The sequence below is a fragment of the Pimephales promelas genome, chromosome 17, assembly GCF_988280905.1.
Source record: "Pimephales promelas chromosome 17, fPimPro1.hap1.1, whole genome shotgun sequence".
NCBI lineage: Eukaryota > Metazoa > Chordata > Actinopteri > Cypriniformes > Leuciscidae > Pimephales > Pimephales promelas.
In genome coordinates this window covers 25,887,968-26,009,863 of record NC_142785.1, presented here as the reverse complement: position 1 = coordinate 26,009,863, position 121,896 = coordinate 25,887,968, and the positions used below count along the sequence as shown (strand labels likewise).

General features: G+C 38.6%; 4 protein-coding genes across 9 annotated transcripts; all 4 read left to right on the top strand.

Moving 5' to 3' along the window:
- The first annotated feature begins 360 nt into the window (after window positions 1–360).
- Window positions 361–29,916, top strand: myo15b (myosin XVB). Its single transcript, XM_089122290.1, is given in 65 exon segments — window positions 361–2,773; window positions 2,985–3,049; window positions 3,195–3,258; window positions 3,342–3,451; window positions 3,598–3,672; window positions 3,776–3,869; window positions 3,951–4,054; window positions 4,139–4,202; window positions 4,278–4,391; window positions 4,478–4,639; window positions 4,735–4,848; window positions 5,281–5,339; window positions 5,432–5,555; window positions 5,758–5,853; window positions 6,390–6,521; window positions 6,773–6,919; window positions 6,922–6,963; window positions 6,966–7,079; window positions 7,343–7,488; window positions 7,678–7,723; window positions 7,822–7,946; window positions 9,107–9,221; window positions 9,320–9,495; window positions 9,590–9,680; window positions 12,156–12,218; window positions 12,304–12,361; window positions 12,979–13,103; window positions 13,251–13,346; window positions 13,507–13,742; window positions 14,597–14,766; window positions 14,920–14,992; window positions 15,351–15,524; window positions 15,623–15,741; window positions 15,949–16,019; window positions 16,510–16,588; window positions 17,047–17,136; window positions 17,226–17,353; window positions 17,467–17,715; window positions 17,819–17,897; window positions 17,985–18,092; window positions 19,286–19,442; window positions 19,749–19,839; window positions 19,960–20,161; window positions 21,025–21,140; window positions 21,245–21,304; window positions 21,407–21,482; window positions 21,594–21,712; window positions 21,805–21,920; window positions 22,431–22,572; window positions 22,866–22,977; window positions 23,909–24,260; window positions 24,363–24,411; window positions 24,505–24,577; window positions 25,054–25,130; window positions 25,220–25,296; window positions 26,050–26,180; window positions 26,367–26,461; window positions 26,547–26,624; window positions 26,708–26,804; window positions 26,883–27,031; window positions 28,391–28,515; window positions 28,657–28,790; window positions 29,203–29,336; window positions 29,435–29,572; window positions 29,672–29,916. Coding segments are annotated over 65 exon segments (9,669 nt in total). The 5' UTR covers window positions 361–397; the 3' UTR covers window positions 29,768–29,916.
- Window positions 29,917–32,029: 2,113 nt separating this feature from the next.
- On the top strand, window positions 32,030–59,316 carry tmem94 (transmembrane protein 94). Of its 3 annotated transcripts, XM_039665133.2 has the most exons (32): window positions 32,030–32,167; window positions 33,450–33,687; window positions 37,906–38,028; window positions 38,117–38,244; window positions 38,363–38,499; window positions 38,979–39,187; window positions 40,066–40,217; window positions 40,340–40,442; window positions 40,786–40,872; window positions 42,588–42,704; window positions 43,054–43,110; window positions 45,127–45,231; window positions 46,039–46,212; window positions 46,336–46,548; window positions 46,631–46,943; window positions 47,362–47,535; window positions 47,622–47,724; window positions 47,817–48,025; window positions 48,783–48,964; window positions 49,062–49,197; window positions 49,298–49,407; window positions 49,683–49,782; window positions 50,796–50,904; window positions 51,079–51,268; window positions 52,562–52,639; window positions 52,730–52,815; window positions 52,942–53,023; window positions 54,757–54,920; window positions 55,012–55,103; window positions 55,234–55,327; window positions 55,419–55,589; window positions 56,334–59,316. In XM_039665133.2, exons 2-32 carry the CDS (start codon window positions 33,664–33,666, stop codon window positions 56,404–56,406), a joined length of 4,095 nt encoding a protein of 1,364 aa, XP_039521067.2. In that variant the 5' UTR covers window positions 32,030–32,167; window positions 33,450–33,663; the 3' UTR covers window positions 56,407–59,316. The 3 variants fall into 3 exon arrangements, with proteins under 3 accessions (XP_039521067.2, XP_039521068.2, XP_088978415.1); XM_039665134.2 differs by lacking the exon at window positions 43,054–43,110; XM_089122289.1 differs by lacking the exons at window positions 54,757–54,920; window positions 55,012–55,103; window positions 55,234–55,327; window positions 55,419–55,589; window positions 56,334–59,316 and adding an exon at window positions 53,775–53,836.
- Window positions 59,317–60,628: 1,312 nt separating this feature from the next.
- On the top strand, window positions 60,629–71,202 carry tdrkh (tudor and KH domain containing). Of its 3 annotated transcripts, none has more exons than XM_039665131.2 (15): window positions 60,629–60,772; window positions 62,920–63,077; window positions 63,233–63,324; window positions 64,109–64,301; window positions 64,417–64,556; window positions 64,670–64,967; window positions 65,475–65,641; window positions 65,748–65,923; window positions 66,068–66,132; window positions 66,217–66,368; window positions 67,501–67,614; window positions 67,694–67,748; window positions 68,360–69,328; window positions 70,479–70,568; window positions 70,673–71,202. In XM_039665131.2, the coding sequence occupies exons 2-14, from the start codon at window positions 62,951–62,953 to the stop codon at window positions 70,532–70,534; spliced, it is 2,604 nt and encodes an 867-aa protein (XP_039521065.2). In that variant the 5' UTR covers window positions 60,629–60,772; window positions 62,920–62,950; the 3' UTR covers window positions 70,535–70,568; window positions 70,673–71,202. The 3 variants fall into 3 exon arrangements, with proteins under 3 accessions (XP_039521065.2, XP_088978414.1, XP_039521066.2); XM_089122288.1 differs by lacking the exon at window positions 60,629–60,772 and adding an exon at window positions 62,017–62,274; XM_039665132.2 differs by lacking the exons at window positions 60,629–60,772; window positions 68,360–69,328 and adding an exon at window positions 62,199–62,274.
- Window positions 71,203–72,163: 961 nt separating this feature from the next.
- On the top strand, window positions 72,164–80,163 carry mbtd1 (mbt domain containing 1). Of its 2 annotated transcripts, XM_039665128.2 has the most exons (17): window positions 72,164–72,313; window positions 73,297–73,498; window positions 73,728–73,861; window positions 73,987–74,101; window positions 74,223–74,305; window positions 74,410–74,527; window positions 74,619–74,753; window positions 74,875–74,963; window positions 75,799–76,033; window positions 76,152–76,207; window positions 76,284–76,388; window positions 76,603–76,750; window positions 76,826–76,908; window positions 77,035–77,269; window positions 77,977–78,048; window positions 78,523–78,690; window positions 79,897–80,163. In XM_039665128.2, exons 1-17 carry the CDS (start codon window positions 72,293–72,295, stop codon window positions 80,013–80,015), a joined length of 2,118 nt encoding a protein of 705 aa, XP_039521062.2. In that variant the 5' UTR covers window positions 72,164–72,292; the 3' UTR covers window positions 80,016–80,163. The 2 variants fall into 2 exon arrangements, with proteins under 2 accessions (XP_039521062.2, XP_039521063.1); XM_039665129.2 differs by lacking the exon at window positions 78,523–78,690.
- The last annotated feature ends 41,733 nt before the right edge of the window (window positions 80,164–121,896 follow it).

Below are 121,896 nucleotides of genomic sequence, written 5' to 3'. Positions count from 1 at the left end.
AATTGAGTACTTGGAAGTACCTGTTATACTGTCTGTATCAGTCTTTTTTTAATCCAATTGATATTATTGAGAGTGAAGAGCTAAATGCCTGAAACCCAGTCCTAATGGTGACCATTAGGTACACCTTGCACTTTAGTTGAAAGACATGACACATGATCTCCACCCATGGTGGTTGCTGATATGCATGAGTTTCACTAGACCTGCACAAAAGTAAAAAATAAATAAAATAAAATTAGTAATTAGCATAATGATATAACACTTTTATATTGTATATTCCTGACACAGATCTTTTAATCTTTGAAAATATTTTAGTATTCTTAGGTCATTGAAGAAATGTCTTGACATTGAGGGGGAAAGTCAGAAAGAGGACCAGTGAGTTTTCTTTGACCGAGGAATCATGCCTCCAGCCAAATCCCCTACAAGGGCTAGAGGAGGGAAGCAAAAAGCAGTGGCAGGAAAGACAGGCAAAAAAGAACCAATTCCCCTCAAAAAAGGAGGAAAGACTGGATCTCAAATTCTCTTAAATAATAATGAAATTGGGATAGGAAAAGGTGATAAATCTGTAAAGAAGGAAGAGATAGCTGGGAAAGGGAAGAACAAAAAAGATACGGAGAAGAAAACTGGAAAGAGTAACCAAACCGAAGAACCACCAGAGGAAGCGATAGAGACCTCTAGGCAAATAGCCAAAGCGAAAAAGCAAAATGGCAAAATCTTACCTGCTAAGGTTACTAATGGCAATACCGCAAGAGGGAGAGCTGGGAAAGGTGTCAGATCAAAACCTGACCAGAAAAAAAATCTAGCCAAAACTCCTGCAAAAGGTGCAAGTAGAGGTGCTAAAGTAGTAGATACCGAAGAGGATGTATCGGAGAGCGAGAAAGCAGAGAGCTCAGAGCAAGAGAGTGATGAAGGTGAGGATGACAAGAAGGAGGGATCAGATTGCATCAAGGAGACTGATGAGACAGACGCAAGTGTATTAAGTGGTGAAGAAGAGCTGTCAGATGTAGACAACAAAACAGAAAAGGAAGAAGAAGAAGAGGGGAAGAAAAATGTAAGCGAAGAAGACTCTGATGTGCCTACTGAAAGTAAAATCATAGAACCCGAGAACGAACAAGAAGAAATAGACTCTGAGGAGGTACAGAGTGATACAGGGCAAGAGAGCACACAGAGAGAAACGGCACGTTCATCAACAAAACCAGGACCACTAAACCTGACGGTCCACCTCCAGGGGCAGAAAAAGATGTTAAAATCCAAGATACTACAAAAAAAGGGGTCTTCAAAAGGAGAGGACCCTAAAGAAGCTTCTGTGTCTTCAGAAGGAGTAAAAATTAAAGGAATGGCTCTCTCCAAAGTTGGCACCTCTAAAGGTAAGTCTCAAATTCTACAGTTGGCAAGTAAAACAAAGGCAAATGCCAAGACAGAGGAAGCAGATCAACACGAAGAAAACCCAACAAAAGGCCCAAAAGGATTGTTGAACAAACAATCTCGTGGGCTATTTTCAATGAAAGGCAAAGGGAAAGATGATAAAAGCAAGAGGAAACTTCAAAAAGACACTGTAGATGCTGTTGAAGAACCAAAACAAGATGCATGTGAGAAAATAGTGCCAGATGCAGCTGAGCCTGAAGAAGAGATGTCCTCAAATTCAACAGAGCGTTTATTGGCCCGGAAAAGAGGCATGACGACATTGCGGCGTGTCTCAGGATGGATTCAAAAGAAGATGCCAAAGAGCATTCATGTTCGAAGAAAAATATCGGCAGTCACCCAAGCGATTGGGGTCTCAAAATGGATCTCTGCTTTGGCGTTAAAAAAGAGGAGGAGTAGTACCAAGTCAAAGAGGAGTCTTATCCGACACAAGATGGTTATGAAAATGGCAGGTGGTGGAAAATCAAAGAATGAAGTATCATCCTCAAAGGATTCCAAGACAGATGTCACCCAGGGTGATTCTCTTGATGAGCCTTGTTCGTCTCCACAAGATGTAGAGGAAAAGGCCAACTCAGGAGATGCCAAATATGCAATTGTGTTCCCAAGGATGAACAAAATTGACAAGGCAAAGGAAGCCACCAGTCCATCAACTAGCACCAGCACAGGCGATGGAGGCAGCACAGAGCGTAAACCACCAAAGCCTGGTGCTCGACTGGTTCTTCCAGTCAAGCCAGACCTTAGCCTACTAAGATCCATCAAGAAAAACACTCAGGGGAGTGAAAGTGATAAGAACAGCAGTCCAAACTCTCGAGGGACTGAGGAACAGCCAGAGGTCAAAGCGGACAACAAAGAGCCAACATTAGGGATCAACGGTGGGACAAGTATATTACAAGCCGCCAAGGGAAAACTTGGGGTATCGCAAGTAAACATCACCAAGTTGTCTATGACAAAACCTTTGATTAATGGTGTAAGTGCGGGACAGAGCAAAGAAGTGGAGAGGAATATAAGGAAGGCAGATGTATCGGCAGAATCCGAGACAAGGAGGAATGGAGTGACGCAACCTTCTTATGAGGAAGATGCAGACCGAGAGGTGGCGGAGCTGATGGGTGAGGGTCTTTTGCCCTCCGCTATGGAGCTACACTGGGCTCAGACTCAACAGATGTGTGATGATCCTCAAGACTGGCTGCGTTCAGAAAACCTCCTGCCCCATCAAACGGTGGAGAAGCTCACTAAATGGACGGTGTATCAAGATGATGAACATGCTCACATCATTCCAGTCCATAATGGCAAAGGCCCATGGGAATCCGAAGATCCGACCCAAAAAATGCTAGAGGAGAGACTCAACAGCACACAGGTACGATATTTGCAAAATAATTCTAAAAACTCTTTTGTAATTTGCAAACAACCTCGGTGGATAATTGGGATGTTTTAAGGGAGGCAGTGATATCTAAAAGTTTATAGTTTGAATCAGAGAAGGATGTCATAGTGTGGGTGTTATCCACGTGTCCGCCCACTGGGGGCACTCAGTGACAGATCTGCTCTGCTTCCTTTGCTTTGTGCCTCAGGTAATGATGCCAGGAAGCAGCCAAGCTGTGGAGGTGGATGAGGTGGAAGATTTGGCACAGCTGGAGTGAGTCAATCCTCTGATGCACATTTCCTCATGTAAACTATCTAGGAAACAAAAGGCACAGCAGTAAAGAGTGAATATGAACAAAACGTTAATTTGCATATCAAATGACATGTTGAGTTTTTAAAACATCACAACTTTTTTCCAGAGAGGTGTGTGAGAGTTCTGTTCTGCTGAATCTGAAGAAGCGATTTCATCGGGATTCCATTTATGTATGCATTACCTTTTCTATACGGCTGAATATGTTCTTCTTTCTCAAATTCAACTTTATTAAAACATTTAATGAAACCAACAGACGTATATTGGCAATATGCTTCTGTCCATCAACCCCTTCAAGCTTCTCAGCATCTACACTGAGGATCTGAGACAGCAGTACCAGGGTAAAGAGAAGCACAATAATGCTCCGTGAGTGCTTTCACTACGAGGACAAGAATTGCTCGGCTATAGATATCTTTATTTGCCATATGAGCAGTAGGCAAATTATGTTTTCCTTTTTCTTTTATAAGAGATTAGCAATGAAGTTGAAAGATTGATTTTCACTGTCCCTACAGTCATATATATGCCATAGCAGATGCTGCCTTTTGCCAATCTCAGAATTCCACCCAGGAGCACTGCATCATCATAAGGTGAGGAGGATAATGGGTATGATTCATATGCATATACACTTATATTTTAACATGGATATTATATGTATATTATACATTTAAATGAATCTGAATGTCTCAACAGTGGGCAAAGTGGATCAGGCAAGACAGAGGCTGCCAAGCTCATTGTCCACTACCTGAGTTCCATGTATCAAGGCAGAAACGATAAATTACGCCAGGTAAAGCAATTTGTTATTCCATATGAGTAAGTTTAGCAAAAATAAGATAGAAAACTCAAAGAAATATCTCCCTCTCATCAGCCAATGGATGTTTTGCCCATTCTTGAGAGCTTTGGTAATGCCAAAACTATACTGAACAACAACTCTAGCCGATTTGGAAAGTACCTACACATCCACATACTCCAGTAAGTGTACTGCCCGTTGTTGGCCTGATTTAGGTGACAGTGAGCATTAAATGAGCACGATGTGATCTTCATTTCTTTTTTCAGTGGTGTTGTTGTTGGGACATCTTTGTCAAAATATCTCCTTGAAAAATCACGAATTGTCTTCCAGGTTAGATGTTTATTCATTAGCTTGCACTTTAGGACATCTGAAATAATTGAATTGACTGGAACTGTGTTCTTTTAGGCTAAGGAGGAGAGAAACTACCATGTGTTTTATGAGCTGTTGGCTGGGATGAATGAGTGGGACAAGCAGGATATTTACCTGCAAGGAGCTGAAACGTATTTCTACCTCAACCAGGTAAAAGAAAAGCCCACGAATAGCCTCTTTGTAATTTTTCCCCCCCTAATATTTCTAAATAGTCCTGTTTTTAATGCTTTTTCAAGGGCAGGGCTTGTGAGATACAAGGGAAGCATGACAAGCAAGACTTCCTGCTCTTGGTCCACTGCTTGGAGACAATTGGTTTACATGCAGATCAACTAGCAACCATTTGGGCCATTCTGTCATCAATCCTGCAGCTGGGCAACATTTGCTTTAGCTCCTATGAGGTGTGGTTGCCCTTTCATGGACAATTTTAGGATGTTAGACCCTTTAAAATATGTATACGACGTGTGTCTGTGTGTTTGTCTTTTCACAAAATTAGAGTGAATCGTTTGAGGTTGCCCGTATTTTTAGTGAAGCTGAGGCTCGGAGAGTGGGAAACCTCTTGCAGGTGTCCGCAGAGGCCTTACAGACAGTCATCACACACCGGGTGACTGTAAGCAACTCACACACACTCTTATCCAAATTTGTTTCTTCTCCTGCCCTCAGACTTAAAGGAATATTTTGGGTTTTGGACAAGTTAAACTCAGTTGACAGCTTTCGTGACATAATGTATAATACCACAACAATTAATTTCCACTCAATGATCAAATTATTAAGTCATTAAGCCTCCGTCACATCATATTTTGGTAACGCTTCCTTTTACAGTACAGTACTTACAGTGTACTTACCTAGAAAGTACTGGCTAATATAAGGTAAGTACATGGAACAGGGGTAGGTTTAGGGGTAGGTTCAGGGTTAGTACTAGTTATTACCCAGTAATTGTAGTTACTAAAATAAGTACATTGTTTTTACATGGGTAACTGGACTGTAAAAGGAAGCTTTACCCATATTTTCACAAGGAATATGTTCTAATTTATTTCTGCAGGAAACAACTTATGATAGGATCTACTGCCCTCTATCTGTGGAAAGTGCCATTGAATCCAGGTTAGATGATTAGCTAAATGTTATTGAACTTATTAAATTACATCAGACACGTGATTTAGTCGAGGAATATTTACAGATTGCTATTTATTCAGAGATGCCATTGCCAAGACGCTGTATTCTGTGCTGTTTGATTGGATTCTTGAACGCATCAATGACTGGTTAATCCCCACAGAGATGGACAGCACCGTCGGCATTGTGGATATATACGGCTTTGAGGTATCTTGTCCCTCGTTATGACCTGGCTCAATGTGACGATTTTACTGTTAAATTTATTTATTTATTTTGTGTGTGTGTGTTTAACATTTATAGCTGAAGCATTTGTGCATAGTGGCACTGAATTCCCACCTGTTAAGCCTTTTAAATAAATATAGTAGCTTATGAAGTCTGTGGGAAAGCACTGAACAAACGTGTATTACAGGACTTGAGTGTGAACAGTTTTGAGCAGCTGTGCATTAACTTTGCCAACGAGCAGCTGCAACAGTTTGTGAACAAAGCCCTTGTGGCCCAAGAGCAGGTCAGTTTGTCCTCATCAATCATATTGACATTTTTTTTTCTCCAACTTTAGAGACCAAGTATGAAAATATTAGTACGGAGATTCTGAACCTATTGTTCTTGAAGGGAACACGTTTTAAAGGGATAGTTCACCCAAAAGAGAAAATTCTATCATCATTAACTCACCCTCAAGTTGTTCCAAACCTGTAGTTTCTGTTGAACACCAAGAAGACATTTTAAAGTATGTTAGTAACTAGAGAGTTAGACACTCACTGACTTCCATGTTATTTTTTTCTTCTATGGAAGTCAATGGCTACCGCCAACTGTTTGATTACAACATTCTTTAAAATATTTTATTTTGTGTGCATCAGAAGAAAGAAACTTATACAGGTTTGGAACAACTTGAGGGTGAGTAAATTATTTTTGGGCTCAACTATCCCTTTAGTATGTATGGTAATTTAAATATACCCAAAATATGGCTTGCAGAATGGAAATCATGAATACTTGAGGGGACTGAACAAAATAAAACAAAAGGTTTGCTTGTTGTGTTTGTGTTAGGAGGAATACAGTGCAGAACAGATCCAGTGGTATCCAATAGTTCTGGAAGACTCTAATGGCTGTTTGGATCTGATCTCAGCACGGCCGTACGGTATTCTTCGCATCCTGGATGACCAGACTTGCCTTCCTCAAGTAACTTCACATTTCAGCTTCAAGCCAGAGATATTCAGTCAATATCTGTCGAACTCTTATACTACAGCTTAGTGACGGATTTAGAATTTTTGTGTCTAATGTGATGTTAAATATCAAACTTGAATTGTCACCAAAAAGACCTATTATTGATTCAAATGCAAATTGATTTTACACTAAAATTGATTTATGGGCCATCTTTGTCCACTGTTCTCTTTTCTTTGGCTCTCTCTCCCTCTTTTTTTTTGTTACAGGCCACAGACCACACATTCTTACAAAAATGTCACTATCACCATGGCAACAGTCCTTACTACACCAAGCCCAAAATTCCTCTGCCAGTGTTCACAATATATCACTATGCCGGAGCTGTCACGTACCAGGCAAGCCTGATCTGAGCATTCACAATTGTTTTTATTAATGCCATGTGATTGTCCTGATAATTCCAAGACAGTAAGAATCGCTCATTTTGTTTTTCCTCACCAGGTGCACAACTTTCTAAATAAAAATCATGACCAGTTTCGGCCTGAAGTATTAGAGCTTTTTGCCCGCAGTCGTTTACAGGTAAATTCATCTCATTTGTGTTCATGGAAGCTCACTTCAAACCACCCTCAGTGTTTTGTGACGTGTCAAGATTGCAAGAAACATAGTAATGTGTCCACTATTATATATTCATGAGACTGTCAACATATCCAGACAAAACAAAAGAGTTAGCAACAACTGATATCATTTATGCAAACTTTAGGTCTCATTAAGTTTTAAAGGATCAATGTTTGGTAACAAAGACCTGTAACAGGTAATAGGAGTGTGTTTTCTTGTCTGTGTAGATGGTGTCAGGTCTCTTCCGGAAGGTTCAGGAGCGTCACATCCAACAGAAAGAGCTAGGAAGAGCAAGAGGTTACAGGAGCCAGATGACAACGGTAGCTGCTCACTTCCAGCAGTCACTTCTAGAGCTCACCACTCGATTGGAGAGGTCGGCAATTGTCACAATTATGTATTTTGCATTATTTTCTATGAATGGGCTGCTGTATTTGTTGTACACAGGACATTTGGTATTGTCATTATTGTCATTCAGTTATGTAGTGGTCCATTGTGAGAATATGTACAGTACAGATGATTTGAGTCTGTCTATTTCTTCTTTCTGTTTTTTTTTTTTTTTAAGATGTAAAACTACATTCATACGATGTTTTAAGCCCAACTACGTTAAGGTAATTTAAGTTGACAAAATGGATATCATTCTGTGTATGAGATTCTCAAGCACAGCAGTATTGGTGGACCTCGGTTTGTTGTTTTTGTGTTGTTCCAGCTTCCAGGAATATTTGATGTAGACTACATGGCCACACAGCTGAGGCATGGAGGGATACTGGAGACCATTCACATACGAAAAGAGGGATTTCCGATTCGCATCCCCTTTGCTCTGTTCATGGAGAGGTAGCACACTATGATAGAATCTATCACATTAAAATACATTATTAGTGGCTTTATTATTATGAGACATAATAATAACTTGTATTGTGTAGGTTATTGAGTAGAAGACTGTTATTACTTTAATAAATGATTCAACTAGGTATCCAAAACAGCCTAGTGATCATCTAGCACCCACACAGCAACATTATAAAAACCAGAACACCTTAGCAACAGCATATCAATGTTAGCAATCGCCCAGAACACCCATGCAGTGAGTATTAATATATATATATATATATATATATATATATATATATATACATACATATATATTAGGCCTGTCAAATGATTAATCGCATCCAAAAATAAAAGTTTGTGTTTACATAATATATGTGGGTGCACTGTGTATAATTATTTTGTGTATATATATATAAATACACACACATGCTTGTATATATTTAAGAAATATTTTCATGTATATACTGTATATATAAATATTTTATATATAAATAGTATTTTTTTTCTTAAATATACATGCATGTGTGTGTATTTATATATATATACAAAATATACTGTACACAGTGCACCCACATATAGTATGTAAACACAAACTTTTATTTTGGATGCGATTAATCGTTTGACAGCCCTAATATACTGTATATAAATATATATATATATAAATATATATGTGCTTATTCTGTGAATTACAAGATTTTAGCAGTCATTAAAAACCTGTAAATATTTTTTAAGTTTTTATGTTTTTTTTTTAATGCATGTGTGTAAAAAAAACTGTTCCTATTGAAATATTTTGTAATATGTAATTTATTTCTGTGATTCTTAGCTGCTATATATATTTTTAAGTAATTGGAATTTATAAAATATTAAAGATCAAGGAAAATTGCTATAGTGAAAATATATAATTTTTTGAATATATTATACTGTATAATGTAATTATTTTTAAGTAGTTATGATCTGCTTTATAATATTATGCACTATCATATAAAGATACAGTTAAAAAAATCATAGAAACATCATAGAATTTCATATTTTATTAATCAAAACAAAAATGGGAACCCCGAGTGTAGATACATTAGAAAATAGGCAAAACTATACCTTCTCTTCCTCATAATTTCCTTCATTTTTTTGGCTCTATTTTCTAGCACTGTCTCTTTGTCTAATTTCAGGTATGGTGTGTTATTAGCCCAGAGATCAGAAACCCAGTCTTGTGAAGAGCAAGTGGTCACTTTACTGGAGACTGTAGGAGCAGAGGAAGGCCAGTACCAGCTTGGACTCACTAAGGTACAGTAATTTAACTCTTTCTCCCAGCCTGGGTTATTCTGACTCTAACTATCATTAAACTAAAGATCTCAACCTCAAATTAATGTGAACACACACAGGTGTTTATGAAGGAGATTCTGTTCCAGCGGGTGGAGGAAAAATGGAGTAGCACCCAAACATGGGCAGCAGTCACCATCCAGAGAAACATTCGTGGCTTCATCTGCCGAAGAAACTTCCGTTTCTTTAAACAAAAGGCTATCGTCCTCCAATCCCATATCAGGGGCCACCAAGCCCGGTATGTGCAGAGATTTCATATTTGATCAACAAATAAAATAATAATAATAAAATAGAAGTTAAAGTGAAACAATGGCACCCTCTTTCTGTTACAGAAAGTACTACAAGAAACTGAAACAGTCCTTCACTCAGTTCTGGGCAGCTATAATGATCACCCGAGACACCATTAAGAGACGTCATTGGAGAGTGAGAGCTTTTATCTTTCCCTCTATCTATCTGTAGTCTTTCTATTCTTCGACCTGTATGTATTGGAGTCTTCTTTACTTAATGTGCACATATACACATACACACGCTTCACTATTTCAGCTGTTTAGCTATGTGACCATTGCAAGGCAACCAAAACCACTTTATTAAAGTATGACAGCTAATGCGATACGGTAAATATCAGCCTCACTGTCCCATTCAAAAAAGAATGAATAGTTATATCAATCACAGAACTAATTAATGTTTTATATTTTGTTATCTACAGTTAGCCACAAGTGTCTCATTGATTACTGCTGGGCTTCCATTACATGTGAGATCAGAGTGTGCTCATGGGTACTCATGAGTAATAATTGAGTATTATATATTTTACTCTTTGGAAGGACTTTGAACCCATTTGTATGCTGAGTGAATTTATGAGATTGTGAAATTAAATGTATTACTGTTGAAATGGCACACATAGTTTTCTATTGCACAATTTCTATTGCACAGTCTCTATAGGAAAATAATTCAAATTTCATTTAAAGTTGAATATAAAAAAGTATGGTCCAAAGTTTTTTTTTCTTCGACAACAAAAAAAAAAAAAAAAGAATGCTTTTTTATCTCTAATTCATGTTGCATGTTTAGTCTCTCTAGTGCATCATGGGACATTTAAGAGTGTTTACAATTGTAACAAATGTCATGGTTAGGTGAGGTGAGCTCCACCCGCCTATTTGCCCTTTTATCTTTGATCCCAGATTGTCTCTCTACTTTTCCCTTACTTCTTTCTTTTTCTCATTTCTGCCAAGACCCACCTACGCGCCACTTCTTTTCTGTTCGGATTTCAAACAATTTCACAATTGAAAGAGCACTTTACATGGGGACTGCTACGTTTGTTTTAATATCACCCTAGGTAGGTAGTGGTTTAATATTTTAGATAGGTTTAATATTTATCCTATTACACATGCTAATAGCAAACAGAAAGATTAATGATACAGAGAGAATTCAGGGTGGTAAATAAGCATGTGATTTAAAATGTACTTTAAAATCTTTTAAATGTATGTCTGAAAGTTTCAGGTTGTTTTTTTTTTTTTTTTTGCTTTACTTCAAAAATTGTATTTACCTTTTTATTATTTTTATTTATTAGATTTACCTATGTTTGTTATTACGCTTCAAATTATTATTCTCCTAAGCATTTTTGTTTTGTTTTCAAGTACAAATATCTAAACATTCTTAAATCACGATCCATTTACTTGAGAAGCAAAATGATATAAGATATTAAGTCTCGTTTTCTGAAAAAATCAAGTTTATTTTATTTTTTTAAATAAGAAAAAATGTCTGCCAGTCGGGTCTTAATTCAAAGGGAAAACAAGGTTATTTTTCTGACCCCATTGGCAGATATTTTTTGTAGTTTTAAACATAAACTCAATTATTTTATAATTCATTCTCAATCATTCTTGTTAATTTGCTTCTCAAGTACAATGTTAATGTATCTTGACTAAAATTGTTTACATATTTGTGCTGGGAAACGAGACAAAAATCCTGTGGATGCCGTCTACTATTTTCAATATTGTAGAATAATAGTAAAGTTATTAAAACTATTAAACAACACAAATGGAAGCAATGTCAAAATATTTTGAGCTTTCTCAAATTCTATGATAGTTCTCAACACTATTTCAGTCTTCGTCAAGGACATCATGGGTACAAAACTCATAAATTATTTAATTAAAATAGTTACACATGCAGTCCGAAACTTTGATGGATTTTGTTATATTTATGATCCACTAAGTTATGTAACCTGCTACTTTCAGTTCTGTTTCCTTGTTACCCACCATTGTTTTATACAGTTTGGACTATGTCCTTCTGAGCTGTCATATACTCTGCTGTCAAATCACATTGTAGTAATTGTTATTTGGTGAATGGTGACTGGTTGACAAGTGATCCTCATTCAGTGGGTAAAGCAGCATTGTGTGGTTATATTTTTGCATATCCAATAGAAGCTTATTTAAGATAAAAAGGTAACTGGAAAAAGTAAAGAATATCTTGTGTCACACCACAGCATTCCCAGATTTATTCCTACAATATGTGCAAATCAGGCCTTCTTAAATGTGTTTGTTTTCTGCACTAATGGCAACAATGAACACAAAACAGAAAGGCCAATCAAACATAATGATAAAACTAAATGATAAGATAAAAAATGGGTTTGATGACTCGCATTTCATGTAATTCTTTTGTTTGGGGAGGAGCGTGTAAAGGGACGGTCTTCCTGGGGTATAAAAGGTGCCCAGCTGCTAAGAATAGTTCTGTTTACCTTTTAATACGATGCCGTGGACAGGTAACAGTATCAATGAGTGGAAAAGCTTTACAAAATTAATGTCTCATTTTTCAGTCAAGATGGAATGAAACACTACATGGTGAATGAACAGAGAGTAACTTAATGTTAAGTCTTTAAAAAAACTTTTTGTGTTTTGAATTTATTAGGAACATAGTGATAGACCCAGAGTGAAGGAAGCAGCAAAATCTACATATACTTCTTCAGAGATGGTGAGACTCTTTTCACTTTTGTTTTCTTTCGACTTCTGTGCTAAAGATCTCAGTTATAGAATAAAATACTATAATTTTCCTAAAGGATGTGGGAATATTGGAGATCCCGGCAGAACTGTCGGCCAGATTACGCAGTGCAGCAGGTGAGGTCCTTCTACTTAATAACCAATTAAAAAAAAAAGTATTGATTCAATTAAAGTATAGGTAATGTTAGTCAAAAAATTCTTTAACTCTCTAAAAAGGTTTCCATATTTATTTGTGTAAATGTGGCTAAAATTGATTGATGAAAAGCAACCTGTTCCATGTACCATGTAAAACTCAGTATGTTAAATTTGAACGGTGTTTAATGATTAAATTAATCAGCATCTTATGCATACCAAAGCTGGATTTATTTGAGCAAAATGCTTTAAATACGGCAATATTATGAAAATATTATTGCATTTTAAAATAACTCATGATTCTTTGATAAATAGGAAGTAATTATTTGTAACATTATAAATGTCTTAACTGTCATTTGGTCAATTTAATGCATCCTTGCTAAATAAAAGCATTCAGTTTTTTAAAAGAAATCTTACTGATCCACAACGGTTGAACTGGTGCCTATTTTAGACTAATCATTGACCATGTTCATATAAAGGTACTGAATGTAATTTAACTTCATTGCTTTTTGAAAAACAAAAGTGTTTTAGTGACTGATGATCAACATAAGTAAAACCAAAATGACATATTCGTATTCACATTTTACAATAATGCCTTTTAGGGCGTCCTCAAGGATCAGGGGTGACTGAAGTAGCTCTACCAAAGGTCAAAGCAGAACACAACCTCTCATTGCCTCAAGACATTGACAGACACCCTTTCTCCCAATATGCCAACACAGTCCTGAAGGTAAGCTGTTAATGTGAAGTTTAACCTGTTTAGAACTTGCAAAGTTCCTTTTTAGTTTTATAGTCTTCCACTTCATATACAATTGTCATATATGTGAATCTGTTTAATTAATTTGTTACATCAATTATCTGTTTTTCACTCCATTAGGACGGATGGTGCCAACAGCAGGGTTACCCACTTCAGAAGTCTTTGACATCTCTGGACCCTGATGATACCCGTACAGCTCTAGAAATCTATAAACTGGTCAGAACAATGTCTAAACACATCTTGACACATAAAGCAATGTGTTTTGCATCAGTATTTTAAATGGATCTTTTACCACAGAAGTTTAAACATAAACCTTTAACCGGGTATGAAATGTTTGAATTTAAATGAATCGTTCCTAATCTATGCTCTTCCTTAGATCCTGCGTTTCACAGGCGACTCAGATCTGATTGGCTGGCAAGAGCAGATGTTGGGGAACTACATTGTGGAGAAGAGCCAAATTCGGCCAAGCATAAGAGATGAGATTCTATCCCAACTGGTCTACCTCACTTGGGACGGGGATAAGGAGCAGAGTGTCCTGCGGGGCTGGTTGCTCCTGGCCTGCTGTCTGAGTGCCTTCACACCATCTCCTGCCCTGGAGAAACCCTTGCTCAAGTATGTCTTCAGTCATAGTGTCACAAACCCAAAATAGTGGTCTTTAGAATAGGACGATTTTTCTATTTCTATTGCTTGAAAAAAAAGAAAAAACTCACTTCAGGGATTGGTTCGCATTTATCATAATTTAACAGAAATTATATTAACACTTTTAGCCTGTATTAAAGCTACACTGTGTAACTCTTTTAGTTTATTCTTAGCTAAAAACACTTAGTTCTTTCAAAAATATTTGTGCTCATTAATGTATATTTACTTCGTTCAAGTAATAAAGTATTCTCGTGAGTGTATAATATGCCATTGAAAATACATACGGGTAAAGGGGTTCTAATGTCGGTCACCATGTTGCCCCTCCATCTTGAAAGTTCATTAGCCAAAGAGGGACAAACCCGTTAATTCAAGCTTCACCTTTCACGTTTACATTTGAGTTAACACTCATGGGCTAGGTCGAACTGGAAACCATGTTAATCTTGGACTACATTGGCCACCGTAGGAGTTAAAACGAAATCGGAATTGAGAGGAACAGAAACTAACATTGTCTGGATGGTGATATACCTTTTCACTGCTAGATGGGGGAAAAAATCACACAGTGTAGCTTTAAACTGAAATTTGCATGCATTTACAACTACATGTCTTCTAAAGTAGAAGGTTATTGACTTAAATCACTGCAGACTGATACAACGTTGCCATTGATTTATTATTCAAATGAACATTTCCGAAATAAACTGGATGGATTGTCCCATTGAAATATGATGGACTAAGAAAGTTAAATTCCATATTGATCAATACTATAATAAATAGTTGCAGAAAGAAGTAATTTGTTCATAATAAAAATATTGTGTTTTAATGATTGTCAGGTATGTGTCTGACCGGGGTCCAGGGGAGTACCGCTCCCTGTGCCAGCACAAGCTCCTCACATCCCTCCAGCTCCCCTCTCCTGCCTGCAGGCAGCACCCTCCGAGTCAACTTGAGTGGACAGCCAATCAGAGAAAGGGAAAGATGGTGGTGGAGGTCAACACTTTCATTGGTGAGGATTACAGTTTTTTTTGTTGTACTTATAACTGAAATAACTACCCAGTTGCACTGCTCATTCCAAGAGAGTAACTGATTCGAAATATGTTGTTTAACGTGTTGTGAAAGTATGGAGTTTATTTGATTTTAAATGTTTTTTGTTTTTTAGAGGAAAAGTTAACTGTGGAGGTGGAGTCTTGGACCACTGGGGAACAACTGGCTTCTTGGCTTCTTAGCAACAGGTAGATAAATGCCTTTTTTTTTGTGAGTGATTTCTTTTTTAAACAACCAGGTCATATTTCTCCCCAAATATTTTTTAACATGACGAAAAAAGGCCTATTTTGTACGACATTTAAGATATTTTGTATTGTGACAAAATAGTTTCTTTAAGTATTATACCATTCTGAAATGTTTAATCATATGAAACTCAGTATGTTAAAACTAATTCCAGATTCTGTGTTTCCTGACTTTGTTTGTTGAATATTTTTTTCATGTTTTTTTTTAAGCTTAGGTTTATTGAATCAGACTCTGTTCTGTTGATATAGTGCATGCTCAGATTTTCATACAACAAAATATTAATGTCATATTTCTTTCTGTCAGAGGTCTGACTGAAGCTACACAGGGTTGGTCTGTGTCTCTGTTGGCTGGGGAGAGCTGGACTGACCTGGCAGGCTGCGACTTTGTCATGGATCTCCTGGCTGGAGTGGAGGCTGATGTGCCCCTGGGTCACCCACCTGCTCAAGCAGATTACCTGTTTAGTGACACAAGCGACAGGTACGCCTCTGTGGGACTCGAAGCTGACAGTTCAATCAAAATTGTTTGTGAAATTCTAGTTTAATTCCTTCTATTAATCCATTTTCTCTTGTTGTCAGGATGGCGACCACAGACCTGGACGACTTTATACCACCTGCTCCCCTTATGCAGGCCCCTGGTCTCCCCTCCTTTGAAGCATCTCCATGGGACACCTATCAACCCTCTTCCACATCCCAGGGTGAGTGTCCAACCATTACTAGGAAACAGAGAGTAAGTTCTGAGTCATTGCTATGTTACATAGCTTTGCACAGGGACGATCAAAGAAATCAAAGTGAATGAAAGCTACTGTATGAGGGTTGGGAACTGGCTCACCCTGTAGAGTAAATAAAATGACTGTTTCACTCTGACATTATAAAGGACACTCCTGCAACAATCTTTCTTTTAGGATCTCGTGGTCGGCAGATGGATGCTTATGTTGATGATCTTTTTGATCCTGTGTTTGATCATGGTCCTCCGGTCAGTATTGTCCAGTTCAAAAACATAAATAATATTGTGCAGTTTTTAGTCACACTGACAGCTACTTTATGGTAACTGAACAGGTTTTCTATCTTTTCGATTTTAGAATTTGAAACCTATTACACTTACTTTAGTGTTATTTTTTATTCTTTACTTAAAATAAATGCTAATGAAGATTTTTTAGCTATATATAAATGTTTAAATAGATTTGTAATGGATTTTTTACATATTCATTTTACATTATTTTCAGAGATTTAGTTATAGATTTATAATAGGATAAATGGCAGGGATGAAAGCTCAAACGCATGTCATCTGCATAAGCACATTAGCTCAACCTGCCAGAGCACATAGGCTACATAAAAATATCATTCATTAAGCCAGCGAAGATTGCATAACTTTGGCACTTATTAACTCTGACATCTTCTTGTATTGCTTTTTATCTTTGGCCTAAGGACTTATTATCTTCATTTTATTGTTTTTTTATTGATAGGACTTTGAACGGATGGCAATGCTGAATCGCAGAATGAGAGGAGGAGGAGGTATGATGCCCAGCATGTACACCGGAGCAGGTAAAGTTTGTATATGTATTTAATTTGTGTTGTTTTGTGAGCATCTGATAGTCATGCTGATATTTAGAGAGATACAGTTAAAACAATTTTAAGCTAAGAAGGTTGCACAATTTACAACATTACACAATTTATATAGGCATTTTATAATATAATTATTTTTAAAAATGTTTATGTCACAGTCACGATTCAGTTTTGGTTTCATTCTTTATCCGTTTTACCACCTGTGTTCTTTTGTGGGAAGAAGGAGGCGAGAACTGGCGAACATTCAACAAGTTTAATAAAATAAATCAACAAATGCAAAAATGAAAGGATAAGCCAGCAGCCCCTCACGAACAACTGCTGGCTACACAAAACAGAAAATATGCTCTATCAACTATACAATGACAAAATGATTTATCTTGGCACTTGTATTTATTTTTTAGCTCTAAAGTTTAACCCTCTTGTTACCCATCATTTAGGAATGCCAATGAATCCTGCTATGGCTGGCTATGCTCCAATGATGCCAAACATGATGCAAGCTACCATGCCTATGATGCAGCCCATGCCACGTAAGCATCCCTGCTGCTCATGTTGTGCTTTTCTAATAGTATAATCTGTTAAATGTTTACCCTCTTCTTACTGCTTTTTTTGGACTTAGCTATGATGATGCCACAAGCCATGCCACAAGCCATGCCACAAGCCATGCCTGCTGCTGCACCGGCTATCAATACACAGCAAATGGCTTCTCAGCAGCAGGCCTTTATCAATCAACAGGCTCAGCTTCTTGTGAGTTCACCTCAAAGAACGAATATATATATATATATATATAAATTATAATGATTTCCTTTATCACATCACTGCTTTGGACCTACAGTAAAAAAGTATTTTTTCCCCTACAGGCTCAGCAGATGACCATGCAGGCAATGACACTGTCCCAGAAGCAACAGCAGGAAGAGATGCGAAAACGTGAGAAGGAGTCACAGAGAAATGTACCACGCCATCGACAGCGCTCTCCTCCACGTGAACGTTCACCTTCACGCTCCCGCTCACCCTCACCCAAACCCCGAAGCCGCCCCCAAGCAGAAAGAGCCATCCCTCAGACTGCGAAAAAAGCCCCAGAGCCGCCTCCAAAGCCCCGTAGCCCTGAGGTAAAGGAATGGTTTTGACCAGTGTCTGTTTTTACGATTACTGTATAGTATAGTAATTAACTGCTTCAGTTTCTTGTTTCTTAATGTTTTCTTTAATGCGCAGCCTATAACAGATGTGGATCTTAAGGCCCCGGAAGATCAAGGGTCCTTTCAAGAGAAGAGGAATTTTTTTCAAAAGATTGGTGAGTGGACAATGTCAAATCAAAATCTTTAAAATGGCTGAAATAAGTATCTTAACATAAGATTTTCACTATCTTTATGCATCTTAGGTACGTCAGAAGCCCGCCCAAAACCTGCGCCAAAGGTTGCTAAGCCACTGATATACGCCACTCCACCGCCGCTGTCCCAACCCAAATCACCTCCAGTAAAGACAGAAGGTCGATATTTGTTTTCTGCTTTTATATTTTCTTTACCTACAACAAGTGGTTCATTCTTTATTTATTTTTTTTTAAATATTCACATTTATGTAATTGTAATGTATTCTTTAGTATGTATTTAGGGCTGGTTGATAAAATGATAACAATAATTATCGACACAACATAGTTTTCCTATGTTAGATATGTGTTTGATATAATGTTTATGTACTATGTAAATAATGCTGCACAAGTGTGTTGCCAGTACCAATTTAGCTAGCTGAGCGTGAGCTTTGAGCAAATGCACTTAGTTTCTGACCATCACAGTCACTCGACCACTACACAGTGCTGTGAGATCCAGTGAAAACTTTTCCAGTTCAGTGGAGAGTTCTCCCATACAAACCACAAATCGAATGCCTCATGATTTAAACTAGTTTGTGATACTACATTTCTTTCAGTTACTGTTTTCATAACAAATAATACCATACAAACAATATTACTTTTTATCATGTTAGTGAGGTCCAATGTGTGGTTTTTACCTTTAGTTAATATGATCCAAATACTATGGACAAACAAATTTTACCCTATAAAATGAGGTTGTTACAATATTTACAAATGTTACTGTTTTTGTTAATCTAAAAAAAACAAGGAACTCCCACACACTATCCATACTTGCAAATGATTATCAAAATATTATTAGCAATGTTTCGGCATATGGATACACAGATATGCCTGATGAAGGTTATGACTGAAATGTTGTACTGTAAGTAATGATAGTGTGCTGGAGTTCCTTGTTTTTTTATTTATTTATTTTAAACTACCCATTTGGTCTTTTTTCACAGGCACCTATCACCTGCAGGTGTGCAATGGTGATTTGCCAATTGACTGTTTTTGTTAATAAAATTTAAAAAAAATTTGCACCCTAACTCAAGCTACTGTCAAACGTGCATTTTTAAGAGACAAAACATGAAATGTTATTTTGTGAAATGTTCACCGGTTTGAAAAGTGTCTTGTTCTGATGATGAAACCACAATTAACTGTATGGTTTCTGCAACTTTAACTCAGAAGCAAAAATCTCCCTTTAAACTTGAAATATAGTTTTGCCATTTATCGTGATATTCGATATTGACTGATATGAAACATGTTTTTGTGATAAATTTGTGTAGCCATCATCTAAAATGGTGTATCTGGATGCTAATAAACTCTTCTTCACACAGTGAAACCATTCCCAGAACCTCCTAAACATCAAGAACCTGAACCAGAATCTCCAGAACCCACATCTCCTAAACCAGAACCTACCAGCAACATTAGAGAGATCATTAAGCTGTACCAGAATCGGCCCACTCCAGAACCTAAAGCCTTTGAGCCTGTCAGGTGGGCCAAGAATTGACTCTAATTACTTTCCTTATTCATGTTCCTTGTCACATTATTGTGAAGCTATAACTTGCTCCACCTAGAGACCACTCTTCACAATCTAATCAATTCCCAATGGATAAAATCAAGTCCTGCCCTCATTTTTTTTTTTTTTTTTTATGGAAGCAAAATGGGCTGCAAACTGTGATTCACTTTGATTCACTCAGATCTGTTAATGAAAACTTGCATGATACTGTGTTGCTTTGATCACTTGGAGTAAATTACAGACTGTAAGAGGTGGAATAATGTGAACTTTGATCTTCACAGGGTTCCAGCCAAGCACTTTCTAAAGAAAAATGACCCCAAAGAAGAGGCACTGGCCATTCTTAAAGCTCAGGGACCTGTCACTAAAGAGAAGGTAGATGATACTGACGACAAGTGGCAAGCCATAAAGCAGTGTTGTCTTTAATTTCGGACCTTTTTGAGCTTTAGTTCAGTTTCATTCATTCAGTGAATCATTTATGCATTCTTGCTATAGAAACAGTGGAAAGAGATGCCTCCTCCGGCCCCTGAGTCCCATGGCCGTCGCACTATCTCCAGTGAAATGAAACAGAAGCAGCGTTCACTAGCTGATCTCTTCGGCTCGCAGCGCTCACAGGCTCTGCCTCGAGTTCTTGACCCCATCCCTCCTCCACCTCCCCAAATCCCTGACCCGCCACCGATGCCTGCACCTGAACTTAGTAAGTGATGTCACAAATTACATAATTAAATTGGATAAAATATTAAATTTACACTTTTAAAAGATTGAAACAATATCATTTCGTTTTATTTAATGACAATTAGTGCAATTAACTGAACATAGGTTCACATGGTTTATCCCCAGTATTCCAGGTGTAGATAAAACTTCCAATTTAAAAAGAAATATAGTTATATATAATAATCCAGATGTTTCTTGTTATATTTATTTATGAAAATCAAAATATTGTAGGTGTTAAAAAACTAATAATTTATTATGAATTGAAGAAAATGTATGTTTTTTCTTCATTATTTCCTTTATGTATTTGAAATGTTCCAGGTGTTGAGAAGTTTAGATTAAGAAAAATTCCAGGTGTTTCTTTTCCTTCGAAACATTTTCTAAACATTGTCTAATTGAAACATTACAGGTGCTGGAAAAACTGTATATTTCTTTCCAAAATGCTCAATTAATCTTTGCATCCTGTTAGTTTTTTTTTTATAAAATACACTGTTGTACACTTTTATAGCAATACTTTAATGTGCAACAAGCATATTCATATTTTAAAAACTTATAAGAGATCAGAAGGCACTGCGCATCAGGAATAAACTATATGAAAATTTGAGCAGGACTAGGCCGAGAGCTGTGGGCACGGTGCGAGGCCAGTGCTGCGAGTGTTAATTAGTGTCACCCACATGGTTTTATTATGTTTCGATGCGGCAGTTGTCCATGAGGGTTTTTGTATTTGTTTATTTTTGGATAACAGTTAGTTTGAACGTTCATCTGTTCCCGCCTCCTTCTTCCCTGAACAACTAACCTTGTTACAATAATCTTATGTACTAATTTCCCACCCTCTATTTGTTTCTAAAGATCAGTTCAGCCAGATGGCCGAGGAGGAGAGTGTTCGTTCCCAATTGCACAGATTCTCTGCCAGCGTCTACTTCTCCTACCCCAGTATGCCTGCCAAACTCTTCCTGCGCAAGGAGGTATTTATGTGACTTTGCATGACTGATGGCCTCCTACACAGTTATCACAGCTGTTTTAGCGCTACTTATGTGTATTCATTTTATTTGTGCTGTCTTGAACGCAGCTATTTTATCCCAGAGAAAAATTCAACAACCTATACATCCTTAATTTACTCTGCGAGCAGGTCAGTAACAAACAAGTTGTGTATAGAATTCAAAGTTTCAAAACTATTTAGTTTACATAAAATTCTGGGCCACACAGTATCCACTGTTTTTGTGAACTGCAGATCATGCGAGACACTTACTCGGATTCTTGTCTGAGGATTTCACGTGAGGAGCGGCGTAAAATGAAAGACCTGTTGGGTATGTCAGATGCATAATATTAAAGCCATACCAATCTAATAATAGTTCAAATAAGCTATTATGGATAACTGAACATGGTTTATTTGTGTTTCTTACTGTCTTTATCACCAGCGAGCTTCCATATCAGAACCAATATCAGTTCTCTAGATGATGATGCAATGAAGAAAAGAATTGTCATGGCAGCAAGAGACAACTGGACCAATTACTTTTCACGTCTCTTTAATGTGAAGGTGAACTAAAAACACTTGGCTTTTCTTACATAAATATGGAAACAGAAATTTGTTAAGCAGTCTGAAATGTGTTTGCATGTGTGCTTTAACAGCTGGGAAATGGAGATGCACAGGTTCTGGGAGTGTCTCATCGAGGAATCAGACTGCTAAAGGTGGCCAGAGCTTCAGGCATAAATCCCAAACACCTCAAACTGCTCCACAGCTACAGGTACAGAACATATTAGCAGATGGAAATGTCCTCAAATCATTCCTCAGATCATTTATTTACACTATTGTTCAAAAGTTTGGGGTCTCTTATGCTCACTAAGGCTGCATTTATTTGATAAAAAATACAGTAAAAAGTGTAATATTTTGAAATATTATTACAGTTTAAAATAACTGTTGTCTAGTATTTTACTATATTTTAAAATATAAGTTTTACCTGTGAGTGAAAAATTTTCAGTTACATGATCCTTCAGAAATCATTCTAATATGCTTATTTGGTGCTCAAGAAACATTTAGTTTTTTTATCAATCATGAAAATAGTTGTGTGGCTTAATCATTTTCTGGAAACCATGATACACTGTGATACGTTTTTGATAAATAAAAAGTTCAATAAATGTCTTTACTGTCACTTTCGATCAATTTAATGTGTTCTTGACGAACAAAAGTATTAATTTCTGACTGACCCCAAAGTCAAGTGTTGCAGTTTATGTAATCATATGTTTTTACTGTTCAGTTACTCACAGATGTTGTCGGTACAGCAGAAAGAGGCTGGAAAAGTTGTGATCACTATAAGTAATGAAGAATTGGAACTTCACTCCCAAAAGGCTTCACAGATCGCTGCTGTGATTCGTCTCTTCCTCATGGAGCTGATTAAGGTGCTCAGTTATTCATACTAGCCTCAACACCAATATAGCTGTAGTTTTTCACTTAAAGTCAACATAAAATGGCATAAAAGGTCTATCATCTATTGTCAATAGTTTAGCCATATAAAAAAGCACTACCAAGCAGCTTTCTTGAACCTGTTGTGAGACCTGAGTGGGAAATCTTTCGTCCTCACAGAAAATTTGTGATCATGTGGATTTGCTAACGTCGCCTGTGAAATTACTGAATTGTGAACCTTAATTTTCTCTGCAATCTTGAATAAATGTACCTGATTCTCCATTTGCAGAACTCAGACTATGTGATCGCTGTGAAGAGCTATGTAACAGATGACAGGAGCTTGCTGAGCTTTCGCAGAGGCGATGTCATCAAACTGTTAAACATGGATGGACTCAATGATGGTGAGAAGAGAACCTGAGAAAACCATTTGGGATCGTGGATCTCCATAAGCCTTTCCCAAAAACTACTATGTGTCATTTCTACTCCGTTAGCGACACAAACAGATTAGCAAAAACATATTCAAAATAAAATAGTTTTAAAACAGATTTCCCTGTCTTACATTGTTTAGAAAAGATATATTCCCTGCCCAAACTCATATCATCAGTTGAGCATAAAGTTTGTGCTCGAGTTTTCTAATTTGTTAACACACACAAAGGATACCATCAGATTCAAGCTGTATTAGTTAACATTAGTAATGAACTGTGAGCTAACATGAAACAACAATGAACAACTGTATTTTTAAATAAAGTTAACAAAGATTTACAGAACAAATACTGTAACTAATGTATTGCTCATGGTTAGTTCATGTTAGTTAATACATTACCTAAACTTAGCAAATGAGACCTTTTTGTAAACCGTTACCAGTGTATATCTCAGCTGACAGGGAAAGCTCTTAGAACTTTGGCTAACGTTCTGGCTTGGTTCTCTATGAATAAATGTTCTTCCAGTAATGTAAATACAAGATTAGTTCAAAGTTATCTAACCTTTAATAACGCTATCAAAACATTGGCACAAAACGTTAGTCAGTTAGTTAGTTAGACGTTAGTCAGTTAGTTAGTTAGACGTTAGTTAGATATTACTTGCAAAATTATCAAATAGAGAAAACATTACCTCTATATTTTCTCTAACATTCACATAACCAAGACATTTAAAAAAAAAAAAAAACATTTAAAAAAACTGGACTTTTGAAAAGTTTTAAGAACGCAATGAGAACGTTCGCAAAATGTTCTTAGAACACATTTTTGTTAGCTGTAAAAATGAATATCACTTATATTTGTATGTATATGATTGATTAAGTTGTACAGCACATAACATAAAAGATGTTTTTTGCAGGATGGATGTTTGGTTCCAGTGGGGGCCGTTCTGGACTCTTCCCGTTGGACGTCACTCAGCCTTGTGCCCCACCAGACTACCACAGCAACAACATGGAGCGGCAGCTTGAACGAAAAAAGAGTATGAGACTCACCGTCTCTTCCAATGGCCCCGTCACCAACATTCCTGTCAATGGCACTGTGACCAATGTACCTGCCAATGGCTCCCTCTCCAACATCCCTGTTGCCCGCTCCGTGGCTGCCAGCAGTGAATACAGTGTGGAGGTGGCATCCATCCACAGATCTGAATCAGAACGTCAGCATTATATCATGGCTGAGTTTGCTAGGAAGTTCTTCGCAGATTCTATCACCAGGTAAAGACCTCTGGAAATCAAACTTCAAACAGATGAAATTATCCACAAAATTGCTTTGCATCAAACTACACTGAACACTGACCTGTTTCTCTCTTTTCTCAGACCAAACATGAAAGACAAAAATCTAAATGAGATGGTGGGATTCACTCCAGTACGTATGCATCTCTTAGTCTCTCACTGTGAATATGCTGGTGTTTTATGAGTTTGTCTGATTGTTTTTGCTTGCTGTATTTTCTTTTATTAGAATCCCATTCAAGAATCGCTAATCCATTTCTCAGATAATGATCTCAATCGTCTGGGTTCTCAAAACTTCATGTGTAAGTGAACAAATGTTATCACAGACATAATGTAAACTCACCCATTATAACAGCATACATTTTGTCAAAGTCAGTGGGTCTCCTAAAATAAAATCAGCACCTCAAAGAGCAAAGGGGTCTTGTATATCACCCTGTAGGGGTTTATTTTTTGCGATAGTGACAGACTAAATGTGTATTATTCCACTTTTTACATTGGTATTTAAATTAGTTATATATATATATATATATATATATATATATATATATATATATATGTGTGTGTGTGTGTGTGTGTGTATAAATTAAAAAAAATAAATTTATATAGGCTATAAGATAAAATAAAATAAAAACAATTGTTTGCCTGCAAAAGCAGTCATTTTATTTTGTTGTCATTATACCAAAATATTTGATAGCAGATTGACCAATCAGAATAAAGTATAATAAAGAGTATAAAGAAATAAAGAGAACAAGTATCTGACCCAACGATCTCTTTGTAGTTATTATGCAGTTTATGTTGGATCAGCCTATGAAGAAAAATCAGACAGAGAGTGACTGTGTGAACTTCATTTTGCAGGTGAGCTTTCCCTCTAAATGTAGAGCATATTTATTTGAGAGGTATTGTGAATTTGTGCATCTGTAACATGACAACTTGTTTTGGTTTAGCTGGGAAAAGAGAAGGAGTTCCTCAGGGATGAGATCTACTGTCAGGTCATCAAGCAGACCACCAAACACCCAGTCAAGTGAGTGATATTGTGTGTACACTATCGTTCAAACGTGTGTATTGACATATTAAATTAATCAAAAGTGACAGTAAAGACATTTAGGTTTCACTTTATTTGGATGGTCCATTTAATACATTCATTTGACTATAAGTAACGTTGCACCTACATCTCTACTAACTCTCACTAGAGTGTTAGTAGAGTATTAGTAGACTGGTAGGGTTAGGGATAGAATAAGTTGACATGTAGTTGCAAAGTTACTTATAGTCCGTAGATTGTCTGTTGGAGGAGCCTCACAATAAAGTGTTATCAGATATTAAGCAGCAGACAGTCTAATAATACTCTAATGACATTTAGTTGACATGTAGTTGCAAAGTTACTTATTGTTAACAGAATTTTCAAAAGGGACCATCAAAATAAAGTGTTACCGACATTTATAGTGTTACAAAAGGTTTCTATTTCAAATAAATGCGTTCTATTTATTAATGAATCCTAAAAAAGTTTTCACACAAACTATTTAGCGAATAATAAAATGAAGTTATGTTTCACATCAGCATATTAGAATGATTTCTGAAGGATCATGTGACACTGAAGACTGGAGTAATGATGCTGAAAATTCAGCTTTTCCATCAGAGGAATAAATTACCTTTTTAAATACATTAAAATAGACAACACAATTGTAATAATATTTCACAATGTTGATAGGCATAAAGAGGCTCTTTACAGGAACGTGAACTTTTGAATAGTAGTTTATATTGTTTTCTGATTTTGTAGCGAGAACTGCTCCCGTGGCTGGCGTTTGTTCAGTCTGGTGACTGGATTCTTCCCCTGTTCCAACACTCTCCTTTCGTATTGCACCCGCCACCTGGAGAACATCATTCAGGATGCCAACCACCCGTTTCAAGGTACGGTATCCACTTCTAACATCTTATTCTGTATTTACTTGCTTTAATGACCCCCACCAATATAAGCCAAGTTTACTCTCACATGGATTTTACTATACAATCTTATTAGAAAGTCATTTAAACCTGTTTGTATGTACACAAAAATAGCAGAGAATGTGATTCTGTGCATATAATATTTGTGTCTAGAACTGGCAAATGTGTGTGCAATGAATCTCAGACGATCACTCAGTTTTGGAGGACGCAGGCACATCCCTTCACATTCAGAGATGGAGGCCATTTTGGTAAGTGAAGAGTGAAATGTTGAGCAGAGAATGTAAATAGAATGTGAAATTGTTTCTTTTACCACAATATCTAAATCACATGCAGGCTATGAGGAGCTGTCGTCGGCTGCCCATCGCGCTGCCTGATGGAACCGAATTTCCCTGCAAGATTCACAGCTTTAGTGTAAGTGAGGCCCCCTCTTTCCAGTTTTTTTTATTTAAAGATTATGTAGTGTCTACATGTAGCGCTATTATGCTTTTCTATAGGTTGCATTTGAGGTGTTACAAGAGTTTTGCGCTGAGATGGGTGTCATAAATACAGCAGAAGTGAAGGAATTTTCCATCTATGCTACTAAAAAAGGGGGTAAGATGTCACTCTTCTACACATGAATCAGTTTATGCTTTCACACTGTTCTCACAATTAATTAATCACTTTCTTTAGATGATGTGTCACGCCCAATTCACTCTGATGAGTATCTATTTGACTTCCTGCTGGATGATGGCTCGATCTCCCTCTCCTTTCGTCGCATAATATGGAAACAGCCACTCCAGTTCAGCAATGATCTTTACCTGGGGTTCCACTACCAGCTGGTACAAAGTCTCTTTTGAATTCATTTTTACGTGAAACATTACAGTTTTCCTGTTTAACAGTAATGAATATTCAAGATTACAAAATACAATAAATATGAAATATACCTGTCAAACGTTAAATATACTGTAATATATCTATGAAATATATTAATATTAGTTTTCTATTTTTATACATTTTTAAAAATGTCCTTTATTACTATAATGGTAAAGCTAAATTTTCAGGATCATTACTATGATGCTTCAGAAATCATTTGAATATGCTGATTTGTTGCTCAAAGAAACATTTATTGTTATTATTATCAATGTTGAAAACAGTTTTTCCTGCTATACATTTTTGTGGAAACAACGATACCATTCAAACATTGTGGTAAGATAAAAAAAGAGAGATAAATTAGTACTTTTATTAAGGCGAGACACCCCAGGTGAATAGGGTAAAGAAAACACTAATAAATATCACCATACTTCACCAGTTATATAACATTATATGATAACATTAATAATTGCAAACATTTTTTGTATTACATGTTTTCAGTAATGTTATGTTTAAATATGCAAATTATTAAATATGCACTCATTTGCATACATTTACAGGTTAGGAATTAAATGTTGTATAAAATCAGGAAAAACATATATGAACAAACCCCTTTTTTAAAAACTTTTAGTATATATAAGAATAAAACTGTTTGGTGTATGTAAGTGTTACTGAAGTAGAGATTTCTGGAGGAAAAACTCATTTTGAGAAAACAGCCTTTAAAGATATATACTGTAATTAAAATCTACAGACGCAAATAGATAAAGTGCTCTAAAAGATACAGTTAAAAGTATAGTTTGGATGTTTTATGTCCACTAGTCTGAAAAAAAAAAAAAAAAAAAACACTTTATGAAAAGCCAAAAATGCTAAAATCTCTAAACTGACTGATGCACAAAAAACACTGTTTTTGCCTGTAGTGCTTAGCCTTAATAAAGTATGCATTCAATTGATCAAAAGTGACAGTGAATACATTTATAATGTTCCTACTAAATGCTTTAATACATTTAATAAATAAATGCTTTTCATTGAACTTTCTATTCATCAAAGAATCCTAAAAAAAAGAATCACAATTTCCACAAAAATATTAAGCAGCACAACTGTTTTCAACGCTGATAATGATAATAAAAAATGTTTCTTGAGCACCAAATCAGCATATTATCAAGGATCATGTGACTGAAGATCTGAAAATTCGGCATTGCCAACACAGAAATAAATTACATTTTAAAAGTTCACATGTTTTTAGTGTACTTTTGATCAAATAAATGAAACCTAAGTTCAAATACATCTCATTATTATGTTTGATGGATGCCGGTTATATGTATTTTTAGTTTGTGACCAATTACCTGCAAGGGAGGGTGTTGCTGCCCATGAACAGCTCTACAATCTATCAGCTGGTGGCAGAGTTGACCGCTCTCCAACACCTTGCGCATGGACTGACTGATCTACCATCCAAGTAATTTTATATATCTCAAGCGATGTGATGTATTATGCCTAAAATTATAAATGAAACGTAGTCATTTCAGCTAACTAGAATCATTGTTTTAAATCTGACACTCTTGACACAATGTAATGGTAATCAATGTTCAAACATCAGCTCTGAGGTAAAGCAGTACCTTCCCCGGAAGGATGGGCTCAACTCCAGCGATGAAAGGCTTCTTGCTACAATACGGGCACAGTTTTCTACCTTAGGCCCCCTCAGCCCTCTTGATGCTAAAGCCCGCTTTATCAGTAAGTGAGCAAACCTGTCTTAAAGGAAATAGGCTCATTTTACAACTCACCCAGAGTTAAACAGTTGGGTTTTCGAATCCATCCAGCCGATTTTCTGATATTTAGAAGAATATCAGTAACCAGACAGTTTCTGAACCCATTGACTTCCATATGGAAGTCAATGAGACCAGAAACTGTCTGTTTACTGAAGTAAATGGGTTTAGAAACTGTCTGGTTACTGATATTCTTCTAAATATCAGAAAATCGGCTGGATGGATTCGAAAACGGTAAAACTCAACTGTTTAACTATGAGGGAGTTGTTAAATGAGCCTATTTCCAAAAAAAGTGGAGTATCCCTTTAATGTTCCCATTCCATTTACTGATTTTACATCTGTATTTCATATTTTCCAAACAAACTCTTTTAACTTTCCAGAAACTGTCAGTTCGCTACCTTTCTATGGATTTGATATATTCACTGCTCAGAAAGTAAGTCATCACAGCTGCCCCTCTCCTTCGCTGATCGCTGTCAACCATGAAGTTATCACGATCATTGATCCCAAATCACAGGTATCTGACACTCAGTATTCCCATAATGCTTTGATCATCATTGTGTGTTTGCATTGTGTCCATGCTCGACAATGACTAAACTATCACAAACTTCACAGAACGCATGTTTGACAGTGTCTCTAGAGGATGTGCAGTCCTTGCGCTCAATCCGTCCCAAAAAAGACAAGCTGCAATCAGTTGAGATCATATTTAGTGGCCAAACTCAACCTAGGACTCTCAGCTTCAATCTAAAGCAGGTATGCATGTCATGGATATATACATATTGTTATTTTCAAAGAGCTGGAAGTGTTTATTTAATGAGATTGCTCTTGTTTTTGATCTCTCATTTCTCCCAGGCAAAAGAACTATGCCATACCATTGCTGTGATTATAGAAGAGGTGGTGAAACCCTCCTACAGCAGCATGTCCAGTCGGGCTGGGACCCCATTTTAAACAACCGACAAATGCAAACGTCACCTAATATCCCATGACTTACCCTGAGTTCAAATATGTCTCCTGCCATATATTATTATAGACATTATATTTCATAAATATGTAGAAAAGTTTACATAAGATCAAAGCAAATTCTTACCAAGTGTTTAATTAAAGTCCCCGTGAACCGGAAGTTGCAAACGATTTTTCTCCAGTGCAGTGACGTATTTCCAAGTGAAACGGAATATTGAACAGAGGGCAGGATTTTACTCTAGCGCTCCTCCTCTCCATCTCTCGCTCATAGCAAACTAACGGTTTGAGGGGAGTGGTTAAGCGTTTCCCCACCCAAACTGTGAAGCCTACGTCATCAGAAAAAGAAACCGTTCCAGACCGGAAGTAACTTTTCAGATTTTGATTAAAGATTACTAAGGTAAAACATTTTTTTAATATATATTCACTTGCACGGATTAATTGTTCACCACAAGACTAGTAATATGCGCTAACAAAGTAAATAGGTTCAATTTTGATTTCACGGGGACTTTAATTATATCCAGGGTAATCAACAAGGGATCTGTAAAAATACTAGGGGTTTGCAGCGATGTAAACAGCATAAATACATTTTTTGGAATGAAAATTAATAATTTGGTAAGCATTATTTAATGTAGTAATTTTTTTATTTTATTTTTTGTATTAAAAAAAATGTTTAATTTGGTAATCTTAGAATGTATACCACCAAATGATTTGTGATTATATTTATTATAACCTGTCTGACCTGTTTTGTATATGTGTTAAAATTATGTTTAATTATTAACGTCCAATTAAAATAAAATGTTTTAGTGAGTATAGAAATGTATCTATTTAAAGTGTATTTTTCATTCTTTTTCAATAAAAATCATTCATATGTCCTCTTCAGAAAACCGAGAAACATTATCATTCCATTTGTGTGCAGATAAACATTTAAAGAGCACTATTTATCAATATGCATTTATTATAAACAACACATGACACTGAAGATTTAATATTCAGGGTAACTACGTCAAACAGAGGCTCCGCCCTTTGAGTCACACCGCGGCAAGTCACTGACGTCCAGGTCCAGTTCCCCCTCGCTGGACTTAAAGGGTTAGTTCACCCAAAAATGAAAATTCTGTCAGTATTTACTCACCCTCATGTTGTTCCAACCCCGTAAGACCTTCGTTCATCTTCGGAAAACGAATTAAGATATTTAAGATATTAAAATCGCTCCTGCATACAGTCCATAGGCTTCTTGAGGGACTGGCTCTTGCTGTCCCCGAAAAGTCATAAAAGACATCGTTAAAATAGTCCAAGTGACTACAGGGGCTCAATCTTAAGTTTATCAAACGCCGAGAACACTTTTGTGCGCAAAAAAACAACAAAAATAACGACTTTATTTCAACTATTCGTTTATTTCTCCCTCTGCGCGAGTCAGCTAACTAGTTTAATAGCGTAAGCTTCTGTTTTTGTACGTCACACGCATCACACACACATGACCAGCGTCGACCAATAGTGAGCCTACGTGTGACGTAGCTCTACGCAATCACACTACGTTAACGGACTATAGGCTTATGGAGAAGGAAGTGAATAGTTGAAATAAAGTCGTTATTTTTGTTGTTTTTTTGCGCACAAAAGTGTTCTCGTCGTTTGATAAACTTAAGATTGAGCCCCTGTAGTCACTTGGACTATTTTAACGATGTCTTCAATTACTTTTCGAGGACAGCAAGAGCCAGTCCCTCAAGAAGCCTATGGACTGTATGCAGGAGCGATTTTAATATCCTAAATATCTTAATTTGTGTTCCGAAGATGAACGAAGGTCTTACGGGGTTGGAACAACATGAGGGTGAGTAAATACTGACAGAATTTTCATTTTTGGGTGAACTAACCCTTTAATGGGTGGAGCAAGATGGCTCAACTAAACCCTAACCCAACACATAACCTAAAGCCCTATAGACACCTCTTTATACGGCTCTGCCTCTGACAAAACCCAAAGCCGTTGAAACATATTAATATTTAACGGCTCTGACAAAACCCTATCGTAACATAACTCCACCCATTAGGTCCACAGAGGTGGAGCTTTACTCTACCAGGTCAAGATCCGTCCAGGGAGGAGAGGGGTGGGGGGGCTGGACGTCATATGGCACTGCAGTGAGCACCATTTGACTTCCCGTAGTACTGACCAATCACAAAAGACAAAACAAAACAAATCCCGCCTCTCGTATAACACTGACCAATCAGATTCCACTACATCGTCCCTGCACAAACAGACCACGCCCTTCGAGTCACTAACATGGCCGTCAACAGGGAGTGAGTCCAAGGATTTTGAGACGAATATTATTTGATTCTGCTTAAACACTCTTGATGATTGACGATACAACTTGCGGGTCGTTGATGTTACACCTCTATAACGTACGTTTGCATTGATTTATTGTGATTTGAGCATATAGCTAGTATCATTTAACCCCTAGGCCACCTCTAATTAACTGATAAACCAGTTGTTTGGAATATTTATAAATGGTATAAAGAGGTTTTATACAAATGATTCTAACTTTGACAGCTAACGTTAAATCCAACAGAGATAAAAAGCAGGGCGACAAGGCTCGATCAGACGTTCAACTGTCTTTCATGTTAACACAGTTTTAATAATCGTAGATAACGTTACTCTGAAATATGGTTCCTCATTAATATAAGCCAATGCAAGATATTACTTCTGCCTTAATAACTTTATGCAATACCACTGTTTATTTAGTGCATCTCTGAAGTATTATACACATTACTAAGTCTCTATCATTAAGTCTCTAGCATTTGCTTAGAGACTAGATGTTCAGATGAATCCTGCATCATCATTCATTACACTACCTGTAGTCAAAGATTAAAGTCTCTGTAAAGTATACTATTTTATAAATCAGGTAAACACTACTTTCTCAGAATCTGCTGGATTTATGAGATTGTAAGTGATTTATTTGGGGTTGTTTTCGGCTATGATGATTAATTACACCTGTTTAGATATTCAAAGTCAGTAAGAGTAAGTTTGCTTGTCTTACCTAGAAAGCTAAAGATTAAATGAGTAAATGTCAAATTGTTTGAGGTTGTAGACTGTTGCCAAAAGCAGTTTTACAGATTACTGGCACCCTTAAATAATGTATCTTGTTTATTTTCCAGATTATATTAAGGTGGCATAAGCATGTTCTAATCTGAAATATAATGGATTATACATTTTAAGAAGTTAAGATGTCCTGCCATGCGACATGCTATTTTCCACCCTAAACTTTTTAGACAGAATTTAGCCAATTTTGCTTTTATAATTATAATGCATGCAATTTTTATTACCATATTAGAGGTTGTATGGAATATTTGAATACTTGTCTCACAGTAGGACCATAGACTTGCCTGAATTTTAATCGAAACTCTTGATGTTTGTTTAAAAAGAAAAAAGTTCACAGACATGTTGTTTGTCAAATATCCTTATTTACTGACATGTTATTGGTCAGTATTGCAAGCAAGCATAAGCCAGGGTTACCAACTTTTTGACTTCCAGTGAAAATGGTGGGACCTGGGAAAAATGTGCATATCTTTATTTGGCAATATGCTTATTGCCATGAATACATCATTTTTCCAGTTACTGCAGCATTTAAACTAGTCATTAACTCTTTTTAATAATTCCCTTTGTAACACTTTCTACCCATTTCAGATCCCTTTGAATGTAAGAAGAGAGAAGCCACACCCTCTCATATATTACAGTTCCCTGGGCATCGACTACAGCCCCGAGAACCGTCCCTCAGACTGGCAGTGCCTGCAGACGAGGCATCTTGGAGCTGGGGGCCGGGCTGGTATTGGGACAAGTGTGGACCGTAATTACCAGCTCTGGGCTGCTCGACAGAGCATGGTGAGATACAGCGGTTGCCATGGAGCTACAGGATAAGAAACAGGTAAGTTTGCTAGTCTTGAAATGCGCATACTATCAATTGCCATTTGCCACCGAAAATAATTTTGACCCACCTCTCAGGTTGTAATACAAGCAAGAGTCACATATAAAGTAATGCAACAAGAGTTTTGGGATATTTTGGGGTATGGCTTTATACTTTATGACTTTATTTCAATTTCAAATATTTTCCAAGAGATGTTTAACACAGTATTTCTGATTATATTTTTTTCTCTGGAGAAAGCCTTATTTATTTAAATTTGCTAGGAATAAGAGAATTATTAAAATAAAATTGGGTTGATTGGCTACAAAACAAACCAGTTATCCAATGACATTCCTCATTAACCTAACTTGCCTCATTGACCTAATTAATGTATTTAATTTGTACGCACAAGCAGTCTGACAACAGCCGGTGCTCCACATGTAGATCTGATCTCACCATCATTTAGTCTGTCTGTGATTACATGAAGAAACAGAAAAACTGAGACAGACTAAATCCAGAAGAACTGTGGCAACGTCTCCAAGATGCTTGTAGAAAAACTAAAAAGACTGTAAAGTGAGGATGCTTTCAAAAAATTATCTCGTAAATACATTTTATTTAAATCAAATCAATATTTGGTGTAAATACAGTGTTTAATAAAGCTTTTATCCTAGGAGCACTTGCACATAGTTTTTCAGGGAGGTTTCTTCAAGCGTCTTGGAGACGTTGCCGCAGTTCTTCTGGATTTAGTCTGTCTCAGTTTTTTCTGTTTCTTCTTGTAATCAGACTCCATAATGGTGAGATAAGATTTCCATGTGGCGCACTGGCTGTTGTCAAACTACTTGTCCTTGTACATATAAAAATCTCGCTGGATTATTACAATTAATGGCAAAAGAAATGTTTGGAAATGTAAACTGATTTCCTACTGACACACTACAGCAAAATATGTAAATAACTGGCTTAATTACTCTCATGTAAATGACATAGCCTGACATGAACTCAAATTCAATGACCCTGGGCTTGATCACACTAGTAGACCTTCACTGATTTTTTTTTGTGGATTTTTTTCATTCTTCTTTGGCATATTTAAGACCTCTGTTATACTCCATACAGGAAGCGCTAAAAAACTGTGTTTGTTTGTGTACAGTGGGAGTTTCGTTCATATTCTCCAGTCATGGGTAATTTTGCTCTGAAGTGTCTTATAATAATTAACAGCTCATCTTGAACTACGATAGACAATTTTTAATGGAAATGGAAGTTGTAGAGGTTGTCTCTACAGACATATCGTGATTTTGCCTTTGGACATGAAGAAAAGCTTTATATATGAATTTGGTGTGAAGTTGGGCTAGAAATTCAGTGACTTTACCTATACCTTGTGGAAGCAATATGTTTGTTTCATGTAGTTAAACATATTGTACATTTGTCAGCAGTCACATCATTTATTTCACCAGCTCATATATGTACATTTCTGTGATTGAATTTATCCCTTTTAATCAATTAAACTCAAGTACCTTAAAACATCTAAATTTAGCTGAATTTGGACAGCATCATCAAAGTCATTGTATGACTGTGTAATTTGGCAGTAATAATGTTGCTGAGATCCCCTTTTTGGTTCTTGTCTTACCTGTATTGATTTTGCTGAGGTAATGAGAGTGTGCTGAGATATATATAGATCTGAATATATATTTATATATATTCACACTTTATGTCAATTTTTTCCACTATATCTTTTTTTTAATATATATATATATATATTACATATATGTCGATCTGTCTCAAATGCACATCCCGGTTATAGGGTTCAATGAGGATGCTGCTCTTTGTCCTGCCGCACCACATCACCGCTAGTCCTGTAAACTGCTGTGTTAGCTGGAATGGATGAATGCCTGGACTGGGCGGCGAGGTCACACCATGCTTTTGCTTGTCTTTCAAGCCCCTTTCCCTCACTTTATTCTCTAATTATTTCTCTCAAAAAAGCTCTCCAACCCAGATACTTGCTCATCCTTTACAGCTTTTCACTGTCACCGTTTTTTGCCTGTTTCTGTTCAGGCGGAGTGTTGCAGATGCCTCTGCAGAGCTCTCATACTAATTCATGCCAGAACTGACAAAACCTCTTTTCTTTAATGTTCATTCTCTTTCAGCTTAACTGTTTTTAGCAGACCTACCCACAGTTCCCAGCTGAAAAGAACAGTTGTGTTCATTCTCTCTGGACAATTGCACTGATTTTAAAGTGCAGTGCTTTTTTAACTGGCAGATTACACAAGGGTGGCTGGGACGTGCCCAAAACAGAGCCTCTGAATGCGCAGAGGCAGAGACTGTCTGTCCAGGCCGTGTGACTGGTGCTGAAACAGCAGCATACATTATCCCGTTAGCACACTGTCTAGCCCACACGCGCACCAGTCATACATTAGTCTGTCGGCAGCAGAGGGAGTAGTCGCAGCCATGATCCTGAAAAATGGGACCTGGTTCTGGAAGAATAAAGTGAGTGGATCTGTGCACACTTCTAACAAACTCAGTTGTTTGTGATCTGTCTGAATCCGACTGTCCGGGACCGACATTTAGGTCTTGTGTGCGAAGGCTTAAGTCTGTTGTTTGCATGTGATTAATCTCAAGTATCGTGAACAGGTGGAAGTGTCGTGTCAGGTGCATGTGTACTTTTCTCAGCTCTGGGTTTGATTGAGTGGTGCATTTTTTTCAAGGTCTTGAGTGGTTTACCCATAATGGGCCACCATGTGTTATTGCGTGTTTCTCTGTGCGAGCTGAAGGTAAATCCCTGCTCGTTGATGTGTGAGAGATGCTCATGAAAGCATTTAGTTCAGGCTGTGGGAAAGTGGTGTGTTTATTTATAGTGGTGGGCCATCGTTTGCTACTACGGGACCCTAGCTGTCCCACAAATCCACTGGTAATACTGTTAGGATAGCCATATTGCGTCAGAGGAGAGGGAGCCTTTTATTTTGTTACCATAATAGGCATGTTGAGCAATAAAAGTTTCAGCCTAAATAAATAGGTTTGACTTACTGTGTCTGCATTCCCTTAATAGTTTTCCTTCTGTGCTTTTGAACTGGTGAATAAAGCTAATAAAATAAATAATAATTGTCATTATTGGCTGTGTTTTATGGAATATTTTAAAGTTTAAATATAACTTTTTGAAAATGTCAATTTCTACAAAATTTATTTTAGATTGCTTTTCAGATTTGGACAATCAGACCGGGATCCGATCGACCAAAAATCTTAAAGGAGTAGTTCACTTTTAAAAAAAACCTTTGCTGATAATTTACTCACCCCCATGTCATCCAAGATGTCCATGTCTTTCTTTCTTTCTTCAGTCGAAAACAAATGAAAGTTTTTGACGAGAACATTTCAGGATTTTTCTCCATAATAATGCACTTTACTGGGCAACAAACGGTTCAAGGTCCAAAAGACCGTTTCAGTGCAAACTGTTCAAAGGGCTTTAAACGATTCTAGACGACGAATAAGTGTCTTATCAAGCGAAACGATCGGTCATTTAAAAAAAAAAAAAAAAAAAAAAAGTTTAAGTTTTATAAGCTCAAATGCTGGCCTTGCTCTGTTCTGTGATGCACGTTTGTGACTCTCCTGTTCGAACTCATTCATCAAAATGAACAAATCTTTTTCCGAGTCAATTCGTTCATTTAGTTCTTTGCTATTATAGCTTTTATAAGGGTTTGAACACAGATATGTTTTGCATTGTGTTTTAACAACCAGCCTATAATGGTAAAAATTCATCCACTTCTGTCTTTTACAATTCCCAGAAATCATAAACAGTCTCTCCAAACTAGCCGTTGCAGATTTCAAGCCCCGCCCATGGCTGGTAAAGATTTGCCCTATTAGTGGATTTTTAGATTAATATGATGGTACATGCAAAGTTTTTTTTTTTTTTTTTTGCTGAAGTATCTGAAGCACAAGCTGTAAAGGTTACTTACGCCCCATTCTGGTTACGGGGCGGGGAGCAGCAGCTCATTTGCATTTAAAGGAACACACAAAAGCTGTGTTTTTGCTCAAAATAGGGGCAAATTTGACAAGCTACAATAAATGATCTGTTCAGGCACATTCTGGGGAAACCAGAGACTTATATTACGTCTTGTGAAAAGAAGCATAATAGGTCGCCTTTAAATATTTTTAAATCCTAATTAATATTCATGAGCTAAGCCATTTTTATCTCACCTGCCCCTAGAATTTTTAAAACAAAGTGACTTTCCTGGATTGTTTGGTTTGGTTGTTCTGTAGGAGGAGGAGGCGGCGACTCCACTGGGACTGTCCACAGCTCAAGCTCTGTGCACCCTACGGGACCAACTGTCCAATTTACTGGGGCAACACCAGAAATTCAGCCGGCGAAGATACACGATACAGGTCTGTTCTGCATTATTCTGTTATCATCAAAGTTAAAGTTAGTTTTGTCTGGGAAATCCTGATTTTGGTTTTACTTTTTGTTTTGCAGGAGCTGTGGGCTAAGAGCTTCCTTCACCATGACAACCGGCATTCGTGCTTCCATTGGCCAGGAGCTGTTCTCACTCTGGTTGTGGTGGTTGGGCTGTTGTGTTGTCATGGCAGCCAGCCGGAGGGCAGGTGGGCAGGGATGGAGCGAAAAAAAATTTGAATGGCATTTTGAATGGATGTTAACAAATAGTTGGGATTAGCACTTTGTTATTTTGTTTTATGTAAGCTGCTTACCTTTTTATCTCAGTCAAGGCATAGAGCTGGTGAACGCAGGTGCGCTCTTCCTCCTGCTGCTGCTGAACCTCTTCCTCATCAGGCGGCAGCAAAGGTTACGGACCAGTGAGATGGTGCGCAGGCTCAAGTCCATCATCTCACAGCTGAACGGTGAGTCAGCGAGTATATAAATATCTAAAGGAATCAGTCCTGCTTCAGAAAGTAATGAAGGTTATGCTAGGCGTCATCCATTAATTTACATCACATTTCAATGGGCTTTATGCACAGCTCCACTACTTCCTGAACTTAAGCCAGCTCCTTGTTTCCTGTCTGCCATTATTGGCCAAATTGATTAATCCAGGTGTGCCTGACCTCAGTAGTTACGGCAACAATAATCAGACACACCTGAATTAATCAATTTGGCCAATAATGGCAGACAGGAAACAAGGAGCTCGCTTAAGTTCAGGAAGTAGTGGAGCTGTGCATAAAGCCCATACAAGGCTGAATATGCTTTTATATAACTAAGTATAGTATAGTTCTTCGTTCTGTCATTATTTATTCGCTCTGATGTTGTTCCTTTTCTCTAGATTTGTCATTCCATGTTTTAATAAGTTAATGTTCACTTTCACTTTTTCCTCATGGGTTGCCAGATTATTTGGAGAGAAGTGCAGGACATCCAATCAGATGGGCCCCCTCTCTGTACCCTGACCTCTACACTCCCACCTCCACTTCCTGGTCACTGCATTGGACATTCAGAGACGAGCAACTGGTCAATCTACCTATCAGTCTACTGGTGGAAGGTGATGTCATCGCTCTTAGACCAGGCCAGGAAGCCTTTGCATCTCTCAGAGGCATCAAGGTAATGTCAGATCTGAATTACATGAATTTTTTGTTTTGTGTATTGTGTAGATGTATGGATGACTATATGCATAACAATTTTAGATTTATTTTATATACATAATTACCATGGTAAAAGCGTCATTGTAGTATTATTTATATACTATTACAGCCTTTTGTAATATTTTGAATCAGATTTTATTTTTTATATTTTCATTTTAATTGAGTTATGTGCTTTTGTCATTTTCATAATCTCTTAATGTTAGCTTATTAACAACAAGATGACTGCATGGTAACCATAGTTATTACAGAGATTGTTACTGTGACACAATCACAGCCAACCAGGAAGTATTTGATATTTAATGCTCAACTTTATTTGTGGAGTGGGATGCTGGACCAATTTCAGTAGGTTGACTTGACTTTGCAGTCTGAATCATAATCATACACTGTTTGTTAGTTGGCCAGAGGAAAACACAAAGTGAATCAACACTGAACTGATTTCAGCTAAATCACGACTGCTTACTATTGTCTTTTTAGAGCTGCTTTACAACAGAATTGAATTCAGTTTGCATCACTGAAAGTGAATTGTAATTTTCCTGTTTATCACTATAAATCTGCTTTAAAACAATCTGTATTGTTTAAATTGCTATATACATAAAGTGACTGGACTAGGCAGGGCTACATAGCGTGATGCCCTTGAAATAGAAAATGGTTAGGAAATAGTGTTACACTATCCAGATCCAGTATTAAACTATTATGATTTAACTGAAGTAGCAATACTGGTATTTTGTACTGGAATCTGAAACGGTACAAAACCTTGGAGAATAAGAGTGTTTCTCTCGGGTTTTCTGGCTCTTTAACTCTGTTCTTCTGAATCACTGAATCTTTATATGTTACCAGGACGACGAACACATCGTGCTGGAGCCTGGAGACCTTTTTCCGCCATTCTCCCCTCCTCCCTCCCCACGCGTGAATGAGCGGAGGGGCCCCCACAGTCCTCAGCAGTACCGCCTCTTCAGGGTGGTGCGCACACCTATACTCGACAGTGTCAGGTTAATACCTCAGTGGAGTCAAACAAGTAGACTTTTAGTTATTTCACTGCACCTTTTTCTTTGTGATATGTGAACAATTTTATTTTCTGACTAGTAATTAATAACCTTTTTCTGGCCAATAGGTACAGTCTTGATATGGCTCTCTCCCGTCCAATCACAGCCCTCGATAACGAACGGTTCACTGTGCAGTCCAGTATTGCTAAATTCGCCTGTCCTGCTGTATTGGTATGATAAAATTAAACGCATGAACTAAGTTTTTAAAATGTGTCACAAAGTTTAACACGTGTCTGCAGCCTGTCTACATGCATTTTGACACCCATTTGAACAGATTTCTGTATTAACAAGTAGTATGTATGAGTGAAATAAGGGAAAATTTGCCTCCTAAACCTATTTATCAACCAATCTTTTTCATATTATCTTGTATTAAGGCACGTACAATCATCTGTCAGTACAAAAGCTTTTGCACCACTCACATGGTCCAGATGCAAGAAAGTGGGACTAATGTTCATAACATTTACAAATTGTCTGTTTGCTGATTATGATCTTTTGTCAACTTTTTCATTTATAGGTGGCCTTTTTCTCTATTAACACGATCCGGTACTTCTGTGACACTCCTGGTCTCACCCCTGGACCCTTCAACTTCCTTCAATTACAGGTTGATAATAGTAAATCACAATGCATTTGTTTTATTAATATATATTTATTAGGGCTTTGAAACGATTAATCGCGATTAATCGCATCCAAAAGTTTGTGTTTACATATTATATGTGTATGTGGTGTGTATAATTATTTTGTATATATAAATACACACACATGTATATATTTAAGAAATATTTGCATGTATATACTTTATATATATTTATACAAAATATATATTATACATAAATATAAATATTTGATATATTAATAACACATTTTTCTTAAATGTATACATGCATATGTGTGTATTTATATATACAAAATAATTATACACACTACACACACATATATTATGTAAACACAAACTTTTATTTTGGATGCGATTATTTGCGGTTATATATATAATACATTGCACCCTTGAAGGGCATTGTGGGAAAGTGACAATACTCGTATGATCGTTTTAAACAAAATCAAGCAACAAAAATGCTTTCCATGAGGCTGTTTGTGAAATCTAAATACAATGGTCAATTTAGGAAAGCAGTTTTGTTGTAATGGCAGCGAGATTCTTGTAGCACATCCTTGTGATATGTTATAAAATCTGAGGTATTTTATTTATGATAGTTTTTTTTTTTTTTTTTTTTTAAACATCATTCAAAAACTAGTTATCAACCACAGGGTCGGGGCCTCAAAATTTCCAAGAGCCTCAAGATCAAAACAAGCCAAAGCAACCAAAAATCAAGATCATTTTTATGCTAATTCATCCCTTATTTTAATGAAGAATCAGGGTTCTCACTGTCTTCATTTCTCCAATATGAGGTTGCCTTATTTTAAAAGGTGTGATTTCTAGACCTGGAAAAGTCATGTTACGGTATAGTCGTTAGAAAAATACCCATGGATTTATAAGATTTTATTCATTTACATTTTATACCAAGCTCTAAAAGGTTGCATCAGGTAGAATTTGTGAGTTAAAACTGGTGTTAAAGGTTTAGTTCACCCAAAAACAAAATCTTTTTAATGAAATCTGAGAGTTTGTAGTCTCTCGATTGATAGCCTACGCAACTACCTCTTTCAATCCTCAGAAATACATCATTAAAGTAATCCGATGGTATAACCTCAATTTTATGAAGTGACTCGAGTGCTTTGTTTGCACACGAAAAAAACAACATAATTTCACGTTGCTTCATAAAATTGAGGTTAAACCACTGGAGTCACATGGATTACGTTTATGATGCCTTATCTAGCTTCCTGGGGCTTGAAAGTAGTAGTTGCGGTAGGTGTAGTTCAACTCTCAGATTTCATTAAAAATCACTTGTGTTCCAAAGATAAAGGAATGTCTTATTATTGGTTTGGAACGACATGAGGGTGTGTAAATGATGACAGAATTTCATTTTAGGGTGAACTAACCCTTTAAAAATCCTTATTCTTAATCCTTATCCAGTGCCATGAGGCCCTGGAATAATTTTGTGCCCAGTGGGGGGCCTTGGAGTCAAAAAGGTTGAGAATCGCTGTTCTAATGTATCTAAGGACTATTATTGGTAAATATTCCGATATTTCAATATGCATGTTTTTTTTTGTTTCGTTTTTTTCAAAGACTGCACAGAGAGACATAATAACTAGAATTTAAGACACGACATTTGATGCAAAACTTTAATTTGGCACAACAATGTTGATATTCATAGTGAATTTGGATCTTTCTTTCTCTGTCTCTCTTGCTCTCTCTCTGATGAACAGATGATGGGTGTATTGCCTATTTTACCTCTTCTGTTTCCTGTCATGTGGGTTCTGGTCAATGCGTATGGAGAGGCCCGTGTGTTAGCCGAGTCCAGCCGTAACTCTCCCACTGGCCTGGTAAGACAGACTGACAGAACACCACATATTCATTCCTCTCACTTTTTGCTGTTCATTAACAGTTCTCTCTCTCACACACACATAAACAACTCTCATAACTCCCTAATCCCACACCAACGTATGTTGCTGCTAAATTATGACTCGCTCTATCTATGATTGCTGTGTGTATTAACTTTGATTTGCAGCCATAACACTGCATGAGGAAGTAACGCTCATTGGCCAATCTGACTCTAGTATTAGGGAGGATTAGGGAGGGATTGCAGAGCTGAGGTGAAGCGATCTGGCCAGAGTTGAAACGGAGAGCTGATCATCTGCTCAGGTGTTTAATCAGACTTTTTTCTTGTCCCAGCTTGCTAAGTTTTCTGAGGACACTCTAAGCAGCTACACGGAAGTGGTGTCCTCCCAGGTATATCCTCTGTATTCCTCCTCTCCCACCTGTTCACCACACGCTTCTTGTGATCCGTCTCCCTTGCTCTGGATCCTCCCACAGCCGTCATCCTTTTCTTCACTTTTTTTGTTTTCTTATTTTTATTCAACTTGTCTAAATCAAAGGATCACTATAAAAAGAGCCTGTTATTTTATTTTATTTATTTGCCTCACCACCATTTCTTTGTTTGTTCAAAAAATTTTTTTTTTTAAAGACTCGTCCACTTCATCTCACTTTGTTCGATCAAGTTTGCAAAATCAGCCAATACTCCCGCAATCTTTATTATTTATTTGCATATTTTTTGCTTCTTGCGCTGCCGATTAGTTTGGCTCCCCCACACTGAGCTGTGACCCCTTGGCCTTTGCCTGCCCACCTTCCGCCTGCCTGAGGTTTGCATGAAAGAGTATATGCTCTCAATAGTGGTGGTGCTTGTCTGGACTACATTTTTCAATTAATGTACATTTGGAGAACCTCTGCATGAACTCTTTTTTTTTTCCCCTTTCAAATTTCCAGTATGGTAAGTATTTGTCTGCATGGACAGATCAGACATATGAACGGGCTGAAAGTAATTCTGCTGTGTTTTTTGGTTTAATTTCTTATCTTATTTCAAAAACTTTGTAATACAAACAGGAACGTTTTAAAAAGTTTGGTCTTCATAAAATTCTCATTGGTTTATTGAACAGCTGTGTGTGTTTGAGTGTGTGTGTGTGAGAGATTTTGTGGCTTTTTGTGTTCGGTTGAGTCATCTGTATACTACTATACTCCATAGAGTTTGCTAAACGTTTAAAGTTTAAAACTTTTAAACTTCTAAAGTTTTAAAGTAAACTTTTTAGCCGAAATATTTAGATCTATTTTTATGAATGCACTAATGTTCAAAAGTTTGGGGTTGATGAGGTGTCTTTAATCATAAGTCTCTTATGATCACCACCAAGCCTGCATTTATTTGATAAAAGAATACTGTAAAAACAGTAATATTGTGAAATACTATTACATTTTAAAAGAACCATTTTATGTTTTGATATATTTTATTGTGTCATTTATTCTTGTGATGGCAAAACTACATTTTCAGCATCATTACGTCAGTCTAAAATATAAATATATTTTTTTAAACATATGTTAATGTCCAATAAAAGGCTCTCCATTTTACAAATTGTCTGAATGGAGCCATATGTGTGAGTTTGCCCAATTACCTAAATAGCTCTTTGGTTGTTAGTTGACATTATCTAATAGCTCACACATCCTAATAGCTGTCATTGGAAAAGAAAAGTTGTTCCATGGGCGGACTAACACCTTGTTGTCTAGACTAGACGCGAGTGGCGTGGCACGACAAAAGTAAATCGAACCCATTATATAGACACATTGTGAGTCATTATGTGTTAAAGACAACTGTTTTTTCTCTAGAAGTATGTGCACTGATGACACATTCACAATGAGATGCAGAAACATGCATTAGGAAACTGAGTTGAATTATGTATTGTTGACTTTAAAGGTGGATTCATGGACATCTGATGTGCGTCAGCTATATTCGCCTGCAATTAACTGTTTTCAGTTCTTGCTTCACAGTGCTGCTCTCCTGTAGCTGCTGCCTCAAGCTTTCTTTTGTTTGCTTCACTTTCAAATCGTCTGTGATTCAGTTTCTCTCTCCCTTTTGCTGCTGCAAGGTGTGTTTATCTTAATGAAACACCTCTAAATATCTGAACGCACCAGAACAAACCCAAGACTGGACATGCTACTGCTGCTTTTCCCTCCCTGCCTAATTCTTCAAGGCCTTGTCTTATAGGTCTTCTCTTTGTGTGTGTGAGTGTGTCTGTGTGTTTGTTTGTTGTGTTTTGTCAGTGGATAACATCTAGTTTTCATAAATTCTGACACTTTTGCAGAGCCGTTCAAAACCCAGAGGTACTGATGCATGGATTTAAGTTTCTGTCAGGGTAGATGATGCGACTCAAACCGTGTGTGTGTGTGTGTGTGTGTGTGTGTGTGTGCGATTCTCTGCAGGAGATGCTACGCTGTGTGTGGAGACACCTGGTCAGTGTGCTGAAAGGAGAGTCCCAGACCCTCTGTTATACCTCCAGTCTGCTGCACTCGTTGGGTTCCGTCACTGTGAGTACCCCCGGCCGTGTCACGTAAACATATTACACTTCCTACTTGCAATTTGATGAAAATAAAAAGATCAATATTGACTTTAAAAATAAATACTAATTAAAAGACCATTTAGTGCTATTTTCAATCTAATTTTCAAATTATAGCACTACCGTAACTGCTATAGACACCAAAATAGGAGGAGGAAACTATTTAAAAAAGTGGTCAATCAAAATGTTTTCTTCTTTTTTTTTTTTTACACTTATTGAGAAAGCATGTTGAATTTTACAATTGTTTGACATATGAAGTACATTACGTTGCTTTACCATTTTTTACTTTCTATTACAAGAACATCAGAACTCAGGTGTGGATGGCGGGAAATTACTTCCATTTTCAGCCACAGAACTGCCATTTTCTGTAAACACTAGAGATGGTTGTGTGTGAAATTCCTTGTAGATCAGCAGTTTCTGAGAAACTCTGGCACCAACAACCATGCCACGCTCAAAGTCACTTAAATCACCTTTCTTCCCCATTCTGATGCTCATTTTGATCTTCAGCAGATCGTCTTGACCAATAAAATGGAATGCATTTACAAATCATTTTAAAAGAATGCCATATAAACAATAGCATATGTTGTATTGCGTGACATAACTAGCGAAGGATTTATTCATTAGTTATTAAAATGAAGTGTTTTACCATTCTCATGCTTGATAGAATTGAAATTAATATTAGGGGAATAAATTCTAAACTACATTTCCTAAGAATCATATGTTTTATTAACTGGTAATGAAGTATCTTCTTTTATTATATGTCCTGACCCACTCATAGGTGCTATGCTGTGTGGATAAGCAGGGTATTCTGTCCTGGCCCAACCCCAGTCCTGAGACCGTGCTGTTCTTCAGCGGACGAGTAGAGCCTCCTCATGACAGCCAGGATGACCTCAGAGACGACCTGTCGGTCAACTCCCTCTGCAGGACAGAGGGCGAGGAGGAACGAGATGAGGTACTACTGATAGATAGCTAGACTAAAGCATCATAATTACAGTTTCTTTTAATTATGATCATTTGAATCAAGTTAGTTCAGAAGTTTTGAAAATGTATAATTTTTTCTTGTCTTCCTGTTTAGCCTCAGGAAGGTGAAGCACTGCTGTGTTTACCAGCATTTGAGCCCTCCCTTCACATGGCCGAGCAGGAACCCAGTGAGACGTCACATGACACCGCCCGTTCCTCAGACACTCAACGCCAGCGACGAGGACCCCAAACCACCCGTTCCAAACACCCATCGGGCTCCAACGTCAGTTTCAGAGATGGCACTGAGGGTGGAGATGACATTCCTCAGGTATACTATTCCTGCAGAGCTAGTTTAGCTCATCACTATGCACTTGTGTTCATGTGTTTTGAACGTATGTCTCTATTTCCAGCCATGCGGTGTGGGTGATGATCTGTGTGAAGCAGAAGATTTTGTGTGTGACTATCATCTGGAGATGCTGAGCCTGTCCCAGGATCAGCAGAATCCCGTCAGCATCCTCTTTGATGACTCCGGTTGGCACAATCACCTGCCCTCTTTGAAGCCCCTTGGCCTGAACATCCTGTTGAACCTGTGTAATGTCACCGTCACCCAGCAGCTCTGCCGATTCTCAGATCACCTGTCCAACCTGGCACTGCAGGAATGCCATGGGGCGGTTCTCCCCGTTCACGTTCCCTGGGGCCTCTGCGAACTATCTCGCCTTATAGGTAAGTGTGAGAGCATGTTAATAAACATACATGGTCATGATTTATTGGTACAATTTATTGTTTTTGTAGCTATTGGTAATTGGTAAAAATCATACTAAGCAATCTTTTTCTAGTTATTATATTGTTATGATTTTTAGTTGCACAATAATCTGCACTTGGGTCTTTATTCATTCTGTACTCCTGTAGCTTCTATGGGCCACCCCATCCCAAGATTCCAATAATATAACAACATAAACAACATTTTTAATTGCAATGAATATAAAGATTTAAAATCAATTGGCAAAATCTGTACCTAGTTATTGGTCAGCATCTAGTCTGGCTGTGCTTCTAGTCAGTTGTAATGTTAGATTAATTGTTGTATCTTCACATACTTTAGTTGCACCCTTGAATTGCTGTTTCCTGTTCTGTTGTATGTCAGGTTTCACTCCGGGAGCGAGAGAGCTGTTTAAGCATGAGAATCATCTGGCTCTGTACCAGCTCCCTTCAGGAGAGAAGGCCAAAGAATCTGCCCCTCGACGCCTCCATCACTTCACTAAACGCCAGCCCCCCATCAGTCACCTCATCAGTCTGTTTGTTAGGGACAGCACTACCAGTACGGCCCTTTTTTCCTGTCCCACTTCCTGTTTATCCTTGGCGGTTTGTTTAGTCACTGACCTTTGCCTTTTGAACTCTCTTCAGATAATGTGCAGATGCTCTCCCACGGCTCGGCCGACCTCATCCTGGAAGCCTGCACGGATTTCTGGGACGGCGCGGACATTTATTCGCTGTCTGGCACTGATAGGTCAGAGACACTATTTAAAAGACTGACACTAGTTATTCAGTTTTCTTAAAATGCAGATTGAAGTACTGAAGTACTGGTCTTATGCCCCATAGGAAAAAGGTTCTAGATTTCTACCAACGTGCCTGTCTGTCAGGATATTGTTCTGCATTTGCCTATAAGCCTATGCAGGTGGCATTGTCTGAGCAGCTCAATGGAAAGTGTGTGGAGCTGGCTCCAGGCCCTGCACTCTTTTCTGGGGTGGAGCTTCCCAGTACCACCCCCATCAAACATGGCAGCCGCAGGAACAGCTGGAGCTCTGATGGTGAGAGACAGAGAGACACGGTCTGTTCAGCTCATCATCTGGACAGTAAAGAAAAAAAATCTTGATATGATTGTTAATTGATGGTAGGGATAGATAGATAGATAGATAGATAGATAGATAGATAGATAGATAGATAGATAGATAGATAGATAGATAGATAGATAGATAGATAGATAGATAGATAGATAGATAGATAGATAGAGTGACACATAGATAGAGTGACACATAGATAGTGTGACACATAGATAGTGTGACACATAGATAGAGTGACACATAGATAGATAGATAGATAGATAGATAGATAGATAGATAGATAGATAGATAGATGCATAGATATACACATTGATACATAGATCGATACATTGATACATAGATAGATACTTAGATAGATACATAGATTGATACATAGATATACACATTGATACATAGATAGATAGATAGATAGATAGATAGATAGATAGATAGATAGATAGATAGATAGATAGATAGATAGATAGATAGATAGATAGATAGATAGATAGATAGATAGATAGATAGATAGATAGATAGATGTGATCTAGATATGTAGATGAATGGACTGACGTATAGATATGTAGATCTATATGTAGATAGACATGTTGATACGTAGTTAGATCCTTAGATAATTACATGGATAGATAGATAGACACATAGACACATACATTGATACATAGACAAAAAAGCTTACATAGATCAAGCTTACCAACTCTAACTGACAAATGTACTGTGTGTGTTTCAGAGGGTATTGGAGAAAGTTTGGAGAAGGAGGACTGTGTTCAAGCTCTGAGCGGCCAAATCTTCATGGGAATGGTGTCATCCCAGTTCCAGGCCCGTCTGGACACTGTACGGCTAATTGAGAACCTGGTGGGAGCCTGTATCCGCTTTGTGTACTTCTCCATGGAGGATGAGCTACGTAGCAAAGTATGACACAGATGGGAAAACCAACTCGGTGAAAACTTGATGTATTTGGGATATATATATATATATTTTATTACCTCTCAATGTTGTCTGCCTGTAGGTGTTCGCTGAGAAGATGGGATTGGAGACGGGCTGGAACTGTCACATCTCTCTGACTCCAAATGGAGACGGTCACTGCGATGGTGCTCCGTCCAGTCCTAGCCAAGCAGGATCCTTACATGATGACCTTATGCAGGGTAATTGTGTCTTCCTCCCTGCCTGCACACAGTTTACATAAACTGCATTTTCACCCAATATGGAATTTAGTCAAATTAATCATCATCTCTATGTTCTAAGATTCTCGTGATGATGCAGAGGGCCCACTACTGCCTGAGGATCAATCCGATCTTGCAAGCTTCCAGCCTACTGACAGTGATGTGCCCAGTTTCTTAGAGGACTGCAACAGAGTAAGCATGTTGTCACATCAGACTCTACTGCTAAATTTATAGTGCAAAGGTGGCACAAAAGCGCTTCTGAAGTAGCGTTGTCTTTACATAGACTGTTTAATGTTGCTCAGAGGTGGCATAAATGCATTTTCCTTCAATTACAACTGTATACTTTGATGCTTGATTTAGTCTGATGTGGCATTGTCTCTTTACTCTAAATTTTTCGTGCAGGCACAAAGCAGCCTTGCAGTTGTGAAAAGAATAATTGGTGGTTTTTCCTTTCATTTGTTCTGTAGGCCAAACTGCCTCGTGGCATCCATCAGGTTCGTCCTCATTTGAAGAACATCGACAATGTGCCTCTACTAGTGCCCCTGTTCACAGACTGCACCCCTGAAAGTGAGTCAGCCTCAAGACCAGCTTTAAAGTCGACATGAAACACAATTTGTGATCATTTTGTCCCCTCATTGTGACATACTGTATATCCGAGTGAAACGGTTTGTCGAACGAGAAAAAATGTAGGACAGGAGATGATTTTGTCCATGGGGAATCGATTGGATTGTTGTTTGTAATTTACTGTGATCTCATGTGAGTGACAGGTTGCTGGAGGGAAGGGATTATTGCCCCGTCAGAGAAGAGATGTTGTTGCGAGGGGGTGGGGACATTATTTTGATTAAAGATTAGGCACATGAATTTAAGAAAAATAATGATGTGCACAGATAAATCATTTATAATAAACACAAAAAAGCTGAATAAAAGCACAAAAAAAATTTCAGGGTGACTTTAAAGTAGGGGTGTAACGATACCCTCATGTTATGATTCATTACATATCACGATACTGAACTCACGATATGATATTTTTGCGATACTCCAAGACATATGATAAAAGGTTAACAAAGAATGCTAACTTTGATATTAAATTGTGGATTTAAATGAATAGGCTTGGTCTGTTTAACCCAAGGACAATGGTGACACCAGAATAAAAATATTCATGATTCTGAAGCTCAAAATACAGAATTATTTTAGACGAATATGCTTGCACTCTGTCACTAACTAGATATATTTCAAATAATGTTGGCCACTTTTTACTGGTTACAGAAGACATTTGGCATTATCAGGACCCACAAATATTCCCCCATTGCATTATTATACATTATAATCAACATTATGTATTGTAGTTTAATGTAGAACTGACACTTAACTCTTTTCTTACACAGTCATTTTTATTTTGGGAGAACTATCCACGATACATATTGTCGCTATCCACAATACGCATTGTTGCATTTTTGTAGTGCGATATATTGTGGCATGATATATTGTTACACCCCTACTTTAAAGACACCTTTAATTGAAAATAGTGGTTATTATATCCTAGTGTACTTGTGTTGAGCCCTCAAATGTTTGTCTCACAGCAATGTGTGAAATGATGAAGATCATGCAGGAGAACAGAGAGGTGACGTGCTGTTTGGGGAGCTCCGCAAACTTCCGTAACAGCTGCCTTTTCCTGCAGAGCGACATCAGGTGGGTAGCACACACATCACTGTAAACCACAATTAAATATGACCTATAATCTTATGCAAAAGCTACAGTCTAAATAATGGTAATTTTCAAGAAGCTTAAAGATAGCGTTGGGTTTTTTGTCTGCATAATTCCCATTATTTCACACTTCCTCAATCCTCACTCTGTGTGTTATAGTATCTCCCTGGATCCCCTGTACCCGTCCCGGTGCTCGTGGGAGACGTTTGGATATGCTGCAGGCTGCGGGCTGAATAAAGACTGTGATGAGCTGTCTCCACTGGGGCTCAGTGCTCAACTCAACAGCCTGGCCTGCTCTGTGTCCTTTCATCAGGGCGAGAGTGTCAGCATGGTCAAACTCATTGAGCAGGTTTGGGGAGCTCTCACATAAACACTTTTTTTCTGGAATGCTGTTGGTCACATGGGAGCAAGAAGATACAAGCTCATTCAGTGCATTTATCTATACCAGGGGAGCCTAATCCTTTTTCTATCTCCATATCCGCGGTCGTTTTCGATTTCCCTAACCTAAAATACAATCTTAAACTCTGTGCTTAGCCTCTACGTCACGGCTCTCAGCCTGCCCTCTGTTCGTTGATTGGCCAGCTGTTTTCAGGCCGGAGGAAAACTGAGAGATGGGTCGCTGTCTCAGACTGAGTACAGAAGTTAACTGAAATTGAGCGGAAGTACAAAGTCTGAAGTAGTCAGGTTACCTTCCTGCAATGTTCAGCTCCAACATTTCAGGAGCACTGGATAAAAACAGACAGGTCTGTTGGATCTGAACTCTGCAGGTTGGGATGCCCCATAGGAAAAAAGTATATACTATACCCCTAGTCTATACTACTACTGTTTAAAGGTTTGGGGTCAGAATGATTTTTTTTTTTTTATGTAAAAAAACAAACAAAAAACTCTTAGTCTCACAACAAAACTGCATTTATTTGATCTATATACAGTACAAATAGTAATATTGTGAAATATCATTACAATTTAAAAATCAAATGTAGTTTATTCCTGTGATGGCAAAGTTAAATTTTTAGCAGCCATTACTCCAGTCTTCAGTGTCACATGATCCTTCAGAAATCATTATAATGCTGATCAAGACATTTTTTCTTATTATTTTCAATTTTGAAAACAGCTGTGTTGCTTAATATTTTTGTGAAAAACATTTTTTTGGTCAGGATTCTTAGACTAGAACGTTCAAAAGAATAGCTTTTATTTGTAATGGTCTTTTATAAGTCTTTTATAACATTATAAATGTCTTTACTGTCACTCTTGATAAATTTAATTCATCCTTTCTGAATAAAAGTATTAATTTCCTTTAAAAAAAAGAACTTCCTGACCCCAAACTTCAGAACAGTATGTGTGATTACAACAAGGAAAACATATTTTTAGGGAATTGGTTTCTTTGTTTAACCGATGTAAAAAAGACTGAGTGGGCATTCATTTATTAGGAGAAGTAGAGTGGTTGCATGCCAGACTCAAACCTGCATCTTCCACATATGATAACCACCGCATCACAGCTCAAGCAGAAAAAATGTCAATGTACTGAAAAAGAATATGATTAGGACCATTCCCATTTCCCCATCATAATTAGACTATGCCTAGTAAAACTGTTTTAAAAAAGGAAAATGATTGAATGTGAGTGCTGTTTCTGATGCATCTACAGGCGAGACACACTACCTATGGCATTCGCAAGTGCTTCCTCTTCCTACTGCAGTGTCAACTGACACTGGTCATCATTCAGGTGAGAAAAGACACACTGCGTCCATAACAGACCTGCGTGTTATGTACATTCTTTATTCATATGTGTACCCTTGATGTGTTGGTTTTGTAGTTCCTGGCCTGCCTTATTCAGCTGCCTCCTCCCATGAACATCACAGACATACTGTGGCTTTCCTGCTTCTGTTACCCTCTGCTAAGGTAATAGAGAAGTAGTGACAAAAAAAAGATGCCTACTTGTTGTCAAACTTGTACATTGTGTCATATCTGTGCCCTATATATATATATATATATATATATATATATATAAATGTTGGCCATTCACAGCGTGTCATTCCTGGGAAAACCTCCTGACAGTTCGGTGATGACAGTCGCTACTGGAAAGAATCTGGACTCCATACCACGCAAGGTCAGTCATGATACCACACAGTGCACCCGATTTAAACTGCAAACTATTTAAACTATAGCTGCATTTCCATTACAAATTTGCACAAAACCTTTGCTGTTTTCCTAAATGTCGATAAAAAAACTATTGTGAAATAACAGTGTTTCCATTAACCGATGTTATGCGTCTAAACCGTCTTTTTTTTCCTCTCGCGATAAGTCATTCCAAAAATCATGGCAACGGGCGTTGGTAGGTTTATCACAGCCACCGCACTAGACATTATTATTATTATTAATGGAAGGAGACGTGGTGTGATATCTAAGCATTAATGGCAGGGAAAGACAGAGTATTTCTCCCTCATTTCTTCTCCAAGGCCTTGATTGTGGCATTTCTTTGAGGTTTAGAGTCTAGTAGGCTATTCCTGTAATTGTTTCTTTTATGAATTTAATAAAGAACTCTGTCTCGTATTATGTCCAAAGGGTCAGTGTACTTTTGTGTTCATTCGTTTTCCCTTATTTAACCCGTAATTGCAAAACGAAAAATGAACGGTTGTTGTATTTTTAAAACGCAGTTTAACACCAAAATTTTAATTTGAACTGTACTACACCAAATGCTGCGCAAAAAAAAAAAAATCAATAAATTTTCAGATATTTGTTTGACTTTTTACCCCTTCATTAAACATTTAAAATATTCACAAAACTAATATGGGAAAAAAATAGATTTTACTGGTTTTCTAAGGCCAAATTAGAACCTGGAAATGATATTTTTCCCGCAGTGCTAAATGAGAAGAGCCAGATATGTCTCAGAAACTACAGCCTACAGAAAGGTGATTTATAGGTGAGTTATAGGCTATAATAAATGTGTCTGAAAAAATAATCAAGCATTTGAATTGTCTATTAATAAACTATTGTTTTCTAAATCAGTGTCGGCTAAAAACATATTTCCATCTCCGGGTGCACCTTTAGAGAGAAATGCATCTTTCACGGATTACATAATCAGAAGGTATATTCCGATTCAAATTTGTTCGTTTTAAAGTGGACATTTCAAGCTTTAGCCTACATAGGTGATATTTTGTTTCAGTTCTCGTGCTCCAGTTCACAGAGATCATGAAAGCGCGCCTGATTGTTTTATATTATTTTACGAAAGCACAACGTTTCTTGTTGTTGTGACATTACGCAAATAAAAGTAGTTGCGAATAATGTTTTATTTTTTTCTGTATGACCAGAAATGAGAGTATTTTAAGTTGTTTCCACTGTTGATAGGAAAATGCAAGTGTTCTCTGCCATCCAGTGTGCGCTCCACACTCGCACAAACACTTGGATATGTGTCAAAACCTTGTGTTTATTTGTGATAATCTTAGCCTGTATTATTACTGTCCAACCTGTATTATGAATTAGATGTGACAAATTGCTTTGTTCCTTTTTTGGATAAAAGGATCTTCTACATATGTAGCCTAATAAATGTTATAATAATGATGATAATTATTATTATTATTTGCGTACACGGACCCCGAACACACCGTGTCTTCCAAGTCAGGTGACTGTAAATGCGCAAAACCCATTTCCATTGCAGTTTTGCGAAATATTCCTTTTTCGAATTGTCTGAAAAACCTCCTCATGCGAGCGGAAAAGAGTTTTTTGCGAAACGGACGTGTTTCCATTGTGCGAATTTCAATTCGTACAATTTGAAGGGTAATGGAAACTCTGCTAATTTTCACACACATGTGCATTCATGTTATGTTTGACTCTCTCCCACAGACCCAGCACTACTTCCTGGGCTGGTTCCTGTTGAAGTTTGGTCTGACGATGTTGGCCTACTTAGTCGGCTTTGGGTTTTCTTTACAGGAAGTGTGTTCTAGAGCTGCTAACCTCACAAAAACTGATAACAGCAACATAACATGCTCCCACATTCTGACATCCAGGTACATGCACACACTAAAATGTAACTTTCTCTGTGTTTAGATTATATGAATTAGTTATGAGTTCTAACCAATGATTCATATACCGGTATAGCTCCCAGGATGCCCCGCAGTGGTTTGGTGAATTGTCCAATGGCCTGCTTCTGATCCAGAAGATCATGGCAGGGTTTCTAGCTTTGCACACAGGTCACTTTAATAAAATACACTACCTCATTTGAATAGTTACTAGATGACTTATTTAGATGGATTTGGATTTTTTTTTAAACATGGTCTATTTATAGTCATGTTATTTATTATTTCTCTCGTTCTCTTGCAGTGGTCATCTCTCTGAGTTATGTACACCGTTCACAACCCCTCTGGAGGATGAACCCATTCAGTAACACATGGTGGTGTCTCACAGTGCCTGTGGTGTGAGTGTTTCATGTAGAGAATGTTGTTTTCATTAGCAGAGTCACATGTTAACACAAAGTCATTCTGGATTTTCTTCTCTTCCCCTCACAGGTTGTTGGGACAGGTTGTGCAGGCTGTGATAGACTATCAGTTGTGGCAGGACAGGAGTGCAGAAGTGGTCTTCACTCTACATCACATTCCCCTGTTTGTCTGGCTGTTAGTCTCTCTGTCCATCGTACTTGTGGTGCTAATCAATGAAGCAGTCAAACTGCATGAAATCAGGTAAGAGGATAAATGTACAGGGCACCAATGATAATTCAGTCTTCATTTACTCACCTTTGTCGTTCCAAACCTGTATGACTGTCGAAAGTGACAGTAAATGCATTTATAATGTTATCAAATAATTATATTTCCGATACATGCTTATTCTATTCATCAAAGAATCCTGGAAAAAATGCATCATGGTTTCCACAAATATATGTCAGTGTTTTCAACACACTAGAGTTATGTCTGAAGAATCATGTGACTCTGAAAGTGTTATTCTCCTTTACCATAGCTCTGAAATCTCATTTTGTTCTTATTCAAACTTGCCGTGTCATGTTCGGTTCACAAGTTGCAAATTTAATCTGTGAAAAATCAGCATATGGCAAATACAATACGTGAATAATAAACAAAAAATAAATAAATAAATAAAAATAAAATCGGCACTTATAATAGAAATGAAAATGAACGTTGTAACCACTGAGGAAGCCACTGTAGCTCTTTTATTAAACATAATAATTTGCTAAACTTCATGTTTTCTGACAGTTGCTGACTTATAGCGGATGACTGGAGTCGCATGACTTAAGTCTTCATTCACTATTTATTCAATAAATATGATTTCATATTAATTTATGAACGTGTTTTTGTCTGAAATGTCTATTTCAGTTCAACTTTAAATATGCCTAAATTTAGCCTACATAAACCATTAATCATTTAACCCAGAGCTAGATTTTGATAACCAGTCAAATCTGGTTCTGATTTCAGGGTACGAGTGCGTTACCAGAAGAGACAGAAGCTTCAGTTTGAGACTAAGCTGGGAATGAACTCTCCCTTCTGACCTGGTCTGTACAGGGCGGCTTGGTCGAATTTGTGGTGGATAAGATCACGGTTCCTTTGGATACCCTTCAGCAGAGCTCTTCCTGCGACACCTCCAATGGTCGGAATGTTATTTCTGCCATGAACGCCACTGAGGGCTGCGTTTTTAATCTGTGAGATCCTTTATTTTGACTACAGCCTACAAAAATGTTGTTTGAGGGATGTTCACCTGCATGCTGCTTTGGTTTGGACAGGGTCATTGTTTTTCAATAAGGCCATTCCTTTATCCCCTCGAATCCACAAAGTAATGCATGATATTGCAAATGAATACCAAAATGTGCAATTGAGGGCTAAATTAGCATGATTTTTTTTTTTTTATTCGCTGTGAAATGGAGATTTTATTGATTTCTGTTTCAAACACGAGACAATTGACCGCTCATGCGATGAGCTTTAGCTGTAGGTTCTCTGTGTTCGTATTTTAGCCGTCACTCGTGCAGTTCATTTACTATGTCATAAGAGCTTGTTAAAGTCTGTTTTAACAGGTTATAATGTGAATGTCATCGCCTCAACTTACCTCATATTCAGAGGGAAAAGATTTAATTCTTTGTGATCGTGATACACAAGTGGGTTTTTTTTATGTGAATATATCTGCCAGAGCAACTTAGCTGAGAAGCTTTGCTTCCAAAATCAAGTGCAGCCAGTCAATGTGAGACTGTGTGCAAAATATTTTTCTTGCTTACATAAACTCAGTCAGGTTTGAAATTTCTTTTACAGATCCAAATAAGATGAAATGCTTTTTTTTAGTCTTCTATTAAACTATTTTTACTTTAAGTTCTTAAGTTTAATTAAAACACATAGGCTTTTAATCAGGCAAAGCAAAGGCTTGAAAAAGCTGAAGGAAGAATGTTCCAACTCGAATTGTTTTCACTCTGTCTAAAGAGACATTTTTAATGTTTTTACATATGTGATTGTAAGCCAGAATGCACTGAATATTTTGGGATACATTTGGATGCCAGACGACTAAATCTCTTTTTCAAGATAATTATTTCTGATGTTCTGTAAAGAAAATAGCTAACTCTGGATGGGGTCAGGCTCATTTTAATTTAAACATTTACATTTTTTGTTATTATTTTGTCCAGAGAATTCTGTGTTTACTGGTAAAGAGGGATATTCAATTTTTATTGTGTTCTACCTCTATCTTGATTGCCTCTCTATAAATAATTCTAGGCAACTTCATGAAGTTGTATTATTCTAATTGATCCAGTTGGGCTGCAGCTATGGAGTATAAGGGGCTCACTTACAGTGTCACCAGATGTACATATTTAAACGATACATGCAAATGTATTGTCTGACAGTGACCAGCTAATCTCCAAATTACCAGCATTAATTTTTTTCCAATACTAGTGCAATTCTCCAGCATATAACCTGAAACCTCTGATTTACCATAGACTCTTCAAATGGAGAATTTAAATGGGTTGTTCAGCCAAAAATGAAAACATCATTTATGCATCTTCATGTCTTTCCAAACTTGTTTGACTTTAATTATTCTCCCTAATGTAGAATGTCGACCCTTTTTTATCCATACATTGAAGGTCAGTGGTATTCAAAACTGCTTTTAAATACCAATGACTTTTGTTGTGAGGATGGGAAAAAATTCGGAGACTTTTTAATATACTAAATCACAGAAGAAAGAAATCATTCATGTTTGAAATCACATGATGGTGAATAATCAATTTTCATAAATTTTTTTAATTGACTTGAATTTGAATTGTTAGGTGAACTGTCCCTTTAAGTTGCTGCTAATCCTGTGTAAGTGGCATATTTAAAATGACTGATGTGTACAGGTATCATGGGACATTTAGAACCTAAAGTCAAAACTCAGTTAGTATTTTCTGTAGAAGCTGCCTTTCCTGGGAGCCACAGTCTATCCCCTTTTCTACGTAATGAACCGAAAGATGTCTTAACTTAATATCCTTTTTGTTCCTGTGTTGCTGTTAAATCACAGATACATACTGTAACCTCTAATCTACTGTTGTATTTATTTTAAAATGATTACATATGTCTGTACATCTTAACAGCAAATGATTGCAACCTAACCGCCTTTTCCATAACACATCTAGAGATTGTCATAGACACTGAATATTCATAAGAGTACGTAGTGCATTTTTGCAATGCTTGTTACATGCTTTCTTGCTCATTCACCAGGTCTATTGTTGTGTTTAGAGGTTACATAATTATTGCTGTGGTTTGATGTTTACGCCACAAGGCTGCTCAGCACCACGACTGTGTAACTTAGAAACTACTTAAATAAAAAAGAAGTCCAGAGGCTCTGAATTGGTGCTGGTTTAGTGGTATAACAATATGTACAATTAAGAATTTTTAAAAACATATCACCGTAGAAAGAAATTTGTTTCAGGAAGCACTGATCTGTTATGTACAAACTGTTGTGGTAACAGGAAAAAAAGTTTTGGGATATGAGTTTGTGAGCAGCGTTTTTGTACAGTTCACTTTTTTGTAATTGTTTTTGAAATGTTCTCTTTTCACTTATTTCCTGATGTATGCATGATGAAGACCATTAGAATGCAAGGGTTTCTTGATTTCTCTACTCATCTGCTGGATATTGAATATGTTGACTCTGTGATGCATGTATTAAAAATGTTGCTGATGCTTTCCATCAGTCAGAAAGGCTGTAATATTTAAGCCAGGAGTGTGAATCAGAACCTCTCTTCAAAATACATGTTTGGGCTACAAACTACACCGATTGACTCAACATACAGATATATTTGCTATTTATGAATGTTCATAAGATTTATAAATGTTGTACAGTTTGTATTTTTTTAAGATGTCTTTAACATTGATTTCTTCCCTTCCCTGCAGATTATTTTTAAACCAATGTTATGCTAATAAATATGTTCTTTCTTTTCAAAACAAATGTGTGCTGTTTAATTTATTATTAAATCATTTTGCCGTTTCATAAAACATGTCACTTGTGAAATTGTAATATTTGACTGTCCCGATTATCCACTGCCCACTTCTGCCAGCACCTCTGTTTTTACATAATGCAAAATGTGAAGAAAAAAATTAATGCATTAAATTAAATGCATTAAATGGGTTAAATTAACGCATTTTATTAAATTTCAGAAAGTCTCCTATAAACTGAACAGTAGAAGCTATGGTTATGCATAGCTCTGAATTATTTTAGCAAGACATTACTTTTGAGAGCAGAATATCAAATTATTATTTTTCATAGTCCTTAATGTGGTACTAGAACAATTAGGAAAGTAGTATTGACTGTATATATTGACTGAAAAGCTTGTACATTAACTGAATATTGGTCTATAAACCGTGCAAAATTTGAGGTCTAAGACTGTGAAAATACGTAAATACAAAGACTACAAACCCCAAAGGCGCACATTTTCTATCAATAAATGAAGCGAAATGTTACTCTTCTGTTTCATGACAAACTGCGACGTTTTTGACTTTCAACATTTTACATTTTAACATAAACCTATATTGTTTTGCATTTTGTGACTAAAATACTATTTCCCTGTCTAGTTGATTTCTTGAAAATAATAGGCTATTAAAATAATTTCTTGTCACCTTCTCCTGTAAACACTATTGTGAATAGTTTCATATTGTGTATTCGCCCAAATATGGTCAACTGTGTTAATTAAAATTATTACCACCTTCAAAAGTAAAAACTCAGAATGACACCTTCCAGAATATTATGTTTATAGGTTACAATTAATGAATTTATCTGTTCAACTTTAAAGTTATTGTTAATATTTGTGCAAAAAGTTGTGACTTTGATGGTAGAAAGAAAGTGAGTGAATTAAGAAAAAAGACATGTCTTTTCAGAGACATAAATGTCATTCAGAGACATAAATGACATATAATACAATACAAAATTTGTATCAATGATATTTTCAATGTCATCAGAACACAAGAGAAGAATTGATTAAAAGGATAACAAAGAAAGGAAAGATAAGAAAAGCTAGGGGTAAAAATAGACATTAATTTATTGTGGTACTTTTACGTGACAGAGGGGTACCCAACGCACGTAAAAGTAGGCCTACACGACTGTCGACTTCGGTAGGTTATCCGTGTATGGCAAGTGGCATCCGTGGCATTATCTGGCATTATCCACTCGCCATGTGTGTTACTACTATAATCGTCCAGCAGAGGGCGTTTCCCACACTAAACGGGTGCCGCAACATCGTAGATGGTGATTGGATGAAGTGTTTGACGGTGGTGGCCAATCATTGCTGAAAGGTTCAGCCGTTGAAGCAAGGCAGCGCCTGTGGATGAGCAGCACGCTGACGGGTGTCATAAGATCATTTGAAGGACTCGCTACGAGGATTTCCTCACAGTTTATACAGTTGTTAGAGGTAAATATGTCGGAATGTATGTTTTAGTGTTGTATCTGGTTCTGGTGTTCACTGCATTAGCCTTCTTGTGAAGATGTCCTGTTGAAAGTCCACACGACCTGCTTTATATGTTGTTAAGGCATGATCCAGCCAAACAAAATTTTTTTTATTTGTTTAATACCTGTACGGCTATACAACGGATATATTGTAGTAAGAGGCGAGAAATACACCGCACCCGTGTGACATGACATCCATCACATGCTAACGGGCGCTGCATTAACAATTCCACACGCATATTCACGTGCATGATGCACAACAGGTGCTATTTTAAAGCTTTTATATGCAAATATTTGATAACAATGCAGTGATACAAATTACAGCTCTACTGAGCAAAAGAAAATGGCAAAGGCCGATGTAACTGATGCACGAGAATGGCTTGTTTATTTGTGCACATGCTAAACCCCTAGTGAGGTGAATCAGACCTAACGTTACGTGCAAATAAAGTATTATTTGACCTCCATCTACACCCTGTCCCCCCCACCCAAATCTGAGTTTTTCATATATTTGCTTATAGATAATCTGACAATATACAATTTATAAAATCTTTATTGATGCCTATAAATATTAAATTGGTTTAAATGTGTTCTTTTTGGGGCCAGTTGACAAAGTTTTATTTATGGATTATCAAAAATGTCTTTCTTTAATATGGCTGTCTATACTTACTGATTTGGTTTGTTCTACCATACCTATCTTTATGATAATCTTTCAGATGATTACATTACAAATACATCACATTAGATTGCTTACAGTGTTACATTTGTATTATTTATATACTAATACAGTATTATATTTTATTGATATTTTCATTTTTTTAGTTTAAGTTGTAGAAATTCTGAGTATTTGGCTTTTTTTTTTAGTTTTATAGCTATATATAGGCCTATAGCTTCAAAAATCACATTAGATTACTGGATTCTGGAATGATGTTTAATTTTGAGGGATCTGAATATCATTTCATTTGAACAAACATTCAATAAATTGTAAATGAATGATTAGCAATTTGTTTTTGCTCTCATCCTGAACAAGTATACAATAATACGTGGTCTTCTAGGTCCTTGTGCTAATGGACTCTTTTCACATTTCCCAGGTTCTCAGTGTTTCTATGACTTTCCAAAAGAGGGGAAAAATATAAAAAGATTTATTACGTTGGTCAGAAGAGAGAATAAGGTCAAATTTTCAGTCACTACACTCCCTCAGTAGTTTTATTAGAAAACAACAGCGTCATTTAGTGCCACTGCCAACACGTCATCACAGTCTGAAAAAGGTCCAATACGGTCATTTATTAGGTATCCTAAGTAAGGAGCTCCTGTCATGCTGTAAGGAATCCGAACGACTCATTCAGCTGGTGTTTAATCATATTTCACTTTTTTGCCTGTTCCTCCTGAGGCAGAGGCAAACAAGATGGACATGGACGTCCCTAAACCTCGTGTGTTTCTGAACTACAGCCCCACTGCCCTGTTTTCACAGTGAGAATCATTCTGCATGGTGTTGCTCCTTCAATGTGTGAATCTGCGACATCTGTGTGTCGGCCACTGCTTTATGCTTCAATAATGCACCGAAGCTTGGCTTTATCCTTCTTCTAGTGCAGTTGTTGCAGAAATACCTCATGAAAATGAAATTGAATTTGGTTTGTGAGATTTGAATTTTGCCATTACTTCAAGATGGCAAAGTGTGTTATTGCAGCCTTGTCCAATGCACTGCTTCTGCTGTGTGCTTGAACTTTAAAATCTAATTGAATAAAAGACTGTGTTGTTAAACAGCCTATGCTTTGTTTGAAAGATCTGATATATTCCAGAAAAGGTTTCCACATGCTTTAATGTCCAAAACCCAATTATTGGGGCATTAAAGTCTCAGTGTTTGTGAAATGTGATCTTTGTTCTCCTCATTGAGCCAATTAGGTAACAAAAATTAGGCTAACTAATCTCATAGATGAGTGTTCAGAAGTTTTGTTCTATGTTTGAAAGGCAACCAGAAGACCCGTCTTTGCAGTTGTCGTTAACAATTCCTTTGTGTTGCATGGCGCTATTGAGAAGGCCCATGTAAAGATGTACAGGGTGCAGTCCAAAGTTCAAGTCTTTTCGTGGACCTCACAGCTTGTTCTTTATCTCTAGGTGGAGTTCCCCGGTCGGTCCCACCCAAGTGATGGCCGCGGTTCAGGATGGGCCGTGGAAGAGCCTGAGCTCGGGGAAGAAAGTCGCTTTGGCTGCCGGCCTCTCTGTGGGGGCCACGGTGGGCTACCTTGTTTACCGTCACATTCGAAGCAGCGGTGGTAAGTTGTGAACACTAGAAAGCTCCTTTCATGTTCCTAACATTTGTCATGTGCTGATATCAGTTTTCACTCATTGATTGTTACAATTCTAAACGATAATCATCTTGACCATGAGCGTGTAGTGTTAATGTTCATTCCATCGTTTGATTCCGCAGTGCAATGCCAAAGCAAAGAGGAGTCCAGAATATCTGTTCCCCTTAACGTGTACCGATCTATTGCAAGATATCAGAGTGCCTTTCTAGACATAGTAAGTGTGTGTTCTTTTTTTTTTTATCTTATCTGGAACTATACATGATAAACAATACATTGTTCAAAAGTTTGGGGTGCTTGAGACTTTTTAGTGTTTTTGTCTCTTATGCTCACCAAGGCTGCATTTATTATTAAAAAATACAGTAAGTTTGTGATTTATTATATTGTAATATAATATGCACTGTAAATTGAGACCGAGCTGAATTTACAGCATTATTACTCTAGTCTTCAGTGTCACATGATCTTTCAGAAATCATTCTAATATGAGTTGCTGCTCAAGAAACATTTCTTATTATCATCATTATTGTTGAAAACAGTTGTGCTGCTTAATGTTTTTGTAATAACCATATGTTCTTTGATGAATATAAAGTTCAAAACAGAACATTATAAATAACGATATAACATTATAAATATATTTTATTGTTACTTTCAGTCAATTTTCTTGCTAAATAAGTATTTCTTTTAAAAAAAATTGTATTGACCCCATGCTTTTGAACAATAGTGTAATATGTGTATATTATAAATATTTGGCGTTGTGATGAGTTACTTTTGTTCCAGGTTCAATTGCCTTGGATAAAAGTGTCTACTTTTATGAATCTAAATGCAACATTAAGTTTTATAATAATTGTGATTTCCAAGCCTGTAAATGAACAAAATCCTAATTCGAATGGAAATCACTTGAGTAGTTTTTTTCTCTGTGAAATTCAAATATGATTAAAAAAATCAATATGAAATGTATATGATTTGTTTTATATGATTCTCTAACTCTCACATTTGTGTAGGTGAATCAGAAGTCCGGTGCCCAGATAAATGTGCTGCCAAACACTGAAGAGCAGAGCATGGTGAATTTTCTGATCCAGGGCTCACCCGAGCAGATTCTGGTTGCACAGTGTGCGCTGGAGAAACTGGCCTCCGACTGTGAGCTCATCACTGAGGTTATAGAAGTGCCTCAGACGGCTTTTGGAAGAATTATAGGTTGGTGTGCACTTTAAGTAAAAGTATATCTGTTGTTGTGCCAGAGCATTTGTGCTTTGCGTCATTCTGCCAACATTTAATCTCCTGCGTAATATGTTTGAAATATTTGCTCCAGGCCGTGGTGGTGAGACCTTAAAATTCATAAACAGAGTCTCAGGGGCCAGGGTGAACTGCTCCAAAGATCGTGGACACGGCTTAGAGGAGAAGGGCAAGATCACAATTAACGGCACACGCAAGGAAATTCAAAATGCGAAGGTGAGATTTTAGCATACACGTGGTTTTGAAAAATAGCTTTGCGTTCACATGCTGATTTTACGCCCACATGTAGTGAGTGAGACGTAGTTTTTGGTTATGTTTTTTTCTCACAGGAGATGATCATGGAGAAGGTCGTAGAGAATGAAACCGTACGAAAGCGGATAAGTCAAGCTTCTGCACTGCGTCAGAAGAGGAAACCGCCGGAAACTGAACCATTTAACAAGGCCCAAGGACCAGAGAATGAATTAAAGCTTAATGGAAAAGATTTACCTTCCCCAGTGATTGAGCTTGAACAAGAGGGGCCTGCTACGGTCAACGGCTTTGCAGACAGTAGTGATACTGCTGAAAACTCCCTTAAATCAGAGGAGATTCTCTCTCCAGTATCGCCTTTGGAAATCTCCAAATTTGAAAGTAAGATTAACCAAACCCACTTTCACAAGGCTAGTAAATAATAGAACAATTATAATTCTGTCATGATTTACTTACATTCATGACATGTCGTTCCAAACCTGTATGAGATTCTACTAACTATTCTATGAACCATTACTTTAGGAACATATTTAGAAATCTTAATGATTAATCTAAATAAAATGAGTCAAATTTGAAGAATCAAATAAAAGCATAATGTTTGAAAATGAAGGGAGTAATTTGAAGTTAATTCAAATTTTTACAAATATACACACATGGATGTTTTTACAAATTGACGTTTTTGTTTTTTACGTGGAAACGATGACGGTATAATTTTAAAAAACTTTCACTTTGAAACCCAAATATAATAAGCTTGCATCAGCAGGCCGCCAAAACGCTGATGTTGTGTAAAAGAACGGCCAAAATGCATAAAGTTTTTAGTTTTTATCTGTATCTTGTGAACTTGGATTCCTGTGGAAGGTAAATCACTAATTAATCTTTTCTTTCCAGTTCCTAGTCCAGATCTGAGCTTCCAGCCAGATGAGCATCTGGAGGTGTATGTGTCTGCCTCTGAGAATCCACAACACTTTTGGATCCAGATCCTGGGGGTCCGATCTCTACAGCTGGATAAACTGACTGCCGAAATGAGCCATTTCTACAACAGTGACACCTCACAAGTGAGTTCGCTTGACCTCACTTAACTAAATTAGTAAATGACTTCTCCATTATTATTATTATTTCTTTTATAGTATTAGTGAATAATAACTACTTCTCTTACCACAGGAGCACCGAGTGGAGACTATTATTGTTGGAGACATAGTGGCTGCTTCATACAGGGACCATGGCACGTGGAATCGTGCTCGAGTGTTAGGAATTCTAAGCTCTGGCGAGGTGGATTTGTATTATGTGGACTTTGGGGACAATGGGGAGCTTCCACGGGAACAATTACGAAGCATGAGGTACTGTTAGTGAAAGATGGAGAGTGCAGAATCGGCTGTTATGCTTATGCTTTTTTTTGGCTCTTGACTTTTATTCCCATTTCTACATAAGCACAGAGTGATATATATACTCATACTGATGATATATTCATTTGTGGTATTTAGAAGCGACTTCCTGAGCCTGCCCTTCCAAGCCATTGAGTGCAGCCTTGCAGGGGTTCGTCCTGCAGGTAAAAAGAGATGTTCAGGTGTTTATCAGTGAAATATAAGTTTCATCAAAAGTCTAAATGTTATCTATCCTTATTTTGTTTCAGGAGAGGTTTGGACTGAGGCGGCCCTGGATGACTTTGAACGCATGACATACTGTGCTGAATGGAAACCTTTACTGGCCAAACTGTACAGCTATTCTCATTCTGAGATCTCATCCTGGCCCAGTGTGAAACTCTATGACAACAGCCAGGGAAAGGTTAGAGGTCAACATCACATCTGGGGGTGTAACAATATGTCGATATGGATTGTTGCATCGGATCAAACTTCTACCAATACGATGAATCGATGCCATATGTAAAATATCGATATAAGTTACCTTTATTTTGACATTCTCCACATCCTCACATAATGTCCGTCTAAGCTTTTCCGCCCAAAGTGCGCATTTTTGTTTACTCGCCATACTGTCTGCCGGTGTGTCTTTGTAACGTTAATTTCCTCAGCTGAAATAGACGCCTGACAAGATTGACTGAACCCTAAAGACGTTTTGTCACAAAAGCCGGTATTGTTGTCTGTCAGAAACAAACAAGCACCCTTGTTGTTGGTGAGCACAAGTCCGTTTTAGCGAATCAGCGGGCAGTATTCAGATCAGGTGACAAGGCTGCTAGTTACTTCGAGAAGATTAAAGTTAATCTTTGTTTTATTATATCATAGCAATTTCTTAATTTTGTTTAACTCTGAAACAAACTTTTAATGTATATAAAAAAACTTGCTTTTAATAAACTTTAATTTTGTAAGTTACCTGTATTTTTTTGAGTTATTACTCAAAGGGTTAGTTCATCCAAAAATGAAAATTATTATTAAGTTATTAATAAGTAAATTAAATTAAATTATTAATAAGTTATTAAATGATTAATAAGTCATTAATGACTCACCCTCATGTCGTTCCAAGCCCGTAAGACCTCCGTTCATCTTCAGAACACAGTTTAAGATATTTTAGATTTAGTCTGCGAGCTTTCTGTTCCTCCATTGAAAATGAATGTACCTTATACTGTCCTTGTCCATAAAGGCAATACAGACATCATCAAAGTCGTCCATGTGACTTGAGTGGGTTAGTTCAAATTTTTTGAAGCATCGAAAATACTTTTTGGTCCAAACATAGCAAAAACAACGACTTTATTCAGCATTGTATTCTCTTCCGTTTCTGTTGTCATTGCTCGTTCACGATTCCAATGACGCTGCTGACGTGTTATCTTGTGTTTTACATGGACGGGCATCACTCAGATTATCCTGTGAAATTGTAATGGTATTCAATAAATACTGTGTGAAATTGTAATTGAACTTGTGATTTTAAATCCTCCGGTGCGGTGGATTTATCTCCTCTGTCTCAGGCTGTGGATCTTGGTAAGGAGTTGATTAGTCTCGGTCATGCTGTAAGCTGCGAGGATGAAGGGATTGGGCTGAGGGGAGACTGGGATGAGTCCAGATCACTGCAGAAGATGCTGGTAAGATATATGGATTTTGTTATATAGTGTATTGCAGGTGGAAGCCACAATAAGAGAATCTCTGTTTGGATTTTCACAGGATGACATGACTGGAGCGACCTCTGAGTTCAGTATGTCCTGCATCAGTTTGTCAGGTACATTTTCTTTCAGCTTTGTGGGAGAAATGGAAAGAGATGCTTCAACTTTCATGTGCATCTTCCTTTTTCATGCTATTTATAACCTCTTAAACTTGTAAACTTATTCTTCCACATAGACAACCACTCAAAACTTTGGGGTCAGTAAGAATTGTTTTATTAATATTATTTTTTTTTAATTATTGATTGAAAGTAAGACATTTATAATTTTACAAAAGTTTTCGATTTCAAATGCTTCTCTTTTTAACTTTCTGTTCACTAGTGAATCCTGAAAAAAATGTATCCCAGTTTCCACAAAAATATTGATATTAAATTTTTCTTGATGATTTCTGAATGATCACATGACACTGTTGACTGGAGTAATGATGCTGAAAATTCAGCTTTGCCATCACAGGAATAAATTCAATTTCTAAATATATAAAATTTGAAAACAATTCTTTTAAATTGTAATAACAATTCACCGTATTTTTGATCAGATAAATACAGCCTTAGTGACCATAAGAGACATTTCTTTCATAATGTTACAAATTCTTACTGACCCCATACTATTGAACAGTAGTGCATTTCAGTTCAGCAGTGTTTAACCAGTCATTGGGCTGGCGTGTGTGAAGGTTCAGCATATCCATGGGCAAGCAAGGAGCTGGAATGGTCTTCATGTCTCACAAGCTCTTTGGAGGTGGAGCGAGCTGACGTGGACCAGTGCCCGAGTTTTGGACTTACGTCTTCCTCTTCTCTGATCTACTCCACTCCATCTCAGAACCTGAGTGAAATAGTCAGCCAGATACTTGAGTCGTCTTCGTCCACGCTAGACCCTCCAATCCAGTCCAACAACTTAACCCCAGTGTCACCATTACATGTGCTGTCAGTTCAGGAAATCTCATCCACATCTCCTTCCTGTGTGGAGGCTGTCACATCAACGCTGGATTCCTTCACTCTTGGTGATGACGTTTTCCTTGGCACTCATTGTTACGGCAAGAAGGAGAAGGTGATGTCTACTTCATCAGAAGAGACAGGCTCATCTTGTACAATGGACAGTTACAGTGAAAATACAGAGAACAGTGACGGCATCAGAGGTGTGTGGTATTATCTTACCTCTTCTAGGGACTCGTCCGAAGTGTCTCTCAGCACCACCATGCCTCAGTCATCCACTGGATCATCTTCGTTTTTGACAGAATCTTCTGATGAGACAACTGCTTCTTCTGCCTCTGTGATTGAACTAAGTTCAGATTCATCCAGGAGTGTTGAAGATGCTGAAGTGGGACTTAGTCCAGCTAATCTGACTCATCCACAGCCGACTCCAGAAGTTATCACTCTGAGTGACAGTAACAGCCATGTAAGTGTTTTAATTAGCACTTCTGAAGAGCCTAAATGCGAGTCATTTACAGAAGGAAATTCAGATGAAAAAAACCTGTTAAAAAGTTATGTGAAACGCCAGACGTCAAGCTTGAATGATAAAACCCTACTTAATGAAGCTGGAAGTGTAATTGGAGAAAAAGGAAGCAAACCAGACCTTCAGGAACTGAAGACCATGCGTTTCAAAAGTGAACAGGGCAACTCTGGTGAAGACAATTCAACAAGAGGTGTAGATTTTATTCTTAAAAGTCACTGGAGCACGTTGGATCTCTGTGGGATGTGACTGGTTTTCAATTAAGGGCTTTAATACACCATACTACACTGAATAAGCCCACAATATGACACCGCACAACTGTGAGGCTTTATTTACACTGCACATGGGTTTGGGCTTCAATGGGAGAGGCACATACTTATTTAATCAGTGGTGCTTAAGGTGAAGTGTTTTCAGAACCTACACCTCAAAGCATTATAGGTGCTGTAAGCCAAGGACATCTGTAATTATGCCTTGAAGATTCTGAAAACTTTTAACATTTGAAAATAAGCAATCACCACACATTCACTAAAAGAAAAATATTTTTTATTCTATTTATAGGTTACTCCCCTCTGACTTTCACTTATTTTCACTTTTTCTTCTTACAATTTCTATTACCGTTACATATAAGCTTGTCATTTTTATTAGTAAAAAAGAAAAATGCTGGTTTATTTCATTTAGTTTTAGTATTTGAAGGTACGAAAATAACATTTGAGCGAAGGTTTCTCAGAGGAACCCAAACATTTAGCAAGGAAACAATTTCTCGGTAGAACGCAAAACATTTGCAAGAGATTGCAAAAGCAATGATGTGTGTGTATGTATATATATATATATATATATATATATATATATATTATTATTTTTTTCTTTAGGGCAGAGGTGCCTAGTCCTGTTTCTGGAGATCTACCATCCTGCAAAGTTCAGCTCCAACCCTGATCAAACAACTGAATCAGCTAATTAAGATATTTATGAGCACTGGATAATTACATTCAGGTGTTGAATCTGGACTCTGCAGGTTCAGGATTGGGCAGCCCTGCTTTAGGGGCTCAGTAATACTTCAACTTTTCACCTTGTTAAAAAGGCGACATTTAAAGCAGTTTTAGGTAACAATTACAACATTATTATTAGCAGCAGCTTTCCATGAAATCCTATCCATCTCAATGGCAGTTACAATGTAAAGGCTATTATTTTTATTTTATTTTTTTGCCCATTACAGGTCAAACTGCCATAAATTAAAAAAAAAGCTTCCAGCACCTTTAAGTTTTATATTTCTGTTTCTCTTGTGTCTTATAGTTTTGTCCTGTTTCATGGTCTAATCCCCCTCTCCCCCCACATCTTTCTTTCAGAAGTTGCCTCAATTTCTGGAAGTGTGGATGACACTATTGATGAAGAATTCAACTGACAAAAAAAGCCAAAGAATGTATGCCTTGATATTGGTGAGGAAAAATCTCTTATTTAGTTTGGATGCCTGTGTATATCATACTCCATTTAAGACCAGCTGATTGTGTTAATGCTGCCTGTATTCTCCTCTCCTCCCCAGAGACCAGTTGCTATCCTCATTTAGCATTCAGCACATGCTTCCCGTCTCTGAGAAAGAGCCTTACTTGACTACTCCACCTGCTCAGACTGCCTGTATTTACTGTACAAGTTCTCTCATATAAGGAATGATTTTCATAGTTCGTATCTTGTCTAATCTTTTTGGGACATCTTGCACATTTTTTTTTAACTGTTTCCACTTGTGTTCTCATTGTGTTTATCTCATTTACGTATAAAAATGTTTCTTAATTTTTTGGTCTGAACTTCGAAGAGCAGATAATAGACAGTGGAAGAGCAGATCTCAGGGAACTCATGATTGAGTCAGTTTGAAACCTCAGTATCGTTGCATTGTAGCACCAAGTTTCTTTTGGTTTGTTTCTCAGTGATAAGATGGTTCAGCTTTTTGTTGATGGGCCATTTTTCATTTTCTGTGTCAAAATTATTTATGTTGTGAATTGAGTTTTATTGCATTGAATGCTACGGTATATATAATATATGTGTATATAATCAAATAAAGTCTATTATTATATCCCATATTATTAATTTGAATAGCTTCTCTGTCCAAGCCGAGTGGACATGTTCCTTCTATTGTTTGTGGATTATTGTACTGTGATAAAATGCTTGAGGGGAATTGGATCTCATGCAATGAATGATGCACACTGTTTATTAAGTAATTGTAGAATAACACAAATGGTGTTATAAAATATGCAAAAGTTATTCAAAAACAGGAGCTAATGACAGTGGCTGAACACGTGGAAATGGAGATAGATAATATCTCTTCCATTATACAGTATGTAAACACAGCAGGCTGTCAACTTCATATACAAGATTAAATAATAGAAATTCTCTGGAGGAGCTGTAAGTACTGACTTCTCAACATCTCATTCAAAATGTTTATGTGGCTTTTAATAATACAAAAAATGTAATGTTACAAGGTGTAGTTCGGTTTAATTAAAATGTGTATCATAATAATATCAATATTGTGTTTCATCAATAGAGGATTACTAAAATCTAGATATTTTATTACATGAAATATATAAAATACATATAAAAAATGCCTTAATTCAGAAAATGATGATTTTCTATCTCAAAAGGTAAAAAAAAAAAAATTATATGTGCATGATTTATTGACATTTTGAGACTCCGATACATTGCACACCTCATTAAACTTACAGTACTTTACTCTATGCCCATCTACTGAGCCGGCCACACATCTTGACATTTATCACCCCATCCATCATTTCATCATGTCATTCTATTACCATGAAGTTATGACCCTGGACATAATATACTTAATATTTATAGTCAATAAATCTGCTATGGTAGCACACAAAGTCCGTTTTTATTTGATCTGCGATTATTCACCCTCACTAAAACATTTCCTGTTACCTTATATGGTGCAAAAGTGGCGTACAGGTTATCCCTTATTGGCTAATATCCCTGCCAATCATTGTAGATCCGAGCGCAACCCGCGCATGCTCACTCGAACCATGACAATTGTTGATAATCAACTGGAGTTATTTTTTGCTTTAGAGTAAATAATTTCAAGCCAGGCCCTTCCCCCCCGGGGGGCTCGCGGACCATACCACAACGAACATAAAATACCGACGTGTATGAAGGGCTAATGGAAAACCCAAGGGATATGGTAAGAAAGAGTTTGTTTGAGCCCGCTTCCTTGATTTAGCGCAGTTAGCGGCTAGCAGTGTTAGCCGTCCTCTTTGTTTTGGTTGTCAGAAACAAATCCTGCTAGTCACACAAACTACAGCATTTACCTCGTTTAAATCACTCGTAATACTTTCTATGCTATGTAACCATTCATTCAAGCCAGCTGTCTCACTAAATGGTGCAAAAACAACTGATTATGTATGTGTTTTGTGCAGCTGAAATGTACCCGCAGGCCCATGATTGTGTCTATGTTTGTGTTTATGGTCGTGAATCAAAACAGTTTGTAGACAGTATTTATGGGGATCATAAACGCGTTTTCATGAAACGTTCTGTTCATGTGACGTTAGGTTTTGAGGCACAGCATATGTGTATGTTTTTGAAATGCCAAATTTTACCTAAAAGGTGTTATTTATGTGGATTTTAAATGTATAGATTTAGGTGAACTGGTATTTTAGCAAACGGAAATGGCATACTTTTAGATGAAGAAGTGGTCTGAAAGTATGCTTTTTTTAATTCAGGTTACAGTGGTTTGGACAAATCCTTGTCTGATGCACCAGTCTAGCAGTTCAATATTGAAAAAAAAAATATAAACCATGAAAATACAGTAAATATCATTAAAAATATGAAATGAGAGTCTTTTGCTCTAGCTATCTCATCTCTTGAAATGCCCTGTGGGGATACTGGGTGCTGGTGATATTGCCCCTTTGTACAGGGTATTTGCTTTTTTGTGACCCCTGAGAACCTTAATTTTTATTAATGTGATTTGCTCTGCTTCCTAATTCCCTACTCATTAAATCGTTGATTAAGTAGTATAAAGATTATGGTTATCACTGACTTCAATATTAATCATGCTGTATTATGTCAAAGGTAATTATTTAACTATTATGGCTGTATAAGTGAGCTTTAATCCTTGTCTTTCTTTGGACTTTCTCCACATTTTCCTTCACACCTTTTAACATGTAGGCTGAGCACACTCCCCGCTCAGAGCGGAAGAGAAGAGATTCGTTCGGGATGTTTGACGGATATGACAGTTGCAGTGAAGACAGCAGTAGCAGCTCCAGCTCGGAGGACAGTGAGGATGAAGTCCCCAGCATCCCAGCCAGCCTGCCTATCATCAAAAACAACGGCCAGGTCTACACCTATCCTGATGGAAAAGCTGGAATGGGTTAGTAATGTCCATAAATAGTAATATACATTATTTTTCATTTAAACCTGGAAATAAAAAGAACCTAATATACATTTCACTCCTTGTTGTAATGTAACCATGGTTACAGTATAACTTCTACTGATAAATGTTACCCCCTTACTAACAAAAATCATTTTATGGTTTGCTTTATAATGATAAAGGTTAAATAATGTGAATATATGATTGATTACTTTTTTTTTTCATGCAGCAACCTGTGAGATGTGTGGTATGGTTGGTGTACGAGATGCTTTCTACTCTAAAACAAAGAGATTCTGCAGTGTATCCTGCTCCAGAAGCTATTCCTCCAATTCTAAAAAGGCCAGTATACTGGCAAGACTTCAGGTAACTACTCGTGGACTTATGAAGCACTTCAAATCAAAAGACTACCTCTGTTGTTGTTGGAATTTTTTTTATTTTATTTCCATAGCTTAGACATATTGTATTTATTTTTCTTGTGTCCTATCAAGGGTAAACCACCAACAAAAAAGGCAAAAGTCTTACAGAAACAGCCATTAATGGCAAAGTTGGCAGCTTACGCACAGTATCAAGCAAATCAACAGAACCAAGCTAAATCAAAATCAGGTGAATAGCTACTTGACTAAGTTTAAAGTTGTAATTGTCTGCCTAACTGATTGAAAAAAAAAATCACAATCATTATATTTAACCACAACTTTTTGTTCTTTTTGCTGTTTTTCTCATGAAGTGGTTCCTGTTGAAGGCTTTGACTGGGGCCGGTACATTTGTAGCAATAATCTAGTTGGGGCACCAGTCAGTTGTTTCAAACACGTGAGTACAGGCAGAGAATTATTATCATAATTGTTTTTCTTATAAAATTTTGGCTTGTATGTATGTTTAATGAATACTCTGCATGTGATTTGATAACTCTCCAGGTGCCCATGGGCATGTGTTGGGGTGACATAGCTGATGGGGTGAGGGTGGAGGTCCTCAATTCTGACACAAACCTCTCCACAAAAGTTTACTGGGTAGCAGGGATTGTCAAACTGGCAGGTAATGTTGTAGTGTAACAACTGCCAAGTTCATTTTGCTTTTAAGAATGTTTGATGTATTGAAATTAACTTTTATTTTCTAAACTTCTCAGGTTTTAAAGCTCTTCTGCGCTATGAGGGTTTTGATAATGACTCAAGCAAAGACTTCTGGTGTAATCTGTGTATCCCAGAAGTCCATCCTGTTGGATGGTGTGCCTCTAGTGGAAAGCCACTGGTGCCTCCAAAATGTATGTAAAACATTAAGCTATTCAAAACTACCTAATTAGCATTTTTGTTTTGCTGTTAAAATAGTGTGAACTTGCCATTGCTGAATAGGAGTAATTATAAATTTAAAATATTTTTTCATAGCCATCCAGCATAAGTATTCTAACTGGAAACCGTTTCTTGTAAAACGACTCACTGGAGCCAAAACTCTTCCGCCAGATTTTGCCACAAAGGTAAGATGCTGTATCCCAGCAGTGACCACAAAGCATTACATCAGTAGAGAGACTCTGGAAAACCTGTAGAGCAAAATCTTCCTGCTATGATGAGAAAATACGCCAGGAAATAGTTCCTCACAAATCTGATTAACATGGGTTAAAGGTGTCAGACTGTCTTACTGTAATAAAAGAAGCAGATGTCTTTTGACATTGAGATAAGTCAAGTGTATAGCAGATCTACTTTTTGTCATCTCTGTGAAAAAAAAAAGTTTTGATTTCTTCTATTGTTTGTCTTTTTGCAAGTAGCACCCATAATTAATTTTATTTTGTCACATGCAGGTATATAATGAATCTTCTTTACAATTTCTTGATTTGAAAAAAGGACGCATTAAATTGAATTAAAAAACGACAAAAAAGACTATAGTGTTACAAAAGAAATTCTGTTCTTTTGAATTTTCTATTGAGAATAAAATTGTATCATGATTTCTACAAGCATATTTGGCAGCACAACAGTTTTTAACTTTGATAATAAGAAATGTTTCTTGAGCACCAGATCCGCATATTAAAATGATTTCTGAAGGATCATGACTGGAGTAATGATGCTGAAAATTCAGCTTTGCCATCATATCTAAAATTACATTTTAAAATGTATTTTTAAAAGCAGTTATTTTAAATTGTAACCGTATTTTGCTAAAGTACTGTGTTTACTGTATTTTTTATCAAAATAAAGCAGCCTTGGTGAGCATAAGAGACTTCTTTCAAAAACATTTTTTTAAAATCTTACGAACCCCAACTTTTGAACGGTAGTGCACAAGTTTCATTTAAACTGTTTGTTTAAATGTTTAACTTGAAGGTTCACGAGAACATGCAGTACCCGTTTAAGAAACTGATGCGTGTGGAAGTTGTGGATAAGACCCACCTGTGTCGGACTCGCGTGGCCTTGGTAGAACAGGTGATTGGCGGGCGTCTGCGTCTGGTGTATGAAGAGAGCCAGGACGGCACTGATGACTTCTGGTGTCATATGTTCAGCCCACTCATCCACTCCATTGGCTGGTCACGAAGCATTGGACATCGTTTCAAAAGATCTGGTCAGTGTGGGAGTCTTGATTGTTTTTAGAACTTGTCAATGTTGATTCAGCAAACATAACATTTAATGAACTTGTTGTTGCTAATGGATTTAAATGTCTCTTATGTTGCCTTCTGCAGAGGTGATGAAGAAAATGGAGGGTCAGGTGGATGCACCCTCGCAGTTGTTTCTTAAGGTACATTTTTATTCCACTGTGTTTTGGCAGGCGCCTGCTTCTATTTGCTCATGCGCGTCATCTTTTAAACCCACAGGTTAAGGATGTGGATCAGAGTGGGGAGTGGTTTAAAGACGGAATGAAGTTGGAGGCAATAGACCCTCTAAATCTTTCTGCTATATGTGTTGCTACTGTAAGAAAGGTAAAGTTGTCATTTTGTCTGATTGATTTAGATGTTGAGTTGTACAACTACAGTGTTATCATTTTTTTATTATAATTTAAGTACATTAAAAATGTATGAAATTGGGATTTTTAATTTGTAATTTAGAGTTGGTGTCATTGGTTGATATAAAAATATATAGAATGGAAATTATGAAATGCAGGTATTTTTAGCTGATCATGTAACCTTCTCTCAGGTGTTGGCAGACGGGTACCTAATGATCGGGATTGATGGTTCAGAGGCTGCTGATGGGTCAGATTGGTTTTGCTACCACTCAACCTCTCCCTCCATCTTCCCAGTCGGCTTCTGTGAAATCAACAACATTGAGCTCACACCCCCAAGAGGTGTGTTTCCTCTCTCTTTCTGCAGCGTGATCTTATGTGACATCTTCACTGAATGAATCTGTAACTGCTCCACAGGGTACACCAAACTCCCTTTTAAATGGTTTGACTACCTCAGAGAAACAATTTCAATTGCAGCCCCTGTGAAGCTCTTTAACAAAGTAAGTTTTCATGCATGGACTGTGACATAAACATTTTGTTTGTTTCAGATTATGCATTATGTTTTGTCTTGAATAATGCATTGTGGTGCATGCCATTGAATCATCTCTGATCTCTCTTTCCCTCAGGATGTACCAAATCACGGCTTCCGTTCAGGGATGAAGCTGGAGGCAGTGGACCTGATGGAGCCACGTCTGGTATGCGTCGCCACAGTGACCAGGATCGTACACAGACTCCTGCGCATTCATTTTGACGGCTGGGAGGACGAGTACGATCAGTGGGTGGACTGTGAGTCTCCAGATCTCTACCCCGTAGGCTGGTGCCAACTTACTGGCTATCAGCTGCAGCCGCCCGCTGCACAGAGTGAGTGAACACTACAGAAGATTCTGATTGTAAAAAGTTCAAATGGTTTATTAGCAACACTCTATTCTCATATTAATAGTGTATTTTTTATTTTTAGAGAACTGTTCCTTCTACACTTTTTTTTTCATTTAGTTTTACACAGCCGTTTTCTACTTCTGCTCTGACCCCTAGATTTATACTTTATTGTAGATGCAAATGACCCATGTATGATTGACTGACCTCTGTATAATGGCATTGTCTAATCATTATTCTGGAACCTTCACCCGTTGTATGTGATAATTACTGTTATGCGATTACTAATAATTACTGCATTTCCAAACGTTTCTTCTATTTAACAGATACAACCAATCAAGCGTCCTTTAACAGAACACAAAGGATAACATTAGTCACATGACTTACTTTTTATTACTTGTGTACTATGCAAGTAATAAATAAGAATATGCTAATAATTTTAATTATAACAACCAGTTATTATATAATCTGAAATAATAATCATATCTGATTTTTTTTAATTTTTTTTATAAATGCTAAATATAAAATCATATAAATCATATGAACTTTCTGAATGAGCACTTTTTTTAACATTTTTATTTTAATTCAGGGCTAATACAAATCTGCTGCTTGATCATTCTTTGTCTATGTATAATGTATGTGCCTGTTTTAATGATTGGCTGCATAGAATTACAGCTTGTCCCTTTCATCCTCAGCCACAAGAGAAGCACCGCCAAATGTCTCAAAACAGAAAAAAAAGACAGCACAGTATAAAGGACAAAAGAAAAGTGAGTACAATCTCCTTCAATCTTTCCATCTTCTCTCTCTCTCCTCTCACCGAACACTGATTTTGGGTGCAAAATTGGTCTAGGAGATGTTTCCACTGGTTTTTCTCTGGCTTGGGTCTGGTCTGGTTCTGCTTATTAGTCAGTGGCAGTTGTCATGATTCTGTGGGGTCATGGATAATTACACACAACTGTAACCATCAGTGGCACTCTCCCTCGGGTGAGAGATTCTGAGCAAATGTTTAGGAGAGGTCAGGTTTGCAGTCATGATGTTTGGTTCCACATTGCCTTTTCTCTGGGCTTCAGTTTCACAATCACCCTTCTGTCTTGTAGAAATCAAATTAAGTTTCAGTATCAGATCTGAGTTGAAATTTGGGCTCAGCTGGAGGATGGCCTGCAGTGTTGTGGAGTTGAGCTTGGTAGCCTGGGTAACACTAACCCAGTAACTTCGGTAACACAGTCTGGCTTGGTGTTTAGAGAGGAAGATTCCAGTTGGGAGGAGGCCGATCGGTTTGGGTGGGCCTCTGAGGAGGAGGAGCTTCTCGGGTGATGAAGAGCAGACTCCGTCCCATTACCTGTCCCACTTCTCTGGGTCCGGGCGACCTCCCACCTCAGGTGTAGAGCATGATCGCTCTCTCAACTCAGGTAACTCAATTCTCCATCACTCAGGGAGAGGGCGCCACTGAGCTCATTCCTGTCGAACTTTTCAGGTTGGCCTTCGCGAAGAGTTGCACGTCATCAGGTGTCTGCGTATTATGTGCCACATACACCATTAACAACAGTTGCATGAAAAAAAGGGTAGTTTTACGTTTGACTCAGATGAAGTGTGTGCGTGGGCAGTTTCATCCCACACCTGACTCATTGTTTTATTTACCTAAGGATGGTGTGAATTAATAGCTTTTGGATTTTAAAGAAATAGCTCACCAAAAACGTACATTTTGTTTTAGACTCGCCCTCATGTTGTATGAATTATATGGAATGCAAAAGGAGAATTTTTTTTTTTCCTTTAACACAAAAAATGGGACTTTGGGTGTATTCCAGAAAGCAGGTTATGTGTCATGGGTAAGTAACCCGGGTATGTTTAAGGGTAAGTAAGCGGATAACCTCATCTTTCGATTCCAAAGTTATTTTTCATGTTAAGTAATAGCAACCTACTCTCTGAAGATAACCTATTGCAGGTGTTCAATTTTCATTGTCTTTAATGAAAAAGAAAGTCTTTCCATCACCTCATATATATATATATATATACTTTTTAAAGCCATTTGTGAGGAACAGACCAAAATCTTAGATAATTAAAAGTTAATTATGCCAAATGTCCTCAAATGGTGGTATAATAAATTTAAGAGCTACTGGGGAGGATTTTAAGTGAATAGTAGAATTTAGTCTGCTTGACAGCATCTTTCACCTTCAATTGAAGGAAAAAATTCTCCTTTTGTGTTCCATAGAAAAAAAAAAGTCGTACAGGATGACATGAGAGTAAATTAAATTTTTGAGTGATCTGTTCCTTTAAACATTCCAGGTAAGTTTTTATTAGCCTACTAAAATAGCTTAACCTTGTGTATCGCTGCCTGGTTGATTTCATTATGTGAATGCTGCAACATGCTTCTGATTCTGGCGACTAAAATTGAAAAAGTAAAAATTATAAGGTTTGGTTATTTTGGTTATTGCAGTTGAGGAGTGTAGAGTTACTTCTCCTTTCCATCCTCTTCATTATATCCGAGTGTAAAGTACTAGTCCTCAGGTGTCCTTCACAGCCAAATTTTCCATCTTTGGTGTTGCATTGAGTTGTCTTCTCTCACTTGTGTTACGTTTTATGAACTGTTATTCTTGTGTCTCGTTTTTATTTTCCAGAGGCCTCGCTGCAGTTAAAAGAAGAGACTCCAGAGATCGATGAGTTCACCTTCTCGCAGGGCATCTCAGACCAGGAGAGCAACGGCTCAGGCAGTTACTACATCAGACAGGAGCCCTGAGCAGCATCAGCCATCACAGAGGCTCACCTCACTGCCAAAAGCACTGGAAAAATCCCACTCTGAGCGATGCACATGAGGCCTGGAAGAAGACACAGTGACTTTCCCTCACACCAGGTCTCTCTCTTTTCTTTTTCTTTTGTTCCTTTTCAGGTTTGAAAAGCTTGAAGAAAGGACTTCTCAGTCATTGATCCTTGAGATCCTTGAGAGAAGGTTGTGTATAAATGGTGACTTTTGTTTTAAAATGGGGGGGGGGGGGGGGGTGGGTGCTGTTGTTTGTCCTGATGTTTTGTTTAAACAGTTTGCCCAATGGACTTTTTCTCCTCAGTGTTCATTGTACTTGAAGTTTTCTTCCTTCTTTTTCTGTCTTATTCTCCCTTTTGGTGAAAAAAAAGTTTTTTTGGGAGGGTAAGATTTCAGTACCTTGTATGTTTCTTGCGCTGTTTCATTTGTTTTGGGTGGGTGTGCATTTGGTAAGAGTAGTAAAAATCTATATTGAGACAGTATATTCATATATGTATGACATTCATATTAAACACACATATATAAATATTTAAACGTATACATATAGTAGTGGATTGAGGGATGATGGTATTGAAATCTAACCTTACTGGTATGAAGAGTAGACTAATGGAAAACACTCACAATTTGCACTACAGGGATAAAAAGAGGTGTATTGGCCTGTAAAACGAGAGTAAAAACCTGCAGCTTTATTGTAATATGTGATTTAGCAAACTTAATTATAGAGGTGGGATGTGCTCAAGTCAAAATGAAGATTATGATATGCAAAAAAATATTATTCTACAATTGACGCCAATGTTTATGGTTATGTTTTTGATTGCGTTCTCAAGAGCCATTTTTGTACGGGCGGTCGAAGTATTTTGTGAGCCGTAGAATAAAACATAAGCAATCACTGCTACCTGAACACTACCTTAATGTCATCTTTGATGTTGACGGCACAACAGAGGTTTCTTCTGGAAGACTTTTGCAAGTCTCTGAACAATACAGCACCAGCTTGTTTGTTTACCAGCCTCTCTGCTCGTACATCAGCAAGGAAGCGCTTCACATCCCATGCATTTTCCTGAACTCACAGCATTCATTCCAGAATAAAAACATATTTACTACCTCTAACAGAAAGTGTACATTTTGAAATACACAGAATGGGGATTCAAGTGGTCCTTCAGCCTCATTAAGGTTGCTATAGGGTAGTTTTCATGCTCCATTTGAAAGGGTATATCCATTATATTTTATGCAAGACAAATATCCACACTTGGACACATGGCTTATTTCACTTTAAAAGTCTACACATCATTTATATTTGTATCATAGCATGTTATTGACAGAGTTCTTGAAACGGAAAAGAATGTTGTGCAATAATGTCTGTTTTATGATGTCTTACTCTGAAAACAAAAATTACAGCTCATAAATATATAGGCTAGATACATTCTATATAGACTTAAAACAAAATCTTCTTACAATATATTGCAAAACTGTGACAATTTTCTAAGAGCTAGACTTGAGCTTTCCCTGCTATAGATCATTCTGAGTGTAAATAACCTTTATAACATCCTATAAAATACATTCGCATAGTGGTTTATCTTAGTATAACTGTAAGCTCTATTCAATACCAGTAAGGTTGTTGGTGAACTCTCAGGAAATGTATCTCATTGACTTCTGCTTTATTTGAAGGTTTGTGGCTAAACGCTTCTAAGATCATCCGATTCGACTTACAAAACCGCCGTTTTTTTGTTTGTTTGTTTTTTTCCAATATTTGAAGCTCCTGAAAGAATGTGACCATGTCATTGTTTTTCTCTGGTTCATCTTTGCTTGCATTCGTCAAATGCTGACTAAATTTTGTCAATGGTCACTCACATGATGTAGTTAGATTCATGTTAAATTATGGTTAACTGTATAAAGATCCAATGTATTTTTTTTTTTTTAACAGCTGTTGCTTTTCTCTCTTTTGTAATTTACTTTTCTTCCTTCATGGGTTTTAGCAGATGTTCGTTCTGAATCCTTATGGATTGGTTTATTTCTATTTTTTGTTATAATTATTTGGGGGTTTCTTCAGTAGCTGTTTGCTGTATGCATGTTTAGTTTTACAAATGTAAGGCACTGTCAGAAATGTCAAACTGGGACTTTGGCCACATTTTATATTAGCTGCAGCAAACCACATCAATGCTGTCATGTTCATTCATATTTCAATGCTTATATTTTTTCCTCTTTTTTTATAATGAATGTTACATTTATTTCCAGCGTCATTTATTTCCCCTCATAAACCCCATACACAGCATCAGGATTTAGGTACACACTGGTAATGATCATACATTTCAGCTAATTAAATTTTCTTTTCTTTTTTTTATAATTATTACAATAACACCAAAATTTCAATTGTTTTTGCAATTAAAATATGACTGTTGAGGCAAATTTAGCTGCTACCCCCAAAACGCACAACTTCACCTTTAAGTAAACACTCTCGTCAGCAGAATTGATGCCTTATCCTCTGTGTTGTGTTTTTCAACGTATGTAAAGCTATTGAGTCAAAATAGAGATGCAGAATACAAGATATAAAGAAAATGTTGTCCAGTAGAGTGATTATCAGTGCATGCAGCAATGTGAGAATCTTATGAGGGCCAGTGTTTTTTCTGGTCTCGATACTAACACGGGTTTTTGTGACGTTCCCCCTGTCCTCGGTAATCACATCATGGTGCTATATATATATATATATATTTGATAACTCATTCATTAGCTCTATTAAAGGAGAATTAAGTCTGTAATTATAAGTTGGAGTGCTGGCAATTATAACTTCAAATCTGTATTTTGGATACAAGTAGCCGAAATCCTTTGTTATAATGATTAAAAAAAAAAATAAGAACTAACGTTGACCCTCACAGTACATAGGAGGTGAGGGTGGTGAGTTTGTAACTTTTTTTGATTAGAGTCTGTATTTGGTCTTTGCTTTATTTCTAATGATGATGATAATGATGATGATGATGTGTGCTGTGATATAGGGTTTGATAGCTTATGTATATAGTTTAACTGTGGGGGGAAAGCTTTTGTTGGTCAAATTTTATGTTAATTTGTTTACAAGCATTTCTAACTGTTTCCGCATGGCTGTGAAAATGTATCTGTTGAATTTGAAAAAAAGAAATTTTTACACTGAATTAAAAAGGATACTAAACATTTATTTGTTCAGTTATTTTTGTGCTTGGTATTTAAAGTGCTATAATATAAAATATTATACATAACAAATATAGTTTCAGACCAAAAGTTGGTTCTGCAGCACCAAGGCCAGCAGTTTCAGACCGAAAATTGGTTTTGCAGAACCAAAGCCTGCAGTTGCAGAACAGTAGTCTAGTGTGTGCTCATTAGTGAGCTCCACACTGCTACCTGTCTAGTGTAGTGATGTCCACATTAGTGGTCCAGGAGCGCCATCGTTGGCACAGCCTGGTTGAGTTTCTTCTAAAGGAGAGTGTGTTGGTTGGTGCTATTGAGAAGTGATAAAGGGTCCCACTGAAAGAACTTTCAGAGGCTCCTGGGGCATATGGCAGATGCATATGGACGCATTCCTCCATATGAAGACCGCTTTAGCACTACCTTCACGATCAAATCCTGAGGTGACCATCGATTTTCTTTTTGGGGTCGAAATTTTGAGTTTTTCTGATCTTCTTGAAACTCTGGATTCTGATAGAGGGCCATGGGACTTAGACCTGAGTGCAAAAATGGAGGCTCAGGTCAAAGTCTCATGGCCCTCTATCAGAATCCAGAGTTTTGAGAAGATTGGAGAAACTTAATTTCTCACCCGAAAAAAAACAAACAAAAAAAACCGAAAGGGGTAACACTGTCGTTTTTTTTTTCTGGTTGAAATTTTGAGTTTCGATATCTCAGCTCTGGAAGGGTCTAAAGCCTCCATTTTTGCACTCAGGTCTAAGTCTCATGGCCCTCTATCAGAATCCAGAGTTTTTAGAAGATTGGAGAAACTTAATTTCTCGCCCGAAAAAAAAACACAAAAGGGGTAACACTGTCGGGGTTTTTTTTCGGGTCGAAATTTTGAGTTTCGATATCTCAGCTCTGGAAGAGTCTAGAGCCTTCATTTTTGCACTCAGGTCTAAGTCTCACGGCCCTCTATCAGAATCCTGAGGTTTGAGAAGATTGGAGAAACTTAATTTCTCGCCCGAAAAAAAACGAAAGGGGTAACACTGTCGAGTTTTTTTTCGGCTCAAAATTTTGAATTTCGATATCTCAGCTCTGGATGGGTCTAAAGCCTCCATTTTTGCACTCAGGTCAAAGTCTCACAGCCCTCTATCAGAATCCAGAGTTTTGAGAAGATTGGAGAAACTTAATTTCACACCCGAAAAAAAAAAAAAAACGAAAGGGGTAACACTGTCGTTTTTTTTTTTCGGCTCAAAATTTTGAATTTCGATATCTCAGCTCTGGATGGGTCTAAAGCCTCCATTTTTGCACTCAAGTCTAAGTCTCACTGCCCTCTATCAGAATCCAGAGTTTTGAGAAGATTGGAGAAACTTCATTTTTCGCCCGAAAAAAAAAACCGTAAGGGGTACCACTGTCGTTTTTTTTGGGGGTCGAAATTTTGAGTTTCGATATCTCAGCTCTGGAAGGGTCTGGAGCCTCCATTTTTGCACTCAGGTTTAAGTCTCATGGCCCTCTATCAGAATCCAGAGTTTTGAGAAGATTGGAGAAACTTCATTTTTCGCCCCGAAAAAAAACGTAAGGGGTACCACTGTCATTTTTTTTGGGGGTCAAATTTTTGAGTTTCGATATCTCAGCTCTGGAAGGGTCTAGAGCCTCCATTTTTGCACTCAGGTTTAAGTCTCATGGCCCTCTATCAGAATCCAGAGTTTTGAGAAGATTGGAGAAACTTCATTTTTCACCCCAAAAAAAAAACGTAAGGGGTACCACTGTCGTTTTTTTTGGGGGTCGAATTTTTGAGTTTTGATATCTCAGCTCTGGAAGGGTCTAGAGCCTCCATTTTTGCACTCAGGTTTAAGTCTCATGGCCCTCTGTCAGAATCCAGAGTTTTGAGAAGATTGGAAAAACTTCATTTTTCGCCCCAAAAAAAACCGTAAAGGGTACCACTGTCGTTTTTTTGGGGGGTCGAATTTTTGAGTTTCGATATCTCAGCTCTGGAAGGGTCTAGAGCCTCCATTTTTGCACTCAGGTTTAAGTCTCATGGCCCTCTATCAGAATCCAGAGTTTTGAGAAGATTGGAGAAACTTCATTTTTCGCCCGAAAAAAAAAAAACGTAAGGGGTACCACTGTCGTTTTTTTGGGGGGTCGAAATTTTGAGTTTCGATATCTCAGCTCTGGAAAGGTCTAGAGCCTCCATTTTTGCACTCAGGTTTAAGTCTCATGGCCCTCTATCAGAATCCAGAGTTTTGAGAAGATTGGAGAAACTTCATTTTTCACCCAAAAAAAAAAAAACGTAAGGGGTACCACTGTCGTTTTTTTTGGGGGTCGAATTTTTGAGTTTCGATATCTCAGCTCTGGAAGGGTCTAGAGCCTCCATTTTTGCACTCAGGTTTAAGTCTCATGGCCCTCTGTCAGAATCCAGAGTTTTGAGAAGATTGGAGAAACTTTATTTTTCGCCCCAAAAAAAAAAACGTAAGGGGTACCACTGTCGTTTTTTTTGGGGGTCGAATTTTTGAGTTTCGATATCTCAGCTCTGGAAGGGTCTAGAGCCTCCATTTTTGCACTCAGGTTTAAGTCTCATGGCCCTCTGTCAGAATCCAGAGTTTTGAGAAGATTGGAGAAACTTCATTTTTCGCCCAAAAAAAAAAACGTAAGGGGTACCGCTGTCGTTTTTTTTGGGGGTCGAATTTTTGAGTTTCGATATCTCAGCTCTGGAAGGGACTAGAGCCTCCATTTTTGCACTCAGGTTTAAGTCTCATGGCCCTCTATCAGAATCCAGAGTTTTGAGAAAATTGGAGAAACTTCATTTTTCGCCCGAAAAAAAAAAACGTAAGGGGTACCACTGTTGTTTTTTTTGGGGGTCTAAATTTTGAGTTTCGATATCTCAGCTCTGGAAGGGTCTGGAGCCTCCATTTTTTTACTCAGGTTTAAGTCTCATGGCCCTCTATCAGAATCCAGAGTTTTGAGAAGATTGGAGAAACTTAATTTTTCGCCCCAAAAAAAACGTAAGGGGTACCACTGTCGTTTTTTTTGAGGGTCGAATTTTTGAGTTTCGATATCTCAGCTCTGGAAGGGTCTGGAGCCTCCATTTTTGCACTCAGGTTTAAGTCCTATGGCCCTCCATCAGAATCCAGAGTTTTGAGAAGATTGGAAAAACTTCATTTTTCACCCCCCCAAAAAAAACGTAAGGGGTACCACTGTCGTTTTTTTTGGGGGTCGAAATTTTGAGTTTCGATATCTCAGCTCTGGAAGGGTCTAGAGCCTCCATTTTTGCACTCAGGTTTAAGTCTCATGGCCCTCTATCAGAATCCAGAGTTTTGAGAAGATTGGAGAAACTTCATTTTTCGCCCAAAAAAAAAAAACGTAAGGGGTACCACTGTCGTTTTTTTGGGGGGTCGAATTTTTGAGTTTCGATATCTCAGCTCTGGAAGGGTCTAGAGCCTCCATTTTTGCACTCAGGTTTAAGTCTCATGGCCCTCTATCAGAATCCAGAGTTTTGAGAAGATTGGAGAAACTTCATTTTTCACCCAAAAAAAAAAAACGTAAGGGGTACCACTGTCGTTTTTTTTGGGGGTCGAAATTTTGAGTTTCGATATCTCAGCTCTGGAAGGGTCTAGAGCCTCCATTTTTGCACTCAGGTTTAAGTCTCATGGCCCTCTATCAGAATCCAGAGTTTTGAGAAGATTGGAGAAACTTCATTTTTCACCCAAAAAAAAAACGTAAGGGGTACCACTGTCGTTTTTTTGGGGGGTCGAATTTTTGAGTTTCGATATCTCAGCTCTGGAAGGGTCTAGAGCCTCCATTTTTGCACTCAGGTTTAAGTCTCATGGCCCTCTGTCAGAATCCAGAGTTTTGAGAAGATTGGAGAAACTTCATTTTTCGCCCCAAAAAAAAAACGTAAGGGGTACCACTGTCGTTTTTTTTGGGGGTCGAATTTTTGAGTTTCGATATCTCAGCTCTGGAAGGGTCTAGAGCCTCCATTTTTGCACTCAGGTTTAAGTCTCATGGCCCTCTATCAGAATCCATAGTTTTGAGAAGATTGGAGAAACTTCATTTTTCGCCCGAAAAAAAAACGTAAGGGGTACCACTGTTGTTTTTTTTGGGGGTCTAAATTTTGAGTTTCGATATCTCAGCTCTGGAAGGGTCTGGAGCCTCCATTTTTGCACTCAGGTTTAAGTCCTATGGCCCTCTATCAGAATCCAGAGTTTAGAGAAGATTGGAGAAACTTCATTTTTCGCCCGAAAACAAAAAAACGTAAGGGGTACCACTGTCGTTTTTTTTGGGGGTCGAATTTTTGAGTTTCGATATCTCAGCTCTGGAAGGGTCTAGAGCCTCCATTTTTGCACTCAGGTTTAAGTCTCATGGCCCTCTATCAGAATCCAGAGTTTTGAGAAGATTGGAGAAACTTCATTTTTCACCCCAAAAAAAAAACGTAAGGGGTACCACTGTCGTTTTTTTTGGGGGTCGAAATTTTGAGTTTCGATATCTCAGCTCTGGAAGGGTCTAGAGCCTCCATTTTTGCACTCAGGTTTAAGTCTCATGGCCCTCCTTCAGAATCCAGAGTTTTGAGAAGATTGGAGAAACTTCATTTTTCGCCCGAAAAAAAAAAACGTAAGGGGTATCACTGTTGTTTTTTTTGGGGGTCGAAATTTTGAGTTTCGATATCTCAGCTCTGGAAGGGTCTGGAGCCTCCATTTTTGCACTCAGGTTTAAGTCTCATGGCGCTCTATCAGAATCCAGAGTTTTGAGAAGATTGGAGAAACTTCATTTTTCGCCCGAAAAAAAAAAACGTAAGGGGTACCACTGTCGTTTTTTTTGGGGGTCGAATTTTTGAGTTTCGATATCTCAGCTCTGGAAGGGTCTAGAGCCTCCATTTTTTTACTCAGGTTTAAGTCTCATGGCCCTCTATCAGAATCCAGAGTTTTGAGAAGATTGGAGAAACTTAATTTTTCGCCCAAAAAAAAAAAACGTAAGGGGTACCACTGTCGTTTTTTTTGGGGGTCGAATTTTTGAGTTTCGATGTCTCAGCTCTGGAAGGGTCTAGAGCCTCCATTTTTGCACTCAGGTTTAAGTCTCATGGCCCTCTGTCAGAATCCAGAGTTTTGAGAAGATTGGAGAAACTTAATTTTTCGCCCAAAAAAAAAAAACGTAAGGGGTACCACTGTCGTTTTTTTTGGGGGTCGAATTTTTGAGTTTCGATATCTCAGCTCTGGAAGGGTCTAGAGCCTCCATTTTTGCACTCAGGTTTAAGTCTCATGGCCCTCTATCAGAATCCAGAGTTTTGAGAAGATTGGAGAAACTTCATTTTTCACCCAAAAAAAAAAAAAACGTAAGGGGTACCACTGTTGTTTTTTTTGGGGGTCGAATTTTTGAGTTTCGATATCTCAGCTCTGGAAGGGTCTAGAGCCTCCATTTTTGCACTCAGGTTTAAGTCTCATGGCCCTCTGTCAGAATCCAGAGTTTTGAGAAGATTGGAGAAACTTCATTTTTCGCCCAAAAAAAAAACGTAAGGGGTACCACTGTCGTTTTTTTGCGGGGTCGAATTTTTGAGTTTCGATATCTCAGCTCTGGAAGGGTCTAGAGCCTCAATTTTTGCACTCAGGTTTAAGTCTCATGGCCCTCTATCAGAATCCAGAGTTTTGAGAAGATTGGAGAAACTTCATTTTTCACCCCAAAAAAAAAAACGTAAGGGGTACCACTGTCGTTTTTTTTGGGGGTCGAATTTTTGAGTTTCGATATCTCAGCTCTGGAAGGGTCTAGAGCCTCCATTTTTGCACTCAGGTTTAAGTCTCATGGCCCTCTGTCAGAATCCAAAGTTTTGAGAAGATTGGAGAAACTTCATTTTTCGCCCAAAAAAAAAAACGTAAGGGGTACCACTGTCGTTTTTTTGGGGGGTCGAATTTTTGAGTTTCGATATCTCAGCTCTGGAAGGGTCTAGAGCCTCCATTTTTGCACTCAGGTTTAAGTCTCATGGCCCTCTATCAGAATCCAGAGTTTTGAGAAGATTGGAGAAACTTCATTTTTCACCCAAAAAAAAAAACGTAAGGGGTACCACTGTCGTTTTTTTTGGGGGTCGAAATTTTGAGTTTCGATATCTCAGCTCTGGAAGGGTCTAGAGCCTCCATTTTTGCACTCAGGTTTAAGTCTCATGGCCCTCTATCAGAATCCAGAGTTTTGAGAAGATTGGAGAAACTTCATTTTTCACCCAAAAAAAAAAAACGTAAGGGGTACCACTGTCGTTTTTTTTGGGGGTCGAATTTTTGAGTTTCGATATCTCAGCTCTGGAAGGGTCTAGAGCCTCCATTTTTGCACTCAGGTTTAAGTCTCGTGGCCCTCTATCAGAATCCAGAGTTTTGAGAAGATTGGAGAAACGTCATTTTTCGCCCAAAAAAAAAAAACGTAAGGGGTACCACTGTCGTTTTTTTTGGGGGTCGAATTTTTGAGTTTCGATATCTCAGCTCTGGAAGGGTCTAGAGCCTCCATTTTTGCACTCAGGTTTAAGTCTCGTGGCCCTCTATCAGAATCCAGAGTTTTGAGAAGATTGGAGAAACTTCATTTTTCACCCAAAAAAAAAAAACGTAAGGGGTACCACTGTCGTTTTTTTTGGGGGTCGAATTTTTGAGTTTCGATATCTCAGCTCTGGAAGGGTCTAGAGCCTCCATTTTTTCAATCAGGTTTAAGTCTCATGGCCCTCTATCAGAATCCAGAGTTTTGAGAAGATTGGAGAAACTTCATTTTTCGCCAAAAAAAAAAACGTAAGGGGTACCACTGTCGTTTTTTTTTGGGGGTCGAAATTTTGAGTTTCGATATCTCAGCTCTGGAAGGGTCTAGAGCCTCCATTTTTGCACTCAGGTTTAAGTCTCATGGCCCTCTATCAGAATCCATAGTTTTGAGAAGATTGGAGAAACTTCATTTTTCACCCAAAAAAAAAAACGTAAGGGGTACCACTGTCGTTTTTTTTGGGGGTCGAAATTTTGAGTTTCGATATCTCAGCTCTGGAAGGGTCTAGAGCCTCCATTTTTGCACTCAGGTTTAAGTCTCATGGCCCTCTATCAGAATCCAGAGTTTTGAGAAGATTGGAGAAACTTCATTTTTCACCCAAAAAAAAAAACGTAAGGGGTACCACTGTCGTTTTTTTGGGGGGTCGAATTTTTGAGTTTCGATATCTCAGCTCTGGAAGGGTCTAGAGCCTCCATTTTTGCACTCAGGTTTAAGTCTCATGGCCCTCTGTCAGAATCCAGAGTTTTGAGAAGATTGGAGAAACTTCATTTTTCGCCCAAAAAAAAAAACGTAAGGGGTACCACTGTCGTTTTTTTTGGGGGTCGAATTTTTGAGTTTCGATATCTCAGCTCTGGAAGGGTCTAGAGCCTCCATTTTTGCACTCAGGTTTAAGTCTCATGGCCCTCTGTCAGAATCCAGAGTTTTGAGAAGATTGGAGAAACTTCATTTTTCGCCCAAAAAAAAAAAACGTAAGGGGTACCACTGTCGTTTTTTTTGGGGGTCGAATTTTTGAGTTTCGATATCTCAGCTCTGGAAGGGTCTAGAGCCTCCATTTTTGCACTCAGGTTTAAGTCTCGTGGCCCTCTATCAGAATCCAGAGTTTTGAGAAGATTGGAGAAACTTCATTTTTCACCCCAAAAAAAAAAAACGTAAGGGGTACCACTGTCGTTTTTTTTGGGGGTCGAATTTTTGAGTTTCGATATCTCAGCTCTGGAAGGGTCTAGAGCCTCCATTTTTGCACTCAGGTTTAAGTCTCATGGCCCTCTGTCAGAATCCAGAGTTTTGAGAAGATTGGAGAAACTTAATTTTTCGCCCAAAAAAAAAAAACGTAAGGGGTACCACTGTCGTTTTTTTTGGGGGTCGAATTTTTGAGTTTCGATATCTCAGCTCTGGAAGGGTCTAGAGCCTCCATTTTTGCACTCAGGTTTAAGTCTCATGGCCCTCTATCAGAATCCAGAGTTTTGAGAAGATTGGAGAAACTTCATTTTTCGCCCGAAAAAAAAAAATGTAAGGGGTACCACTGTTGTTTTTTTGGGGGGTCGAAATTTTGAGTTTCGATATCTCAGCTCTGGAAGGGTCTGGAGCCTCCATTTTTGCACTCAGGTTTAAGTCTCATGGCCCTCTATCAGAATCCAGAGTTTTGAGAAGATTGGAGAAACTTCATTTTTCGCCCAAAAAAAAAAAACGTAAGGGGTACCACTGTCGTTTTTTTTGGGGGTCGAAATTTTGAGTTTCGATATCTCAGCTCTGGAAGGGTCTAGAGCCTCCATTTTTGCACTCAGGTTTAAGTCTCATGGCCCTCTATCAGAATCCAGAGTTTTGAGAAGATTGGAGAAACTTCATTTTTCGCCCGAAAAAAAAAAACGTAAGGGGTACCACTGTCGTTTTTTTTGGGGGTCGAATTTTTGAGTTTCGATATCTCAGCTCTGGAAGGGTCTAGAGCCTCCATTTTTGCACTCAGGTTTAAGTCTCGTGGCCCTCTATCAGAATCCAGAGTTTTGAGAAGATTGGAGAAACTTCATTTTTCGCCCAAAAAAAAAAACGTAAGGGGTACCACTGTCGTTTTTTTGGGGGGTCGAATTTTTGAGTTTCGATATCTCAGCTCTGGAAGTGTCTAGAGCCTCCATTTTTGCACTCAGGTTTAAGTCTCATGGCCCTCTGTCAGAATCCAGAGTTTTGAGAAGATTGGAGAAACTTCATTTTTCACCCAAAAAAAAAAACCGTAAGGGGTACCACTGTCGTTTTTTTTGGGGGTCGAATTTTTGAGTTTCGATATCTCAGCTCTGGAAGGGTCTAGAGCCTCCATTTTTGCACTCAGGTTTAAGTCTCATGGCCCTCTATCAGAATCCAGAGTTTTGAGAAGATTGGAGAAACTTCATTTTTCACCCAAAAAAAAAAACGTAAGGGGTACCACTGTCGTTTTTTTTGGGGGTCGAATTTTTGAGTTTCGATATCTCAGCTCTGGAAGGGTCTAGAGCCTCCATTTTTGCACTCAGGTTTAAGTCTCATGGCCCTCTGTCAGAATCCAGAGTTTTGAGAAGATTGGAGAAACTTCATTTTTCGCCCAAAAAAAAAAACGTAAGGGGTACCACTGTCGTTTTTTTGGGGGGTCGAATTTTTGAGTTTCGATATCTCAGCTCTGGAAGGGTCTAGAGCCTCCATTTTTGCACTCAGGTTTAAGTCTCATGGCCCTCTGTCAGAATCCAGAGTTTTGAGAAGATTGGAGAAACTTCATTTTTCGCCCAAAAAAAAAAAACGTAAGGGGTACCACTGTCGTTTTTTTGGGGGGTCGAATTTTTGAGTTTCGATATCTCAGCTCTGGAAGGGTCTAGAGCCTCCATTTTTGCACTCAGGTTTAAGTCTCATGGCCCTCTGTCAGAATCCAGAGTTTGGAGAAGATTGGAGAAACTTCATTTTTCGCCCAAAAAAAAAAAACGTAAGGGGTACCACTGTCGTTTTTTTGGGGGGTCGAATTTTTGAGTTTCGATATCTCAGCTCTGGAAGGGTCTAGAGCCTCCATTTTTGCACTCAGGTTTAAGTCTCATGGCCCTCTGTCAGAATCCAGAGTTTTGAGAAGATTGGAGAAACTTCATTTTTCGCCCAAAAAAAAAAAACGTAAGGGGTACCACTGTCGTTTTTTTTGGGGGTCGAAATTTTGAGTTTCGATATCTCAGCTCTGGAAGGGTCTAGAGCCTCCATTTTTGCACTCAGGTTTAAGTCTCGTGGCCCTCTATCAGAATCCAGAGTTTTGAGAAGATTGGAGAAACTTCATTTTTCACCCAAAAAAAAAAAACGTAAGGGGTACCACTGTCGTTTTTTTGGGGGGTCGAATTTTTGAGTTTCGATATCTCAGCTCTGGAAGGGTCTAGAGCCTCCATTTTTGCACTCAGGTTTAAGTCTCATGGCCCTCTGTCAGAATCCAGAGTTTTGAGAAGATTGGAGAAACTTCATTTTTCACCCAAAAAAAAACGTAAGGGGTACCACTGTCGTTTTTTTTGGGGATCGAATTTTTGAGTTTCGATATCTCAGCTCTGGAAGGGTCTAGAGCCTCCATTTTTGCACTCAGGTTTAAGTCTCATGGCCCTCTATCAGAATCCAGAGTTTTGAGAAGATTGGAGAAACTTCATTTTTCACCCAAAAAAAAAAAACGTAAGGGGTACCACTGTCGTTTTTTTTGGGGGTCGAATTTTTGAGTTTCGATATCTCAGCTCTGGAAGGGTCTAGAGCCTCCATTTTTGCACTCAGGTTTAAGTCTCATGGCCCTCTGTCAGAATCCAGAGTTTTGAGAAGATTGGAGAAACTTAATTTTTCGCCCAAAAAAAAAAACGTAAGGGGTACCACTGTCGTTTTTTTGGGGGGTCGAATTTTTGAGTTTCGATATCTCAGCTCTGGAAGGGTCTAGAGCCTCCATTTTTGCACTCAGGTTTAAGTCTCATGGCCCTCTGTCAGAATCCAGAGTTTGGAGAAGATTGGAGAAACTTCATTTTTCGCCCAAAAAAAAAAAACGTAAGGGGTACCACTGTCGTTTTTTTTGGGGGTCGAATTTTTGAGTTTCGATATCTCAGCTCTGGAAGGGTCTAGAGCCTCCATTTTTGCACTCAGGTTTAAGTCTCATGGCCCTCTGTCAGAATCCAGAGTTTGGAGAAGATTGGAGAAACTTCATTTTTCGCCCAAAAAAAAAAAACGTAAGGGGTACCACTGTCGTTTTTTTTGGGGGTCGAATTTTTGAGTTTCGATATCTCAGCTCTGGAAGGGTCTAGAGCCTCCATTTTTGCACTCAGGTTTAAGTCTCGTGGCCCTCTATCAGAATCCAGAGTTTTGAGAAGATTGGAGAAACTTCATTTTTCGCCCAAAAAAAAAAACGTAAGGGGTACCACTGTCGTTTTTTTTGGGGGTCTAAATTTTGAGTTTCGATATCTCAGCTCTGGAAGGGTCTGGAGCCTCCATTTTTGCACTCAGGTTTAAGTCTCATGGCCCTCTATCAGAATCCAGAGTTTTGAGAAGATTGGAGAAACTTCATTTTTCGCCCGAAAAAAAAAAAACGTAAGGGGTAGCACTGTCGTTTTTTTTGGGGGTCGAATTTTTGAGTTTCGATATCTCAGCTCTGGAAGGGTCTACAGCCTCCATTTTTGCACTCAGGTTTAAGTCTCATGGCCCTCTGTCAGAATCCAGAGTTTTGAGAAGATTGGAGAAACTTAATTTTTCGCCCAAAAAAAAAAAACGTAAGGGGTACCACTGTCGTTTTTTTGGGGGGTCGAATTTTTGAGTTTCGATATCTCAGCTCTGGAAGGGTTTGGAGCCTCCATTTTTGCACTCAGGTTTAAGTCCTATGGCCCTCTATCAGAATCCAGAGTTTTGAGAAGATTGGAGAAACTTCATTTTTCGCCCCAAAAAAAAAAAACGTAAGGGGTACCACTGTCGTTTTTTTTGGGGGTCGAATTTTTGAGTTTCGATATCTCAGCTCTGGAAGGGTCTAGAGCCTCAATTTTTGCACTCAGGTTTAAGTCTCATGGCCCTCTATCAGAATCCAGAGTTTTGAGAAGATTGGAGAAACTTCATTTTTTACCCCAAAAAAAAAAACGTAAGGGGTACCACTGTCGTTTTTTTTTGGGGGTCGAAATTTTGAGTTTCGATATCTCAGCTCTGGAAGGGTCTAGAGCCTCCATTTTTGCACTCAGGTTTAAGTCTCATGGCCCTCTGTCAGAATCCAGAGTTTTGAGAAGATTGGAGAAACGTCATTTTTCGCCCAAAAAAAAAAAACGTAAGGGGTACCACTGTCGTTTTTTTTGGGGGTCGAATTTTTGAGTTTCGATATCTCAGCTCTGGAAGGGTCTAGAGCCTCCATTTTTGCACTCAGGTTTAAGTCTCGTGGCCCTCTATCAGAATCCAGAGTTTTGAGAAGATTGGAGAAACTTCATTTTTTACCCCAAAAAAAAAACGTAAGGGGTACCACTGTCGTTTTTTTTGGGGGTCGAATTTTTGAGTTTCGATATCTCAGCTCTGGAAGGGTCTAGAGCATCCATTTTTGCACTCAGGTTTAAGTCTCATGGCCCTCTGTCAGAATCCAGAGTTTTGAGAAGATTGGAGAAACTTCATTTTTCGCCCAAAAAAAAAAAACGTAAGGGGTACCACTGTCGTTTTTTTTGGGGGTCGAATTTTTGAGTTTCGATATCTCAGCTCTGGAAGGGTCTAGAGCCTCCATTTTTGCACTCAGGTTTAAGTCTCATGGCCCTCTATCAGAATCCAGAGTTTTGAGAAGATTGGAGAAACTTCATTTTTCGGCCGAAAAAAAAAACGTAAGGGGTACCACTGTTGTTTTTTTGGGGGGTCGAAATTTTGAGTTTCGATATCTCAGCTCTGGAAGGGTCTGGAGCCTCCATTTTTGCACTCAGGTTTAAGTCTCATGGCCCTCTATCAGAATCCAGAGTTTTGAGAAGATTGGAGAAACTTCATTTTTCGCCCAAAAAAAAAAACGTAAGGGGTACCACTGTCGTTTTTTTTGGGGGTCGAAATTTTGAGTTTCGATATCTCAGCTCTGGAAGGGTCTAGAGCCTCCATTTTTGCACTCAGGTTTAAGTCTCATGGCCCTCTATCAGAATCCAGAGTTTTGAGAAGATTGGAGAAACTTCATTTTTCGCCCGAAAAAAAAAAAAGTAAGGGGTACCACTGTCGTTTTTTTGGGGGGTCGAAATTTTGAGTTTCGATATCTCAGCTCTGGAAGGGTCTAGAGCCTCCATTTTTGCACTCAGGTTTAAGTCTCATGGCCCTCTATCAGAATCCAGAGTTTTGAGAAGATTGGAGAAACTTCATTTTTCACCCAAAAAAAAAAACGTAAGGGGTACCACTGTCGTTTTTTTTGGGGGTCGAAATTTTGAGTTTCGATATCTCAGCTCTGGAAGGGTCTAGAGCCTCCATTTTTGCACTCAGGTTTAAGTCTCATGGCCCTCTATCAGAATCCAGAGTTTTGAGAAGATTGGAGAAACTTCATTTTTCACCCAAAAAAAAAAACGTAAGGGGTACCACTGTCGTTTTTTTGGGGGTTGAATTTTTGAGTTTCGATATCTCAGCTCTGGAAGGGTCTAGAGCCTCCATTTTTGCACTCAGGTTTAAGTCTCATGGCCCTCTGTCAGAATCCAGAGTTTTGAGAAGATTGGAGAAACGTCATTTTTCGCCCAAAAAAAAAAAACGTAAGGGGTACCACTGTCGTTTTTTTTGGGGGTCGAATTTTTGAGTTTCGATATCTCAGCTCTGGAAGGGTCTAGAGCCTCCATTTTTGCACTCAGGTTTAAGTCTCGTGGCCCTCTATCAGAATCCAGAGTTTTGAGAAGATTGGAGAAACTTCATTTTTCGCCCAAAAAAAAAAACGTAAGGGGTACCACTGTCGTTTTTTTTGGGGGTCGAAATTTTGAGTTTCGATATCTCAGCTCTGGAAGGGTCTAGAGCCTCCATTTTTGCACTCAGGTTTAAGTCTCATGGCCCTCTATCAGAATCCAGAGTTTTGAGAAGATTGGAGAAACTTCATTTTTCACCCAAAAAAAAAAACGTAAGGGGTACCACTGTCGTTTTTTTTGGGGGTCGAAATTTTGAGTTTCGATATCTCAGCTCTGGAAGGGTCTAGAGCCTCCATTTTTGCACTCAGGTTTAAGTCTCATGGCCCTCTATCAGAATCCAGAGTTTTGAGAAGATTGGAGAAACTTAATTTTTCGCCCAAAAAAAAAAACGTAAGGGGTACCACTGTCGTTTTTTTTGGGGGTCGAATTTTTGAGTTTCGATATCTCAGCTCTGGAAGGGTCTGGAGCCTCCATTTTTGCACTCAGGTTTAAGTCCTATGGCCCTCTATCAGAATCCAGAGTTTTGAGAAGATTGGAGAAACTTCATTTTTCGCCCGAAAAAAAAAAACGTAAGGGGTACCACTGTCGTTTTTTTTGGGGGTCGAATTTTTGAGTTTCGATATCTCAGCTCTGGAAGGGTCTAGAGCCTCCATTTTTTTACTCAGGTTTAAGTCTCATGGCCCTCTATCAGAATCCAGAGTTTTGAGAAGATTGGAGAAACTTAATTTTTCGCCCCAAAAAAAAAACGTAAGGGGTACCACTGTCGTTTTTTTTGGGGGTCGAATTTTTGAGTTTCGATATCTCAGCTCTGGAAGGGTTTGGAGCCTCCATTTTTGCACTCAGGTTTAAGTCCTATGGCCCTCTATCAGAATCCAGAGTTTTGAGAAGATTGGAGAAACTTCATTTTTCGCCCCAAAAAAAAAAACGTAAGGGGTACCACTGTCGTTTTTTTTGGGGGTCGAATTTTTGAGTTTCGATATCTCAGCTCTGGAAGGGTCTAGAGCCTCAATTTTTGCACTCAGGTTTAAGTCTCATGGCCCTCTATCAGAATCCAGAGTTTTGAGAAGATTGGAGAAACTTCATTTTTCACCCCAAAAAAAAAAACGTAAGGGGTACCACTGTCGTTTTTTTTGGGGGTCGAAATTTTGAGTTTCGATATCTCAGCTCTGGAAGGGTCTAGAGCCTCCATTTTTGCACTCAGGTTTAAGTCTCATGGCCCTCTATCAGAATCCAGAGTTTTGAGAAGATGGGAGAAACTTCATTTTTCGCCCGAAAAAAAAAAAAACGTAAGGGGTACCACTGTTGTTTTTTTGGGGGGTCGAAATTTTGAGTTTCGATATCTCAGCTCTGGAAGGGTCTAGAGCCTCCATTTTTGCACTCAGGTTTAAGTCTCATGGCCCTCTATCAGAATCCAGAGTTAGGGTTAGGGTTAGGGTTAGGGTTAGGGTTAGGGTTAGGGTTAGTTTTGAGAAGATTGGAGAAACTTCATTTTTCGCCCGAAAAAAAAAAACGTAAGGGGTACCACTGTCGTTTTTTTTTGGGGGGTCGAAATTTTGAGTTTCGATATCTCAGCTCTGGAAGGGTCTAGAGCCTCCATTTTTGCACTCAGGTTTAAGTCTCATGGCCCTCTATCAGAATCCATAGTTTTGAGAAGATTGGAGAAACTTCATTTTTCGCCCCCCAAAAAAAAATGTAAGGGGTACCACTGTCGTTTTTTTTGGGGGTCGAATTTTTGAGTTTCGATATCTCAGCTCTGGAAGGGTCTAGAGCCTCCATTTTTTCACTCAGGTTTAAGTCTCATGGCCCTCTATCAGAATCCAGAGTTTTGAGAAGATTGGAGAAACTTCATTTTTCGCCCAAAAAAAAAACGTAAGGGGTACCACTGTCGTTTTTTTGGGGGGTCGAAATTTTGAGTTTCGATATCTCAGCTCTGGAAGGGTCTAGAGCCTCCATTTTTGCACTCAGGTTTAAGTCTCATGGCCCTCTATCAGAATCCAGAGTTTTGAGAAGATTGGAGAAACTTCATTTTTCACCCAAAAAAAAAAACGTAAGGGGTACCACTGTCGTTTTTTTTGGGGGTCGAAATTTTGAGTTTCGATATCTCAGCTCTGGAAGGGTCTAGAGCCTCAATTTTTGCACTCAGGTTTAAGTCTCATGGCCCTCTATCAGAATCCAGAGTTTTGAGAAGATTGGAGAAACGTCATTTTTCGCCCAAAAAAAAAAAACGTAAGGGGTACCACTGTCGTTTTTTTTGGGGGTCGAATTTTTGAGTTTCGATATCTCAGCTCTGGAAGGGTCTAGAGCCTCCATTTTTGCACTCAGGTTTAAGTCTCGTGGCCCTCTATCAGAATCCAGAGTTTTGAGAAGATTGGAGAAACTTCATTTTTCACCCCAAAAAAAAAACGTAAGGGGTACCACTGTCGTTTTTTTTGGGGGTCGAATTTTTGAGTTTCGATATCTCAGCTCTGGAAGGGTCTAGAGCCTCCATTTTTGCACTCAGGTTTAAGTCTCATGGCCCTCTGTCAGAATCCAGAGTTTTGAGAAGATTGGAGAAACTTCATTTTTCGCCCAAAAAAAAAAAAACGTAAGGGGTACCACTGTCGTTTTTTTTGGGGGTCGAATTTTTGAGTTTCGATATCTCAGCTCTGGAAGGGTCTAGAGCCTCCATTTTTGCACTCAGGTTTAAGTCTCGTGGCCCTCTGTCAGAATCCAGAGTTTTGAGAAGATTGGAGAAACTTCATTTTTCGCCCAAAAAAAAAAACGTAAGGGGTACCACTGTCGTTTTTTTTGGGGGTCGAAATTTTGAGTTTCGATATCTCAGCTCTGGAAGGGTCTAGAGCCTCCATTTTTGCACTCAGGTTTAAGTCTCATGGCCCTCTATCAGAATCCAGAGTTTTGAGAAGATTGGAGAAACTTCATTTTTCACCCAAAAAAAAAAACGTAAGGGGTACCACTGTCGTTTTTTTTGGGGGTCGAAATTTTGAGTTTCGATATCTCAGCTCTGGAAGGGTCTAGAGCCTCCATTTTTGCACTCAGGTTTAAGTCTCATGGCCCTCTATCAGAATCCAGAGTTTTGAGAAGATTGGAGAAACTTAATTTTTCGCCCAAAAAAAAAAACGTAAGGGGTACCACTGTCGTTTTTTTTGGGGGGTCCAATTTTTGAGTTTCGATATCTCAGCTCTGGAAGGGTCTGGAGCCTCCATTTTTGCACTCAGGTTTAAGTCCTATGGCCCTCTATCAGAATCCAGAGTTTTGAGAAGATTGGAGAAACTTCATTTTTCGCCCGAAAAAAAAAAACGTAAGGGGTACCACTGTCGTTTTTTTTGGGGGTCGAATTTTTGAGTTTCGATATCTCAGCTCTGGAAGGGTCTAGAGCCTCCATTTTTTTACTCAGGTTTAAGTCTCATGGCCCTCTATCAGAATCCAGAGTTTTGAGAAGATTGGAGAAACTTAATTTTTCGCCCCAAAAAAAAAACGTAAGGGGTACCACTGTCGTTTTTTTTGGGGGTCGAATTTTTGAGTTTCGATATCTCAGCTCTGGAAGGGTTTGGAGCCTCCATTTTTGCACTCAGGTTTAAGTGTCATGGCCCTCTATCAGAATCCAGAGTTTTGAGAAGATTGGAGAAACTTCATTTTTCACCCCCAAAAAAAAAACGTAAGGGGTACCACTGTCGTTTTTTTTGGGGGGTCGAAATTTTGAGTTTCGATATCTCAGCTCTGGAAGGGTCTAGAGCCTCCATTTTTGCACTCAGGTTTAAGTCTCATGGCCCTCTGTCAGAATCCAGAGTTTTGAGAAGATTGGAGAAACGTCATTTTTCGCCCAAAAAAAAAAAACGTAAGGGGTACCACTGTCGTTTTTTTTGGGGGTCGAATTTTTGAGTTTCGATATCTCAGCTCTGGAAGGGTCTAGAGCCTCCATTTTTGCACTCAGGTTTAAGTCTCGTGGCCCTCTATCAGAATCCAGAGTTTTGAGAAGATTGGAGAAACTTCATTTTTTACCCCAAAAAAAAAACGTAAGGGGTACCACTGTCGTTTTTTTTGGGGGTCGAATTTTTGAGTTTCGATATCTCAGCTCTGGAAGGGTCTAGAGCATCCATTTTTGCACTCAGGTTTAAGTCTCATGGCCCTCTGTCAGAATCCAGAGTTTTGAGAAGATTGGAGAAACTTCATTTTTCGCCCAAAAAAAAAAAAACGTAAGGGGTACCACTGTCGTTTTTTTTGGGGGTCGAATTTTTGAGTTTCGATATCTCAGCTCTGGAAGGGTCTAGAGCCTCCATTTTTGCACTCAGGTTTAAGTCTCATGGCCCTCTATCAGAATCCAGAGTTTTGAGAAGATTGGAGAAACTTCATTTTTCGGCCGAAAAAAAAAACGTAAGGGGTACCACTGTTGTTTTTTTGGGGGGTCGAAATTTTGAGTTTCGATATCTCAGCTCTGGAAGGGTCTGGAGCCTCCATTTTTGCACTCAGGTTTAAGTCTCATGGCCCTCTATCAGAATCCAGAGTTTTGAGAAGATTGGAGAAACTTCATTTTTCGCCCAAAAAAAAAAACGTAAGGGGTACCACTGTCGTTTTTTTTGGGGGTCGAAATTTTGAGTTTCGATATCTCAGCTCTGGAAGGGTCTAGAGCCTCCATTTTTGCACTCAGGTTTAAGTCTCATGGCCCTCTATCAGAATCCAGAGTTTTGAGAAGATTGGAGAAACTTCATTTTTCACCCAAAAAAAAAAACGTAAGGGGTACCACTGTCGTTTTTTTTGGGGGTCGAAATTTTGAGTTTCGATATCTCAGCTCTGGAAGGGTCTAGAGCCTCCATTTTTGCACTCAGGTTTAAGTCTCATGGCCCTCTATCAGAATCCAGAGTTTTGAGAAGATTGGAGAAACTTAATTTTTCGCCCAAAAAAAAAAAACGTAAGGGGTACCACTGTCGTTTTTTTTGGGGGTCGAATTTTTGAGTTTCGATATCTCAGCTCTGGAAGGGTCTGGAGCCTCCATTTTTGCACTCAGGTTTAAGTCCTATGGCCCTCTATCAGAATCCAGAGTTTTGAGAAGATTGGAGAAACTTCATTTTTCGCCCGAAAAAAAAAAACGTAAGGGGTACCACTGTCGTTTTTTTTGGGGGTCGAATTTTTGAGTTTCGATATCTCAGCTCTGGAAGGGTCTAGAGCCTCCATTTTTTTACTCAGGTTTAAGTCTCATGGCCCTCTATCAGAATCCAGAGTTTTGAGAAGATTGGAGAAACTTAATTTTTCGCCCCAAAAAAAAAACGTAAGGGGTACCACTGTCGTTTTTTTTGGGGGTCGAATTTTTGAGTTTCGATATCTCAGCTCTGGAAGGGTTTGGAGCCTCCATTTTTGCACTCAGGTTTAAGTCCTATGGCCCTCTATCAGAATCCAGAGTTTTGAGAAGATTGGAGAAACTTCATTTTTCGCCCCAAAAAAAAAAACGTAAGGGGTACCACTGTCGTTTTTTTTGGGGGTCGAATTTTTGAGTTTCGATATCTCAGCTCTGGAAGGGTCTAGAGCCTCAATTTTTGCACTCAGGTTTAAGTCTCATGGCCCTCTATCAGAATCCAGAGTTTTGAGAAGATTGGAGAAACTTCATTTTTCACCCCAAAAAAAAAAACGTAAGGGGTACCACTGTCGTTTTTTTTGGGGGTCGAAATTTTGAGTTTCGATATCTCAGCTCTGGAAGGGTCTAGAGCCTCCATTTTTGCACTCAGGTTTAAGTCTCATGGCCCTCTATCAGAATCCAGAGTTTTGAGAAGATGGGAGAAACTTCATTTTTCGCCCGAAAAAAAAAAAAACGTAAGGGGTACCACTGTCGTTTTTTTGGGGGGTCGAAATTTTGAGTTTCGATATCTCAGCTCTGGAAGGGTCTAGAGCCTCCATTTTTGCACTCAGGTTTAAGTCTCATGGCCCTCTATCAGAATCCAGAGTTAGGGTTAGGGTTAGGGTTAGGGTTAGGGTTAGGGTTAGTTTTGAGAAGATTGGAGAAACTTCATTTTTCGCCCGAAAAAAAAAAACGTAAGGGGTACCACTGTCGTTTTTTTTTGGGGGGTCGAAATTTTGAGTTTCGATATCTCAGCTCTGGAATGGTCTAGAGCCTCCATTTTTGCACTCAGGTTTAAGTCTCATGGCCCTCTATCAGAATCCATAGTTTTGAGAAGATTGGAGAAACTTCATTTTTCGCCCCCCAAAAAAAAACGTAAGGGGTACCACTGTCGTTTTTTTTGGGGGTCGAATTTTTGAGTTTCGATATCTCAGCTCTGGAAGGGTCTAGAGCCTCCATTTTTTCACTCAGGTTTAAGTCTCATGGCCCTCTATCAGAATCCAGAGTTTTGAGAAGATTGGAGAAACTTCATTTTTCGCCCAAAAAAAAAACGTAAGGGGTACCACTGTCGTTTTTTTGGGGGGTCGAAATTTTGAGTTTCGATATCTCAGCTCTGGAAGGGTCTAGAGCCTCCATTTTTGCACTCAGGTTTAAGTCTCATGGCCCTCTATCAGAATCCAGAGTTTTGAGAAGATTGGAGAAACTTCATTTTTCACCCAAAAAAAAAACGTAAGGGGTACCACTGTCGTTTTTTTTGGGGGTCGAAATTTTGAGTTTCGATATCTCAGCTCTGGAAGGGTCTAGAGCCTCAATTTTTGCACTCAGGTTTAAGTCTCATGGCCCTCTATCAGAATCCAGAGTTTTGAGAAGATTGGAGAAACTTCATTTTTCACCCAAAAAAAAAACGTAAGGGGTACCACTGTCGTTTTTTTTGGGGGTCGAATTTTTGAGTTTCGATATCTCAGCTCTGGAAGGGTCTAGAGCCTCCATTTTTGCACTCAGGTTTAAGTCTCATGGCCCTCTGTCAGAATCCAGAGTTTTGAGAAGATTGGAGAAACTTCATTTTTCGCCCAAAAAAAAAAACGTAAGGGGTACCACTGTCGTTTTTTTTGGGGGTCGAATTTTTGAGTTTCGATATCTCAGCTCTGGAAGGGTCTAGAGCCTCCATTTTTGCACTCAGGTTTAAGTCTCATGGCCCTCTGTCAGAATCCAGAGTTTTGAGAAGATTGGAGAAACGTCATTTTTCGCCCAAAAAAAAAAAACGTAAGGGGTACCACTGTCGTTTTTTTTGGGGGTCGAATTTTTGAGTTTCGATATCTCAGCTCTGGAAGGGTCTAGAGCCTCCATTTTTGCACTCAGGTTTAAGTCTCGTGGCCCTCTATCAGAATCCAGAGTTTTGAGAAGATTGGAGAAACTTCATTTTTCACCCCCAAAAAAAAACGTAAGGGGTACCACTGTCGTTTTTTTTGGGGGTCGAATTTTTGAGTTTCGATATCTCAGCTCTGGAAGGGTCTAGAGCCTCCATTTTTGCACTCAGGTTTAAGTCTCATGGCCCTCTGTCAGAATCCAGAGTTTTGAGAAGATTGGAGAAACTTCATTTTTCGCCCAAAAAAAAAAAACGTAAGGGGTACCACTGTCGTTTTTTTTGGGGGTCGAATTTTTGAGTTTCGATATCTCAGCTCTGGAAGGGTCTAGAGCCTCCATTTTTGCACTCAGGTTTAAGTCTCGTGGCCCTCTGTCAGAATCCAGAGTTTTGAGAAGATTGGAGAAACTTCATTTTTCGCCCAAAAAAAAAACGTAAGGGGTACCACTGTCGTTTTTTTTGGGGGTCGAAATTTTGAGTTTCGATATCTCAGCTCTGGAAGGGTCTAGAGCCTCCATTTTTGCACTCAGGTTTAAGTCTCATGGCCCTCTATCAGAATCCAGAGTTTTGAGAAGATTGGAGAAACTTCATTTTTCACCCAAAAAAAAAAACGTAAGGGGTACCACTGTCGTTTTTTTTGGGGGTCGAATTTTTGAGTTTCGATATCTCAGCTCTGCAAGGGTCTGGAGCCTCCATTTTTGCACTCAGGTTTAAGTCCTATGGCCCTCTATCAGAATCCAGAGTTTTGAGAAGATTGGAGAAACTTCATTTTTCGCCCGAAAAAAAAAAACGTAAGGGGTACCACTGTCGTTTTTTTTGGGGGTCGAATTTTTGAGTTTCGATATCTCAGCTCTGGAAGGGTCTAGAGCCTCCATTTTTTTACTCAGGTTTAAGTCTCATGGCCCTCTATCAGAATCCAGAGTTTTGAGAAGATTGGAGAAACTTAATTTTTCGCCCCAAAAAAAAAACGTAAGGGGTACCACTGTCGTTTTTTTTGGGGGTCGAATTTTTGAGTTTCGATATCTCAGCTCTGGAAGGGTTTGGAGCCTCCATTTTTGCACTCAGGTTTAAGTCCTATGGCCCTCTATCAGAATCCAGAGTTTTGAGAAGATTGGAGAAACTTCATTTTTCGCCCCAAAAAAAAAAAACGTAAGGGGTACCACTGTCGTTTTTTTTGGGGGTCGAATTTTTGATTTTCGATATCTCAGCTCTGGAAGGGTCTAGAGCCTCAATTTTTGCACTCAGGTTTAAGTCTCATGGCCCTCTATCAGAATCCAGAGTTTTGAGAAGATTGGAGAAACTTCATTTTTCACCCCAAAAAAAAAAACGTAAGGGGTACCACTGTCGTTTTTTTTGGGGGTCGAAATTTTGAGTTTCGATATCTCAGCTCTGGAAGGGTCTAGAGTCTCCATTTTTGCACTCAGGTTTAAGTCTCATGGCCCTCTATCAGAATCCAGAGTTTTGAGAAGATGGGAGAAACTTCATTTTTCGCCCGAAAAAAAAAAAACGTAAGGGGTACCACTGTCGTTTTTTTGGGGGGTCGAAATTTTGAGTTTCGATATCTCAGCTCTGGAAGGGTCTAGAGCCTCCATTTTTGCACTCAGGTTTAAGTCTCATGGCCCTCTATCAGAATCCATAGTTTTGAGAAGATTGGAGAAACTTCATTTTTCGCCCCCCAAAAAAAAACGTAAGGGGTACCACTGTCGTTTTTTTTGGGGGTCGAATTTTTGAGTTTCGATATCTCAGCTCTGGAAGGGTCTAGAGCCTCCATTTTTTCACTCAGGTTTAAGTCTCATGGCCCTCTATCAGAATCCAGAGTTTTGAGAAGATTGGAGAAACTTCATTTTTCGCCCAAAAAAAAAACGTAAGGGGTACCACTGTCGTTTTTTTGGGGGGTCGAAATTTTGAGTTTCGATATCTCAGCTCTGGAAGGGTCTAGAGCCTCCATTTTTGCACTCAGGTTTAAGTCTCATGGCCCTCTATCAGAATCCAGAGTTTTGAGAAGATTGGAGAAACTTCATTTTTCACCCAAAAAAAAAAACGTAAGGGGTACCACTGTCGTTTTTTTTGGGGGTCGAAATTTTGAGTTTCGATATCTCAGCTCTGGAAGGGTCTAGAGCCTCAATTTTTGCACTCAGGTTTAAGTCTCATGGCCCTCTATCAGAATCCAGAGTTTTGAGAAGATTGGAGAAACTTCATTTTTCACCCAAAAAAAAAACGTAAGGGGTACCACTGTCGTTTTTTTTGGGGGTCGAATTTTTGAGTTTCGATATCTCAGCTCTGGAAGGGTCTAGAGCCTCCATTTTTGCACTCAGGTTTAAGTCTCATGGCCCTCTGTCAGAATCCAGAGTTTTGAGAAGATTGGAGAAACTTCATTTTTCGCCCAAAAAAAAAAACGTAAGGGGTACCACTGTCGTTTTTTTTGGGGGTCGAATTTTTGAGTTTCGATATCTCAGCTCTGGAAGGGTCTAGAGCCTCCATTTTTGCACTCAGGTTTAAGTCTCATGGCCCTCTGTCAGAATCCAGAGTTTTGAGAAGATTGGAGAAACGTCATTTTTCGCCCAAAAAAAAAAAACGTAAGGGGTACCACTGTCGTTTTTTTTGGGGGTCGAATTTTTGAGTTTCGATATCTCAGCTCTGGAAGGGTCTAGAGCCTCCATTTTTGCACTCAGGTTTAAGTCTCGTGGCCCTCTATCAGAATCCAGAGTTTTGAGAAGATTGGAGAAACTTCATTTTTCACCCCAAAAAAAAAACGTAAGGGGTACCACTGTCGTTTTTTTTGGGGGTCGAATTTTTGAGTTTCGATATCTCAGCTCTGGAAGGGTCTAGAGCCTCCATTTTTGCACTCAGGTTTAAGTCTCATGGCCCTCTATCAGAATCCAGAGTTTTGAGAAGATTGGAGAAACTTCATTTTTCGGCCGAAAAAAAAATGTAAGGGGTACCACTGTTGTTTTTTTGGGGGGTCGAAATTTTGAGTTTCGATATCTCAGCTCTGGAAGGGTCTGGAGCCTCCATTTTTGCACTCAGGTTTAAGTCTCATGGCCCTCTATCAGAATCCAGAGTTTTGAGAAGATTGGAGAAACTTCATTTTTCGCCCAAAAAAAAAACGTAAGGGGTACCACTGTCGTTTTTTTTGGGGGTCGAAATTTTGAGTTTCGATATCTCAGCTCTGGAAGGGTCTAGAGCCTCCATTTTTGCACTCAGGTTTAAGTCTCATGGCCCTCTATCAGAATCCAGAGTTTTGAGAAGATTGGAGAAACTTCATTTTTCACCCAAAAAAAAAAACGTAAGGGGTACCACTGTCGTTTTTTTTGGGGGTCGAAATTTTGAGTTTCGATATCTCAGCTCTGGAAGGGTCTAGAGCCTCCATTTTTGCACTCAGGTTTAAGTCTCATGGCCCTCTATCAGAATCCAGAGTTTTGAGAAGATTGGAGAAACTTCATTTTTCACCTAAAAAAAAAAACGTAAGGGGTACCACTGTCGTTTTTTTTGGGGGTCGAAATTTTGAGTTTCGATATCTCAGCTCTGGAAGGGTCTAGAGCCTCCATTTTTGCACTCAGGTTTAAGTCTCATGGCCCTCTATCAGAATCCAGAGTTTTGAGAAGATTGGAGAAACTTCATTTTTCACCCAAAAAAAAAAAACGTAAGGGGTACCACTGTCGTTTTTTTTGGGGGTCGAATTTTTGAGTTTCGATATCTCAGCTCTGGAAGGGTCTAGAGCCTCCATTTTTGCACTCAGGTTTAAGTCTCATGGCCCTCTGTCAGAATCCAGAGTTTTGAGAAGATTGGAGAAACGTCATTTTTCGCCCAAAAAAAAAAACGTAAGGCGTACCACTGTCGTTTTTTTTGGGGGTCGAATTTTTGAGTTTCGATATCTCAGCTCTGGAAGGGTCTAGAGCCTCCATTTTTGCACTCAGGTTTAAGTCTCGTGGCCCTCTATCAGAATCCAGAGTTTTGAGAAGATTGGAGAAACTTCATTTTTCGCCCAAAAAAAAAACGTAAGGGGTACCACTGTCGTTTTTTTTGGGGGTCGAAATTTTGAGTTTCGATATCTCAGCTCTGGAAGGGTCTAGAGCCTCCATTTTTGCACTCAGGTTTAAGTCTCATGGCCCTCTATCAGAATCCAGAGTTTTGAGAAGATTGGAGAAACTTCATTTTTCACCCAAAAAAAAAACGTAAGGGGTACCACTGTCGTTTTTTTTGGGGGTCGAAATTTTGAGTTTCGATATCTCAGCTCTGGAAGGGTCTAGAGCCTCCATTTTTGCACTCAGGTTTAAGTCTCATGGCCCTCTATCAGAATCCAGAGTTTTGAGAAGATTGGAGAAACTTCATTTTTCGCCCAAAAAAAAAAACGTAAGGGGTACCACTGTCGTTTTTTTTTGGGGGTTGAAATTTTGAGTTTCGATATCTCAGCTCTGGAAGGGTCTAGAGCCTCCATGTTTGCACTCAGGTTTAAGTCTCATGGCCCTCTATCAGAATCCAGAGTTTTGAGAAGATTGGAGAAACTTCATTTTTCGCCCGAAAAAAAAAAACGTAAGGGGTACCACTGTCGTTTTTTTGGGGGGTCGAAATTTTGAGTTTCGATATCTCAGCTCTGGAAGGGTCTAGAGCCTCCATTTTTGCACTCAGGTTTAAGTCTCATGGCCCTCTATCAGAATCCAGAGTTTTGAGAAGATTGGAGAAACTTCATTTTTCACCAAAAAAAAAAAAACGTAAGGGGTACCACTGTCGTTTTTTTTGGGGGTCGAATTTTTGAGTTTCGATATCTCAGCTCTGGAAGGGTCTAGAGCCTCCATTTTTGCACTCAGGTTTAAGTCTCATGGCCCTCTGTCAGAATCCAGAGTTTTGAGAAGATTGGAGAAACGTCATTTTTCGCCCAAAAAAAAAAACGTAAGGGGTACCACTGTCGTTTTTTTTGGGGGTCTAATTTTTGAGTTTCGATATCTCAGCTCTGGAAGGGTCTAGAGCCTCCATTTTTGCACTCAGGTTTAAGTCTCGTGGCCCTCTATCAGAATCCAGAGTTTTGAGAAGATTGGAGAAACTTCATTTTTCGCCCAAAAAAAAAACGTAAGGGGTACCACTGTCGTTTTTTTTGGGGGTCGAAATTTTGAGTTTCGATATCTCAGCTCTGGAAGGGTCTAGAGCCTCCATTTTTGCACTCAGGTTTAAGTCTCATGGCCCTCTATCAGAATCCAGAGTTTTGAGAAGATTGGAGAAACTTCATTTTTCACCCAAAAAAAAAACGTAAGGGGTACCACTGTCGTTTTTTTTGGGGGTCGAAATTTTGAGTTTCGATATCTCAGCTCTGGAAGGGTCTAGAGCCTCCATTTTTGCACTCAGGTTTAAGTCTCATGGCCCTCTATCAGAATCCAGAGTTTTGAGAAGATTGGAGAAACTTAATTTTTCGCCCAAAAAAAAAAACGTAAGGGGTACCACTGTCGTTTTTTTTGGGGGTCGAATTTTTGAGTTTCGATATCTCAGCTCTGGAAGGGTCTGGAGCCTCCATTTTTGCACTCAGGTTTAAGTCCTATGGCCCTCTATCAGAATCCAGAGTTTTGAGAAGATTGGAGAAACTTCATTTTTCGCCCGAAAAAAAAAAACGTAAGGGGTACCACTGTCGTTTTTTTTGGGGGTCGAATTTTTGAGTTTCGATATCTCAGCTCTGGAAGGGTCTAGAGCCTCCATTTTTTTACTCAGGTTTAAGTCTCATGGCCCTCTATCAGAATCCAGAGTTTTGAGAAGATTGGAGAAACTTAATTTTTCGCCCAAAAAAAAAAACGTAAGGGGTACCACTGTCGTTTTTTTGGGGGGTCGAATTTTTGAGTTTCGATATCTCAGCTCTGGAAGGGTTTGGAGCCTCCATTTTTGCACTCAGGTTTAAGTCCTATGGCCCTCTATCAGAATCCAGAGTTTTGAGAAGATTGGAGAAACTTCATTTTTCGCCCCAAAAAAAAAAACGTAAGGGGTACCACTGTCGTTTTTTTTGGGGGTCGAATTTTTGAGTTTCGATATCTCAGCTCTGGAAGGGTCTAGAGCCTCAATTTTTGCACTCAGGTTTAAGTCTCATGGCCCTCTATCAGAATCCAGAGTTTTGAGAAGATTGGAGAAACTTCATTTTTCACCCCAAAAAAAAAAACGTAAGGGGTACCACTGTCGTTTTTTTTGGGGGTCGAAATTTTGAGTTTCGATATCTCAGCTCTGGAAGGGTCTAGAGCCTCCATTTTTGCACTCAGGTTTAAGTCTCATGGCCCTCTATCAGAATCCAGAGTTTTGAGAAGATGGGAGAAACTTCATTTTTCGCCCAAAAAAAAAAAAACGTGAGGGGTACCACTGTCGTTTTTTTTGGGGGTCGAAATTTTGAGTTTCGATATCTCAGCTCTGGAAGGGTCTAGAGCCTCCATTTTTGCACTCAGGTTTAAGTCTCATGGCCCTCTATCAGAATCCAGAGTTAGGGTTAGGGTTAGGGTTAGTTTTGAGAAGATTGGAGAAACTTCATTTTTCGCCCGAAAAAAAAAAACGTAAGGGGTACCACTGTCGTTTTTTTTTGGGGGGTCGAAATTTTGAGTTTTGATATCTCAGCTCTGGAAGGGTCTAGAGCCTCCATTTTTGCACTCAGGTTTAAGTCTCATGGCCCTCTATCAGAATCCATAGTTTTGAGAAGATTGGAGAAACTTCATTTTTCGCCCCCCAAAAAAAAACGTAAGGGGTACCACTGTCGTTTTTTTTGGGGGTCGAATTTTTGAGTTTCGATATCTCAGCTCTGGAAGGGTCTAGAGCCTCCATTTTTTCACTCAGGTTTAAGTCTCATGGCCCTCTATCAGAATCCAGAGTTTTGAGAAGATTGGAGAAACTTCATTTTTCGCCCAAAAAAAAAACGTAAGGGGTACCACTGTCGTTTTTTTGGGGGGTCGAAATTTTGAGTTTCGATATCTCAGCTCTGGAAGGGTCTAGAGCCTCCATTTTTGCACTCAGGTTTAAGTCTCATGGCCCTCTATCAGAATCCAGAGTTTTGAGAAGATTGGAGAAACTTCATTTTTCACCCAAAAAAAAAAACGTAAGGGGTACCACTGTCGTTTTTTTGGGGGGTCGAAATTTTGAGTTTCGATATCTCAGCTCTGGAAGGGTCTAGAGCCTCCATTTTTGCACTCAGGTTTAAGTCTCATGGCCCTCTATCAGAATCCAGAGTTTTGAGAAGATTGGAGAAACTTCATTTTTCACCCAAAAAAAAAAACGTAAGGGGTACCACTGTCGTTTTTTTTTGGGGGTCGAATTTTTGAGTTTCGATATCTCAGCTCTGGAAGGGTCTAGAGCCTCTATTTTTGCACTCAGGTTTAAGTCTCATGGCCCTCTGTCAGAATCCAGAGTTTTGAGAAGATTGGAGAAACTTCATTTTTCGCCCAAAAAAAAAAACGTAAGGGGTACCACTGTCGTTTTTTTTGGGGGTCGAATTTTTGAGTTTCGATATCTCAGCTCTGGAAGGGTCTAGAGCCTCCATTTTTGCACTCAGGTTTAAGTCTCATGGCCCTCTGTCAGAATCCAGAGTTTTGAGAAGATTGGAGAAACGTCATTTTTCGCCCAAAAAAAAAAAACGTAAGGGGTACCACTGTCGTTTTTTTTGGGGGTCGAATTTTTGAGTTTCGATATCTCAGCTCTGGAAGGGTCTAGAGCCTCCATTTTTGCACTCAGGTTTAAGTCTCGTGGCCCTCTATCAGAATCCAGAGTTTTGAGAAGATTGGAGAAACTTCATTTTTCACCCCAAAAAAAAAACGTAAGGGGTACCACTGTCGTTTTTTTGGGGGGTCGAATTTTTGAGTTTCGATATCTCAGCTCTGGAAGGGTCTAGAGCCTCCATTTTTGCACTCAGGTTTAAGTCTCATGGCCCTCTGTCAGAATCCAGAGTTTTGAGAAGATTGGAGAAACTTCATTTTTCGCCCAAAAAAAAAAAAACGTAAGGGGTACCACTGTCGTTTTTTTTGGGGGTCGAATTTTTGAGTTTCGATATCTCAGCTCTGGAAGGGTCTAGAGCCTCCATTTTTGCACTCAGGTTTAAGTCTCATGGCCCTCTATCAGAATCCAGAGTTTTGAGAAGATTGGAGAAACTTCATTTTTCGGCCGAAAAAAAAAATGTAAGGGGTACCACTGTTGTTTTTTTGGGGGGTCGAAATTTTGAGTTTCGATATCTCAGCTCTGGAAGGGTCTGGAGCCTCCATTTTTGCACTCAGGTTTAAGTCTCATGGCCCTCTATCAGAATCCAGAGTTTTGAGAAGATTGGAGAAACTTCATTTTTCGCCCAAAAAAAAAAACGTAAGGGGTACCACTGTCGTTTTTTTTGGGGGTCGAAATTTCGAGTTTCGATATCTCAGCTCTGGAAGGGTCTAGAGCCTCCATTTTTGCACTCAGGTTTAAGTCTCATGGCCCTCTATCAGAATCCAGAGTTTTGAGAAGATTGGAGAAACTTCATTTTTCGCCCGAAAAAAAAAAACGTAAGGGGTACCACTGTCGTTTTTTTGGGGGGTCGAAATTTTGAGTTTCGATATCTCAGCTCTGGAAGGGTCTAGAGCCTCCATTTTTGCACTCAGGTTTAAGTCTCATGGCCCTCTATCAGAATCCAGAGTTTTGAGAAGATTGGAGAAACTTCATTTTTCACCCAAAAAAAAAACGTAAGGGGTACCACTGTCGTTTTTTTTGGGGGTCGAAATTTTGAGTTTCGATATCTCAGCTCTGGAAGGGTCTAGAGCCTCCATTTTTGCACTCAGGTTTAAGTCTCATGGCCCTCTATCAGAATCCAGAGTTTTGAGAAGATTGGAGAAACTTCATTTTTCACCCAAAAAAAAAAACGTAAGGGGTACCACTGTCGTTTTTTTTGGGGGTCGAAATTTTGAGTTTCGATATCTCAGCTCTGGAAGGGTCTAGAGCCTCCATTTTTGCACTCAGGTTTAAGTCTCATGGCCCTCTATCAGAATCCAGAGTTTTGAGAAGATTGGAGAAACTTCATTTTTCGCCCAAAAAAAAAAACGTAAGGGGTACCACTGTCGTTTTTTTGGGGGGTCGAATTTTTGAGTTTCGATATCTCAGCTCTGGAAGGGTCTAGGGCCTCGATTTTTGCACTCAGGTTTAAGTCTCGTGGCCCTCTGTCAGAATCCAGAGTTTTGAGAAGATTGGAGAAACTTCATTTTTCGCCCAAAAAAAAAAACGTAAGGGGTACCACTGTCGTTTTTTTTGGGGGTCGAATTTTTGAGTTTCGATATCTCAGCTCTGGAAGGGTCTAGAGCCTCCATTTTTGCACTCAGGTTTAAGTCTCGTGGCCCTCTATCAGAATCCAGAGTTTTGAGAAGATTGGAGAAACTTCATTTTTCACCCCAAAAAAAAAACGTAAGGGGTACCACTGTCGTTTTTTTTGGGGGTCGAATTTTTGAGTTTCGATATCTCAGCTCTGGAAGCGTCTAGAGCCTCCATTTTTGCACTCAGGTTTAAGTCTCGTGGCCCTCTATCAGAATCCAGAGTTTTGAGAAGATTGGAGAAACTTCATTTTTCACCCCAAAAAAAAAACGTAAGGGGTACCACTGTCGTTTTTTTTGGGGGTCTAAATTTTGAGTTTCGATATCTCAGCTCTGGAAGGGTCTGGAGCCTCCATTTTTGCACTCAGGTTTAAGTCTCATGGCCCTCTATCAGAATCCAGAGTTTTGAGAAGATTGGAGAAACTTCATTTTTCACCCAAAAAAAAAAACGTAAGGGGTACCACTGTCGTTTTTTTTGGGGGTCGAAATTTTGAGTTTCGATATCTCAGCTCTGGAAGGGTGTAGAGCCTCCATTTTTGCACTCAGGTTTAAGTCTCATGGCCCTCTATCAGAATCCAGAGTTTTGAGAAGATTGGAGAAACTTCATTTTTCACCCAAAAAAAAAAACGTAAGGGGTACCACTGTCGTTTTTTTTGGGGGTCGAAATTTTGAGTTTCGATATCTCAGCTCTGGAAGGGTCTAGAGCCTCCATTTTTGCACTCAGGTTTAAGTCTCATGGCCCTCTATCAGAATCCAGAGTTTTGAGAAGATTGGAGAAACTTCATTTTTCACCCAAAAAAAAAAAACGTAAGGGGTACCACTGTCGTTTTTTTTGGGGGTCGAAATTTTGAGTTTCGATATCTCAGCTCTGGAAGGGTCTAGAGCCTCCATTTTTGCACTCAGGTTTAAGTCTCATGGCCCTCTATCAGAATCCAGAGTTTTGAGAAGATTGGAGAAACTTCATTTTTCACCCAAAAAAAAAAACGTAAGGGGTACCACTGTCGTTTTTTTTGGGGGTCGAAATTTTGAGTTTCGATATCTCAGCTCTGGAAGGGTCTAGAGCCTCCATTTTTGCACTCAGGTTTAAGTCTCATGGCCCTCTATCAGAATCCAGAGTTTTGAGAAGATTGGAGAAACTTCATTTTTCACCCAAAAAAAAAACGTAAGGGGTACCACTGTCGTTTTTTTTGGGGGTCGAAATTTTGAGTTTCGATATCTCAGCTCTGGAAGGGTGTAGAGCCTCCATTTTTGCACTCAGGTTTAAGTCTCATGGCCCTCTATCAGAATCCAGAGTTTTGAGAAGATTGGAGAAACTTCATTTTTCACCCAAAAAAAAAAACGTAAGGGGTACCACTGTCGTTTTTTTTTTGGGGGTCGAAATTTTGAGTTTCGATATCTCAGCTCTGGAAGGGTCTAGAGCCTCCATTTTTGCACTCAGGTTTAAGTCTCATGGCCCTCTATCAGAATCCAGAGTTTTGAGAAGATTGGAGAAACTTCATTTTTCACCCAAAAAAAAAAAACGTAAGGGGTACCACTGTCGTTTTTTTTGGGGGTCGAATTTTTGAGTTTCGATATCTCAGCTCTGGAAGGGTCTAGAGCCTCCATTTTTGCACTCAGGTTTAAGTCTCATGGCCCTCTGTCAGAATCCAGAGTTTTGAGAAGATTGGAGAAACGTCATTTTTCGCCCCAAAAAAAAAAACGTAAGGGGTACCACTGTCGTTTTTTTTGGGGGTCGAATTTTTGAGTTTCGATATCTCAGCTCTGGAAGGGTCTAGAGCCTCCATTTTTGCACTCAGGTTTAAGTCTCGTGGCCCTCTATCAGAATCCAGAGTTTTGAGAAGATTGGAGAAACTTCATTTTTCTCCCAAAAAAAAAAACGTAAGGGGTACCACTGTTGTTTTTTTGGGGGGTCGAAATTTTGAGTTTCGATATCTCAGCTCTGGAAGGGTCTGGAGCCTCCTTTTTTGCACTCAGGTTTAAGTCTCATGGCCCTCTATCAGAATCCAGAGTTTTGAGAAGATTGGAGAAACTTCATTTTTCGCCCAAAAAAAAAAACGTAAGGGGTACCACTGTCGTTTTTTTTGGGGGTCGAATTTTCGAGTTTCGATATCTCAGCTCTGGAAGGGTCTAGAGCCTCCATTTTTGCACTCAGGTTTAAGTCTCATGGCCCTCTATCAGAATCCAGAGTTTTGAGAAGATTGGAGAAACTTCATTTTTCACCCAAAAAAAAAAACGTAAGGGGTACCTCTGTCGTTTTTTTTGGGGGTCGAAATTTTGAGTTTCGATATCTCAGCTCTGGAAGGGTCTAGAGCCTCCATTTTTGCACTCAGGTTTAAGTCTCATGGCCCTCTATCAGAATCCAGAGTTTTGAGAAGATTGGAGAAACTTAATTTTTCGCCCAAAAAAAAAAACGTAAGGGGTACCACTGTCGTTTTTTTTGGGGGTCGAATTTTTGAGTTTTGATATCTCAGCTCTGGAAGGGTCTGGAGCCTCCATTTTTGCACTCAGGTTTAAGTCCTATGGCCCTCTATCAGAATCCAGAGTTTTGAGAAGATTGGAGAAACTTCATTTTTCGCCCGAAAAAAAAAAACGTAAGGGGTACCACTGTCGTTTTTTTTGGGGGTCGAATTTTTGAGTTTCGATATCTCAGCTCTGGAAGGGTCTAGAGCCTCCATTTTTTTACTCAGGTTTAAGTCTCATGGCCCTCTATCAGAATCCAGAGTTTTGAGAAGATTGGAGAAACTTAATTTTTCGCCCAAAAAAAAAAACGTAAGGGGTACCACTGTCGTTTTTTTGGGGGGTCGAATTTTTGAGTTTCGATATCTCAGCTCTGGAAGGGTTTGGAGCCTCCATTTTTGCACTCAGGTTTAAGTCCTATGGCCCTCTATCAGAATCCAGAGTTTTGAGAAGATTGGAGAAACTTCATTTTTCGCCCCAAAAAAAAAAACGTAAGGGGTACCACTGTCGTTTTTTTTGGGGGTCGAATTTTTGAGTTTCGATATCTCAGCTCTGGAAGGGTCTAGAGCCTCAATTTTTGCACTCAGGTTTAAGTCTCATGGCCCTCTATCAGAATCCAGAGTTTTGAGAAGATTGGAGAAACTTCATTTTTCACCCCAAAAAAAAAAACGTAAGGGGTACCACTGTCGTTTTTTTTGGGGGTCGAAATTTTGAGTTTCGATATCTCAGCTCTGGAAGGGTCTAGAGCCTCCATTTTTGCACTCAGGTTTAAGTCTCATGGCCCTCTATCAGAATCCAGAGTTTTGAGAAGATGGGAGAAACTTCATTTTTCGCCCAAAAAAAAAAAACGTAAGGGGTACCACTGTCGTTTTTTTTGGGGGTCGAAATTTTGAGTTTCGATATCTCAGCTCTGGAAGGGTCTAGAGCCTCCATTTTTGCACTCAGGTTTAAGTCTCATGGCCCTCTATCAGAATCCAGAGTTAGGGTTAGGGTTAGGGTTAGGGTTAGGGTTAGTTTTAAGAAGATTGGAGAAACTTCATTTTTCGCCCGAAAAAAAAAAACGTAAGGGGTACCACTGTCGTTTTTTTTGGGGGGGTCGAAATTTTGAGTTTTGATATCTCAGCTCTGGAAGGGTCTAGAGCCTCTATTTTTGCACTCAGGTTTAAGTCTCATGGCCCTCTATCAGAATCCATAGTTTTGAGAAGATTGGAGAAACTTCATTTTTCGCCCCACTAAAAAAAACGTAAGGGGTACCACTGTCGTTTTTTTTGGGGGTCGAATTTTTGAGTTTCGATATCTCAGCTCTGGAAGGGTCTAGAGCCTCCATTTTTTCACTCAGGTTTAAGTCTCATGGCCCTCTATCAGAATCCAGAGTTTTGAGAAGATTGGAGAAACTTCATTTTTCGCCCAAAAAAAAAACGTAAGGGGTACCACTGTCGTTTTTTTGGGGGGTCGAAATTTTGAGTTTCGATATCTCAGCTCTGGAAGGGTCTAGAGCCTCCATTTTTGCACTCAGGTTTAAGTCTCATGGCCCTCTATCAGAATCCAGAGTTTTGAGAAGATTGGAGAAACTTCATTTTTCACCCAAAAAAAAAAACGTAAGGGGTACCACTGTCGTTTTTTTTGGGGGTCGAAATTTTGAGTTTCGATATCTCAGCTCTGGAAGGGTCTAGAGCCTCCATTTTTGCACTCAGGTTTAAGTCTCATGGCCCTCTATCAGAATCCAGAGTTTTGAGAAGATTGGAGAAACTTCATTTTTCACCCAAAAAAAAAAAACGTAAGGGGTACCACTGTCGTTTTTTTTTGGGGGTCGAATTTTTGAGTTTCGATATCTCAGCTCTGGAAGGGTCTAGAGCCTCTATTTTTGCACTCATGTTTAAGTCTCATGGCCCTCTGTCAGAATCCAGAGTTTTGAGAAGATTGGAGAAACTTCATTTTTCGCCCAAAAAAAAAAACGTAAGGGGTACCACTGTCGTTTTTTTTGGGGGTCGAATTTTTGAGTTTCGATATCTCAGCTCTGGAAGGGTCTAGAGCCTCCATTTTTGCACTCAGGTTTAAGTCTCATGGCCCTCTGTCAGAATCCAGAGTTTTGAGAAGATTGGAGAAACGTCATTTTTCGCCCAAAAAAAAAAAACGTAAGGGGTACCACTGTCGTTTTTTTTGGGGGTCGAATTTTTGAGTTTCGATATCTCAGCTCTTGAAGGGTCTAGAGCCTCCATTTTTGCACTCAGGTTTAAGTCTCGTGGCCCTCTATCAGAATCCAGAGTTTTGAGAAGATTGGAGAAACTTCATTTTTCGCCCGAAAAAAAAAAAACGTAAGGGGTACCACTGTCGTTTTTTTTGGGGGTCGAATTTTTGAGTTTCGATATCTCAGCTCTGGAAGGGTCTAGAGCCTCCATTTTTGCACTCAGGTTTAAGTCTCATGGCCCTCTGTCAGAATCCAGAGTTTTGAGAAGATTGGAGAAACGTCATTTTTCGCCCAAAAAAAAAAAACGTAAGGGGTACCACTGTCGTTTTTTTTGGGGGTCGAATTTTTGAGTTTCGATATCTCAGCTCTTGAAGGGTCTAGAGCCTCCATTTTTGCACTCAGGTTTAAGTCTCGTGGCCCTCTATCAGAATCCAGAGTTTTGAGAAGATTGGAGAAACTTCATTTTTCACCCCAAAAAAAAAACGTAAGGGGTACCACTGTCGTTTTTTTTGGGGGTCGAATTTTTGAGTTTCGATATCTCAGCTCTGGAAGGGTCTAGAGCCTCCATTTTTGCACTCAGGTTTAAGTCTCATGGCCCTCTGTCAGAATCCAGAGTTTTGAGAAGATTGGAGAAACTTCATTTTTCGCCCAAAAAAAAAAAAAACGTAAGGGGTACCACTGTCGTTTTTTTTGGGGGTCGAATTTTTGAGTTTCGATATCTCAGCTCTGGAAGGGTCTAGAGCCTCCATTTTTGCACTCAGGTTTAAGTCTCATGGCCCTCTATCAGAATCCAGAGTTTTGAGAAGATTGGAGAAACTTCATTTTTCGGCCGAAAAAAAAAATGTAAGGGGTACCACTGTTGTTTTTTTGGGGGGTCGAAATTTTGAGTTTCGATATCTCAGCTCTGGAAGGGTCTGGAGCCTCCATTTTTGCACTCAGGTTTAAGTCTCATGGCCCTCTATCAGAATCCAGAGTTTTGAGAAGATTGGAGAAACTTCATTTTTCGCCCAAAAAAAAAAACGTAAGGGGTACCACTGTCGTTTTTTTTGGGGGTCGAAATTTCGAGTTTCGATATCTCAGCTCTGGAAGGGTCTAGAGCCTCCATTTTTGCACTCAAGTTTAAGTCTCATGGCCCTCTATCAGAATCCAGAGTTTTGAGAAGATTGGAGAAACTTCATTTTTCACCCAAAAAAAAAAACGTAAGGGGTACCACTGTCGTTTTTTTTTGGGGGTCGAATTTTTGAGTTTCGATATCTCAGCTCTGGAAGGGTCTAGAGCCTCTATTTTTGCACTCATGTTTAAGTCTCATGGCCCTCTGTCAGAATCCAGAGTTTTGAGAAGATTGGAGAAACTTCATTTTTCGGCCGAAAAAAAAAATGTAAGGGGTACCACTGTTGTTTTTTTGGGGGGTCGAAATTTTGAGTTTCGATATCTCAGCTCTGGAAGGGTCTGGAGCCTCCATTTTTGCACTCAGGTTTAAGTCTCATGGCCCTCTATCAGAATCCAGAGTTTTGAGAAGATTGGAGAAACTTCATTTTTCGCCCAAAAAAAAAAACGTAAGGGGTACCACTGTCGTTTTTTTTGGGGGTCGAAATTTCGAGTTTCGATATCTCAGCTCTGGAAGGGTCTAGAGCCTCCATTTTTGCACTCAAGTTTAAGTCTCATGGCCCTCTATCAGAATCCAGAGTTTTGAGAAGATTGGAGAAACTTCATTTTTCGCCCGAAAAAAAAAAACGTAAGGGGTACCACTGTAGTTTTTTTGGGGGGTCGAAATTTTGAGTTTCGATATCTCAGCTCTGGAAGGGTCTAGAGCCTCCATTTTTGCACTCAGGTTTAAGTCTCATGGCCCTCTATCAGAATCCAGAGTTTTGAGAAGATTGGAGAAACTTCATTTTTCACCCAAAAAAAAAACGTAAGGGGTACCACTGTCGTTTTTTTTGGGGGTCGAAATTTTGAGTTTCGATATCTCAGCTCTGGAAGGGTCTAGAGCCTCCATTTTTGCACTCAGGTTTAAGTCTCATGGCCCTCTATCAGAATCCAGAGTTTTGAGAAGATTGGAGAAACTTCATTTTTCACCCAAAAAAAAAAACGTAAGGGGTACCACTGTCGTTTTTTTTGGGGGTCGAAATTTTGAGTTTCGATATCTCAGCTCTGGAAGGGTCTAGAGCCTCCATTTTTGCACTCAGGTTTAAGTCTCATGGCCCTCTATCAGAATCCAGAGTTTTGAGAAGATTGGAGAAACTTCATTTTTCGCCCAAAAAAAAAAAACGTAAGGGGTACCACTGTCGTTTTTTTGGGGGGTCGAATTTTTGAGTTTCGATATCTCAGCTCTGGAAGGGTCTAGGGCCTCCATTTTTGCACTCAGGTTTAAGTCTCATGGCCCTCTATCAGAATCCAGAGTTTTGAGAAGATTGGAGAAACTTCATTTTTCACCCAAAAAAAAAAACGTAAGGGGTACCACTGTCGTTTTTTTTTGGGGGTCGAATTTTTGAGTTTCGATATCTCAGCTCTGGAAGGGTCTAGAGCCTCCATTTTTGCACTCAGGTTTAAGTCTCGTGGCCCTCTATCAGAATCCAGAGTTTTGAGAAGATTGGAGAAACTTCATTTTTCACCCCAAAAAAAAAACGTAAGGGGTACCACTGTCGTTTTTTTTGGGGGTCGAAATTTTGAGTTTCGATATCTCAGCTCTGGAAGGGTCTAGAGCCTCCATTTTTGCACTCAGGTTTAAGTCTCATGGCCCTCTATCAGAATCCAGAGTTTTGAGAAGATTGGAGAAACTTCATTTTTCGCCCAAAAAAAAAAACGTAAGGGGTACCACTGTCGTTTTTTTTGGGGGTCGAAATTTCGAGTTTCGATATCTCAGCTCTGGAAGGGTCTAGAGCCTCCATTTTTGCACTCAAGATTAAGTCTCATGGCCCTCTATCAGAATCCAGAGTTTTGAGAAGATTGGAGAAACTTCATTTTTCGCCCAAAAAAAAAAACGTAAGGGGTACCACTGTCGTTTTTTTTGGGGGTCGAAATTTCGAGTTTCGATATCTCAGCTCTGGAAGGGTCTAGAGCCTCCATTTTTGCACTCAAGATTAAGTCTCATGGCCCTCTATCAGAATCCAGAGTTTTGAGAAGATTGGAGAAACTTCATTTTTCACCCAAAAAAAAAAACGTAAGGGGTACCACTGTCGTTTTTTTTGGGGGTCGAAATTTTGAGTTTCGATATCTCAGCTCTGGAAGGGTCTAGAGCCTCCATTTTTGCACTCAGGTTTAAGTCTCATGGCCCTCTATCAGAATCCAGAGTTTTGAGAAGATTGGAGAAACTTCATTTTTCACCCAAAAAAAAAAAACGTAAGGGGTACCACTGTCGTTTTTTTTTGGGGGTCGAATTTTTGAGTTTCGATATCTCAGCTCTGGAAGGGTCTAGAGCCTCTATTTTTGCACTCATGTTTAAGTCTCATGGCCCTCTGTCAGAATCCAGAGTTTTGAGAAGATTGGAGAAACTTCATTTTTCGCCCAAAAAAAAAAACGTAAGGGGTACCACTGTCGTTTTTTTTGGGGGTCGAATTTTTGAGTTTCGATATCTCAGCTCTGGAAGGGTCTAGAGCCTCCATTTTTGCACTCAGGTTTAAGTCTCATGGCCCTCTGTCAGAATCCAGAGTTTTGAGAAGATTGGAGAAACGTCATTTTTCGCCCAAAAAAAAAAAACGTAAGGGGTACCACTGTCGTTTTTTTTGGGGGTCGAATTTTTGAGTTTCGATATCTCAGCTCTTGAAGGGTCTAGAGCCTCCATTTTTGCACTCAGGTTTAAGTCTCGTGGCCCTCTATCAGAATCCAGAGTTTTGAGAAGATTGGAGAAACTTCATTTTTCGCCCGAAAAAAAAAAACGTAAGGGGTACCACTGTCGTTTTTTTTGGGGGTCGAATTTTTGAGTTTCGATATCTCAGCTCTGGAAGGGTCTAGAGCCTCCATTTTTGCACTCAGGTTTAAGTCTCATGGCCCTCTGTCAGAATCCAGAGTTTTGAGAAGATTGGAGAAACGTCATTTTTCGCCCAAAAAAAAAAAACGTAAGGGGTACCACTGTCGTTTTTTTTGGGGGTCGAATTTTTGAGTTTCGATATCTCAGCTCTTGAAGGGTCTAGAGCCTCCATTTTTGCACTCAGGTTTAAGTCTCGTGGCCCTCTATCAGAATCCAGAGTTTTGAGAAGATTGGAGAAACTTCATTTTTCACCCCAAAAAAAAAACGTAAGGGGTACCACTGTCGTTTTTTTTGGGGGTCGAATTTTTGAGTTTCGATATCTC

What these genes read in the sequence shown, in the direction of transcription:
- tmem94 (XM_039665133.2), top strand. Translation starts at nt 33,664, where the DNA reads ATGGAGCTACAGGATAAGAAACAG. An exon ending in ACTCGTTGGGTTCCGTCACT is followed by an intron (nt 45,232 to 46,038) that starts GTGAGTACCCCC and finishes ACCCACTCATAG; the next exon opens with GTGCTATGCTGTGTGGATAA. An exon ending in TCCCACATTCTGACATCCAG is followed by an intron (nt 54,921 to 55,011) that starts GTACATGCACAC and finishes ATACCGGTATAG; the next exon opens with CTCCCAGGATGCCCCGCAGT.
- tdrkh (XM_089122288.1), top strand. Translation starts at nt 62,210, where the DNA reads ATGGACATGGACGTCCCTAAACCTCGTGTGTTTCTGAACTACAGCCCC. An exon ending in TCACATTCGAAGCAGCGGTG is followed by an intron (nt 63,078 to 63,232) that starts GTAAGTTGTGAA and finishes TTGATTCCGCAG; the next exon opens with TGCAATGCCAAAGCAAAGAG. An exon ending in GGAAATCTCCAAATTTGAAA is followed by an intron (nt 64,968 to 65,474) that starts GTAAGATTAACC and finishes TTTTCTTTCCAG; the next exon opens with TTCCTAGTCCAGATCTGAGC.
- mbtd1 (XM_039665128.2), top strand. Translation starts at nt 72,293, where the DNA reads ATGGAAAACCCAAGGGATATG. An exon ending in TGGAAAACCCAAGGGATATG is followed by an intron (nt 72,314 to 73,296) that starts GTAAGAAAGAGT and finishes TTTAACATGTAG; the next exon opens with GCTGAGCACACTCCCCGCTC. An exon ending in ACATCGTTTCAAAAGATCTG is followed by an intron (nt 76,034 to 76,151) that starts GTCAGTGTGGGA and finishes TGCCTTCTGCAG; the next exon opens with AGGTGATGAAGAAAATGGAG.